The sequence below is a fragment of the Colius striatus genome, chromosome 8, assembly GCF_028858725.1.
Source record: "Colius striatus isolate bColStr4 chromosome 8, bColStr4.1.hap1, whole genome shotgun sequence".
NCBI classification, from domain to species: domain Eukaryota; kingdom Metazoa; phylum Chordata; class Aves; order Coliiformes; family Coliidae; genus Colius; species Colius striatus.
In genome coordinates, this window is record NC_084766.1 from 32,158,138 (window position 1) to 32,302,316 (window position 144,179).

A 144,179-nucleotide genomic window follows, 5' to 3' on the forward strand; every position below is an offset into this window, starting at 1 on the left:
GTGGAATGAGGCTCCATTTCCTTGCTGTTAAAAAAATCCTGCTGTTCTGGGGACACTGATTCCCAAAGTCCTAGGTTTTGCTCTGCTGAGACTGCTGGACTTCTGGAAGTTCCTTGACCCACTCTTAGAACAAAAAGCCTATTTCACTGGGATGTGGTGAGGATCTTGTACTTATGTACTTGTGGAGCACATCAATCTGTGAATAATGCTGTTTCATAAGGATTTTGCTTATACTATTAACAACCTGAATCAAGCTATTAATGGTAAATATTTTTTCTGCCACACCCCCCCCCCCAAAACCACACTTTATAAATTAAACCAATTACTTTAATTAACCATCTCTTAACTTGTAAAGTATATGCATGCCCACTGAATGTGAATGATGTGTCTAGATGTTAAAACATGCTTGATTATGACAGAACCTACATTATTCTCCACAGTACATTTGCTATTTGGAGCTGGGATTTTTGGAATACTTGCATGGCACCTTATCTGTGTTACACTCCATTTACGTGGTAAAATGTATTCAGTCCTTAGTTAGTTGCAATTAAGCACTGATGGTATGCAAGATATATAACAATGGTATATAGAAATAAGAATAACAATAAAAGATGCAGCAGCTGGAAGAAACACCAGTTAACTCTTTTCATGTTTGCCGTGGCTATGGCTTCATGTACAAAGTCCATCTATTCAGATTACTCTCATACTGCCTTATGTCTTTGGGTGAAAATCAGTGTAGAACTTTGGACCTGTGCCAAAGTGTTCTGAAATCAGTGAAAATCCTCAGATGATTTAATGGGCTTGGGATCAGAGAACTATGTGCTCCTCAGTTTTTTTTCCTTGTGATACATCTAGTACTGCCAGCATTAGTAAGAACTGGTCTTCTTATAATTTGTTTCTCTCATGTCAGCAAGATCTTATTTAAGGAGTGGGATTAATCCTGAATTCATCCTCTATAGATTTCTCATTGATGTGGTACATCAATACCTTCACAATTGCTCTATAGACACGGTCAAAGAATTTTGTCTGGACTTGCAGTAAGGATTCTGCACCAAATCATTCTAGTTATGGCCAAGGGATGGCAGTAATCAGCTTTCTTTCATATAGAATCCTTCATGTGAGATAAAAATGTATTTTATAGAAGGAGAGAGAACAAATCACATTACCATGACCCTCTATAAAATGACAGCACACCTGCCTCTTGAATACACTGTGTGCTTCTGGTCCTTCACCTCCCAAAGGATATGCAAAATTGGAACAAGTTTATAAGCCAGGGTAAAGGATGAACACAGATAGGGAACAATTTCCATATGAGATATGCAGAGTAGCTCTCTAGTCAGGAAACAGGTGAGAAACTAAGGAAAGATGTCTAACATGAACAGAGCTCAGAGAAGAGAAATAGGAAATGAAGGAATTATTGTTACATGCCCTTCATTATGAAAGCTGGGGCTGCCAAAGGAAACTTGCATGTGGCAGGTAGAGGAAGAGAAACAAAAAGAAGATGGTACTTCACACAATATATAATTAAGCTGTAGATACTCTTGGTGTGGCAAGATGTGGTGACTGAAAGTTCAAGTTAGAGCAATGGGAGTTGGGGCAAAATCATGAAAGACAAACTTGTAAAACAATTGAATACAAAGATAACACTTCTAGCTCAATAATCACTGAGTCCCAAACTGGCAGAGGAGGAAGAAGAATCTCTACAGATTGTTGCATAGCTAACAAAATATTCAGTAAATCTGATTTCTGAAGAGATGAATAGTTTTACATTGGCATCCAAGATGGATAAACCAGCACACTGATTCTGCAATACATATCACCAAAAAAAGAGTGATTTGGGCAACAGAACACAATCAACCTGCAGCAAATGTAACACAGTCACTTGGGTTGTGAACCTAGAGGGTGGAGGGCTGGGCATGTACCCAAATGTCAGTGATAAAAAGGTACTCATGTCTTCTGCTCAGGTGCACTGAATCGTTGATCTCACATAAACAGGAATATCTGTCCCTATTTTTCTTATTGTCCAAGCTGGAAGACAATTTCCCAGGTGATGAGAGCACATGGCAGCCTTGTGCTGACAGTGGTAGCAGTGGTTTGGTCTGTAAGCAGGAGCTGAACTGCAGCTCAGTAAACACAGCAACAGAGTTAATGAAAACTAAACAAAGTAGTGAGTAGTGGCTCATTTAGTGAGCTTCTGGCATAAATATTTATGAGTTGACTGCTCTTATCATTGTCTAAAGCTGAGAAGCATTCACAGCCTTTGCCCTCAAAAGTTACTTGACAAAATTGACATGGAAACCACCTTTGTTTGCATCAAAACAGTACAAAATACAGCTTTGTCATCATTTTTACCATTGCAGGCTGCATGGAACAGTGGATTAGCCATGAAGGGCTCCACTGAAAGATGTGGCTGATGGGGAAAGAGTTGCTTGATGTGTAACCCACAAAGGATATGAGTTATTACAGACCCAGCTGGAGAGCTTCACAGATCAAATGCACGTGGTGCTAAAGGATGATGGATCAATCACTCCTGATTGGGCCAAGATGGCAGCTGTCACGAGCACTTAAGAGCAGAGAGGAGGGTATTCCAGGTGTGGGAGTTAAGGAGAGGAGGAACAAGTAGAAGGGTTGGAAAATAATCTTTGGGCAGGAGGGTTAAAGGGAGATTGTGACAGCAATGGCAGAGGAAGAAGCTGCTTTCTGTATAGACACAAATGTGGTGAAGAGATGCTTGAGAGACTGAAAATATATTGAAAGCTGGTGCTTCTATTCTCAGGAAGATTTGTGCAGCCAGTCCCTGCTCAAAGAACCTTTCTTAGCTCAACAGGCATGGTTTTTGGGCTCCAGTGCAGCTCTCACCACAGAGAGGACAGAAGAGTCTGTGCAAGAAAGGCTGGTGAGTTTAAACAATGGCAGAAAGAAGATACAGGGACTGGGCTGAAAAGACATTGATGAAACCATCAGAAATATTCCTCTCACTCTCTGCTTTGTCATTTGAAGAATGGCAACCCATTCAGAAGCATCTTGTACATGAGCAATATGTCTGAAGGCTCAGGAAATTCTTAATGGGACGTAGGACTTGTCATCTGCGTGCCAGTAGTTCAGATGTGGTCCAGATTTTTGATGGGCTCAATGTTAATAACATCTGGTAACACTTTGATGGCCTTTACGCTTTTTCAACTCATTCCAGGTGGAGATGCACCCACAACACAAAACCACTCTCCTGGAACAAATGCTAATGGCACGCATGGTGGCAGGCTCAGCAGAGGCAACAGCTGAGGCTCCCTCTGAGAGGAGTCCCCTGCAATCCCCTTTGCTTCCAGGTTCCCAGCATACCTTGTGATCCTCATTTCCAGCCCATAGGGTGCATCAAACATAGCATGTGTGGCTGTTGCATGCAATATGAGTGCTTTGTGAGCCCAGAATGATGGGTCTTAGTGTTTTCCTTGTCTTGCTGTTTCCTTAGTTTTCACAGCTGGAACACTTTTTCTTTTTATGTGTTATTCTTAATTATAATTATCAATAACTTGTTATTAAACGATGATGCAGACGATGAGCATCCTTGAGCTGTGCTCAGCAGTTCTGCCAGGATATATCCTATTCTAAGACCAACTTAAAGTCTTGTTAGGCTACCTTTTCCTTATCTTCTGCATCTCATATATGGTAAAAGAAACATGTCTCAAGCTATCCAGAATGAACAACTGCATTAAACACGAAGCAAGGCAGACCAAGTTGCTTTAATTATCTTTGTTAAAGTATGTAGGCACAGATGCTGACAGAAATACTAGGAATCTGTTCCATCACTCACAGCAAGTAATAGCTGCATGAATACAACAGATCTCATATGAGGCCAGTATTTTTAGGATAGTAGCCTGAGGTCTAAGTACAAACCCTCATGGACAATGAAGTCCATGAATGCATTGCTTGTGCGTGCCAATAGCTGGTTGTCTGCACGTGGTACTCATTAGAGAGTTTTAGGAAATGCTTGGACAAATGTTAGTTGGCTTGTGTGCTTGCATGAGAATCTGAACTTTTTGGGTTTTGGCTTTGAGTTTAAAATTCAGCCTCTCAGTTGATAAAATCTAGTTATTTTGAGGTTAGTTCAAACTTTTGCAAGCTGATGAAGCTCCCAGTGTCTAGGCACAGCCAGAATCCTCCTAACACTGAACCTGTGTGTAAAACCTTGTGTCTGTGCATTTTCAGAATATACCAAAGTCCAGAGGAAATCCAAAGAAATGAGAAAGAAGGGAAAGCAAGAAGAAGGGAGAGTTATCTGACAGTGGAAAATAAATTGCTGTGTTAAGCATCTACTGATGAGAAATCAGGGTAAGGATGTTGCCTAACAACATTGACACATTTACATTATCTGAGTCCACAAAGTCCTGTGTGAACAGGAAAACAGAGAGAAGATAACACAGAATCAGCATGTAAAATTGCCAATGTACTTGATGAGCTGCTGGAAGAGAGTTATTTGATCTGTCATATGATGCAAACTGTCATTGTGCTTTCTGAGCAGTTCCCTGTAGGGGAAAGCCACCCGTTTGCTGTCTATTGTCACAAGTGAAAAAAAGATTTGGGAAGCAGTGACAGAATTGAAGGCTGGGGCTCTAACTGTGGTTATGACACCTTCTACATTTCCTCACTTTACACTTCCCTTTTGACAGGTTCCTGCTAAAGGAGTTGGGAGTTTGGTGTATGTATGAATCCTTCTGCCCATTAGCCTGATAGTTTGCTTGTGTTTAGGCTGTTTTTCTCTCACATAACCATCCAAAGTCTCAGGAGAGCACTGACTGCCTGTATTTCACTGATGCTTAATGGACAGCTTTCCAAACACACTTGCCAGCCAAAAGTACAGGGATGCTCTGCTTCCTGGGGGACAGAACTGGCTGATTCCTGAATGAAAACTTCTGATGATGCTTTGATGAAAGTTTGGAGAAAACAGAAGTTTTGATTATATCATAGCAGCATTTTCATAAAATGCTTTCAAAGCAAATCTGAATTGGTAAGAGGACTTTTGGCTGCATTGCAAAACATTGATAGTCAAAAGAAGGCTCTTGAAAAGGTTTCAATCATTGAACAAGACCTTAAGATGAGCCATTCATGCGAGTAAGAAGGAAAAGACCTGAAAGATAAAGCTGTTAGTGATGCTCTCATGCTGTCACTATCACTCCAGCTTCTCACACAGTCTACAGCTCAGATAATCTTATGTTAAGACAGCCCTGCAGTTACTGGGAAGGGAAAAAACCAAAAGGAGCAAATGAAGGCTCACAAACTTTTCTTGGAATTTAAGAGCAGTACTAAGAAATTTTACTCTACTAAGAAGTTTGATTTACTGTCTGGGCCTGTAAACAAAAACTGTGTGCTTGGACTAGCATTTGACAGCACTTTTTCTCTATTTGCCCTGCAAGGAAAGTTATGCTGCCAAATGGTGTTTACAGCAATTTTCTCTGTCGATGAAACAAATACATGTTGTGCTCAAAGAGATGATGGATTGGCATGTATACATGTTTTTACTTTACAGTAAAACCACTTCTAAATGCTACCTCTAAGAAGCAGAGAGCTGAATTCTGATCTTGAAATGCATGGCAAAGCTCACGGTGCCTTTAGCAAAAGCAGGTTTGGAAACAAGCGCCAAATAGAATGTATTTTGTCATTGATCCCTTTGATCCTGCTTTTAAAAGAGTCATTTCACGCCTAAACTGCCATCTCATGGAAAGGTTTTTTTCTACACACAAACTGGCTGCATTTCTGATGGCTGTTGCTTGTCTTTTCTTTTTCTCATGAAGCATCTGGTTATTTTCCTTTACTGTCATCAGTGACCTTCAATCAGGCCATGATGGCAGACTCTGGAGACAGGGAAAATTCTCAATGAGTTAAACCTGAGTTCATTGACCAAAACAGACAAACTTGAAGATGTCTCTTATACCTACATCAAGCACTCTTGTGATTAGTGATTATTTTTTCTGTGGTCATGTTTTGCCATTTGTTTTGGGCAGAGCTCCTCATCTCAGTTCCTGTCAATGGCCCAGCACACTCTCAGGACCTCAGGCAGAATCTGAGCTGTGTGACCTGCTCCCTGGGACACTGAGGCTCACCCTGTGAAGGGCCAGAGGTTCACTTAGTCCTTGGAGAAACATGGAGATTCTCCCTATTGATTTTGTTTTCCATCAAAAGAGAACAGGGAATCAGAAGCACTGACATTAACAGTGCTATAAACACAGCAACTAGGGAAGTGATTTAATTCAATCTCCAGGCAGTTTAAAAGTAGACTTTAGAGATGATGTTCAAATAAACACTTTGACCAATCCATGAGCTTAACTGAAGTCCAGTGTTTTTAAAGTCAAGTTTGTTTGGTTTGGGTTTTTTCATTTATAAGCTTTTACTGATGGGAACAGGAAACCTTGTTACAGTATTTCTACTGTTTGAAAAGTGTCATAAAAGAATATTGGAGAGTCTCTTCCAGTAAAATTCTCCAGCCTGCTGCTTCAGATAGAAAGACTTGAAGTGGTTGACTTTGGTAAAAGCCTCTTTTGATCTAAAATTCTTACCTGTTCTTTCAGTCTGAATAGCATCACACAGGAGCTCTACAGCCTTTTCAGAGGAGCTCATTTATAAACAAGGAGGCAACAGATTTGGACTGTGATTCAGACTTCAGTTTCAGAGGGAAGTAGCTCTATCAAAGGCAGCAAACTCATTAAATTATAAACCCAGCAAGGGGTAAGGATCAGATCCCTTGAATTCTTTTAATAATTTTAATTGCTGGTGTTTATTATTTTTATGACGACAGTTCCTTGGTGTATCTTAGATAAAGAACTTAAGTAACCATCCTTTAGCTAAGAGTATTTAGCTGCATGCCTGCCTCAGTGTGCATCTCTCTGTAACTAAAGCAGACCTTATCACTTCCTGCCTGTGCTGGCTAAGCAAGAAAGAAAAAAGTCTTTATGGCAAGTGTACAAATATGTGTCACTGGGTGATTGAGCAGATCTGTGAAGCAGCTGCAGTGTATTTCAAAAAGGAAGAAACCTAGTGAAATAAAAGAAGCCTCATGCAACACAATGAAACTTCATAAGGAAAATGTGTGCATTGCCTGGTTGCCCCGTTGCAGCTGTGTCACTTCACCCTACCAGCTGTGACCCAGCTCATGGGCACTTGACCTGACCAAGCAATTAGTCAATGCCTGACCGATGCATTCATTTGGGGTGTTAGCATTTATAAATACCTATTGTGATCTGTGCATAAGCCTCTTGGATGACTCCTCTAACTTTTGGGAAAAGCATCGGTTTTTTCGGTCTCTGGCTGTTAATTTAGCATTCAGCAATGATCTGGAGAGCCCTCGTTCAGGCTACTGGCAGCTGCCTGGGAAGTGAGAAGCTGGAAGAGTGGGATGATCCAACAGAGCACAAATTTGACAAGTACAGAGTGAGTAAAACACTTTTCCCCTCTCCAGAGTGAGAGTTGTCCCAGAGCTTTTAAAACCAAATAGGCTCCTTATTATCTCTTACTTGTATAAGATAAAGAGAAGCCCAAGTGCCAACAGAAAAGCAAAGTAGAGAAGCTGGCCACAGCTCAAGTCTGTCCAGGCCCTGAGGGCATTAACAAGTCATAATGTCCCTGGCCAGCCTCCACCATGCCCAGGACCATCCTAAGGCTGTCACTCCGTGCCCCAGTGATGGCATAAGATGCCAAACTCCAATTCTTCACAGTCTTTCTCTGCCCAATCATGGACCTACTGAGCTGGACTGACTCACAGACTGAAGTTCCAGCCTGGTCTCTTGTGCTTGTGATCTCAACAATTTCTGTATCTGCATATTAGGTATAAGCTCTGCATTCTTGCAGACTTGTGGTCATTGTTTTATTGGAGATGTCTGCTAAATATTTATCAGCACCCTGTCCTCATGGATGCTGGAACTCCTGTCCCCGTTCCACAAACAGGAAACAAAAGAGCGGAGAAGTGAGATGATCTCGCTTAGGGCTTGACTCTAGATGTGTTGAGTGTCCTTGTGGGCTTTTTTATCATGTTGCCCTCCTTCTGACAGGAGGAATCTACATGTGTAAATAATACACAAGTATTTACACAACTTCTGCAGCTGGGGTGTTTGATTACAGGAGGGTGTTCCCTGCCTTTCAGGTGAGTCGCTTCTGTGCTTTGCCCCCACACTCATCTTCATGCATTCCATGGCTCCTTCTGCTTCTGGACACCATTTTTCCCATGGCAATAAAGGCTGAGGCATCATAATTTACTGTTGACTTGTCAAAACACTTTAGCAATCTCAGGTTCATTACTTTTTAAACTGAAGGATTGTTAGCACACGTACAACCTGTTGTCTCTGCCAGGCACAGGGCAATCTTCAGGACAGTCAAAACAAATAGCTTATGGCAACAAGCAAGTGCTGAAATTCCTAGAAAGGCTTTCCAAGTCATGGTGTACTCATGTTCTGATGACACGCAGGCTATCTGAGTGAAGGATATCATTTACAAAGAATTGGGCCCAGGGGGTTTTGCAGGTCGTGTGCTTAGTTTGTCACTCCCTGCTGACTGATGCCTGAGCAGCGATTCACCCCTCCTCACCAACTCACCCCAGTTTCAATATTGGCCATGACATTCTGTGGTATGGAATAGCTCTGTGGCTACCTCAGGTCAGCTGTCCTGGCCATGCTCCCTCCCAGCTTCTTGTGCACCTGCTTACCAGCAGTCTGGGGAACTGGAAAATCCTTAACTTAGCACTATTATCAGCAACAATTAAAACATCAGTGTGGTATCAACATTATTGTCACACCAAACCCAAATCACAGTGCCAGCTACTAGGAAGAAAATTAACTCTACCCCAGCTAAAACCAAGATACTTATAAAATAACTGAAGTAATAAGTATCCTGAGTCCTCATCTAACAACACTGTGCTAGGAACCACTTGTTCTGGCTTCAGTTTCTCTGTTTGTTCTGGACCCAGAGGCCTTTGGTGGAGGCAATCAGCTCAGTAGGGCAGGGAAGCTCTTTGGGGTGCCAGGGACCCTGGCATACTGACAACATGCCCATGTTTACTGGCAGCACTCTCTGCTTCTTTGAAACTCACCCACTTGTGATCATCATCAAGATGCAGATCTCAGCTGCTACATCTGCTCCCTCCCTCAAGTTTTACACTTCTAATTGTCCTGAAGGATATAAATTGTTCCTTATTGGGTGAATCTCTGCTTTATGTATGTACCATACTGTCTTGACAAATGAATCATTTATGTTTGAAGAAGTCCATAGGCATCCATTAAATACACCTTGGAACTTCACAGCCAAGTGCCTCTCTCAATGCTTCCTGGATGCTTTACATCCTTGGACATGATTCAGATGGATCCCCGTGGGGACAGGACAAGGCACTGCTTGCATAGCTCGGGTAAACTCACAAACTCAGGGTGACACTCTTATTTTCTTCAAAGGAAAACCAAAGACCTTAAATGTGACCCTATCCCTGAGTAATGCAGCTCTTGCCATTTTAGTTGTACTGCTGAAGTCCTGGGAGATACCTCAGTGCATTTCAAAGAAAATGCTGTCATTCAAGCCAAAGGAAATACTGACTCAGCAAAGTCTGTGGAGTCAAGGTCTTTAATTAACTTATTATCTGTAATTGTGTGTGCAACACATTCCTGGTGATTCCCAGATGTGTGCACTACCTACAATTGCCTCAGCATCCATTGCAACACTAATATGAAACATCATCCACAGGAAAAAAAACAAGCAACAATAATACCTCTATATTTCAGAAAGAATATAGAAATAATGCTCTATATCTCATATTTCTAAATGTCTCTCAGAGCTAAGCAGGTATAATTATTTTATGAAGGGGGTGAGGAGGGATGTGGAAGGATGAAGAGGCATGCCCGAGGTTGCCCAGTGGCAGGGCTGCAGTAAGATGCCAGCTCTGGGCTGCCAGTCCTTGACCAGAGATTCTTATTCATATGACATTTATGTTTAAGTCCTGCTTAGTGCTGGATTCAGGGACTCTTGGTTAATATTTCTGCTTCCTACACTGGGCAAGGTTGGAGGAAAGAAAGGAAGGGAATGAGAGGTCATCTCTCGTTGGGTCAATTTAAGAGTAATCTGGAAACACAAAGGATGCTGTGAATTAGGCCGCTGTCCTGAGACAGGGACACTGTTCCAAGCCTTCATTCTTTTCTTCAAAAGGGAGGAAACAAGCCCACTCCCACCAGAATCTGGGTGCCACAGAGCCATTCATCGTGAACAGAGCAGCTTTGCTCCAGTGCAGGCAGCTTGCTCTCTGCCTTACCTTGTCTGGGTAACAGGTATGAATCCAAGGGAGAGTGAGAGGAGAAATAGGGCAGAATCATCCACATTAAAGTTTCCTCTTACACTTTGGGTCAGAAACCAACTTGTTTCCTGCTGCTGAAGACTGATTGTAATAATATGGCTTTGGTTATCTGCATCTCTCAGGGTCTGTGTGCCTATCAAATCCACATCTTTGCTGCTTCTCTTTGGTAGCAAGGAGTGAAGCCAGCCCCAACATCAGTAAATGCCAAACTTTTCATACTGTGACAACACCTTTGGGGTGGACAAATGCCTCAGATTTGTGCTACACACATTTATGTAGTGTTAACAAGGCAAGATGTGCTGACATGAGGTAGAACAGATCAGTGTTAAGTTCCCAGCACGACAGCAGACTTTGGAGGAGCAAAGCTGGGAATTTCTCAGACACCTTGAGGAGTCCATGGGAAAGATCTTAGCCATCCAGAATATCTGTCCTAATGGTCAGCTTTTCAGACAACAGGTAAGGGTTCAACATCAAAGGCATGCATAGGGCGCTTCTTGCTACCATACAAAAACTCATAGGGCAGAGTCCAAACTGCATCAGTGGTGTTGTTGGTGCAAGGACTCACTGAATATTGCTGTATTGTTATGCTTTGCCACATACCTCTGCCAGGCCATACATAGATACAGGTGGACATTTAGACCTCAGCCTATGAAGCTTGCAAAAGTAAAAGTGAAAGGCTCAGAGATATTCTGATTTGGATTCTGTTTTTCACTGTTATTATTGCCACTGAAAAACAGTAGAAATGTATTTAGGGAAAATGATCTTTAAACTTTCTCCCTAGAAATGTGCCTTTCCACTGTCTGTAGCATTCCTCACAGCTCTACTCCTCTCTGGAGGAAAGGAAAGCTGGTCTCAAACGACTGCAAAACAAAGGATGTGGGGTAACAATTATATTCTGACCTCTACAATCTCAGTCCTTGGCAGAGAGGCTGGACTGATGTCTTTTCTTGGTGTTATTGTGGAAGAATATTGCTTTCAGTTTCTTCCTTATGGATTCTGCTTTTTGTGCTTTTAATAGTGGTAATATGAAATAAAAATTGGGAGGGAAAAAAATCTATTAACGATTTAAAACCAATTCTCACTATATCAGCATAGAAAAGTTGGCTTTTGTATTTCCTATGTTCACTTAGAGTGACCTGCAATTGCAAATGCCTTGTCTCTATTGTTATTATTCGGGGTTATCAGTCGATTGGGGCTGAGAACAGATAATCCCTTCAGCTTTGTTACCTGAAGCCACTAGATGGTGACACTAGCCCTGGTTCCTTCAGGAGCCGCCCAGCAGAGCAGCCCAGGGCCTGCAAGGAAAGGGCTCTGCTCCATCCTGCCTTCCAGCTCACACCGACAGCCTCTGGACACTGTCCATCTGCTTGGGCATCCAGAGAAGGACTTGTTGAGCATTTCATGCAACGTTATGAGCAAGGTTCTTCACATAGGTATAGTGGCATTTGTAAGTTGGAGACTTTAGAAAGAGTAGCAGATGAATAAAGGTTGGAAAGGAAGGAACAGCAAAACACTTAAAACTTTACATTAAAAAGCTCATCTGTTATTAAAGGAATATCACAGAGATCATTTAGTGTGTTGCCCTACATTTACCTACATAGAGTAGAGATTTTAGGATGCTTCTCCATCAATCCTTATTTTAACCTTTCTCCAGGATGAAAATACCCAGGATGTACAGAAACACCTCAGAGTTCTTAACTGTAGTAAATGAATGCATAAATTGAGGCACAGAAATCTTAAAGTGATACAGAAGCTCAGGGCCAGTGCCAGAAACTGGGCTGCTGCTGACTCTGCACTGGTGCTATTGTGTCCATCATCCCCTTAATTCCTCTTCTACTCCTTAGAAGGCAAAAAAATGAATTTCCCCCAGAGGAAGTAACAAGTGAGCATTCGTCAGCCAGACTCACCCAAACCTACATGGGAGGCAGCCAAGGAAAACTGAGGTCTTTGCAACCCTTGTTCGTGTATGAGGAAGGCCAGGAGGGGTATGGCGACTGCCCATGGAGCTGTGTGTGTCAGGGAGAGACACTGGCTGGTGGAAGGAAAATATGATACAGAACTGAGCACTTTCTGCTCATTTTTTTGTCACTTTGGCTGAATGACCTAAAGCAAATTACAACCTTCCTTGGCTTCATTTGCCCTCTTCCATTGAAGTGTGAATAATGCCTCTGAGGACTGTGGCAAGCTAATATGCTGTTTATTCAGCATAGGATAAGAGATTTAATTAATACCAGAGGAGGGCCTAGATTCTAGTTCTCAGCATTGATCTCTACAGGCTTCTCTAACGTTAGAAAATGAACATACAAATCATCTCAGACAGAAAGACCTACTTTGAACTTTTCCTGTCTTCAAGTGCCAAAAAAAATCACTGGACAGAAAAAAAAAGGTTACCAGGAAGGCAAAACAAACCCATGACACTAAAACTAAAAGCATGGTTAGAATAAACCCTTACCATGGAATAATATTGACTGCAGGGTGTGTTGGGAGGGAGAGGAGCTCTTGGAAGGCATGTCACCAAGTGTACCCCACTTAAAGCTGGTGGTGGAAGATGGGAAATCACTTCAGGAGCTCAGTGGAAAGATGTTTGTTGCCATTTCAGGGTTCAAGACAGAGCAAGAAGAAGATAACCATCCTTTGGTACTTGTATTTCCTTGGAAAATGTCTTCCTTAAAATGAAGAGGCTGCAGGAGCTCACCTTTTCTGCTTCTTGGAAATAGTTGTGGGAAAAGCATAATGTGAGGTGAGTAGGAATATGGTTCCTTCAGGAGTCTTTTTTGAACCAGGAGTGTACTTGGAAGTGAATCTTTTGGCTTGCTCTCACTCACTACACTTGTATTTGCACCTAAAAAAGCACATGGATTCCTGGGAAACTGCAGAGTGCTCACCAGGCCAAGCACTTCCATTGCTGATGGCTAGTGAGTTGAGAAGAGCAAACCAGACCTAATTGAAAGAAAACCCCCTGAAACACAAACAATGTGGACAGGAGTCCCCACTGCCAGCTGTGCCTCACTGGAGACCTGCTCCTCCCATGCTGCTTTACTTACTAAGGTAGATATGTAGTCATTGATGCTGAAATCCTGTTGGAGGCAAGGTCTAGGAAACTATCCTGTGAAGGTGACTACAAATACTCATCCTACCTAAATGGAGTGACTGGAGATAGATGTAGGCATGCAGTCTGAGTTGTGTTAGAGCAAGGAAAAAGGCAGAGAGAGGAAGCCCAAACTTCTTCATTCTTAATGGATGAAACCTCACGAGACATTTCTGTGAGCACATTCTAGCAACCAGCTCCACTAAGACCGTGATTTGCTGTTGTAAAGTGGTCAGCATTGATACCATGGCACTAAAGGTCTTACTCTTCCCTCCCTTTCCCTTCCATCCATGGCCGTTTGAGCACATCCATCCACAACACTTCCCCACACCACTTGCTGTGACTCTTCTGTTTGTGTGGCCGAGGTAGGAGCCAGATTAGGGAACAGATCCAGGTGAATGACATCCCAAATGCACAGGTTTTCTTTTCAGGTGGATCAGTTCCCTCATTCACTTCACACCATGCCCACAAAACCAGCTGGGGGAAAGATGTTCTCACAATGGCCCCTTGAGCTGGTATCAGCACTGAGCACTCCTAAATGGCACCTAGCAGCCTGGGAATGAAACCTCTGTCTCCACTCAGATTTCACCCTGCAGTAACATCCCTGACATAGCCCCCTCAGTGCATACAATGCCTTTTTTCTGCTTTGGAGTCTTTGTGGGAAGCCTTCAAACACCGTTTTTGCTTTACAGATTATCTCTGAAGCAAACTCCTCCATTTCCATCTCACTGTGAGCAATGATTTTCCTATTCTGCAGCTGGTCAATATTTGAATTGGCAAGAAGTTGGGTGTTTCAAAGGACAGGTAATCTTTTGTTTGTTCTCTTCCAACCTTGCTCATTCTCAGCCCAGACTTCTGCTTAAATGTCGCCACTTTCTCTCATTATTACTATTTTTAGTGGAATTTAAGTTGCAATGGTAGAGGCCACGGGGCCTGAATCATTCCAGCTTATAGTCTTGGTAGCATGGTTGATTATAACTGTATGAGGCAGATCTGATGTAAATACACAAAATGTCAGCTCCTGCACTGCAGCCCCATCCCAGAATAACACTGACCTTACCACCCCCTTAAATGTTGCTCTGGCCCCTGAACTTTCCCTGCCCTGGAAAGCAGGAGGAAATATAATGCACATGGAAATACAGTGGCTGCCAGAAATGGCAAAAGACACATTTTGGATGACTCTGTTGAAATTGGGAAGGAAAAGGAGATGTTAACCGGGGATGACGTGCTCCCATGTCATTCCCAGGCCATGGAGTACAGCTTGTGGCCTTGGGGTACCGTTCTGTGAGGAGGGGGAAAATGGGCACAGCTCCCTGCTGATGGCCTCATGCTGCCTCTTTCTCCTTCCCTGCAGCCTGACAGAGCTCCTCGCTTGCAGGGGTTTCTCTGTGTTTGTTTTTGAAGGCAGGGGAGGGAAAGACAGGGCAGGTGCTGAGCGTGCAGAGCAAACACAGTGGCCACCGTGCCCTCCCCCTGCGCCCATCCTCCCTGCCTGCCTTCTCCTCTCTCCCCTTGCCTCCCCTCGAGCAAATCTCACATCGATTCAGACAGAAAGCCAGGCAGAAATTAACGTGGCTTAGAGCAGCCTGAACTTGTATCCACAAATGAAGGGCCACATCTACATCTGAAGGCCTCGGAGAGAGAGAGTGACAGAGAGCAAGCGCTGTGCCCATCAGGCTGCTCTGCAGACACAGACCTGCACAGAAGGGTGAAAACTGACTCAAATTCACCTCCCCAACACAGATTTATCACTCTGGGTTTTGTCAAGATTCTCATTTTGGTTTATGCAAGCCCTGTCTCTGGCTGTGTGACTTGGAGTTGCAACAAGCCAGATTTTCCCAGGCGGTGGTTATTGTCAGATAAGAGGAAACAGAAGTGCAGGTGATACACAGAGGGAGATGGCAGCTGTATGTGTAGAGAAAAGAAATCCAAATATTAGTTTTGCTAGCTGCTCAAGAAGTGTTGCTTCTTGTATTTAAAAGAAATGACTGGAAATCACTAACAGAATGGTCGCTATACCAAATTATTTTGGTGAGTGTTGATTAATATTTGTCAAGTAATTAGTCTTGGACAAACATTTGTTCCCTAAAGGTACCATTTGAACACCTATCATCAAAGCATTGTGCCTTGAATGGTGTCATATATCCATGCACAATTCTTGGCAAGGCTTGTGTGATCCAGTAAGGAAACATTTAACATTTGAAGGATGACTTTGTTTCTGTTTATTGAGCTCCTCGACACACTTCAGATCCACTTCTCTTTATGGTTTTTCAAGTTCTGTACATAGAACTGACAAATAGGAACAGAAACATAATCTGGAATGAAATGGGACTGAATCACATAGACAAGAGTTGCTAATATTATCAGCCATTTACATTGAATGGCTTGTTGTCTTGTAAACAAATTCATTACAATATCTGATAAATACCCAAAAGGTGTGCTTTGCTTATGCAATATCCAGAAGCAGGAGAAGTCCCAGCTACAGAATATTGCTTCTGCTTGTGAAAAAAGTGTTAAACACAGCACTGCTAAGTGATTAATAGAAGTGCTGTTTGGGCTTAGGTAGTCAGGTTCAGTCTTCAATGGAATAAACTGCTCAGCTCAGTGCTGCCTAATAGAGCGATGCTACTAGCAGCAATGATAAGTCCCTATGGATGAATTAGTATCTGCATGGAGGTAGCTTGTAGTCCCAGTCCAGGACTAGAAGCCCTTTATGCTGTGCACTGCATAACTAAATACCATGTAATACCTGCACCAAGGAAGATATAATCTACATCAAACAGAAGAGAGAGAGAGAGAGCTGCATTAAGGAGCATAACAGGAAAAAAAGGCATCATCTAACAATCAGACAGGCAGCAATTTCTATATACAAGGTGTCTGAGACTTTTCTAGGCTGAAGGAGGACAACACTGTTTCTTTAATTCTTCTCTGAAGGATGCTCTTGGCATCAAGAACATCAGGAGAGAAAGCACAAGGTATTTTTTTCAAAGCATAACAAAGTCTGAGCATCAGCAGCCAAGTGGAAGCATCCTGGTAGCACAGAAGTGCCCGAGGGCACACCTTCAGCCAGGCTCTGTGTTTCTTTGTAGCAGCATGGTTTACTTTGGTACTCACAGACACAGCCAGCCACAGCACTTTCTAGCAGGTGCAGTAAATGCAATTAGTTGCTATGGATATTGATCCTGCCTTCAGAGTCTAACTTTGAAGTTGCTTTGGGTTATCTGAAAAAACAAAGATGCAGCGTGATGCTTTGCCTTAACTGTAATTGCAAATCATTTCTTTTATCCTTGCTTTTTTTCCCCTTTATTGTTTTGCTTCCTCTCTTTTATTTCTTCTCGTGAAGAGAGAGTCTATGCAAATACTGGAATTTGAAAACACAGGTGATGGAGGCAGTCTATTGAAAGCTCCTTTCATGTAGATGCAGGCTCTAGCAGAGCTGAATTAGAGGTCATTTTTGGCAAAAAGCAGAAGGAGTACCTGATTATTTTTGTCAAAGAGAAAGCATATGGAAGAAGAACATAGGTGAAATTAGAGAGAGGTTTAAGGTACATTTAGATTAGAGTGAGATGGGGAACAGTCCAGAAATCATATGATGTCCATCTTATAACAAAAACAAGGGCTATTCATACATACCCAGAACTCCTGAAGTTTACAGGGGCTTGATTCTCAGATGCTTCACTTGGGTCTCTTCTCTCATGGGATCTGCTACAATATACTTACATGGCAATCTAAGAAGTCACAGAAATAAAGTTTTTAGAATATGTGTTTACTTGTCAGGCTAATGGAAAAGATGCAGTGCTCCAAGAGATCATTTTGCATCTGAAACCTGCATTGAGCTGCCAGGTCTGAATTTGAATGACTGCACTTCAAACAAAATATTATTTCAGATATATAGCCAGAGGACAGTATGTTGTTTAATATTTAGCACAAGGTACAGCAGAAGGATGTGAGGCTTCTTGCAGCTACAAACAGGGAAGGAAATTCCAGTGCTTATCCTGGGCCTGAGCTATGGTCCTCTAGAAAAGGAGGAAAGCTTCTTCAGAAATGGTGCTACTTTAGCTTTCATCTGCTGTAATTCAGTAGCAGACAATCAGTTGTGTCCAGTAGATAGAAAAATGGAGAGGAGAATTTTAGAGATACAAACAAAGATGTGAGCAAATTGTAAGGTTCATTTTAAAAACCAGTCTTTAATTTTGGACATTTATCAGTTACAGATACATAGTGTTGAACAGCTATATGCTGTTAATATTTTGGTGCTTCATCTTTTGTATCAGAAGCTTTTTTTTATGGTGACTGTTCACAATGTACTATTTCAAGCATCCTTCATTTCTCAAAAAAGGACTTTTTTTTAATGAGACTACCAGGAAAAGCTATTGGGAAACACATCATTACACAGAAGCCAATTAGCACCTTCATCAGTTCTTCAGCTTCTTTACTGTAGGCAATCTAGACAGTTAATTATGATTATAATTACAGTTAGAGATACAATTTACAGCTTTCAGTGGATATACCTAACCTGAATTTCTCATGAAAAAGGCACAGAAAGAGAAGGAAAAATGAATGAAGATATATACTCCTGTGAAAATCCAGAACCTCTTCCCCCCACATCAGAGACTTCAATAATGAACTAGACCAGGCTTGCAGAGAAGATACTCGTCTTTAGTACAAAGTGTGCTGCTCTGTCCACTTCCACTTAAATCCAGAGCATGCCCTCAAAATGCATAAAATGGGATTTAGGCTTTAAATCTGTATAGAATTCTCATGTGAAGCACCTAGTACTTGGATTTCATCCCACTAACTCTAGCCATTTCTGAACATGCAAAGCCTGCTTGCTTTCTGTAACAATTTCCTTTGATAAAACCCAAACAAATGTAGCCTGTAAACTTGCAAGTTACCATCCACAAAGCTATTCTTGTCAATAACTTCAGAGATATGATGGGACTCCCTGGAAGGTAAAAAAAATCAAACAAGTGTGTGCAAATATTCCCTCCAGTAGAGCCATTAAAGCTCAGTAAAGGACCTGAAAGTTGAAGGGAAAAGGTTATGAAAACAGCTCTCCTTTAATTTAACCAAATGAAGCAAACAAAGCTTTGGAAAATGAAAATGAGGCAATCAGATAATGAATAACTCTAAAGGCTCATTAGAACTTCGATGTGCTCCGCTCCAATATAATTATGCTTAATATGATTTCATCAAATGTCGCTGAAGAGCTGGAAACTCATAATGATGAAACACTTCTCGTTCCTTCTGCCCTTCAGTGGGAAGGTCTCATCAGGCTTTATAAATATTGACAATGACTGACTCTTCCTGCAGGGAAAACCTGGTGACTGGAAAATGGGGAAGCTAAATCTAATACACAGCCCAGCCGGCGTCACACACCACTGAGAGCTGCTGCTGCCTGGGTCTTGCTCCAGCATCCTCCTGTCAGCCATAGATGGTTTGCAGGTTTAACTGCTGTATCTGGTACATGGGTTCCTGGAGCAGCAGGGGGACAGGGATGCTGTCCCATGTCTCTTGTAATGTGCTGCTGGCAGGCACTTCTGCAGGTGGGACTTCTGATGATGCACAGAGGTAAGAAGGTATGTCATATCCACTCATGTAACTAAATGCACATTTTATATACCAGGATGCTAAACATTTGCCAGATCTGAAGATCTAACTGTGGAACTTCCCTAAAACATTGAAACTTTCCAGTGGTTAACTAACTTGCATTGGATCAAAACTTAGATTGTGGTGAGCTGCTGTGGAAAGCAGGGTAATTTGTGACCATGGAAGAGCTGGCTCCAAGTATTTCATATGGGATTTGCTTTGTTCACACAAAAATCCTGAAGGAGAATTTATGTTAAACTATGTATAACCATATACATATAAACCACTATATAAAGTTTTATATAGGTTATATAAAGTTATATAAAGGTAGGATTGTATGACAAAAGAGAGATTCCATGTCACAGAATCCTGATTGTAAACAACTTCTCAGAAAGGTTGAAGTGCTATGTAGTAGAAGTTTAATATCCCCGATGTCATGCACAGAAGAATCTCTTCACTCACTTTGTAGAAACACTCTCCTACTCACAGGCTCAGCCCTGGATAAAGATGGATATAATGCAGCATTCAGCAATCACATCTTTCCATTTCATGGGTTCTGTGGACTTATCCATCATGTTGCATTCTGTTGTACTAAAGACAAAATATCTTGGGCTGCCAAGCTAAGCCTTTCTAAGGCTTTCAGGTAAAGCCCTGGGCTCCTGTGAATTTTTACATTCATGGTTTCTCAGTTCAAGCAAGTGCATGTTTTGAACTTTGCAGAAGCTTTGTTATTTATGGTTAACTTTTCAGCATGAAAGGTTTGAATCCCTCCCCTTCCTCACTCTATGAAGAAGCTTATTATCTCTCACTGGCTCCCAGTGATTGAGTGAAGCCTCACCTGAGAGATGCTGCAACTCCCTTCTTCATGTTCAACTCTTTTCCCACCTCCATTAAAGCTGATTGCATTTTGCTTGTGGATACCACCTTCTTCACACCTACATACCCCCCTTTCCTACATGCCAGACATAACTAGTCAAGATTTCTTGCCATTATACCTGTTAATTGCTGGTTTGTGAACTGTCTGACACCATGCTGACTTCACTCCTCTCTTACATTAGTATCAATATTTGACTACAATGGCAAAAAGAAAGGTATATAGGAAAGTACAAGTGTAAGAAAGCATTTTATTGAACTGGAAGATCCATGGAAATCCTCTTGCCCAGGTACCACTGAGAGCTCATCTTAGGAGTTCTGTGGCACTGAGGAGCTGTCACTGACAGAAGATCTGACACCTTGGGAAAGATTTGGTCATTAAAAGAGGAATCTCACATGAAAATGTGCAGCAAGCTTGCCAATGCCAAAAACTTTCTTCACTGCTTGGAGCTTTCTGGCTCATATTTGCTTCCTCTTTTATTGAATGTATTTAACATCACTTTTGCTTAGTCAGAATCAGAGTTCATTAGTACTTTTGCTCTTGGTGTCCTCGTGAAGAATATCAATAAAGACATCAGGGAAAGCTTGGTCAAATATGCTGCAACATAAATGTGCAGTTGCAATGCATATACTGTGATGTTCCACATCTCTTTGTTAAGTAGAGTTGAAGCCAAAACTGCAGAGCACACACTTTATAGATATAATGTACCTTAGATATAATGTACCTTCACATATATGTATGTATGTTTATATATAGATGTGACATCACATGTCCATGCTCATGGATCCCTGCATGTACTATGCAAAATGAACTATCACATTAGGACTGCTCAAGCTTTAAAAAAGCTCACAACACTGATAGAAAATAGGAAGTAGCACAGACAGCTTCTGACATAAAATGGTAACCTTTGCTTTTTCTTTATGTCAGCACAGGCCAGACATCATGTGTACAGGCAAACCCTGCTATAGCTGATTGGAAATATAGCTGTTAGCAGCATCAATGTATTGCCTTTTTCTCTTTTATTTTTGGTTCTATAAGATAAAATAAGCAGTGAAGCAAGTATGAAATCAGTGATGGGAACTGATCAGGAAAGAATCACTTGTGCAGCGTTTTGGTGGTCATTAGTCTGTCAGAGCACAGTGCACAGTCTAAGTTTGCCAGCGATGGTTCTCATAGAGCATGAAGCTAATTAGCCCCTCTGAAATTCCTGCTTGGTTCCCTGTGGATTGTTTTTCTGAAAAAAACCCCTCAGAAAGTCAATATAAATATTCCTATTAATGCTTTACATCTCCAGTTCACTGTTTTTCAGTGTCACAGCCTTGAAGATGATTCATGGCTCGTTACACTTGTAAATGCATACACTACTCTGAGCTTTACTATTGCTGCAAATAATAAGGGAAAAAAAAATGAAGGGTTTGTCCTGCTTTGTTTTTCTCTTGCTGAAGTTAGTGCTGAAGAAAAGAAAATGTGTAAGAGCCCCAGCATTTGCACCTTCAAGACCAGGCTGTAAGCACTACCAAGCATATGGACACCAGCAATGAAAACAGTGGATCTTCAAGAAAATCAACAGCTCCACTCACAAAAGAGCTAATGGTTATACACCAGAGTCCTATTTTCTGCCATGTCCTTCACTTATTGCTTCTTCCTTCCACCTGCTCACGTCCTACCCTGCCCTCCTTGCAATCTCTGTTGTGTCCTTCTGCTGCCTTTCTGAGAACAGCCATAATGAAGATCCTCTCTGCCAAATATGCTGTCTCAGGATCAAGTCTTATACTCATGTTAGAAACTCCAACTCTCACAATGGTTTTTGTTTCAGCAGCCTGACAGCATGGTTTGACTTTGGCTGAGTACCACCAAGCAGCTGCAAAACATTGCAGGCTGTGAAATCTGTGTTGTTCCCTCTGTTAGTGGTAGGGATCTGTTAGAGCAGAGCTCCCTTCCAAATGTGTAAACCATGCTCCCCAGGAATACTCTAGCTCTAACTGCTCTAACCAGCCACTGTTGGATTATTTCTAGGCATTAAAAAGGTTTTCTTCAAACAAACACATTTAGGATTTTCTAATAGCAATTTAAACCTAATCTGAGAACGTCTGGAAGTGGAAAATGACTTCTACATGCTGAGGGTAGTGTTCCATTACCAGTAATTTATTGTCTTTAAGAGCATCACTGGAACATTTATTGACACAACAAAACACAGACATTTCTGGTTTGTTGTAAAATCTCATTGCACTCAGCCATTTGTGACTAAGCACAGCAGTGCCATTTATATTCCCAGGCAGGGCTTCCTATTTTTCCAAGTGTGTTTAGGCTCATATGAAGGCTGTAAAATCCAAGGGACAAAAAAGAGAAAATCTCCTATTGAAAACAAAAACAAAACAAAAAAAAAAAGCCACAAGCACTCTAGAGGGAAGACAAGCAAATTAGATGTTTTAAAAGGGATTTGGCTGAAGAAATTTATTACAGCATTTGCAGTAGTGTCTGCAGGTATCTCTGACAGATCTGATGAAGCAAAGGATTTCAGTCATTCTAGATCATAACTCATGTTTCTCTGTGTTATAATTCAGAGAGCTCATGTAAGACAGAAACTTTGTGTTTATTTTCTTAAATCTAAAAGAGATATTCCAGAGAAATACAATTTCTAATAAAATGTGACACAAAAGAGCACTGTCTAGAGAGCACTTAAAAACCCCCTCAAACTTAAATACTTATTGCTAGCCTGTCCTGCAAAGTCATATCATGAATTCAGGGATTATACATGTGAGTAACTGTTAGGGCTGGCAAAGTATTAGAGCAGAAATCTTGACTTTCATCCATCAGCAATGGGTGAGGGAATAAGCCCATGGATATTTTTAAGCTGCTTTAGATGCTCTACAACCGCACAATTTTTGTTCCAGGTGTTTAAGGACATCCCAAAGGAGTCACACATGTAGCTGAGAGGCAGAGCTCATGCATCACACATTTCACTGCTATCTTACAGCAATATTCGTCAAACTCTGAACCTAACTTTGCAAGAATTCAGAGCTGTCCAATGTCATCTTTTAACCTTCAGGTATTTCAGAGACAGTTATATAGATCTATTTCTTAGTAACCTTGACCAATCTATCCTTCCACCTGATCTCTATCACCTCTCAAATGAGAAACCCATTGGCTTCACAGGTTTGTCTGGGAGAGCCACATTGCTCCTGCTTGTAGAATTGCACCTCCATTGCTTTTTCTCCCCCTGATGTTCATTAGAAACCTTTCTTTGTGTTTGTGGCTAGATAGTTTTAAACAAGAGAAAGCAAGCTGGTTCTTTGATTACATCCTTCATGGAAGACTTTCAAACATCACTTTAGTGTATTAACTAAAAGGGCTGTGTGAGGCTATTGGAGATTAGGTAAAGCCCATCATGCACATTATACTGAGGCAGTGAGTGGTTATGTGGTGGTTTTGTCCAAGGTCACATGAGTTAGTGTAGAGAGAAGAGGGCAGTCCAGACTGCAGCAAGGATAGCTGCCCTCTGGAAGCTCCCATCACCTTTCCCTGAGCTCTCGGGGAGCACAGAAGAGAAAGAGATAGGTGGCACAAACCTCTCCTGCCATTGGGCCACCGAAAAGCTTTTCATCTCCTGTCTAACCTAATATCTTTGTTCCTGTGTTATGGTGGTTTGTTTTCTCTCAAGCTCTGAACGTTTCTTTGTGCTCTTGTCCTGTAATTATTTCATTAGGACCCATAAGGCTGTTGCATCATCACAGCACATTCAGCCCAGGTGCTGCTAACATTACAATCTGAGGGAAGCAATGGCAGTATTGAGCAGCCTGCAGGTCACCTGCTCTGTGGGGCTGGCTTGGCTTTCATACTGAATTTTACACGGTTTAATCCAGGAAAATATATTTTGATGTAGGTCTGGCAGACAATTCAAGGATTTTAGAGGGGACTCACTTTCCATGATGGATGGGATTTGCTCTTAAATGTTAATGAAGCAGGACAACTTTTTGGAGCCACTTATACTAATGATTGTGTGTTTGGGGGATTCTGCTATCATATCATAATTCTTAAATATGACAAATAAAACCTTGTTTTCTTTTATTGACACTCAACTCTGCCTTTAGAGAGAGAAAGTTAAACCTTGATCTCACTTTTTCACACAAGCCAAAGCCAAAAATATGTTAAAGAAAAAAAGGAATGACTCCAAGGACTGTCCCAGGCATCCCAGCACTTGGTCTGGCAGCCTTTATGTGGCTGCTGTGCTTTTGTGATGTGGTGTGCCCACAACACTCACCTACCACATGGGAACTGGAGGCCCCTTTACAACAATGCATGGACATGGCTGAGCCTGAAACAGCTCATCTTGGTCCCACTGGAGGATTTCACAGTGAACAGTCTGTCAGGGAAAAAGCACACATGAAAATTCCAGATAGGAGAACTCCAAAACATACCTGGCCAAGAGTTTTACTAAGCCAGGACCTCTGATATAGCTTTCAGGGTCTTACAGCATGCTGTGTTTTATCATGACAACCTAGCAACCAATCTGAAACACAACCAAGAGGTAGAAGTGCTTCTTCATGTTTTATCTATTTTTTTTCTCTTTGTTTGCATATCTTCTTTGTGATAAATGAAGGGTTACAGATCTATGGGAGGTATGGAGCTATCTCTTTGCTCCTGGCAGTTTCAAAGGTACACAGAAAGAGAAGAGCTTGCACTTGGACATCTGCTATTTCCTGCTATTAGAGGCAAACATTTCACATAACCCCTTTCACTGACTCTTTGAGTTATGTCCTGAACATATAGAGATACCTGGGTTGAGTTCAAGCAGCATACTCCCTACAACTGTTTCAAGACCCAGCAAAAGTACTTCCCTGCCCAGCAGATCTGCTTTAAACGTTCCCACCTCTGCAGTTCCACTTTGTGAACCTTTTTGGCTCTGTTCCTGTAGCTGTCTGTGAGGATTTCCTTCCTTTCTTCTACCAGCACCACAGCTAATAGTGAATGCATGTCATACTTCAAACTTGCCTTATCTCACTTTTAGGGTCTCATTTGCACAGGAGATTCCTGCATTCATGCTCTCAGTCTTGGCCAGCTCTGCAAAACTAGCTGGTGCAAATGCAGGCAGTTTGTTCTATGCAAACAGAAGGAAGAGCTTTGAATCCACTTTCTGATGTAGACTTATGTTGTGACAAAGGGCTTATGGTGTGTGTGAAAGCTGCCTAATCTTTTAAGCAGTTGACAAATGTTAAAGGTGAACAACTGCTTAAACCAAATCGACCACAAAGCTTCCTGTACACTCTTGAGATACTTCACAGGCTGATGCCTGAGCTAAAAAAGCAGGCAGGTATTTGTCTCTGAAGCCCAGTCACTGAAGGAAAAGCTATTTGCTTCCTTTCCTCACAACCTGCTTACACTCTGGTTTGCCTCCAGACTTTCCAGGGTGTGTGGCTTGTGCACTGTTGTTTTGCTGAGTGATGCATGGTGGCATCTTACACACACACACACACATGTAAGCAGGCACACACACACAACTCTTTAAGTGCATATGTCTGTGTGTGTGTGAATCCAAACACATTCTCACTCTCATTACTAATCATGTTTCTTAATATATGGAATTCACAGCTTGTGCCTGGAGGGGACTGTGTTTTCTTGGAAAGCCACCTAAAAAGGCACCAGTGTCAAGTGACACATAAGTGGTCAATAGAAACACAATTTACATGCAATGACTGAATTCCTCTAAGCTCCAGGGACAGGAAAGATTTTTTTTTGTCAGATGCCTTTTAGTTTCAGACAGATTTCTAAAGAAAATAATTGGGTTTGTAAAACTGAGGCCAGCATGTCTTCTCATTGATCATGGAGTTAACAGTGGGTTGCCTTCAGGGTTTATTCACTGCAAACAGAATATCAGCTTGGAAAGAACAGATAAAACAAGGTGTTATTTAGCCTAGTTACTTTTCAGCTTTTAATGTGCTTGGCAGATATTCTTTTCTTGTCAGATTTTCTTTTCTTGTCAGAGCAATGAAATGAGTCAGAACTAGACCTCACCATTACTTAGCTGTGGTCCTTAATACCAGAATGGTTAGGCAAAGCCTGACCCAGAAAACACTTAAAATAGCTTCTCTGGCCATCTTGGAGTGTGATGGCTCTCCTGACACATCCTGAGGACAGACACATTAAATGCTCAGCATCACACTACTCTTGCTAGTGTTTGCTCTCAGGAAGAAGTACAAAAAGCCAGCAGAGAAATGATGTTCTGGGGTGTGGGACCAAAGGGGACTCCCCTTCCCTCTTCTTGTGTCACACTCAGGCAATAGTAATATAGCACTGGAAGACAGAAGAAATTGGGGCTGGTGTTGATATCTGACCCCTCCTTCATCAGTTTTGTGTTTCTTTAGGTTAACTTTTCAAGCAAGTCTAGCAGATGACAATACACATCTGAGGCATACCAGGAGATCATTGCCCTGAGCAATATGAGTAGCATTTCTTCTGCCATCACTTTATCTACTGTACCCATATATAGCTAAATATTTCCCCATTTATAGCTAAATACTGTTTTCATGCTATAAAATGATAGTTTAAGTATTACAGGCTGTGCTTTCTCTAGGGGTTTAGATAGAAAGCAAATAAGCAGTGATTCTCTGCTCAACCAACAGAACAGTCAAATGGGTTTTTTTCTAATGAGAATAGTAAAATAGTTTCAAAAGGGAATTTTAGAGGAGGCATGCTGTGCTGTAGAATAAAGTTCCCTACTTCTGAAACACACTGAAAATGTCAAACCCATAGAAACTCTTTACACTAGTTTCCCAACCATATATATCAGCTGTGGAGTTTGGGTTTCTTCAGTGTGGATGGTATGGAGAAAACCTGAAGGGACTGCACCTCAGCCTGCTGCTGCTACTTTGGGCCAAAACTATCTGTGAAGAGTATTTTAGAATAAGTGTCCTAACTTAAAACACTTTACTTTTAAACAGGTAACTTATATAGTGCATAAAGACAGCCTATGCAGTTGTGTATTGTGGTCCAGGTTTTTTTCCATTACACATCTCCTGACGTCTATCACTTCCTATAAGCATCACAACAAAGCATCACCTATTTGTCATCTCTTCTTCTACTCCTCTTCCACTACAGCCTTCCTCCATCTCTAAAAAGATGTCTGTACCTCTTGACAGAGTTTCTTAGTGCATGGGGAAATGGCTGCCCTGTGTTCCTACATTAAAATTAACACTGTTGTTTCTGTGCAAAGGGGAGCAACTGATGTTTTACTTCTTTTTAGCAGAGACATATAAGCTGTGTAGTATGTCCTCTTCTCCCACACCCTCTTTGGCCACTCTGAACCTTTCTGGCTTTAAAGATGAACCACTCATAATCTCAGACCTGGTTATCACACACACAGTTATTCATCTAAATAAATTTTAGCATGATAAATTAACTGATGTGACACTCTTAAAAGCAAAACTTCTGGGTTTTTTCCCTTACTCCTCTGAACATTACAAGGCACAGTGAGCAACCATATGTATTAAATACACATTCACACATACACTTACTAGATGGCAGAAGATTAAAATACAGTGAATATTGTCAACATCTGGAGAAGAGGAGATGTATTATTCAGTGGAACTAACTACCACACTGTCTTACTACAGAGTAATTAGTAGCATGACTGTTGGGCATAAAGGAAAAAAAAATGTCTTGAAAGAGCTACAAAGGCTGAAAAAGCTGACTAAGTATATTTCTTGTTATTAGTAAAGCATAAGCTGACAGATATGTCTCCCAACTTAAATGGTAAGAATTATTTATAGCAGGAATTTTCCCCAATAGCAATAATTGGAAATGATTAATTCATCCAGAAAACCAAAATAATTATGAATTATAGCAAAAGAAACTCCAAGGGCTAAAAAGAAATCAAAATCTTTACAAGGGACAGTTTTAAAAGGGATTACTTTTCCCACAGAAGCCATCAGAGTGGCACATTTCTCAAGCAGGACAGTAAGAATCAGAAAGAAGTATTTTTTTCCAAGTGTCAGCATTTCAGGAACCTGCAGGCAAACCAGGAAAATGGCATTTCTCCCTAGTGCTTGTAACAGCATTGTGCCACTTCCCCTAACACTGTCCAGGAGACATCTTGCCACAGAGGAATCTTCAGGTGAGGTCAAAATTTTGACTGCTAATGAGTGCTGTTCTCTAACCCAGTTCCCAGCCTGGTGATCATTTGCAGTATCATTGCCTGTGTGTTTACTGGCTATTTTGTCTGCACAGCTCGCCTGGCTATGCAGGCTCCATGGCATTGCAGGGATGATTCAGGAGAGTCCACCATACAGTATGCCAAAAACTGAGAGAGAGACCACATTAAAACAATTCTGGTTTTCTTCATCTACTTTTTGATGCTTTGTGCCTTTAAGCCTATGCTCTGAAGGTTTAGGGGTGTTTCACTCAGAGGGGAGTATTTACAAGTCCACAAAATGTTGATTCTTAAAGAAATGTCTACTTTTGGAGCTCCCATTCTTATTAAAATTAATAAAATGATAAAGGTATTAAATCTGGGTACAGGATAGTTAAAGCAAAAGAAAGACACTTAAAAGAAATGGAGCTGAGCAGCATTTTTCAAAGCATGAAATTTGGTCTGTTGAAAGCTCATGGAAAAAAATCACTTGTCTTTTCATCCCCTCTTCTTGACCAATCTTAATTAACAATTATAGAACAGCAAAAAGTCCAAAGGGAAAACCAAATCACCAACAGCTTCCCCAAAGTCATTGTCGATTTGGCTGTGGTCCTATTCCTTTCCAGCTTGTTCTTCAGTAGACATGAAGATCACTGAATAAAGATAAATACTAGTGAAGGAATCATTATTTGCCTCAATACAGTTTACACTCACAGAGCAGCAAAAGCTTCCTAGATGTAGCCACAACTTCATAGAGACTAGATTAGTAAAGCAATAGTATCTGTGTACAAAAGGCATCTTTATGTGCAAATGAAGGTATTCAGATGCTCTCCGTGCTTATCCATTCTCATAGCTTAGGCATGACTTTGCATGCATGTTTTAGCATTATGTATCAAACCATCAGCTGGCTGAAGGGAACAGAAACTGGCACAGTAGAGGAGTGTCTTTTGTTACTCCTGAAACAAAGTGTTTAGAGGGTGCAATGACCGGTGCCACAGCAGCACCACTCTGGAAACCTCCGTTAATAACAAAATCACATCTCTTTGAAAATGAGCACCATGAAACTGGCCAACAAAGGCAACAGGGCACTTAGCTAAGGAAATCAACGATTTGCATAGTTGATGATGTCATCAGCTTCACTCTGAGGTTTGGTTCTGGGATTATTAAACTCTTAATGACTCCCTTCACCTTCAGGAGGCTTTACCAAAAGTGAAGCTCAGTGAAGCAGCTCACAAAGCTCGGTGTTGGGTGGCTAAAGGAAGATAGTACAATGTAACATGAAAGACTGTATCTAAAAATAATGCAAATCTTTGTTAAAACGTGGGGTTTGATCAGCTCAAAGCACTTCATCTCTATTCTCACGTCAGTTGAGAAGAAATTCTTAATGATGCTGCCCAGGTGCCACAGGCTGGGTACCACACTTGGAATTGCGCAGAGCAGACAAAAAACCCCAAGCGATTTAATTGCCCAATGGCGCAAATTCCTGATTTTAGGGGAAAAAAAATCAGTCCCTGGTACTATTCCGCTTCGACTCGCGTGTTTAAGCCTATGAGCAGCGACTTTCCCCACTCCCCCGCCTCTCTGCTCCGGCACATCTCAGCGGACACACGGAGAGGTTGTGGCGTGGCCGGGGCCGGAGGTAACGCTGCTCGTCCCGCAGAGAAGGGGAGAGAGGGGAAGGGAAGGGAGTTCCCCCACCACCCCCCGCGTCGGTTCCCAGCTGGGGAAGCAGCGGTACCGCCTCCTCCTCTTTTTCCCCTCCTCCTCCTCCCGCTCCGGCCGGCGGGCAGCGTGCGGGGAGCGGCGCCGGGCGCGGGTGCGGAGGGGCGGGGAGCGGGGAGGTGGCCGCGGGAGCCCCCGCCGAGCCCCGGGACGGCCCGGCCTCCATCGCCTTGTCCCGCTGGCCACTAATGGCCTTTGTCTCTCTGCAGGCAGAGCCGGCGGCGAGGGGCCGGCGAGCATGGCTTGGGGCGAGCTCAGCCTCCTCCGCTGGCTGCGGGAGAGTCGGCAGTCGCGGAAACTTATCCTCCTCATCGTCTTCATCGCCCTGCTGCTGGACAACATGCTGCTCACCGTAGTCGGTAGGTAGGATGGGGTTTGGATTGTGGACATGGGGTTTTTTTTTCCTCCCCTCTCGAGAATTAATCTCCCCTGACAGATGTACTCCACTCATGCATGATTAATGCTCTCAAACCAAACATTTGCAAGCACTGGTTGTGATGGGTTTTGAAACGGGGATGATATTCCAGGTGTTGCAAACAGCCTGCAACGCACATCAAAGGCTCGATGTGTTTCTGTGTTAATTGCAGCGTAAGGAATGGTAATATAAAGGTCTTCACAATTCTTTCCTTCTACTAAATGCCACTAATACTTCACAGGAGGGCAGATAACAGTATTTTTAGCTCATCATTTTTTTTCTCCTGTGGTCATGCAACTGAAACAACAGGCTAGATAACATTGGAGATGCCTGTTTCCTTGAGATAGTTCCCCTTTCCCCACGTTGGTCTTAAAATGATAGCTTTCTTATGAACCTATCTAACTGGCTTCTAAAAAAGCACTTCTGTGTGTTGTCTTAGTAAAATTATCCAAATCTTGATCAAAGTTGAAGATGCACCATTTACTGGCCTCATGGCACAGTGTCAAGATTAAGGAATCTACTAAAATGAACATTTTTCACTGGTAGTTTTAGAAGTCCCCATTTAAAGAAAAGGGTTGAGAGAACCTACAGGTTCATGGGTGCACTCACACACGCACACAGATGCAAACACACCTCTCAGAAGTGAATGGGGCTGTGCAGAACCACCAGCTCTGTGCTGCAGTGTCTGCTTCTCAATCAGACTCCTGAATTTCTTGGGGGACTTCAGCTTAAAAGCTGATAGCATGATATAGACCTTTAATTACTTCTTCAGTAACATGTATGCTAGAAGCCCTAGAAATTAGTAGAGTCTGTAGACTTAATGAGAGAGAAGAGGTGAAAGACAAGGAGGGATGATTCTGTCACTAATGCTAAACTGAGTGAACCTGACATTGTCTTTACAACTTCTGAAAAGCCAGTTTCTGAGATACATGTTAATGAATTAAATTGCATCTCAAATCCAAAACCATGTAAAGAAGGTCCCTTCTGGAGGTTCTTTTCAATGGAAATATTTAAAGAAACAATGAGAACACAGCAGTTCTGATTACTTAACAAGGAAGCATTATGTGGGTTTTTCATTCTTATGGCTGTTCTTTGTCAATATTTTTGTGTTAGAAATGTGTTTTATTGCATATTTTGTGTTCTGGTTTAATAATAGTTTCAATGCTTCTCTCATCCTCCATGTTTTCATGATCAAATAAATGCATTTGTGCAGTTGTGCAGCAAAGAGACTCTTCAGCTGTTGGTTCTGATACGTATCTTTCACTTTCTGAATGATGTCTGTATGGAAAGTCTTATATTTATAACAACTGGTAAATAATAAAGACTAATGTAAAAGAACTTTATGTTTTAAACTGCACTTCTGAGTTATGGATGTGCTTTTTCCCATGTGCAAACTTCTATTTCAGTTCTGTGTTTCCACCATTCAAAAATCCTTCCTTGCTCTGTAGAAAAGCCCCCTGTATTTCCTAATCAATGGCAAAGCAAACAAGAAAATCTGGTGATTCTGTTTACAAATGACCTGATAGTAAGATGCCAATATATTCTATTTGTTTTTCCAGTGCCAATAATTCCCAGTTACCTTTACAGCATCAAACATGAGAAAAATGCTACAGAAAGCCAGACTACTAAGCCTAACATAGTGTCAGCAACGATGGACAATTTCCAGAGCATCTTCTCCTACTATGACAACTCAACAATGGTTACTGGAAACGAATCTGATAAGACAGGACCCAGAGAGTTGCATCATACTCAGACAGAACAAATGATAGTAAATGTGACTCCCACCCCATCTGACTGCCCTAAGGAAGATAAGGACCTGCTGAATGAAAATGTTCAAGTTGGTCTCTTGTTTGCTTCAAAAGCAACAGTGCAACTAATCACTAACCCCTTCATAGGGCCGCTGACAAACAGGTATGTCATTTCTGCTGCATTGCTCACTGAGCATTTTATACTGGTGTTTTAGTCTGGACTGATGTTTCAAACAAAGTATTTTTAATGCTCTTGTGGCTCTGGCTTACCGACCTTACCGACCTGGAGGAATATTTTAGTGAAATGCAATTAGTAAATACCTTCTTCCTCTCCAAAATGAATAGGTAAGCTGCACGTGAGCCATCTGGTACATTCAGTATCCTACACTTTTCCTCCAGCTCCTGAGACCTCAGGTCTTTATACAAACCTTTGCTGAAATGGTGTTGAAAACTTGTGTTGAAAGTTATATGGGGCTGAAACACACTATTACAGAGCACTGTGAACTGCTGACATACCTGTTCCACCTACATTAGGCAGATGTCATACTGAACCTGTAGGCAGGGTTCATTATCCATATTGATATCAATATCATTCTGGTGTGATTTAGCATTCAGTGATTTGGAGTTGTCTGAGGTAAGGATGGGTGGGAAATTTGTGTGGACTTCAGTGAAAAATGAACAAGTGTCAAACCATGCTGATACCATGGGCATTGCTGAGTTCAGTGGATCACAGGTGTCCATCAGTACATGATCTAGCCCAGCCTTCAAACTGTTGTGTCTAAATTCTTGCATATATCTGATGTCTTGAATGAAATATGTTTAAATAGTGCTTTATTAAAAACCTGTTTGAGCTAGGATCAAGGTTATAGGTACTGATATCCATGGCTTGCAAACTCTTCCCCTCCAAATTCTAGCACTACTTAGGTTTACATAGAGATGAAAAGGTATTTATTACATCATTTAATTTTGAATGTCCATAGTTAATTTGATTTTGTCATTAGCATTTGGTGTAACACTTCCCCACAGAAGCAGCTGCAGTCCTCCTAGACAGAATATGAGATCAATCTGTGCAGGAAATCAACTCCAAAATCTATTTAGTCAGGTCACTAATTTTCACATTTCTAGAAGAGTTTTTCCTCCCTCCAGCTGAGGGATAAGCAGTGGTTTGTCTCACTGTGTTAGGCATTCAAAACCTATGTTCTGTCTATGACACTGATCTGAACACAAAAGCATCAAATGAGATGACAGCTGCATTTCTCTCTCATTTCACCTTATCTCCTGCACCCACACAGATATAAGAATGCCATTGAAAAATTACTCTTCTGCAAGTTGAGGATGAAATCAAATCTTTGTTGCCTGGATTTCTTGTATTGTTTGGTGAGGATACAAAAGCTCACACACAGGCAAAGTAACACAATGTCAAATAATATCTTCATGGTAGTTCTTTAGGTGTTCTAGACTTTCCTAAATGACTGCAGTTACAAGGGGCAGGTTTGCAAGCTCAGATGCACAAATGTGAGAGTTAAAGTCAAGAGGCACATCATCCCAGTGTCCTGTGTGGCAAAGTCTTTGCTCATACAGCAGAAATCGATGCCTTAGTGGCAAAGTGGCCCTAAATTAGATTTAAAGATTACTAGTTTTCTTTCATATATTGTATCTTGGTGCCTATATCAGCCTTTGCTGAGAAATGTTTAGTGACAAATGTCAGTTAACACATTTATCAATGAACTGTAGAAGTCACTGGCAAAAAAAAATCCCAAGCCTTAACTTGACATTTTCCAATAGTGATATCTATGATCAGTTAAAAAGCAGTGTGAAAAATGAGATTATTATAAATGACACATAAAGTATCTGGGTTATCATGAGAAAGACTCTTCCTTACCACTGATAAGCCCTTTAGTGATAATTGTTGCTGCTGTCATTACTTTTGCAAAATTTCAGCAAAATATCACAGCTTAAGGAGAATTGGCCACTCAGTTCAAGATTAGTGTGCACAGAATGCTTACAAGACAGATTTCACAGAATCTCAAGGGCTGGAATGGACCTCAAAAGATCATCCAGTCCAACCCCTCTGCCAGAGCAGGACCTCCTAGAGTAGGTCACACAGGAACTCATCCAGGTGGGTTTGGAATGTCTCTAGGGAAGGAGACTCCACAGCCCATCTGGGCAGCTCCAGTGCTCCCTCACCTGAACAGGGAAGAATGTTTTCCTTATGTTTCTTTGGAACTTCTTGTGTTCCAATTGTACCCATTGCCCCTTGTCCTGTCATTGGACATCACTGAGAACGGCCTGGCTCCATCCTCCTCACACCCATCCTATACATGTTTGTAACATTAATGAGATCAGATGCCCAGTAAGTTTCATCTTCAAATAGGCAGCACATCATGTTCATGGTTTTGTTTTGCAATCAAATGTAGTTGTTCAAGAGTGGGTTAGATTGTTGAGTATGGAGTTACTGGCACTCATCAGGCACTGGCTTTGAGTGCTTGAGTTTGTACAGGATACAACAGGTTTGATTCACAAGAACCTCTGTCAATAACTACTTTATTGTAGGTTTTCTGGAAGTTTTGTAGGTCATTTTCCCCCCTTTTCTGTAACTACCCAAGGTTCAAAAAAGGTTTTATTCAAGAAGTAAGTTCTACTAAAAGATATTTCTTATTTAAAGCCCAGCTCTTGCCATGGAGTACCAGACAAAAACCACACCTGGCTTAGTGAACTGCTTTGTTATGCATGAAACAACACAAATTACTCTTGGTCTAACAAAGTCTCAGCCCAGGAAACACCAAGTGATGGCTTTGCCATAGGGTGTCAACAGCACACTTCCCATCATGGCACTGCTTCAGGGCAGAGCTGGGGACATTTTGTGGCTCAGATACACGTGATGTTTTTCCTTGTAATGAAATTGGTAATATACTATACAAATAGCACAGCACTTGAGACAGGGCACTTTGCAGGGAGGATGCAATGGCAAGGGAGATTGAGGGCTCTGCCTAATCTTTTCCAGTGAAGAGGGTGGGCAAAAGGCTGCTGTGCCCTCTAGAACTCCATTATTCTAGCCCAGCTCTCTGAGTGTGGCTGTGATCCCAGCTGGGTTGGCCCCACAATCCACAAGAGCAATAAATATCTCTCCTGCCACATCTCTCTCTCCCATTATTTATCAGTCTGAAAACATACATAGTTTTAACCTTTTGCTTATTCAAATTGGGCTCAAAAGTCATTTAAAAATGAGCAGATATTTTCATTGTCATTTGTACACCAGCCTGACCACAGCTTTGAACCCCTTTGCATGAGAGAGTGTGGCTTAGGACCATGATATATTCATGACTGATATATGTGCCAAGAATGAGGCAGATAAATAGGTTTGTAATGACTTAGATATAGTTTAGTTCCTGTGTAAGCTTTCCTTTCAGGTTGAGGTAGGGATTGAAATGATCAGCTCTGCATGGACCATACTCCCTGTCCCTGCTGATCCTGCAACTTCTTTCTTGCCTTCATACACATTCAGTGGTTCATTGACACAAAACCTCAAGGAAAATATCCTTCTTGCCATATGTCTCCCCCAGCCTTCACTGCCAGGGAAGAAGACAGCTGGACTGCCAACCAGGACAGACTTAAGGGGTGCTTGCAGTGGTGTAGCTGTATGACAAGGTTGAAATCTGGATTTGCAGCACTGTAATGGATGGGTAATTAGGCTCTAATCATCCACAGCTGCTAACCTGGTCAGTGTAACCTTTATTTTGCTGCTGCACAGGACCCATCACTTATTGTAGAGTAACCTCGTTAATGGGCATAAACCACTTCCAAACAGTCCTGCAATCTGGGACTAACATGGGACTGAAACACAATAATTGAGGCATTCTCCAGCAGTGGCAGCCTTTCCTCTCCATCCTTCAACTAATGACTCTGCCTTTTTCAGAGGTCAGAAATACTTGTAGGAAGCACTTTTAGCTGCAGGTAGCCTTCATGCAACACGCTGGACTCAGCTTCAGATCCTCTTGAAGGGTTTTGAAAAGAGTGCCCAAGAAAATTACGTGCTTGAGTGTGGTAACAAGAAAAAAAAGAAGAGAGAAGACAGGCTGTAATATTCTTTTGTGATTCTGCATGTATGCAGAGGAACAGAATGTAGAGAGACCTGTGATGGAGCATGCCATGTCATGGCTGAGAAGTAGAAACTTCATATTCACAGGTTTCACATGGGAAGGACATGAATGGCTTGGGACCAAGGGCCAGAATCACTGAATAGTTGTCTGTTACAGGTAGTGCCTCTCCTTTTGGTGATTAGTTATGTTATACAGTGTAATTTTTCAGCAAAATCTCCCAGTCTGTGCTCTCTAGTGTCTGTTGGACACATCAGGGAATGCAGCTGCAGATGAGACATTTGAGGTAGCACAACTGCCAGCTTAGGGCTGCTATTTCAGGAGAAGGCAGGGTTTACTAAGATTACCCAGGAAAGGACAATGTGCATATCTAACTATGTGTCAGCTGGCTGTGGGGAAGACTGTCCCCTGAGCAAGAGCAACCATGACTTAGGGACACAGTTTAGTGGTAGGCTTTGCAGTGTTAGGTTAGTGGCTGTGCTTGATGATCTTAAAGGCTGTTTCCAACCAAAATGATTCCGTGATTTTATGATTCCAGAGGGTCAGCAGTCTCATGCAGGGGCAGAATTGTGCAGCTCCAAGTTGTGGGTGAAGCTCCAGGCTATAGTATTTAGCTTTTCATAGGATTATAAGGACTTGTTTAATTCAGCACAAACCATTTCCTGTGCTGACCTGCATCCCTTTGCATCATCTTGTGTGATGGGTCACTGGCAATGCAGACTTTGGCTGAAATGGCTGGCTGTGCTCACATAGAGTTGAATTCTGAAATGATTCATTTCTTTGTGGAGGAAAAGCTACTTGTTAGACCTCAGTATGTGTGATAAAGCATCATGGTCTGCCGAGTAGCCAGTGTAGGACTGAGCTCTGCTCCAGTTCTTCCCTCACCAGCCTCTGCTATGTATTGCTACACATTGCCATGACCCTGTTTGAAAGGAAGAATCATATCTGTGACTACAAAATTAAGAGTGATGCATGTGCAGTATTTCACTGAGCATTAAGAGTGACTTCTGCTTGTTTTCTTTCCAACCACCAGAAACTTTCTGAGAGTAGGGAGCCTACTGGAAGAACTGAAATCTGCTTTAGCTTGATAGAGTATCATTTAGAACCAGTACAGCAGCCTTTCTCTTCGTGTCTTAGAGTTTATGGAAGATCTCACAGCTCATGTCTCTGATCTAGTGATGGAAATGTGAATGTGGGAGACATTTTGGACAGCTTTGTCTTCATGCAAATCACTGAATTTGAATTCAATGTACTTGTAGTAGAAGTAAATTGCTTTCTCATGGCTCCTGTGCCATGAGAACTGCTGGATTTCTGTACTGAAATCAGACTTCTTCCCAGTGTCCACCCTAGATAGCTCTGGGGTGGCCTTGACAGACACAACTTATGCCCTGGAAGAAGGCATAAGAGCATTCAACTTCTGCTTTCATACCACAGAGAAAGATGATATCTCTCAGCACCAGCAGCAGCCATACTGCAGGGTTTGGGAGTTATTAACCTGTACTTCTATCAGTGCTTCCTTTAATTGAAAAATTCCAAATCAAAGCAATTATGGTTGAGCTCTCTGTGGCCTGTTCTACCTGAGCTCACTGGGAGGTGCTCACCAGCTCTGAGGCAGGCAAGAAGTTGGTAACAGGTGATTTTTTATTTCCTCATGTACCTAGAAACATCTGCAGAGTAGCATCCCCTCATACAATACCTACTATACACTCAGCAAGACAAGAGGCAGGCTTGGAAAAATCATCCACTTAAAATAAAGCAGTTAAAAAAGCCCCGTAGAGTTATTTTCTTACAGGCCAGACATCAAAATGCAGAGAGATTATAAGGCCACAAAGACTGAGGTAGTGTCAGGGATTTAACTTGCTTTGGAGACACCAGTCCAGTACCCACAATCACTACAGGAGGAACTTGTCTCTGCTGGATATTGGTAACAGCCACTTACAAATTTCAGCTAGAAGAATCTGTGCATTAAGTTTTTGTTGTATTTTAATGTCGTGATGATATTGTTCTTGAGGCAAAATTGAGGCATAATTGTTCTTCATTAGAGATCTCTGTGGTGTGATCTCTAGAGGTTCCTTCCAACCCCCACCATTCTATGATTCTGTGTAGAAATGCGTGTGCTAGTTTCACAAAGCTCAAACAAACGTTACAATGAGACATATAATGAACATCAAGCTCTGCACTGCAGAGGGTTTGCCATTATCCAAGGTCCTTAACTGACTAAAAATGATGTTAACAAAAAACCCAAAGCCCAGAGCAATTATTTTATGTCACGACTGCTGTTGCTAAGAATGAAAAGGGCCATTAGAGATTCTTCTATTATTTGATTGACCTACTTCAGCCAATACTGCCAATAGAAATGCCCAATACTGTCAAATCATTGGAAGCTAAAGTCAATCAGTATTCCTTTGAACAGCATCATCCATTCTTGCAGATGTCTTTGGAAATACACTTGAGATGCACAATCCTACTACAAAAAAAAGCAGCTCTGAATAAAGTGTGCTGAATAGGATTTACAGGCTGTCTTCAGAGCTACCTGGGTAGTGGGTTTCATTCTAGGGTAGGTTTTTAATGGTGGGAAAAACAGTATATTGTGGATGTTTTGTTGAAATTCCAGTTTTAGATATTAAAAAATGTATTTACTGTCCAGATAGAAAATGATTTCTGGAAGCTTGAAAATGATTTCTGGAAGCTTGAAAATGCTTCTGGCAACCAGGCATTTTCACAGGCTCTTTAGACTCCTAATGAAGAAGCAGGCTGATGAAGAAAGCTTTGATCAGCTCCATTTTTACTTCTAAACTCATGTAAAGAAAAAAATATCTTATTCTCAGGTTCTTTGGGACTCTTCCAGTGCTCCTGGCTGAGGCAGAACTCCAACTAAGCTGCTGACAATTGTTTCAAGTAAAAAAGCCATTGGCTTGACTGTATCTTGTTATAGTCATTGTGTCATGAGAATGGAAACAGATGAGCATTGAAACAGTACTGGAATATTTAGAAGTTCAGCATGCTCAGACAAATCTTCCTTTCTCATGTCTTGGGCAACCCCATGGAGGCCCAGAGGGACTTTATTGGGAACAATCATGGTGGAACGAGAACAAGGCGATCAGATTCTGAGAGAAGGATTTCTTCCAGGGATTTCAGATACAAAATCTGTTGTGCCAGATGAAAAGGCATTTGTAACTTGGACAAATTCGATCATGTATTCCACAAAAAATAGTTCAAAGCCCACCATGGAACTACAAGTTGGATTTTTGTGGTGTTGTGTAAGTCTAACTTAAAATGTCAGTGAGACAACCCCAGAAATGTGAATGTTCATTTTGTTTTCCAGAATAGGCTACCAGATTCCACTGTTTGCTGGCTTCTGCATCATGTTTGTGTCAACAATCAGTAAGTGTTCACATCTTACTTGGTCTGGCCCTAATGCAACTGGGAATTCTTCTTGTAGATGTTGAGGGACTGATTTCCAAGGCGAATTTAAGGGTGGCTGCTCCTCCCTTACATCCATGTAGATGATGCACATCTATGAGGATGGTGGTGGTGACGAGATTTGACAAGTATGCTCTTATGAATGTGGTCTAAAGGATTCACAACCTTCCATCCCACCTCAGCTGACCTCTTCCTTAGCTGAACCTTTCTTTCGTGTTCTTGTGACCTGACAGTTTAAAACTGATAGCCATGAGAGGGCTGTTTTGCAAGGACCTTAACAACCAGCTATCATAGGGGCTTATCAGAAAGATTGTGAGGCTGCAGTGGCTCACGAGTAGAGTATGAGTCAACAGTATGATAGGTGTTGTTTAAACATTGCTGTGGGATGTGCAAACAGGAGCAGAGCCTGCAAGTCAGCAGAGATCGTTTGTCTGCTCTAAATGACACTGATAAGGCCTCAGCTGGTGCTTTATGTTCAGTTTTGGCATGGCACTTAAGTAGTGGCCCAGATGGAAAGAGCACAGGGGAGAACATCAAGCATCATCAGAAGCCTGTGAAGGATGATGAAAGACCCAGGTTTGCTTCAGAAGGCAGATGTATCAGAGGCTATGACAAAAAGGAAAAGAACAAACAGTTTTCCATGTCTACTGTACATAAGAGGAGGGATAATGAGCTTAAAACTGCATGAAATAAAATTTAGGTGAAGTATTAGGAATATATTTCTGACAGCAAGTGGACTGTCCCAAAAAGCAGGGTGGAGCATGGGGTAAAACCTGCTGGGGAGAGATCGAAAGGCACCTCCTCCTCAGGTGCAGTTTCTCTGGTGCTGTGCTGTTGGGAGGATCAGGAGCTTGCCACAGCCCTTGAATGGGTGCAGCTGGCTTCTCTGCACCTTCAGCCAGCTGCATGGCACAGCATCCACTGCAGAGCTGGCAACACCCATGTGAAACCCCTCACCACCCATTTCCTTATTTGAGGAACCATAGGTGCATGCATGCTAAATCCTGCCTTGCCTGAATGCCTGGAGCTTCAGGCTGGGCTGCATTAAGTGGAGCACTGACAGGAGGCAAGGCTGGAAAGAAAGGTCTTATTACTCCTTCTGTGTGTAGCTGAATCAGAGCAGGATGTAATCAAATCCCAAGTAATTAGTTAAAAGTGCTGGTGCGCTTGCCTCCTGTTTTCCCAGGAGGCTTAAACACCTGAGAGCAATTCAACACTGCCACATCTAAATGCAATAAGAGAAAATAATGCAGTTAGCATTGAAAGTGGCACAAGTGACTGTAAACACTTGACTGCATTTCAGGAAGTTTTTGTGATAGTTTAAAGAAATCTAACTTTTTAACCTAGTTAGGGTTAATCCAATTTGAAAAATGTACCTCTTTTTCTTTCCTGTAGTGTTTGCCTTCTCTGGAAGCTACACGTTACTGTTTATTGCCAGGTCTCTTCAAGGAGTGGGTTCCTCTTGTTCTTCAGTGGCAGGTAAGAGAAGAGATGACAGAATGAAATGCAGAGCATCCATTCTGTCATTTTCTAACATTCTCTGAGTTGTATTTTGTCTGCACATTCAATAATTAATACCAAAATATTCAATTAAGTCAATTCCATGGGGATTTTTTCGTGTCCCTTTTATATGAGGTAGCTCAAAATCAGATGTCTTTTCAGACATCCTTGGTATTTGGGCTGCAGTAAGGCAGAGCAAAATGAACTGCACTCTCCCTGGGATTTCTGCATGTGCATCTTCAACACTTCCATTTTAAAGGTCATCAGGAACTTATGTTGGTGCTTATTATAGTAGGGACAGCGGCTCTGCCTGTTACTGAAATTTATGTTATAAAATGTTCTCAAGGACTTACTATACTGTTTGCCAGTCTGGATAAGATTTCCAATACAAGGTTAGAAGTTTGACATGAGTAGGTGAAACACAATATGGATTTTCAGCCCAAGCTCAGACTGAGACTGGAGAAAAGGTGATTCATTAGTGTTAGAACATCTCACAACCTTTCCTTTGAAAAAATTCCCATGCAGGAATATAAATTTAGCTCACAGGATGAAGAGAGTTTTAAGTCAATAATGTGTCTTTTGGCCTCCTCAGGAAATTTTGCCTTTCCAAGTTGGGCTGATCTGTCAGCAGGGTTCACATACATTCCATAGATACTTTAAAAGAATTTGGCAGCTGGATTCCTCCCAGGTTCTTTTTGCCAGGGCTTTTGCTCCAGCTGGGCAGCACTGCTTGGGGCAGCTGGGGAGACTGAATGCCCCAGACCGAGCGTTCCAACTTGGAGCTAGAAGCACCTTAAGCTTCAGATGGGTTTGAAGCTGAGCAACAAGCACTGTGTAGGGAGAAAGATTTAAGCCTGAATGAGTAGTGGGAAGAGTGGGGATGTAGCTAAGGGAGCAGGCAGGGACTGGAATGAGAAGACCAATGGGAAAGGCAAAGACAAGCAAGAGAGGTAGAGACAAGAAAACCCCTCTTTTCTCCTTGTACCAGTTAAGGTTGCAAGTTTTGCTTTCCAAAGGGAAGACGTGCCAGAATCAAAGTTATCATTCAGCTTCAGCTCAGTCCCTGTGCAAGTGTGTACCTTGAGATATGGCTTTTGGGTGAATACATGACTTTTTCTTTCCACAGACAGCCTATAAAATAGAGCAGGAAAGGCCAAGAGATCGTCTAGTCTGCTCCCTTCCTGAAGGCAGAATCAGCTTTGTGCCTGTCATTCCTCATGCATACTTGACAAACATGTTCTCAGAAGCCTCCAGAAATGCCCTCAGCATCTAGCTTTGTGCTTAAGTACTTTTATAGTCAGGAAGTCTTTTGTGATGTCTCATCTCTCCTTACTGTCATGTAAACCCACTTCTGCCTCCTGTGCTTGAGAAAACTTGAAGAGCAGCTTTATTCTTTATCTTTATGCCTCTTTTTTTAAAAATGGCAAGATTATTACCACATCTCACACCATTTTTCTCCTCTCTGGTTTTAAATTGAGAGTCCTGCAGTTGTCATTCACAGATATGTTTTCCCAGCCATTTCTCACCTTCGTTGCCCTTCTCTGGCTATCCCCAGTCACCCCCACCTTTCCTCCTGTGCTGCACCAGCACCAGACCCAGCACTCAGAAGAAGCTTTGCCTCCTCACAACAGCAATGAGAATCCCTTCACATATCTCAGAGGCAAAGGCAGTTTTCTGTACTATTGCTGCCAATCAGTCATTTACTCACCCCTGCAATCTGATCGTTCCTACCGTGGTGTAAAACTTTGTGTTATTCTCTTTATACTGCCTTCTATTTTGTTCCAGACTTATTTATTTGAACCTTACAAATGCACTCTGAATTCTGATATGGTCCTTTAACTTGCTCTTGAGCTGTTCATGCAAAGCATCTGATGTCATCCACAAGTTTCTAAGCATGTCCATCCCCACAGGCCCTCTGCTCTTGTGCTACACCTGATGGATGGTATTCACTTAATGGTCAATCATGGAATATTTTGCTTTCATTTTTCTGGCTCACTGCATAGTTGTGGACACTGATGATGGAGTCCTACTTAAACCTTGATTTGACAACAGAATTCTTGGTTTCTGTGAGGACTTTCCTGTGCCATTGACACCTACAGTGTCTGAATGCTTCATAGAAAACGCAAGTAAATTAGGCTTCATGTTTCCTTTGGTGAAATGAAGGCTCATGATCAAATGCAGAAGTGAGGTGTGTCAAGATAAAGCTCAAAAGAATCCTTTCATTTTGGATGCTGAACTTCAGCAATCAGCTTAGCATAATACCTCATGCCCAGAGCACAGCTAGCACTGGCCACAGTGACAGCCGGGAGTCCTCCCCAGACCTTTGTGTCAACTGCCCTGGTTATAAATAAGAGGTAGTGAATACTTATCAAAAGCTTTGTTTCACCTACTTCAAAAGCATCATCTAAAAGCTCAGTGAAAAAGACAGGGACAAAGTAGCTATCAAATGTGAGCATGTTAAGTCACCTGTATAATACTGTACAATAGAAAATGGTCTTGGAGACCATTTACATTTGCCAAACCTCCTTTTTGCTTCAAAGTGAATCCCACGTGGAAGAGAGATTCTCTATGTAAGCACAAATATATATATATCTACATACCTGCTGTCATGCCTGTATAATGTTTAGTAAGACTGGCTGAACACTGGCTCTAAACTGCCTGATTTTGTGTGGTGCTTTTGAAAATGTGCTTATTTTTTTCTTTTAGGGATGGGTATGCTTGCCAGTGTCTATACAGATGATGAAGAGAGAGGCAACGCCATGGGAATTGCACTAGGAGGCCTTGCCATGGGAGTATTAGGTCAGTGAGATGGAAGCTCTGCCCACATCTCTCAACCTGCCCAAAGCATGTACTTGTGATCTAGGAAAGCAGCAGAAGCCTCTTTGTTGAGTATAACATTGGTTTTTCCCACAGCAGCACATATACATTTCATTTATCATTACATTTATTTCAGGCAATAATCACTGATATGATTGGGATTTGTTTTCATGGAGACTAAAGAACATGTTTATCACCATGATCAATGAGCTTTGTGTTTCTGTATGGGGGAAGGGGGTTAAATGGAGGGTTTTGGTTCCTGAGTGCCAAGAGCAGGATGCTCAAATGCTTGCAGGGGATGTTTATTCAGAGATGTGGCTTCACAGCCGTGCCCTTTTTTTTCTCCCTGGCAGTGGGCCCACCTTTTGGGAGTGTGATGTATGAGTTTGTGGGGAAGAGTTCTCCTTTCCTGGTGCTGGCAGCACTAGCTCTGTTGGATGGAGGTCAGTAAATAAGAAGAGTCAATATCACCAAGTAGCACATCCCTTATCACCACCATCTAACCCCCTTCTTGAACCGATGTTACAGTGTGGATTTCTTTTCACAGCTGTTCAGTTATTTGTTCTGCAGCCATCCAGAGCACAAGCAGAAGTAAGTATTACACTTATTAAACACTCTAGGCAATGGATGGTACTTGGCCTTTCCTAATCCCAGGCTTTTGTTTCCTAGAGTCAGAAGGGGACACCGTTACTGACACTTCTGAAGGACCCATATATCATTATTGCAGCAGGTACCAGATCCTTTTTGTTTTCCCTTTAATCCAACTGTTGGTGTTATATCTCAGGCTGAGCTGGTTTAACAATACTGTCGCTTGCTGGTTTCATTTACATAAAGTTCAATGAACCAGCTGGTAATACAGGATGAATATACCAGTAGAAAGTTTGAAATGTAGGTGTTTTTGCAGCTGAAAGGATGCTCATGACTTGAGATTGTGTGCTAAGGCATTGAGATGTGGCCATGAAACCTTCTATGAGGCAAGTGAGTAGGGTCAAGGCTTTTGGAGGCGTGGATTGCCAGCACATCACAGGCAGGTGTGAGGGAGTAACACCCATCTTTGTTTCTGTTTGAAGAGGGAGTGAGTTTGGTCACAAGAGCATGGATTTTACCTGGGAAAAGCTCTGGGCTGAATGGTGAATGGGGTTTGGTGTTACATCTGTCATTTGTCTAATGAGTCTTTCTGTCTCAAGGGAAGTTTGCCTTCTTGCATTGTTTGGTTGTATGTTTGCAATTAAGCCTGCCCCTTCTTAATATCCATAACAGAGGTGAAAAGAGATCCTAATTTTTACAGTTTCATTCCTTAATCCTAACCTGCTTGTCTGAGAAAGCAGTGCTTCCAGGCATTTTATGGATTTGCTGTTTCTTGGTGACTTTAAGGAATGACCATTAGCCTCACTCTCTGACTAGATCCTTGGTCAAGCTGTAACTCAAGTTACACAAACACTTTTGCTTGAGAAATTCTTGGAGCACTAAACTTTCACAGAAGTATTGATGGGAAAAGAGTAGGCAAGACAGTAGTTGTCATAAGAGATCAGACCTATCATTCATCTAATTCAGTACCTTTTCTCTTACAGTGCATAAAGCAGGTGCTGCAAAGTCAGGTCCATCTATCATATAAAGTAGATTTCTGGAGAGCAATGCAATTCCTGCCAAGGTCTAGTCTGTGATAGAACTGGGTTTAAACCACAAAATATGACCTGGGGATTGATTTCAAGAAGTATTTTGCCTGAAAACGATAGCTGCTTATGCCAAACTAGTCTTTGCCAAGGAAGAGGAAAAGGTTGTAAAGATCACGGATTCCACTATCTTGATCATGTCCAATGTCTGCTGGGAGCAGGGATGGACGTTCTTCCCATCTTCTAACATATTTGCATGGCATCCAGTTTCTGTGGCATTCAATTTGTGCAGCTATTCTCTTCTGTACAGCTGTTTCAGCTGTTGTTTCAGGACTCTGTAAAGCAGGTACAGCACCCAGGGACTGCCTTTCAGGACAGAGACTGCCCAGAGCTTTGATGGTGTGGAGGATGTTGATGTTCTCTAATCTCTTCTCCCCGTGCTTTATTTCCCTTGCAGACCAAATCTGTGGTCTTTTTCAGAGCTGACAGCCAAATACCAATTAGAAATTCAGACTTTTTTTATGGCCTACCCAGGGCACATCAGTCCAAATGCAGATTTCTTGATGCACCAGGAACACTCTTTAACTGTTAATTGCTTCAACTGGGAAGTTGTTGCTTCTTACAGTGAAAAGGTTTGAATGTTTCATTTGCTTTCAGTTACTCCAAAAGAAGATTGGTATTTTCCTTGCTCTGCTTTCTACAATGGGAACTTCTGTGTCTTATACTAGCAGGGAAAGGTGGGCAAGCAGTTGGTTGGGATGGCAGAGCTGGCTCCATGCTCAAACACCCTGAGGCAATCAGTGGAGGCATCCTGCTGCATTTCTCCATATCCAAGCCAGGACAGTGTCTTCTGCTTCACAAGGATGTTGTGAACATAGATGTTCAACCCTTTGCTGTGTATGATGGTCAGATACAACGATTAGAGAGGAGAAGGATAACAGTATAGTTAGGTTTGCACTGCTCAGGGAGATTAGAGGTTTTGAATAGCTTTTAAGGCAGTTAACTACCTCATTAACAAAATGTCTGCATCTTTAGTGGGCTGACTTGTTAACCACAAGTAAAATCCAGGGACATTTTAGGCGTGCTGCACACGGCACAGCAGTTTAAGTAGCTTTTTGCACTCTGGATTTAGGTACACTAATTTCATGGTATAAACTCCAATTCCATCTCCTGAGCGTGAGTCACTTGAGTCATAATTGTTTGTATTCTCAAAGTACAAGCACTTTCTGACCAATTTGGTTTATCTCTAGCACAATATGACTCTTTAATACAAAGTGTCTTGCACTCAAGCATGGAGTTCCAATCTCCTTCCTGAAAGCAAAGCTTTTTACCTTGATAAACACATACTGCCTGTGAGTTAATAGCATTGACTGTCACGACAGGAGGCCAGTGCTCTCATTCACTCCCTGTATATCACAGTCCTTACAGCCAGTCCTGCTGCCTGCTCACCTTCAGTGCCAGCAATAGCTTTTTCTGTGGCCACTCCTGAGTCATGGTGGGGAAGTCACAAAGATGTGGGTGTCAGAGGAATGGGACCGCATGATATGGCAAACTCACATGAAAACCTTGGCAGGAGAAGGGAGTCAGAGTCTGTATTTACTCACATTCCCCATGTGGCTTGTGTCAGAGGTGATGCTTCAGAGTCAGTGACATCAGTACTCGCTGACCCAGGCAAAAAGGATGTTACTGATGTTTTTTGGCACTGGTGGTAGGAGCACAGTGAATGAAGTCCGTGGCATTCTCACTGACAGGGATTAAAGAAACTTCAGGTGCTACCAAGTGACAAAATTGCACTGACAGACAAGGTGGTTTAAATGATGAGATTTAAAACCCAGAGTTGAGACAGATGTCATCCTGAGCATGTGGGTTCCTGAGAACCCACTTGCAACATCTTTTCACTGGGTACCTGCTTCTTCACAGCAAACTAGCAGGTTCACAACCCAATTGCCAAATCTGTGGCATTCTGCCAAAAGCCAACTGGGTTTGCAGCTACAGAGGTGAGATCCAGATGGAAGGCTTGGAATTTCACACCTCCTAGGCAATGCAGGATATTTAATTTAAAGACAAAACAGTGTAGGATTTGTGCCTTTGAGATATGGCACTCTGAAGAGGGGTGCAAGACACACCAAAAAGATATTTTCTCTTCTGTTGGGGAAGCTTTGCTAAGGCACTACAGTCTTTATTGGACTTGAGTTTGTAGAGTAGCAGCTCAAGCTCTCACTTTTCTTTTGGGGCATGTCATCAAGACCTGAAGTACCTTTGTAATCACGTACCTGACTGCTTTGCTAAGCTTTGGTGGTGCTTCCTGACCTAATGAGAAAGAGATGCCACACACACGTTCATGCATGCTTGTTTCTCATTTCTCTGTGGAGTTCAAGAGTGGAATAAGATCTTTTCTGTTTAAACCATCTCTGTTAGAATGGCCCTGCACTTTGTGTGGCCTGGAATGCTTTTCCAGCATCAAGGAAGCCTCTCAAGTGCAGCAAATTTTGGCTTAGGACAGCCTCAAGGTTTTTAATGCAGACTCCTTACAGACTCTATGCTAGTGGGAGCTTGCAGCAGAGTGGAAAGGTTAGTTTTAGCTCTAACCTTTCATCTGTGGGCTAAAGCAGTGCTGAACTGTTGCTCCTTGCCCTGGAAGGGAGTGAGCCAGCTAGCCTGGAAGTTCATTTTAGGAATTGTGGATACACAGTCTAATATACTGTGACAGGTTTGAGCAAAGAATGACATCAGTGCTCATTTTGTTTTCAACTGGATGATGAGGAACTTGTTCCAGGAGAAATATTTCTCTGACCTAGCACAAATTAAATCTGAAAGAAAAGTAAAACTGTGATGGTAGAGTCTAGAATATTTTCTTAGTTTCCTAAATTTCAGAGATAATAGATACTGGGAAGAAAAGTGGGAACACAAGTTTGAGGTTGTCACTCCTAGTGACTTCCAAACTCCCTCGAAAGGCATTTTGCAAGGGATGAGCAGAGAGAATGTGTCCCATTGCCCTGCATTAGACTTTGACTGCTTCATGTTTTTTGTCAAGAAGTGGGAAAGGATCTCAAATCCAAAGAAATTCAATGGAGTTTAGTAATCCCTGTACTAGAGCTGAAGTGCACATCTGAGGATAGACAAAGTTGACACAAACCCACTGGAGTCTGGATCTGTGGGTGGTGGCATAGGGCAAAGCTGAGCTGGAGGGCAAGACTGAATCAGCACTTCCACTGCTTGTTATCCTTTGTGTCTGAGTGACCAAAGGTCCAGAAATTCAAAGGAAGCATTTGAAATTCATAGCACCAGGCAAGCTCAGCCAGAGCCACGCTTTGCTGCATGGCCTTAGTGGCTGCTAGCTATAGCATCTCTACACAGAGTTCCCTTTTGTAGAGGACAGACATCTCCTGGGTTGTCTCATGGTATTTTTAGGATTGAGACCCTCACCATCTCACTGTAGTCACTCTCAGATGGCCGAGGCGTAGGGTCAGAGCCTGTGCCTCTTACACAACAAGGCTCCATTTTTGCCTCAAGAGACTAGATAAAGACCAAAAGACTGTATAATCATGCTAATCAATTTGTACAACAGTCAGACCTCATGAACTTTCCAAATGTCATCAAGCTCACTGCAGACTTTCACGTTATGAAAACAGCTTAACCTTTATTGTAGAATTTCTAGGAGAATGGAAATGCAGAGAAAGTTAGTCTTCAGTGATTTTACATTCTGTTCTGTTTCATATTAAGCAACACTTGATGCAGGACAAATAGCACTGTAAAAATGCAATGTTTTTTTGTAAAAAGCATCTATTGGTGTGGCTCTTTGTTCACTTTTCTTTCTCCTCCATTTTCTTTAAGGATCAATCTGCTTTGCAAACATGGCAATTGCTATGCTTGAACCAGCACTACCCATCTGGATGATGGAGACCATGTGTTCCAAAAAGTGGCAACTTGGTAAAGTACAGTATATTATTTTGTCTAATGATTGTCTCATTTCTGGTCCTGTTCATGATGGTCTCCTTACATGTTTCAGGATAGGCTTTCTTTTTGGACTGTCTTTCAATTGTCAGTGTTATACCTGCACAACTGCAAACATCAGCTTGAAAGGAAAATAGGCAGTGTATTGATGCTGTTTTAATAGAGGCTGCAATAAGAGGCAATGCTCACCTTGCAAGGAGAAATAGATACAGGCAGCCTCAGCCCTGGGCTTGTCCTGGTTCCTCTGGCAGCAAGTGCAGGGAAAAAATATTCCACTGGGGTTTTTCTCAGTGGGATCCATCCTCAGTTCCTAGTTTGTATTGCCAGCAGCAGGCAACCACAGAAATCTGCAGCAGGGGCACTATGTTTGGTGCAGAGTATGCTCATGCCAACACATGCTCTTTCCGAGGCTGCTCCAGATAATGTCTGGAAGAAGGATGGACTTTACTTAAAGTGTGGCCACCAAGGGCATGAGGAGCCCTTGCCCTTGGATTTGGTAGATTTGACACCCTTTCAGTGGTTACTTAGTCATCTCATTCAACAGATTGCAAAGGGAGAGCCCCAACTTATAACCTGTAACAGGGACACGGGCTTGGGAAACCAGTGTCTACAGGCAAGCTTGAGAATTTGTCCCATCTATCAAGTTAGACTAGAGAGTAAAGTTGGGGTAGTTACTTTTGAGTTGAACAGGAGGACAAAGTCTGGGTTTTTTTCTAACTGACAGGACAAGGTATAATGGGCACAAACTGGAACATAAGAAGTTCCACTGGAACATGAGAAGAAACTTTGCTGTGAGGGTGAGGCACAGGCTGCCCAGAGAATCTGTAGAGCCTTCTTCTCTGGAGGTTTCCAAATGGGCCTGGATGCTTTCCTGTATGATCTGATGGAGGTGAACCTGCTTTAGCAGGAGATTGGGCTGAATGATCTCTAGAGGTCCCTCCCAATCCCTGCCCTTCTGGGATTCTGTGGACTGCCAGTGAGCATCAAACTGTGTGAGAGAGGTCAGTGTGAATAGTCTTGAGCGAGGGATGCCTGCCTCTGTGTGCCACAGCACATTGTGCTGATCCTCCCTATCCATCTGCCTGCTCTTTGCCATTTTAACAGGCTGTAGGAAAGAGTTATGGTTACAAACACAACATATATCTATTTGATAAAGTTAATGAAGTGTCCTGTGCTGTGGCATTTCAGGGGGGTATTTTTTTAACGTCAATACATGGTGTTTGAAAGAAAAATCCTTTTGATGCTGGTTTAATGTCATTTTCATAACTGATATCCCTGCTGTATGTTAATGTGGGTGTCCCTACACCATATAGAGAGTACAAACCTTGGTTTTGATTAATGTAGCTCAGATCTAGGGTGGCCATAGGCAGCAGTCCTTAATGTGCTGCTAAGCTGCTGAACACAGTGGTGACTGCTACCCTGTAACACAGCAAAATCCACACACAAACTTGCATGGTTCAAACTTCACCAAGCAAAAGAAAGGTCGATTATTTACCTCCTTCACATTACTGTTTCATATTGCTGGTGCAATGGAAATGAGATTTACAAACCTTTTAGTTGAACAGAGGTTCCTAGAAGGAAAATACCCATTTAAAATTCAGACTAATTTTGCCCCTTAATGACTTAAGTAATTGATCCCATTACACTTTGTCTGATCTGACAGCATTAATTAAAGTTTTTAAGCCTCTTAAATTATATCTTGAACCACAGGGTTTTAAGCAAATGGTTATCTAACCCAATTTGGACATCCAGCTGTTTGAAGCACGATCTGAAGAAGGTAGAAAACCCTCATCACTTGATCAATTAACCTCACTATGCATAAAGCTTATTTAGAAAATGACAGCTCTGCTTCAGTATCCCACCACTTACACACCAACCTGCAAGTCTTACTAAACAAGCCCCTGCAGGATAGTTCTCTTACCATTGTCAAGCTCTGCTCTCTGTGACCATTTGGTATAAAAAGACAGCTCCAAGCAGGACAGAAGTCGCTGTGGTTACACAGGTGAAAGTGTTTCTCTGCAGCATGGCCATTGTAACCCACATGGATTTTAATCACAGGATATTGCTGTGCTAAAAATCACTCCTCTTTTTTTTTTTTTTATTATTCTTCTGAGTATCAGAAAGATATGAAGATGGATAGGCAGGAAATGAGAAAATGTGTGTTGCCTTGGTGAAAGATGAGCAGCATATACACTTCAAGGTGACGGTTTGCTTGCGTACCGTAATGTCAAGGCTGCTTTCTAAATCTGAACTCCCTGATTTAACAGTGGCTGAGTGGAAGGCTTGTCATGGCATGTGCTAGTATGTCAGACTTCTCCCCAGTTTTGTCAGGTTTATTTTCATTAAGAAGATGCAAAATTTACCAGGAAGAACAGAAAAATAGCATGTCTTATTTCTCCCAAGACACCTGAACTGTTCAATGCTGTTGCACAAGGATGCAGCATTAAGCACAGCTGCCCCACTCCTCTGCCTCTCAGATATTTCTCCTACACTCTCTTCTCCTCAAGAGTAGCCTCTGCCCTCACACTGGTGCTCTCCAGGCAGCCAAGGCAATGGCACACCATGGTCTCTGGTAGTATTTCTTCCTTTGATGTGTCTCCTCGGGCTGGGTCCTACCTTGTGACTTCCGTACAGGGAGAAGATGAATCCTCCAGTACAGGCTCTAATTGGCTTTTAAACCAGAGATATTTCTAGCCACCATGCAGCCAGCATCTACTCCAGCAACAGCCACTGCTGTGGAAACATCAGACTATAAAAAAATTGCTGGTCCAAACAGTATGTCTTTGTGAGTGGATGTGGGGAAAATGGGAGGGTCCAGATACCTTCTAGATACCTTCCCAGCTAGAGACAGAGGGAATTTAGTTAGGTATCCTCATCTGTAAGTCCTTATAGGTAATAAGTTTTTAAAATTTAAACCAATAACAGGTTATTTTTTTTAACAGTCAATATGTTTCTAGTCAATTTAATAGCACGATTTTAAAGTTTCCTCACCTTTACTTTACCTTACTTGGCTTTGGCTGCTGTTGACCAAGGACCACGACCTCAACACGATGCCTCCCGGCATTCCCAGGCTTTGGAGAGAGTCTGTGACTTGCAAAGCCACTGCAGCAGTCCTGCTGTCCCCTCCTCCAGGGAGGGATTAGCTCCCCCCTTGACCATCCTGGGCCTGCTGCATGTGTTGAGCATATGCTCCATAAGCCATGCAGCCGCAAAAGAGTTGCTTCCCTTGACCTATCCCAAAGCTTGCTGTAGTTAGATGCAAACTTTTTGCTCTTTGTTGTTCCTTCCCCTCTCCCATACCAGTCCTTGTAGCTGATGCTGAAAAGCTCTTTTCAAAGGCATCACATCTCTCCCACACTTCATAGATGATGCCCTTAGATTGCATGAGAAGGCTGCAACAAACCGGATATTTGATTTCTTTGGGGGGAGGGAATTATGCACAAAGAATCTATTAGATGTGTTCAAATCAAAACTGCACTGTCTGGAATTTATTAGTTCCTTCTAACACTTCACCAAAATCTTTGCTGATAAGACATCTCATTTGTATTTTTCAGGAGTTGCTTTTCTTCCAGCCAGTATCTCTTATCTCATTGGGACTAATCTTTTTGGGATACTTGCCCACAAAATGGGAAGGTATGCTTCATTTAAAAATACTAATAATGTTCCAGTCTGCTCATGTAGCATTGCCAGTGTTTGCCAGCACAGTTTATTGATGATGGTGAACATTAAAGTTTGTTCTAGAGTCGCTTTTTGGAACACGTTGTTACTTTGGTTGTGTAACTTGGCCTTGCAGAGGGGACTTTGAAACGTTCGAGATCAGCTCCACCCTCTCAGTATCCCCATCTCTGAGTGATGTTTCTTCTTTGCTAGGTGGCTTTGTGCTTTACTCGGGATGTTGATCGTGGGAATAAGTATTTTATGCGTAAGTAGAAGATCATGGGATTTCCAAACCATCTGAATGTTTGTGTGTTCATCTTCACATCAACTGGGCAATCTTGCCCCCTGAGATTTTGCTGCAGTTTCTGCTTTACAATACTGTATTAAACAATGTGGAGTTAATAGGTTCCAGATTGGAGTTTTGAGTGCTTTCAAAATTCAGTGTTTCAATAATTTTGACAGAAGACTGGCTCTGAAAAGAGGAAAACAATCCTTTTTTCCCCCCTTTGAGCTGTCACTCAGCAGCTTATTATTGCTCCTAATAGTAAACGTGTCAGTGGTTTAGTGGCACAGTTGTCTGAAACAGTAGCCCAGAACAAGGACCAGACTCTTAACTTGCACAGCTGTACCAGGCATGCCATAACTACTGTGAGAATGCATCTTGGAAAGAGAAAAGTAACTTCCATTAGCATGTCAGTGTAACTTATTTAACTGCTTGAAATTTCCTTTATAGGTACCATTCGCTAAAAACATTTATGGCCTCATAGCACCAAATTTTGGAGTTGGATTTGCCATTGGTAAGATAAATTAACAGTGATTTCTTACAGTCTGCTGGTTATGTAAATATGATTTTAAATGAAGTTACATGGAAAATTAGTCTTGGTGCTGTTCTGATCTGACAGTAGTGAAGCCTGAGCTGTGGCCCAAATCAGTTGGTAAAGAGAACTAAGGCTTAGGCAGTTTGAACCAGGCTGCTGTTAAAGACAAGCTGGATTCTGAAGTCTGTCCAGAATTGCTCCATCGACCTAAACAGCTCATTCAAACTGGCCATGAATTTGTGCCTTGTTTTCAGAAATAAAGCCAAGCACCATCCAGGAGCCATAGTCTTTCCTGTTGTGGGCAAAAAAAAGAAATGGCCATTTTTTTCACATTAAAAAACCCCAACACCAGTCTTAATAATTATTTGCCCATCAAATAATAGGAATTCCAAAGCCCACGTGCATGTATTCTTCAGGTACTATGTGTGACCTTTGCTTGTGCTGGACCACACAGCCCCAGGCTAGAGTGGGTGCCAGGGCTTGGTTTTCAGCATGTGGCTGGTCAGCAAATGCTCTGGGGCATCTTCATGCACGAGGGATGTGTGGTTAGGAAAGAAGTTACAGGCACAACTACATATCCCCAGTATCCCAGTAGTTTTGGCAGCTGTCCTGTGCAACTGAAGTGTGGCTCAGATGTCATGTTAAAATCACTGTCATAGTTTTCATTGACTGGAAGCTAATGCAGCCTTTGCATCCTGTTTTAGCATATAGTTGGCCAAGATTTTAACAGGAAAAAAACCCCAACCAAAGTACTGTATTATCCTGAGCTGTGTTTCCCTCCATCTCTCCCAGGAATGGTGGACTCCTCCATGATGCCAATTATGGGCTACCTCGTAGATCTGCGTCATGTGTCTGTCTACGGCAGCGTGTACGCAATAGCTGATGTTGCCTTTTGCATGGGCTTTGCCATAGGTAAGTCCAGCCTTTTCCTGCCTATAATGAACAGTTAAGAGAATAGGCCACGATGCCAGGTGTGAATCCCAGTGGCATCCACAGGCTTTATGAGCAGAGGGATCTTATATTCTACAAGAAATGGAAGCAGAGGGAATTGTGTTCAGCATCTGTTCCCCTCCTCTGCGGTGATACTGTGCTCAACTTTGCTAGCTATAAGAGGCTTGAAGCTGTCAGGCACTGAGCACAAATAAGATATCCCCAGGAAAGGGGCCTGAGACCCTTCAGAACTAACACTACAGCTGTGGTCCTGATACTTCCCTCCACAGACTAACTCCCCACTGAGCCCCTGCCTCCTTGAGTGCATGACTGAGATGCCCCTAGGAGCATCTCTAATTTCTTCAATGAATGGGGAGTATGGAGCCAGGGAAGGTTTATGTTATAATTACAAACATGTCTTTCCATTCCTCAAATCAATTTGCAAAGCAGGAGTTTTGGATATAAAATTACCTTTGTTTAAAGTGACTGCTGCAAACTTTGCATCCGAGTGATTTTTCAGAGAAGGGGTTTATTTACACCAGGTCCGTCTGCCGGTGGGGCCATCGCAAAGGCCATTGGGTTTCCGTGGCTCATGACCATTATTGGGATTGTGGATATCCTCTTTGCTCCCTTGTGCTTCTTCCTTCGAAGTCCACCTGCCAAAGAGGAGAAAATGGTAAGTGTAACGTGGTTGTGTGGTTTTTGTTTTCCAGTGAAACAAATGGTAACTTATTTCTGCATCTTTACCTTTGATTTCTCCAAAATGGGACCAGCACAGTTCATTTCTCCCTCAAGCATCATCTTTGGAACGACCTCTCCCTGTTTTTTATGTCTAAGATGTGTAAAGAAAAGCTTTTTCTTAGTTACACATAACTAAAGTCAAGATTGACTTGAGCCCAAACTGTAGTAGCTGGTTGTTTATTCAGGTGAAAGTGTCATTTTGCATAACCATGGTCTCACTGCAGCAGCACATCTCTGCAAGGTCAGGACAGAACCTGCTCCATGTGCTGCTCACGCTTTGTATGTGCATGAGCAGAACAGGTGGTAGAGAAGTGAATCTTGCTGAAACAGTGGCGTATGTGAGGCCAGAGACCTTTCATTTTGCACATATTTGGACTGCAGAATGCCAGAGATTCCAGTTAATCCCTTGTCATGACCTTTGCAGGCTGCAGAGATTTCTGTTATTCTTTGGTTACACTGCCTAAGACCAAGGAACAGAAAGACAGAAAAAACAGAAGCTGCTGTTGTTTGCCAGAGTTATGAAGTTTATCATGTGTGTGCCTGGGCACTGTCAGGGTTTCACTTGTAACATGGTAATCACTGGAGGGACAGGATCTCTCCCCATGGCTTAGGCACCTCCCAGTATCTGCCCCCCAACAGACCTTTAATGCAAAGCATCTCCTGTTCCCACAGGGGCTTGTGGCAGTGAACTTCTGTGCCATTTCTTTTGGGTTTCAAAGGAGTGAGGAGAGCCCCTACTTTGTGTGCTTTGTGTAACTCATTAGAAACTAGATTGATGATTAGAATCAGTTTGGTTGGAAAAGACCTTCAAGTTCATGAAGTCTAACTTCACACTGCCAAACCCACCACTAACCCATGTCCCCCAGCTCCACAGCTGTGCACTATCTCCAGGGATGGGGACTCTTCCACCCCCCTGGGCAGCCTGGGACAGGAGCTAAAAATCCCCACAAGGAAAAAGTTCTTCCTAATGTCCAACATAAACCTCCTCTGGTGCAACTTGAGGCCATTTACTCTTGTCTTATCACTTGCTATTTGGGGAAATGGATCAACCCCCACCTCATTCCAACCTCCTGACAGGTAGTTGCAGAGAGTGCTCATGTCTCTCCTCAGCCTCCTCTTCTCCAGGCTGAACACCCCCAGGTCCCTCAGCCATTCCCCATCAGACTGTGCTCCAGACCCTTTCCCAGCCCGTCTCTGGACACATTGATCACATTCAATGTGAAATATGCTACACAACTGCTCTAAGTTCAGATATTGGATTGTACTAGGTAAAATTCACCCCGAAGAATATTGTAGCTGGAATACATAATACTTGTGCTGGAATACTGGTTCAAGTAAGGTAACAGAAATTTGCTAGTAATGTCTTTGGGGTCAAGATCCCACCTCACACAGCCCTATGGACTTGATTGATACACACTGAAAGCAGCCTGGGTTCTACTTTCAGGGAGGAGAGGTGAATCCCTGCATGGTGGATACAGTCAGATGACTATGTGGGAGTCTAGGCCCCAGATCTCAGCTGGATGCTAAGCAGAAATGCTAATACTCACCTTTTGTTTTCTTTTAGGCAATACTCATGGATCACAACTGTCCTGTGAAAACAAAAATGTATACTCAGAACAACATCCAATCCTACCCCATAGGTGATGAAGAAGAATATGAAAGTGATGAATAACATGAAAAGCCATATCACATGTTTTGGTGTACAAAATGCAGTCTTTCCTGTGAAACATCTCATCCAAAAATAGGTTTTAGTTGTCTTGTACATTTAATAGTGAAATGGTCAGAAAAACACCAAAGGTATATTGTTCCTCACCCATGGTTATAAAGCAGACTGCTAACTGCCTTATAAGGGGGGAAAAGCTTTTCTAGAGGATTTGTATAGTGGTAATCTTTATTTTGTGTATTTAATTTTATTGGATATTATACTATTTTTTATTAAATGTGCAGTATAAATCTGTATAAACATGTGAATTTTAACCTTGTTTTTAAAGTCAACTCACTGACATAGGAGTTTTCATATTTGGAGCCAAGAGCCTTGGGTCTTATCTAATTGGAAGGAGAAAAAAACCAAAAAGCAAAGCTCCAAGAAAACCTATCCCATTTGCATCTTTTAAAATCATACCCTGGTCAGTACCTTGAGAGGAGCTGAAGGCTGGAATTCAGAGTGTGGATGTCACTGTCACTTTCTTTTATCATCCTTAGGTTATATATTAGTAAAATTTAAGACAGTGCTTCTTTGCCAATTAAGAAAAAAAAGAGTTATCCCTGAACCACTCATGGTTTGTTGGAGGAAACAGTATTTTAAACAGATTAGTGTACTGCTGTTAGCCAGTACTATTATTGAAGTGTTAGTTAGTTAACCAGTTGTGCAATATGAACCCCAAAACACACACCGCCAAACAAAGAAGTTATGAACGTGCCCTGTTCCTCTCTCAAAGGAAACATAAGAACAGCATAAAGATACTTATAGTATTTCTATCTTTTCAATCTTTTAACACTTTTCAACTTTGTTTTAGATGCATATTAAGTAGCTGGTTAAAAGCTGCAGTATCACAGCTATTTAGTCTTAGTATGTACTGAAAGTAAGCTGAGGAGCAGTTCAGACAAACACCTCTTTTACATGCAGCTGCATACACAGCTAGAAATTTAACATATATTTATTTTTAAAAAAGGAGTTAAAATATCAACGTTGTTTAAAATACAAGAAACAAAGAGACCTGATTGTTGCCAGTGTCTCTTCATGTTTGGGGACACAGCCTAATAGAGGTGAAGCACTGTATAAGGTAGTACCTACCTGCACTGAGAAAAACCAGGCTTTGAAAGCAAGCATTTTGAAACAATCCCCATGTCCTTATCACCCGTGGTGTATCTTTTCATTTGTAAAATTAAAATCTTTATGTGCCTTCTTTCATGTAATTGCAGATGCTTTATGTACTACAGCATAGATACTATGTTTACATATAGTTTTGTAAAGCATATATACTATGGTCAGAAAATATGAGAGATATAGTGGATCAGACTTCACCTATTGCTTTGTCAATGATTATGCATCAAAATAAAGTTATCTGAAAGAAATCTATCATCTATTGTAATAAAGTAAAAAGACTTAAAAAAAGACAGTCTCCCTCATGATTTGTCTTGTGCATTGTGTTTTGCTGTCTAGTGCAGGGGGAAGAGACCAACAAATATTGTGGGTCATGGGAAAGCACTCCTCATTTCTAATCCCTTTGTAACTCAGAACAAACATAAACACACATAACTTGTGTATAACCAGGGCAGCTTCCACAATCAGTCCATCACATGGCTGCTGACCTGACATTTAACTTTGTGGAAATGGATAAGGCCAAAAATTTGCAGTAGCAGGGACACCCCTGTATGTCCTTTAAATAGAGGTGAGGATTCTGAGAAAACATCACAGGAGACTTAAATGGTGTGAAAGACCAAGTAACATGGCCTATGGTTGACTTAAAAAAATCCACTTACAGATAAACAGTGTTGAAAAAATTCACTTACAGATATGCAGTGGTGTATTTTCAGTTTCATTCTTTTGAATATATAACAGGTGGAAATTCTTCCTTCAAACCTGAGAGGTGTTTGAGACAGACATTAATAGAGTATAAACCAAGAGTGTGACGTATCTTGAGTTCTTCTCTGCCACTGGAAAAGCAACAATTGTGCAGATCAATGATTATCTATATGAGGTCCAGACTTCAATGTTGTAGATTATGTGCATACTTGAACCTCTGCCCCAGGAGAAGTTATTTTACTTAGCTTCACTGAACCCCTTTGGTCAACATCACGTTGTTAATCCACAATGAGCATGTTAATCCATGTTAGAATTCTGAACTATCTCATATGACATGTTCATTTACATGTAGAATGTATCTATACATAAGTATCCATACAAGTAGAAAAGTAGTGCAAACATAGCAACTTGTATCTATTTTTAAAGAAAAGAGTACTTACTTCATGTCTTGGGTTTGTACTTCTGAGCACATAAAAATAAAAGAGTTCATGTTAATCTGCAATAAAAATAAGAAAGCCCAAGGACAGATTAATTGGTCACATTTCTCTCCTGCATATAGAGACAGGTTTCTACTGTGACCTCAGGGACTAGCACCTTAGTAGACCCACAAAGCTCAGCCTGGCTCTTGAATCTAGAAAAAGACAGAACTAAAGAGTCACAGACACACACACATTTGGGCTCTCTACACCATCTTTCCCCCCTCAAACATAGATATTTAGTTGTTGGAGGAATAAGTAATCACTCATTTTGCTGATGGCCAGGAAGTAACTTCAGTCACAGAAAATACACAAAAACACCCCTGTTCTGTCCTGCAATAGTTTGGGGTCTTTCATATTTTGTATATTTTGATCTGTGTCAACCTAAGTGTGATAAAGTCACTTCATTCGCTTCCCTTACCTTCAATCTCTGCCGTGACTGCGAACTTCCACACGTTTTATTTCAAACGTGAGCGAAAAAATACCAAGGACAGAGAATTACAAGAAAAAACTGACTAGATAAAAATAAGCTAATAACAAGCAAGTATTTATTATCCATTAACATTTTCTGAGGGACAGGGCAAGTCAGAAGAATTCTTCTTGGGCGATATTTTCCCCTCACCTAACTCTGGTGGTAATCACTGTCACCAATACTGCCATTCAATTACTATTTGTGCAGTGCCTGGAGGCCTGAAAAACAAATCCCACAAACATCCTTAGTATTTTAAAAGATTTTCTAGCCACACAAATAATCCACTGGAATCAGCACTTTGAAAGAAATCAATGTCTGCTATTACACTGTGTAGAATAAAAAGAAATACATATGCAAATAGAAACAGTGCAACAAAGGTCAATTAATCCAGCAATGATGTAAAAGTGTGGTATTCTCCCAAAGAGCTTTCCTTTAAGTTGTGGCTTTAGATGAGAAACTATTGCAACACAAATGCTTAAAAAGAAATATTAACACAATGCAAGGAAGTTGATAATTTAGCAAAACTATTTTATTAAAGCTTATTCTCATGATAAAATAATAGCCAACAAAATCATATTAGGCAGATCTTCTGCAAATGTGTGTAGCTGCCACCTATTCAGATATCAAGTCAAGATATTCTTGTTTTCTGTGGTATTCTTTATTTTCAGCTATGTACAGTCAAGCACGAAGCAAGGATTACATCAGGAATGTAGTTTCCCCTCAAGATTCCCCATTTATCGTCATTAATGCCAGACAGGAATTTACGTTTTCCTTCTTATCACTAAAATACAACTACTTTGCCCTTTTCCCATTTGGCATATTGAAAAATATTGCACTACATTTAATTTCTCTCTTACAATCATCATAAGCAATACTATACGAGGAAAACGATATCCAGCTCTTCTTACCCCCCTGTGTTACCAAGTCAATTTAAAACCACAAGTGTGGATCTGAAATCAGTATTTGCATTGTTTTCACAGCTCCTTCATGTGTACCAGGGTTTCAATGAAGTACTTGGATACATTTGAAAAGCTCTATAGCAGTCGATAAGAGCAAAACCCTGATGGAGATTGAAGGCAGATCACCACCAATGGGAAGCCACTGAGAAAAAGGAGTGGGGAAGTCTCAATACGGGTCTCAAGCAAGTATAGGTTAAATAACTTTTAGTCAATAAGGGAAGCTGATTTTGTGCGATTATTTGCTGAAGCTTCATTTCAGAAATGTGTCACATGCCTGTTTTAGCATGGATAGTGTTTTCCATACATCATCTAAATATGCATCAACTGCCCAGAACTCACAAAAAAAGTGCAAGTAGTTGCATGAGTGTTAAGTAACCGTTTTGTTTACAAGTATGTTTTTCTGTCTGTGAAAACCATCGCTTCTTAATTTTGCCCATCTCAAAATAAACTGAGAAGCAAATTTAAGAGGTACATTACAGACTGCCTGAAAATTTAAATGAAAATTTAAATGTTACCATCTTAGATTCAACTCCCTTTCCACAAGGGTATTTTTTTTCCCTACTACCAGTGACACCGATACCAGTACCTAACAGTACCTAAAATAAAGATGACATTTCATACGGCATTTCTATACAGAGAAGATGAAACAAAGACACGTTAACAGGAAATAAGAACAATGGCCTCAGCCAGGTGATGCTAAGATCCACAGTGTACACATAGCACAAGACCAGATAGTTCTGTTCAAAAGCTGCTGGCTGAAAATCTCTCTCATCTCTACTTGACTCACTTATTTTGACTCAAATAAAACATGTTATATACACTATAGGACAGTTTTCTGACAAAGGTGATCCTCCTGCTCAGACTGTCTCCGAGAAGCTGAGTGCAACTTAGCACTGCATGGGACATTTTTAGCTGTTTTGTAAAGCATTTTATACCTCAAGCTTTCTGAAATGATAAAGTCTGCAGTGGAATTTCGATTTTTAAATTGCTTAGATTATCATTACATGCTTTTCCATAGAATGCAATGAAATCGCCAACTCTTGTGAAGAATAATATCCTTTATCAGGCTATCAGGTAACACAACAACACTTAAACACAGGATTTTGTTCTGGAAGGCAAGCAGCTGCTTTTGTCAAAAATATTCCCAATTCAATTATGATTAGATATTGGTATGTACTTTGATATCTAGCATTATTCAATCAGGAGATAACAGTCCAAATTTCTTAGGAGGATTTTTTTTTTAGCTTAGCATTACTATATTCCATGTGAACTATGAAGGAAAAAAATCATGTACGTAACAAACCCACGGAAAAGAAACGATATGCAAAGTTAACTTAGTAAATACTCATCACAGACAAAATGTGAGACCTTTTGTTTGCTTTCATGCTATGTTTGGCAAAAAATACACAACTACCTAAAAGATGTACAATAACAGTGATGAACATTTTAAAGCCTGGTCCCTCCAGTGACATCTGTGTCAGTCCTCAGCTTAGGCATGCAATAAGCTTATAACTTTTTCATCGTACAATGGAAATGAAACATGTTGAAAATCCTGCCTGTTTCCTGTTGAAAACACCAGCTCAAAAAAAAAGGGGGGGTGGGAGAGGGAGGGGGTAAGAAATACATTAAGGACACCACACACATTAATGTGAAATGGTAAAGTTACATAATTAGAAAAAATAAAAATAAGTTATTAAAAAATAAATTTCCAATATAAACCCCAAAATGTAGTTTTAACCAGCCACTTGAACAAAATGATGCTGCCATAGCTGGAGAAGAGCCATTATTATACTCTTACACAGGCAAATAACTGTGGAGAAGCAGGACATGTACATTATACCAGTGTTTTAATATCATTTGCGTGTCTTTGTAATTAAGTGCAAAGTATTCTTTTAGTCCTTTCCCTCAACTAAGTATGTAAATATCAGTCTACTGATTGAGGTGGATCAACTGGGTCTTCTGATATGACGTTGAATGTCGGAGCCTCCATCAGACTGACATCTTCATTATCCATTTCTTCTGCTAGATTGGGTTCCTCCAAATCTTTAGTCACTTTTTTAGACTGTCGCTCTAATGACATGTTCTCCAAAGACTCTATATCCTCAATGCCTGCTCTGTAGTGGATCATCAGCAGCGTAAGGGCCTGCAGTCTTTCACCTGACTTTGCCAGTGCAGCAGAAATCAAGGCTTTTTTCCTTGCATCTGTTGTCTCTTTTTCTTCTTTGACAAGTGAATTATTGTTTTCCAGCTCTTGGTCTATCTCATTCTGCAGCTTATCCAACATAAACTCTAATTTCTGAAAACGCTCCTCGGTGGGTAAACTTCTGTAGAGATCGCGTCCAATTTCTTTGACGGCAATGAAGACGCTGTCGTCCAGACCCCCCTCCTTTCGGACCAACTTTATCCCAGTACCTGCGGCACGCTTGGAAGGGCTGCTCGGCCCACTGATTTCAGTATCGCTGCTTTCATTATCAGAAGTGTTTGGCGTGTGCTTTGGCGAAGGTTCTACCACCTCTGTTCCTTGCTCAGAAAGGCGGGCTTTGGGGACTTGCCGAAGGTTTAACAAACGGGTGCTTGTGTTGATGATATGTCTGGTCAAACCAGTCGTTCTGTTCATGGATTTAGATTCTGAGTCAACGCGAGAGGACGCAGCTTGGGGAGCTTCCTGTCCTTCCGCTCTGCAACCTCCCACAGTTCGATCAAGGCGCTTTTCAGCTCCTACACAAAAGGGTGTCTCGGTTAGACACTTTTCTTGACATTTTTTATGGCAAACATAAGCACAGAGCATGCACTGTGAAGCTGCTTTAGTCCATACTTTCTTTTTGCAGTAATCACACCAAGTTGGATTCTGAAACTGAGTATCTTGAAAGTTATGCTTGTTCTCCGTAAGAACAACTTGTCCCAAGTAAGGATCCTCTTTCTGAAGCGCACGAGTTTCTTCTTCCAAGTGACATTCCCGTTCTTTCTCCAGGAGAAAGTTTGACTCATCTATTTCACCTTCTTTTAAATATTTGAAGTGTAAAGTTACATCACCATAACAAAATTTCTCATTGAATCCCTTGTGGGTCGTCAAATTCCGCAATGCTGTTCTAGTGACTGCTGCTTTAGGTGTAGGAGCATCCAGCTTAAATGTTCTAATATATTCCATTGAGGATGTAGCTATACAATCTAAAGCAATTTCTTCAAGTTTTATGCTTGCATATCCTAAGCAGATAAAACCACCTGCTTTGAAAGGGTCTCTGCACCACAGTGCAACATTAAGGTACTTATGGTATCCTTCTACTTCAAATAGACAGGAGGATGTCCTCGTCCTTGGCCATCGGCCTTGTCGGGTCTTGTAAGGAATTTCTGGTGATTCCCACGTTTGATGATCGTCTCCACCATCTTTGGAACTACGAGAATTTTCTGAAGATCCATCTTTTGATGTCTCTTGTTTTGGTGCTGTTACTACTTTTGGTATCGTTGGGTCTTCTATTTGATCATTATTCTTTACTACCTTCTCTGTACATTTGTCTCCATTATTTGCTGGAGGAGGTGGCCTCTCTGGCTTTTCAGATACACCTCCAGGTTCCAACAGATTCTGAGCTTCACTAGTAGGTAAAATAAGTTTACTTTGTGGCCTAGGTGGCACAGGAGGCTTAGTACCAGATCCTTGTGATTGTTTACCTGATTGCTGTGATGCATCTGAGCCCTCAGTAGTTTTGGATGTTGTCACTTTAGCTCCATCTTTTTGTTGTTGCGTTTTAGATGTGGTCTGATAACTTCCTAAATGTAATTTTCGATTCAGAATTGGAGATATAGTTCCAAGTGGTTTAGCAGCAAGTATTACCACTGAACGTTTGGGACTCGGAGTTGTTGGCAGATCTTCTTTTTGGTCAGGTGATTCACAAGCTAAGTCCTCGAATTCTGAATCAAAATCTCTGTTATCGACATCAGCTGATAAACTAGCTTGGTCATCTTCTGGCTGTGTCAAGAAAGCAGCGTCTTCCAATTGTCCAAATCCATCCTGCAGTGCTGAGCCATGCTGATTATACCCAACGGGCCTTTCATAGAAGACTAAAACTCTGTCCCCAGCCTGTCTAATAAGCTTCAACACTTGGACGGTTGATGTGATTTTAACACCTGTTAAAGAGAGACAAAAATTGTTATCATAATTAAAATGTAACAATTTAAATGGCAAAAAATAGTCAACAAACGTTTAGGTCTTTAATAGTGATAATGATACTGTTGCTCACTAACAGAGGAACTCAATTACGACAGAAGAGCTTAATTGAACTGTTAACAGATGGATCCTTTCCATTTTATTCATACAACCGTATCACTTCAGGAGCTGGGAAAGATACTAATGTAATTACTCCAGTTTGCTCTTGCAGACCTATGATACAGAATGTTATGGTTTTCTTTGTAAACTAAGCATATTTTTTATATCCTCACTGGAAGAAATTAAGTAGAAAAGCTCACAGCATCACTATTAGAGCAGTGAAAATATATTTACATTCAAATGTTTATTCAACTTTTGGCTTTTATCTAGCAAAAAGTAAAGAAATATGTAAGAAAACAAACCAAGATAATGATAACCTTAAGTGACCATAAACGCAGAAATGTTAGTTTTTATTATGAGGGTCAGGCATAACTGTAGTTGTTGAGAAAGGCAGTCTAGTTGAATTGTGTGCAGACATGTCCTCCTAGTTTGCAAGACGACACACTTTGAAAGCTGATATATTACTCACTGCCAATTGCTAGAAGTCTGTCTCCCCTCTGTAGATCAGCTGCTGCAGCAGGTGAGTTTGGAGTCACAGTTTCAATGACAACATGCCCTGCATCTTCTTCTTTGGACTGCACAAGGCGGAGTGTGAGCCCAACACTTTGCAGATTCCCTTTCACTAGTTCAGCCTAGAGAAAAAGAAGTTAAGAACATAAGTCAGTTGATTGCAAGGATCCATGGTTACTAAAGACTGTTTGAACAGTTATACAACAACTGGCATTATTTTTAAAATTACATTAGGACATCCATTGACCTCATTAAGCAGAAAATCACAAAATAAATTAGCTGTCTGCCAATCCAGCTTCTACCTTTGGAGAAAGGTGGAATCAAATGTTACTAGTTCTGAAAAGTCAAATATGCCACCACTGGAGAACAGTCCAAGAATTGCTAGCAATATATACATAAATACTGTATGTGTGTACACATCTATTCAGTAGTCTGTATACAATTAGTAACAGTACTGAACTAATCTATGCAAATTACAAATCTGCAGGAAAGGCAACACATGGGTCATCTTCACAAAAAAAACCCCATCCTGACAAAGCCACCACATCATCTCATCATTCATTTTATAGGGAAGTTTTATTAAAAGGAGCACTGTACCATCAATCTAACTATCACTTTGAATATCCCACATTTGTGTTACAAAACCTGTTACTACGAGTAGCTCTTCAGTAGTCTGTGCAAAAATGTCTTTGGAGCGAGAAAACTAATACATATTTACACAATGCTAAAGCATATTTAGAACAAATTTAAATTTAAAATAGCCCAAGAAGCTTCTTCAAAGACCCATAACCCTTCCCTCATATTTATCTTGCAAGATAAAGACATGAAAACATTTAACTCAATAATATCCTATATCTTATTCTTAAAAAGACCAAGGTGCAATCTCTGTAGTAAGAGTTTCATCCCACCTTCATGCAGATTACTTATAATTTGGAAATTCCTATTGAAGAATACATCTAGGTAGTGGGCAATTGTTATACATACCTTAGTGTCTGAGATCTTTGGCAACTTTTTTCTTAATTAAGACTGTCTTTAATGAATTTTAAAGTTTACTTTTTTTCCCCCCTTCTGGACTGTTTTACACAACCGGCTACTATCCCTCCACTGATGTGTATTCTGTCTGTTTGAAAGAAGAACTCGTAGTCTATGTTTTAGCTCCAAGGACAGAGATTTAATTTGTTTCTTTGATTCCCAAGAACAGAGAGACAGACATTGTTTGTAGAAAACCTCCATAGGAAATTTTCTATTTGGTTTCAATTTACTGAGTTTAGGTAGACAGACTTCTCCATCCTTCTGCATTTACTTTGTTGCTGTTCAATTGTCAATGTTTGCACTGTCTGGAGTTGATCCTCCCCTTTTGAGGATGTGTTCGTTTGCTTAGTTTTGTACAATGGCTTTCCACAGATGAAGTGGATTACTTAACTTCAGTACATGACTCTCTCCTTGCCTCTCTCCTGCACAGCTTTCACTCCTCTCTTATAATCTTAATAGCACCACACCTTGTTTTTTTGTTAATTGTCCTTCAGTTCTGCATAGAAATAAAAGTGCTACAGCAGTTTAAGAAAAGCATTGACTTTGAAGACACAGACTTGCATTAAGTTGAAGCTTTGGGACTAATTTTCTGCATTTTCCACAGTCACTTAAAGATAATATTTTCTCTCAAATTTCTTTAATGTCTATTGTGACTACTTAGTAATGTATGAAAGAATAAAAAGACCAAATATAAGCTCAATTGCAGTTCCAAGAATTGAGATTCTCCTATAATTCAAACAAGTAAAGGCTTGCCTGTGGCAGGGTTTTGGTTTGCTTTTTTTTAAGTTGGCAATTCACAAACGTTACATGTGCTGTGTGGAAACAACACGAACAATTACTATAATTTCAAACAGCACCAGATGAATACTTTAACTGTCAAAATGACAAATGACATGAATTTGTTCTGGCAGTATACAAACCTTCATGATCAGAAAGTAAGCTGGCACTCAAGGATCGCTGATAAACATGAATATTATAGAGGACTGAAAGGAAACTATAACCATTTTTCACCCTCACTTTTGTTAGCCCACTGAAGTATAAAGCTCTTTAAAGAATTTCAGGAAAGAAACTCATGCTTAAACAGAATGGTGGAGGATGATTTTCCTTTTAATGCTAAGTTATTCTGGCCATTTAATTACAAACCTTTAGGGATGCATCTATTGTGATGATGCACAGCTGCTTCTGAAATCTAGCATTAATTCTGGATCTTTACACTCAAAACCAGAGTACATTATTAAGACAAGATGTTTTAAAGTCCTGCCTTGTCCAAGATGGCCAGCCTGCTAGTTTTACATCACTGCAGAAGAAGCATTGCTGTGTTTATTTGCAATCCATCTAATTTGTGCAATCTGTCTTTGAGCAGTTCAGGAAAACATCCAAGTACCGGAGGAAGCTGACCAGTGTAACACTTCTACAGGGGTTACTACCTGTGAATCTACTTTCTCTTACAGATTTTCTCATCCATTCAAAAAAATGGCACAAAGAAGTGGTAAGATTTCTGCAGACTCATTCTTCAGAAAGCGACAAACCCTATTTGAAAGAGAAGGTCAGTTGGAAAACAAGAGCTGGTACTGCAACACCTAGCATTTTGAAGAATGGCAGCAATGACCTCTAACCACTGTTATTACTTGCAATCATGGCAAACTGTGATAAGCAGATATGGGGAAAGAGCACAATTAGACAGTAAAAGATGTTGCTGAAAGCTTTCTTACAGAGTTTGTCAGTACAGACCCTCATCCTCTTCAGCTTCATTTGAGTCCAAGGACTTCTTTGAGCAGATCTCAATAGTGAACGACTTAACAGTGAAAATATTCTCTACTGCAAAATCTCTGAGGTGACTCCCAGCATTTCATCTTTCCCTCCTTCCCCAGGAGACCACATAAAAGAAATGAGAAAGAGCTGGGACCAAAGCCACTTAGGTCTCTGAACATTTGGCTCCCATGCAAGGACACTGACTGCAGACTACAAGGCGTATGACTCACTGATGGCAAGGAGACTTCCAACAGCCTCGCTGTATCTGACAGAAAGCTGTTCTTGGAAGGAGAGAGCCTTTGAACATGAAGCAAAGTTCATCTCATCCTTTTATTAACTTTGGCACAGTCACAAGCTTTCTCATGAAGTAAACGTGTTCAATTGATCAATCCAAACCAGATGAATAGTTTCCTTGATTCTTCCCTCTGGCAACTCCATGTTTCACCAAGCAATACAGCAATATCTCAGGCTAGCTGCAGTGCAGGTAAATATTGTTGCAAGCTCTCAAACACCCCTTACTCAACAAGTACACTCAAACCCAAGCACCTTCATACACCCAGCACAACTACCTTTATGTCTTTCTGCCTCTCTCTCAAATTCAAACTTGTAATAAATGTGAAGAGCCAAAAGATCCACTGGAACACGAAACATCAGAAGGACAAAAATCAGCTAAATAACACAGAGATTTGAAAAAAAATTGCTGATAATGAAAAGATATTTGTTAAATAAGCTGGCTGCAAGGAAGAAAAAAATAACAGCTGTGCTTAGGAGAAAGGAAAATTTTAACCAGCTAGCTATGTCATTTTAAAGTAATTTGACCTAATTAATAACTGTTTTACTGCAAATCTTAGTAGTTACTTAGATAAGGAGTAATATAAAGCAGATACTACTTGTTTGGCAGTGACAAGCATACCTTCAGATAAGTTCTATGGAAAGAACTTAGAAAATGTACCTTTTTTTAAAAGAAGTTAGCAAGCCCTGGAATATTTATGAAATTCCTGTTGAGATTAAGATGCAACAGAACAGGAATGACTATCTTGGGGGAAAAATGAGACAAAGATTTAATTTCCTTGGTGTTTTATTATCCAAGAACAAAAAGGAAACAAGAAGAGGATACAAAATGTCTATTCACTTCAAAAATTAATAAAGCATTTTGATGTGGGGCTGTGAACGCCTGACTTTCACAGGAAAAAGTCTATAAGCATTGATTTCACAGTATAGGCTTTAGTTCATTTATATGCATCAGTGTATGAGCCACTGCAGAGCGTAATCCCACCATTACATTTGAGTTCAAATTGAAAGCATGCTCTGGAAATACAATGCAGCAGAAAACTGTGTCTCATAGCCTTTCCCTACTTCAGCCTTGTTGTTCTCCAAGCCTGGCAGATGCTGGATGTCAGTGAAAATCAATTTTTCCTGCTTTTAACATACTGATGCTGAACTCCACAGCTACACAACGATCATTCAGAAGTTTATAGCTTTCTAATACCATTTAAATGGCCAAATATTTACATGAGTGTCAATACAGAATGCAGCTTTCACCTTCAAGTGCTTCATTATCAGTCTGAAAAAATTTGCAAATGAGAAGGGATGATAAGCAAACACCTCTCTTATAGAACACAGACAAATGTGATGCCATCTCACCTACCATGTGCTTCCAAATCTGAACTTATGATATCAGGTTATTTTTGAGTGCAGAGGTAAGAATGTTGTTAGTCATACTTCAGTCTTGTAATTACAACGTAATCTAACATTAGATAAAGCACTTCCATTCAGAATTTCTAAGACATAATAAATGATGTCCATGAGTAGATAAGGAGATAACAATAATCTAGAAAAGTATGTATGACCACCTCTTACTACTAGTGTAACATCACTCAGCTAAACTTTAAAAGTTATTAGATAGACACAGAAATAGGCACAAAATTAAGCTACAGATTAATTAGAGGATAAGATTTTTGCTTTCAATACAAATCACTTTTTTCAGGAACCAAAAAGGAAATTGTTTTTCTGAAAGCCTAATTATACTCTGTAACTAAGATTCCATATTTGTTTAACTATTATTTAACTAAGCATTAACATAATAAAGCTTTACTGGAATTTAGCAAGCATGTCACTCTTTGGACTATGTATGTAACATGCTGTGTGTATCACAAACTGACAGTACGCCAGTACTGCGCTGTCGATAAAAACCCGACAGTGACTACTGCAGTGGATCTGGGGTATTCTTCCAAGGTATAGTCTAATGTTTTGGGGAAAAAGGAAGAGATAATGTCTACGAACATGACTGTAAAGTATTACATTCTCCCAGACAATCCTGCATAATGAGAGGAAAGGAAGGAATATTTCATGTCAAAAACCCTTAAACATTAAAGTAGAAAACTGGGAAACAGTTACTTCTATTCTGAAGACTTAGATATTCATATTATTAAAATAAAGGGTTTTGGCACATATCTTTAAAATATGGACTTTATTGCTTTTCTCAACCCTATTACTCAAAGCAGTCATTATGTATGACCCACAGAGTGAAGTGATTGCTGCATTATTTATAGGGGCTAGAGGAGACAGGAAAACAGGTATCGCCACTCTCACGACACACTCCTTAGGAACACTAGACTCAAAGGAAAAAAGGGTGTTTTTTTTAATGTTCTGAGAGCATTTCCATCTGTGCATTCTTTATTCTAAAAATCCCATGTCTACTAGGAAACACATTTAAAAACTTAGAAATCAATTAACTAATTTGTGGATTCGGTTTTTTAAAATCATTCATTAGATATGTTCCCTAAGATTGCTTTAATAAAAATCTTTCTTGTTTCCACAATTCAAGCTAAATCTTAAAATCTAGAGCTATTACTGTTCCAAAATGTGCACCAAGACTTCTACAACGATTAACCTACTCTTTCTTGCTATGTGATGTTTCCTCCATACCAAAGAAGTGTATACTTTTAATTTCATACTTGCTTGAAAACTTTCATGTGTTTTTCTCCCATTCACAGGTTTACATCAATTCAGTTAATTTCAAACAAATTAATTGTTTTGTGTTTCCCCCACTCCAATTGCTGTTATTATCTTGCCAAAACACACTAGACCACTATGCTGAATGCATGTGTATTTGTTCTAGATATGAGGGGGTGGGTTAGAGGGGGTGTTGTTTTGTGAGGGGTTTTTCAAAATGATTTATAAACATATTTAAACATTTAAAAATACATGAACAAAGTTTCCAACAAACAATTAAAGGGAAAATATCTGCTGCTTATTAAAAAACCCCAGCAATCTTGAAGATCTAAAATATTGTTCTTGCACAATTCATTTTACAGTACACAACTGAGTAGCTGCCAAAAAGATGTTCTTCTCTCCAGTTTGCTTGGAAGGAGAGACTTGATAAAACCATTACAAACTTGATGTGCAAAACCTAACTAACTGTGGAAAAGCAAATAATGAATGAATGAGCTTTTCACCATAAGCAGCCAGGATCAAGACAAAGTAAAACTTCATGTCAGACAAGACTGAGTTACAGTGAATATAGAAATAGAAACTTTTAAATGTATCAGAAATCCATCTCCACGGAGATATTATTTAGATGTAAAACCACTTTTTTTTTAATCCACCCTATGGATTTATTTTGATAGTTAAACTCTTGCCTCTACCCAATGTTTACTGTAGTGTTTACCCTCAGTTTCTGGACCAGGCTGATCCTTCAAATTTTAGACAATTTAATTTTTTTTAATGACTTGCTTTTTGCTTTACTTGGTGTTCTGTTTTCCTCTACCCATGACTCTAGAGAAGTTTTCCTGTACTCATGTAGCTGTCCTAAGCAGCAGTTCACTTGCCTAATCCATAATCCACTAAAAAAGTCAACCTTTTATGTTCATCATCAAAAAACTCTGAACAGTGCATTCTCTCTTGAAAATGGTCTTCATTAGAAAGACAAAAGAATTAGCAAACACTCAAAACCACCTTGAGAATGAATATTCAAACAATTTTCCTAGTACAAATACTTGCACTATCAGAAAATATGTTCTTCAGCTTGTTTAGTTTTATTCAATATTGTCAGTTTTGCAGTTACTGCATTTATATATATGCAGTATCAGCTGCAAATGCTTACAGCTTGGAGTTTACATAAACAACTGACACACCAATCACTAACTGGTAAATATGGTATCAATGTCACCACTGATCATTCCTACCATACACAGCTTTATAAGACTGCTTACACCTTTGTGCCTTTCTGTGTCACTGAATGGACAGTAGAATCATTAGTTTGTGGATTCACGTTTCCTTGAAAGGAACTTTATAAAGTGATCCACATCTAATGCAATGGATTGACTCAACCACCATCACAAGTATCTCCAAGTTTAGTGTGACTGAAACAGGCTTCAAGGGAAACTTTGACAGCTGCTTAAAGTAGAGGAATCAAACTCTACTTTTTGAAACGTTTGTGTAAGTTAAAATGCTAGAAAATAGAGTGTTCAGAGAGAACCTAAGAAATAAACACTGGACTCCTCACAGCGCTGGACATTTAAAGACCTTTTTTAAAGTCATGAAAAACTCAGTTCCAGGAGATTTGTTTTAAAAAAATCCCTGTGGTTAATGTTCTCCCACTCAGATGATGCACAAGACCTACAACACCATTTTCCCAGCTCTTCTCACCATCACTAAGAGCAATAAAAGCCAAAACCAACTAATGATAAATATACAAATGAAACACCTTTGCCTTCAAAAGACTTGTTTAGATTTACTGGCATCTGGAAATGGCCAGCAAGTAATCAGTTCTTAGGCCCTCCTGGGACTAAACCAGAAATGCACGCATTGACTTTAAATCTCTTACTCTGTATTCCTATGTCAAAGTTGATAGCACAAGATGAATTAGCCCTTTCTGAGTTTTATGCTGAGACAGTACTAAATCTTAGTACAGATGAGAACAGGTATATTTGTATTACTGTGCTGTACCACAGTATGGACTTACCTTCACAGTTGCTTTGAGAGCATCTAAGATTTTCACTATTCTCCACTGTCTTTAATCTCTTTTTGCCTATCTCAAATGTCTTTAAGCATAATGAATTTTCTCCAAGCTATACTGGAAGCGGTTTTAAGGCTCTGAATTTCCAGTTAATGGGTATGTCACATTTCAGCCACCTCAATTCATAAAATAAAGAAGTAATTAAAAAAAAAAGTGTGGAATACATCTTCTATTTAAGTAACCAAATAGTATCATTAATGAAAGAGTCTGTACAAATGTGTCAGAGAGAAATCAGGCAGCAGACCCACTATCTCAGCTTTCTTAGTGAGCTCCAGAATAGCCACCAGCTTTGCTTTTTTGTGGAATATTAGGAAAAGCAGATTTTTAATGACAATAGTACACTGAAAAAAAATGGAAGGGGGATGTTAGACCTTTTGCTATTAATTTCTCCAGCTATGTGAACTGTGGTGTGTGCATGGAGAGACACAACTATCTCAGGTGGAAGTAGCAGTTTTCATGCTTGAGGGTTTTTTTTTTCTTTTAGGAAGAAACATATTTATGGATAAATGTCTTGAAACTCTTTTTACTAGTCATCTTACACAGAGAGTAAATGGGCCTCGTTATTTTCTGTTCCACATGACACCCTATAAAACTGCCAAAATACAAGCTACAAAATATGATGGCAATTAAGTTACATATTGTGAACTAAGTTGCATATTGGACAGAGATCATATTTAAAGTAATTATTCATTAAGGCCACAATACTGCAAATGTTACACACATGTCCAACTTCGCCATCACATGCTACTTGTCTGAAATCAATGGGACAATTCATGGTAGTAAAGTTGAACATCTGCATATCTGCCTGATGAACACTAAAAACATTTGGCATCAGTAAAATCCAGAACAGGCCTGTTACTGAACAAAGTAAGGAGCTACATCTTATTCTCCTCAGTACCTCTGACACATTGCAAGTACACTGACTTACCTTCCAATTGTACAGTCAAACAGGTTATGTGACAGGCAAAAAGTAAACTGTTCAGCAATTACCATGAACTGCTGAGACATTCTTCCTAAAGAGCAATTACAGGAATTGAATGGAGGAGTTGAAGACAAACAAGGCAGGAGAAAACCTGCATTTAACTAAAGTGTCAGAAGCAGCTAAAATGCAGACTTTCAGTTTTAGGTGGAGCTCTTTGAAGAGCAATTTAATACAAACACCAATGTAGGAGCTATTTAAGTGCTCTTACTCACTGATATCCTTTTAGTCTTTATTAAACCCAACTGTGATGACTTCCTTTGGCCCTGAAAAAATGGAAGAGATTGATTTTTTTTTCCAATCTCATATCATCACTCATGTCTTTGACAGAAAAAAAAGGCTTCTTCCAATATTGCTTAAGCATGACTCAGTCCTCATAGAAATATTTCATAAACAACTCAGGTAGTCTAATAGCAAATACTGAAATAAGGTTACTGAAACTGCATATCAAAAAGAATAGAGAAAGTTCATTAATAATACTATGTGTGTCACTAAACCAATAAAAAGTTTACCTAGTTAATGGTCTTCTTTGTGTAAATTTGTCATGAATCACTAAAGATAAAAGGAGATTAATGAGAATATAAGAGTTTATGCACTGTGACTACGTGCACACAAGAGAGAGATCAACCCAAGCTTTTGTTCACCTCAGGTGGAAGCAAAAAAACCCCTCAATCAGTCCAAACACCCATTCAAGTGCATACATTAAAAGCAAACCCTTCAAATCAGCTACTAATTACTTATATTTATCTTGGAAGTACCTAATTAGAAGTGATCAAAACAGTTACCCTTAATCTTCATGTAACAAAAATGCTAGAGTATCAGGTAAAAGTTTTTTATAATGGAAATCATATTCATAATGAAGAGCTTTCTTCTCTACACAGAGAAACTGCTTGTCATGTTTGACTATCACACCCAGCAGCATCAACTGCCTGTTTACTCATATAGATACTGCCATCAAAACTGGAAATCTGAAAAGTGATTATGCACTGTACTTCAGAGTAACATGCATCACAGATAAAATAAAATACACAATACTACTTTCTAATGTGTATAAATCATAACTCTTAGATCTTATTAATGGGCTTAAATGGGCACACATTAAAGTGCTTAAAAGTTACATATCTGATGGAAAAATATTAATGGAAATAAGTTCATTATTTATAGGTTGATTTTAATCTGGAGCAGAAGTGCTTTCTTTAGAGCAACAGTAATTTTAACTGCAGGGTTACATCTGGAGTACAGTGCATCTTCTGCAGCATGTTTCATATGAGGATGGGCTGAGGGATCTGGCGCTGTTTAGCCTGGAGAAAAGAAGGCTCAGGAAAGACCTTCTCAGTCTCTACCACCACCTGAAAGGAAGTTGTAGCAAGGTGGGTGTGGGTCTGTTCTCCCTAGTAACGAGACACAGAACTAGAGGAAAAGGCCTCGAGCTGCACCAGGAGAGGTTCAGGCTGGATATGACGAGGAATTTCTTTCCTGCAAGGGTTGTCAGGCATTGGAATGGGATGCCCAGGGAGGTGCTGGAGTCACCGTAATTGGAGGTGTTTCAGAGACGGGTGGATGCTGCACTTAGGGAAATGGTTTAGGGGCTGATAGGGCTAGGGCAAAGGCTGAACTCCATGAGCTTAAAGGTCTCGTCCAGTTGAAACAATGCTTTGATCCTATTATTCTGAAATGAGCAGCAGCTTCATAAATACTCCTTGCTTGGGAATCTACAGCAAAACCCCTGGATTCAAGATGGAAGCAGAATCCTGCTGCAGCTCAGCTCTGATGAAGAGCTGTCACTTGGCTTACTAAAGATGTGACATTTTCAAAGAGTTACTTACACAAGTATGTGCAAAAAATATCAAAAAACTATATTCTTACAGAGACACCATTCCAGGTTTGGATATCACAAATTCCACTGATCATTAATGGAGTTAAAGCAACAGAGACCTCACGTGGACCTAGAACCAACGGAATGATAACATTGGATATTTCATAGGATTTCAGTAAACAGTTTGTTATTTCTGCACTGTATAAACATACTGTCTTCTTGACAACTGTTACATTTCTCATCAATATTAATAAACAGAATGCTATTAAAGAAGAGCACAAGCTTGAATAATATCCTGTGTGCCTCAATCAGTTTTCAGACTCCTGTATTTCCACAGAACTAACTAAACCCAAAGGAACTAAAGCAAAGGTAGTAAAATTATTCATTAACATAACAGCTCTTGAGAGGTTAAATAGAAGATCTGTCTGTATCAAAATGAAGTTCCAGTTGCATACAATCCCCAACCCCACCCTTTGACTGGTAAAACCTGAACATCATTTTTCATCTGTAATTCTACATTACCAAGGTCAGAAGAGAGAAGGATTTGTATCTAGCTTATTCTGAATAATTGCTGTAAGAAGGCCAAGGTTTTGTATATAATAATGTTTCTCTACATAGAAAGGCTGCCAAACCACGCTGAGTTGTTTTCAATTAAGTTCTGGACCAAACACTGCAGTATACACACAACTATATAACCAGTAAAGATTTCCATGATCATACATTTATTTCTGGTTATTTTGTTGAACACATCACATCAAATCAATTTGTTTATGGTTATAGGGCACAAGTCGCTGCCAGGCAGTGAAACAGCAGCTCAATGTCACATCTAATTAGTAGCACCAAGACAACAGCACACCTAGAAGCCAGATTTTCATACTGTTCCCATTCATCGCTTATAAAAATTGCCACAATTATTAAACTGAAAAAGATCTTCATACCAACAAAGTCAAATACTGGCAATCCACTCTGCAAAAGAAATCAATACCTAGCTACATTTGCTTTGCACTTGAAAAGTACTTTTTCCTAACACACAGAAAGATCCCTTCCCAATATATTGAAAGGATGATTTAGAAACTGAACGTTTGCTGTACATCGGAATCAAAATGCTCTCCAACTTTGCAACAAACGTTCTAGAAATGTTTCAAAGGCCTGAATTTCTCATAGAATGGTCTGCTTGGAAAGCACCTTCGTGTTGCAATTTTCTCTATGTAATCAATGGGATCATATAATTGGCTAACAAAAGGAGTAGAATATTTCTTCCCCCTACAGTTAAGGTATTTCAGTGACAAGAAAACAGAATTGGTATAGTTATTTAGAGACAAAAAGCTGAACAGCCTGCATTTCTAGGCTACAAAGAAGCTTTATTAAATGAAATATCCAAAATATACCAAACAAAACTCACTTACCTACACCCCAAAGATTTCTGTTAAACATTTGAGACTGTGCATTACCACGAGGCTTAGTCACAATTCTGGCAGAAATCTCCCTCATAATTTTCCTCTCCCCATTATTTCTGGAGGTAGCAGGACATAAGAATTCTCCAGAAACCAATTCTAAACCTCAAATCACTAATACTAAAGCATGCAAGGTGCTAAAAGAAAAATACCCTTCCACAAACAGCTTACTAGGAGGCAAAACCAGAAGATTAACAAGACGAGAATGACACTACCCATTAATGGATACGTTCTCTGGCTCAGGGAAGTAACATATATATTTATATATTATGGCCTAGTGTATATATATTCTCTAATATGCACATATAATACAGTATAGATATGTATTTGATATCTAATACAAGTATAAATACATACTTATGTATTTAGCAATACACGTTTGAAGCTTACCTAGTAATTTATTTACCTACTATTTACCTAGTAAATAGTAGGACAGCTCGACACCAACCAGCAAGAAGCACATGGCAAGAAAACCTAGCTTGAAGAAGTCCTTTTCAGAAGTTGGTAAAGTTATTCTCCAATAAAACTTTAAAACTAATAAAAAGTGCCAAGTTTCAAAATCAGAAAGTAAATCTCTCATGTTATGTAGATGGAAGAGGATTTAGCTTGCACCTCTTCTGTTCTACAACTGTATTGCAGAAAAGGAGGCAAATCACTCAAGATCTAAACAGCATCTTTTCTCTACACTTCCTGCAGCCACAGCAAGATTCCTTGTTTCTTTTCTACTGTTGTTTAAAAATCTTTATTTCAGCCTTTGGAGAGTTGTGCAGTGAGTTGAGGGGGATCAAATCATCTCTCTTACTCCAATAAATTATATTTTGAACATGCAAAAGAATGTATTCTGCCCAGGACACATTTTAATGCCTTTATAGGTTTCTACTTGCAGCAGTCAAAACAAATCCAGAAATGAAAATAACCTCTCTGCATTTTGTGATCTTAGCTAGAATTGTATTCTTTACTTTTTATTTGCTTTCATTCAAGTTAGCCACTTCTTAGTTATCTCAATCAAATGCAATCAAGACTGTGGTTCCTAACACACTTCTGTACATCAGTTGGCAAGAACCTGAATGCTTTTGCTCTCAACAGCAGCCAAAAGTTTGTTCCTTGTTATTACAAACATATTTTTAGATTATATGTTATTTCAGATTCTCTTCCAATAGCTAAGGCTTCAAGAAGTGTAGTGGAAATAGAAACATTTATCAAATGTAGCAAAAAATATTGTGATTAAAAAACTCATTCTTTGCTCAAATATTGTTTGAAAGGAATAAAAATCTGTCACAGGTGTTCCCATGGTGTAGCTAAATGCTCACTGCAGCCAGGCTGCCCAAGTTTTTAAAATGAAAGAAAAATATTACATATTTTTTATTTTCTCTCTCCAGCAGGTCTGTAAGCTCATAGATAGCCTTCATGTAATATCATTATAGAGGTTTTTAGGCTGAAACTGCCTCCTGCCTGGCCTGCATGCAACACAAAGAAATTTTACTCCATTCTAGACTACCCTTGAGACTAAATCACTCTTTTCATAAATTACTTTTATTTAACTCATCAAAATGAGTTCAGATAGCTCTGCTGCCTTCCCTCCCTGTGTAACAGTACTGTCTGTCATGTACTACTTAGGGAGAAAAAAACCCTCCAAAATAACCAAAAGCCTTTTTTTAACCACTAGCACTGCCCAGCTCCCAGGGCCCCTCTGAACAGAGTCCTGAGCAATCCAAGCCATCTTAGCCCTGTGAGATCCCTTCCATTCTAAATTGCTGAGTCTAGCCTGATAATCAGATACCTTAGTCCAGGCATCATTTACATCTTGTTTGGAATTATAGATATATCACAAAATGCTTGGAAACAACCCAGTTTTTCTGCTGAAGCTATCTGTTTCTGATAGAAACTCCCAGGAAACTTGGAGTTGTACTATAACATACAGATAACACATTAATCAGCTATTTAAAATATTCTACACTAGCCAAATATTTACAACTACTCTACTCCCATGACCTTACTACTCCTATGACTTTGTTGGTAATATTATTCTTCAGACATCCTCTGCTTTCTGTTTATGCAGCTGAATTGATGTAGTTTTTCATCACCTGGTCTCCTGCACCAAGCTAATAGTCACTATTTGCTCTCCTTTACAACTGTGCCTGCTTTCACCTTTAATAAGTAACAGATATCACATCTTTAAGTGCTGCTCAGAGAACTGGTTTGGTTAAATAATACAATCCCTAGCACCGAGGGCATTTTCCTTACTGGAAGCTTTTAAAGAAATTCCAGCTAACTGAACTAATTTTCCCAGATTCCTTGTTTTTCCTTCTTCTGACGACTACTTAACTAACACAGTTCTCACCATGGCCTTCCTAAGCTCTCATGCTGAACATCCCATCATGTCACTCTCAACACATTTTGCCCCAGCTAAGCGGAAAGCCTTCTTCAGGTCAAAACTGTGTGCCTGCAATTCAGACACATTCATATCAGCCTTGAAACAACAAAAACAACCCTACAAAGGGTTTAATTATAAACAGCAGTTTATCATTTAGACAAGTTACTTGTTACACACTTAACTAGTTCAATAAAAGCACACACTGTATTTTTGCTTCTACTTATCACAACTGTGCATCTGATTTGAGACCAGTGGAAATCACTAGTTTGAAAGGGGGAGAGATTACAGTGGAGATGGACCACATGTTTGTTTGCATTTTAAACTTATGAACACTGTAATCCCACGCTCATTTCACATGCAGTTCACATTGTTATGTAAAGTGACTGTATTTTTAGTTTACAAGCTGCTGTACAGTCTATTCTTAATATATTCCCACAGATGTGTGACTTAACTACCAAGGAATTCAGAAACAGATTTCTGCAGCTGCTCTCATAAACGTCATCTTTGTGGTTTTTGACTCCTGTGTATTGTCAGAGCCGTAAGCACTGATGAACTTCAGATATGCCCAGCCCAAAATCTCTGGGGTTATTTATTGTATTTACAAATATTTTTATTTTTAAATGTATGGTTGACTTGTTACCCATGAGACTTCCATTTCAATTTACCTGAAGAACATCCCCCAATGTTTTTCATTATATATATATACACTCATATAAATCTAGAGATATTAAGTACATATTTCTCTATATATGCATAACTTATACAAATATATAAAAACTGTGATATATATTTGTATTTTTGTTTAAATGTTAAAAACTTTCTAGTGTTTTTTTTTAATAAATAAAACCTTCCAACTTTCTGCATATCCAGCCTCAGATTTCTAAGGGGGTTTTTGGGAGTTCATTTTCTTCCTTCAGCTAAGGAAAATTCATAACTTCAATTAATATCACATCCATCTGAGGGTGCACAGATGTGATACTTGTTGCAAAACTAAGCACCTAAAAATGGAAACAGATGATGTAAGTACAGATCTGGAGATACTGACTTTTGGTTAAAATATATGTAAAGATATTTATAGTTCCAAGATTCTATTTATCTTACCAAAACATTAAGAGGCTGCCTCCATTAACAGACTGCATTAAAGGAAATGCTCCATTTTCTAATGATAATTCACTATCCATTACTTCTGATATGTAGGTGTCCTTTGCAGAGCATCACTCTGCTATATCTAACCTTAATACACTGGAATGACCTTTTAGTCATTTCATCTGGATGACGGGAACTGGCAATTCCATTTTTTGATCCTCAAGGCTTTTCCAGGACAATTGCTACACTGCCCACTCATATTACTTTCCAATTTCTGTCTGCCATCATTACAGAGCATTTGGAAATCATGCACCACACTTTCCTTACAAAATGCTTGCTTATGCATTGTGTTTAATTACAGAAAGTATTTTTTAAAATGGCTGGTCCTCTTTAGGATCCCTAAAGACTTGCAGAGAAACTGGATACCATGGCCTAATGTCCTACAGTGTGCATTTTGAATTGGGAAAAAGATGGGAGCACTAATGCCACCAGCTGCCATTAGCTCTTAGTGTGTCCCTTACCTAAAAGTATGCTGTTGTTTTGGATACTCTGATGAGTCTATGGGCATTAAAAGTGAGCAACAACAACAGCCAAACGAATTTCTGCTACAGAAATGGCAGAAAATGACATTTTGTGGACTAGCCACAAAAGTATATTTTCAGTTAAACAGCAGCCTGTAATAACCAAACCTGTTTGGGACTCTTTCCTTTCATATGTACCTTTAAGGCCTATTCCTAGCACTGAAGAACTTGCTCACCCAGTGATAAGCACCAGCTAGTAAGTACCAATCCATCCATCTCTCTGTTGTCTCCACCTGCTCCTTGTATCAGTTTGTGTCATCTCTGATTCAGATGGCACAGTTCAGCAGACAAACATACGCCCTGATGTTTTGTTCTGGCTCTTTCCTTCTGCTAAAGCGAGTTGCTAAAGAGTTGGTATTATTCCTAGTCTAGTTATGCCTTTTTCAGACTATCAAATGAAAAGCAGAGACTTTCCAGGAGGTAAATCTGCAAAAGGTTGACTTTGCTTCAAGAAATGGTCTGCCACAGTTATCCATAACTTTTTAGTCATTTAGCAGAAGCTAAACATTCTGTCAAGTTTCCAAACAATCTGCCAACTGGAGTTAAAAATGTGAACAAAACAAAAACCATACACAAAAAATTCACACCACAAAGCAACAAATCAAAAACATAACCAATTTAAGCAAAATCCTCCTAAAAATAAGTTAACTCCTCCTGAAACAAACTCTGAACAAAGCAACTAAATAAAATGCTGTTCAGGAGAGAAATCTTCCTAGTAGTTTTTACAGTACTTCAAAGTCTAACAACAGTAAAATTGTTAATACTTGGAACCATGGGTGATACCAGATTACTAAGGCATTAATGGGCCAGAAATTAAATATCACTTGTTCTGCAATAACTCCATGCACTTGCCTATCCCTTGATATTCTGCAGTAACCAAAATGTAATTTTCTTGGCCTTAATTGCAAGATGAACTTCTAGATCATGAACTGCTTGTGGGAGTAACTCATAGACAAGTTACCACTAAATAACTTGGAGTTAGAAACAAACGTCCCTAGAACTTTGTCAAACCCAGACACATCTCACTTTTAGAAGTTAACTGGTTTTAGGAGAGCATTTGAGCACCAAGTGCCAGTACCTCAGGATTTCTTAACAAGTATTTTTACTCACAGCCACAGGCTCCTTTTCCCAGACTTCCTACCCACTCTCAGGCTTTCTCTTTGTGTTGTTACAGCCTGGAAAATACAAGGTGGTTGTGGATATCCAGCCAGGTGCAGCAGTCTCCAACCTGAGCTACTGACTCATCTGACCACACAATTTTGGAGTAGGATGGAACAAAATAGTTCAGAAAGTCATTCCAGAAATATATTGAATTACCCAGAAACCACTTTGTTTACTCTGGTCAATAAAACACTGTTATCTCTCTTACAATAGGCCATACTGTTTATACAAACAAAGTTAGCTTTCATGCATCAACCGTCTATTTATTTAGCAAGATCAGCTATAACTGTAAATCAATTTCTTTGCAAATGAGAAACACAGCTGCTGTAAAACCTACTTAAACCTCTTTCCTGCATCTAATATTTGAACATGCAGCAGAACAGCTGACAAGAATACAAACCAAAAGTCATCACCACGTCTAGTGGCACACTAAAACCATGTGCCCATCTTGGCTTTTACAAGCATTTTTAAGGAAAAGATATGATTTAGTGTTTAAATAGTTTTTTTTTAACTTAAGTACAAAGATGTAAGTTTAAAAGTATGACAAGAAAAGCTTGGAATTGCTCTTCAAACTAGGTACTGTCAGGAAGACATGGAAGATAGGTAACTAAAATGTAATTGAAGATTCTAGCTACAGCTTGGTTATTACATGAGTAACCTTAAAGGAAAAGAAAAACCACACAAAGGATGTTGTTTATCAGCTCTGTAGAAAGCATTTAAAAACCTGGAATTAATCCCTGATCAGGCCTGAAGCTTTATATCATTTTTGTCCTATAACAGTCACACAGAGAGGTCCTGAAAAGGTCAACTCATTCACCACAGCCATCTAAACGGTTTGGCCCTCTTTCATGACTCTTGATGAATCAGGAGGAGGTCACTACCATGCTTTCAGAGGGTATAGCACCCTGCAAAATATCAACTTGGAGTACCATAATTGAACAGACAGCATTGCCCAAGGCACCTACAACTCGGTTACAAAATCTAATGGAGATAAGGCCGGAATTAAGTGGCTTCAAAACAGACTTATTTCACTATACGAGACAAACATCTGGTTGCAGAAGACCTCTCTTCCTAAGTCAGACTACCATAGATGAGTTCTGCTAGCAGCTTTTGATATAAGAGTTGGTGATGGGGAAGCTCAGAGCATTAAGCCCTGCTCATTACAGATTCTTCTCACTCAAGTTATTTTACCTATTAATCTTTTCATTCAACACTTTAATTTGGAAACTCATCAAGTCACATTAATTGCAAGCAATCTCTGCAGCACTCCAGGGGAGGCTGGGAAGGACCACAGCTTCAAGCTCAGACCATCAGAAGAAACAAGGTGTATTCAAGGGAAGCTACAAAATTGGCTGCACACATTTAGTACCGTCTGCTGCCAAATGCAAGTGTAGCTTCTCCCTGTCCCAGGACAGGGTATACATGCCCAAGGGTGCAGTAAGGACTTCGTAATGATTCAGAAGCAAGCAAGAAGTGTCAGGTTAGGGCTGTGACTAGAGCAATACCATCTGGTTCTAATAACTATGTGAGGATACATGCACTAACGAAGTAACAAATACAAAAAAACTGTAAATGGGTTTTTCGGAGAGGGGTTAACATTTGTATTCAATAGTCTGAGCAGTACAGAACTACAGTGCATTTTAACTAGAGTACAGAAAAGCTTTCTGAAGCCTCAAGTTAAAAAGCTTAAATCTTTTTCCATGAGACTGAAAAAATCCTGATGGCCTTCAAGTTTATTTGAAAGACGGATTACAGAATATTATGTAAGGCCCAAATCTCAGAACTATTCCCCATTGTATTTACAAATATTATCAAATTTTACAAGATCATGAATTTTCATAAAAAGTGACATTTCCAAAAAGCTTCTCTTGCTTTAATCCTCTCCTCCTTTCTTTTGACAGGATTAAATGCTGAAATGGCAGACTGTTGAATAAGCACAGTGAAATGCCAACTGTGAGGCGTTTAACTCCATGTGTTTACAAATTAACGTTTCACAGTTGCTTTACATTTTGACATTATAGTTTAGTATCTTCAGGCAAAGCATTTCAGAAGGTGCTAGATTTGATTTACATTATATCTCATTTTACATTTATATATTAGAGTACTGGAATACATTTAGGTTTCCTTTAATCCCAATAGAGGAGATTTAGTTTTATGAAAGGCAAAGAAATACTGCTTTGTTTTTATAAACAGGTACCAACCAGGCTCCCTGCAGCAATTTCAAAGTTACCATTAAATTTACCTATAAGAGGAAATATCCATTAACATAACCTCACCAAAAGAAATAGAAATTGCAGCCTATATATGTGTACACATACACATGCACAAATTCAGAGTGCAATATTGAAAGACTGTGTCATTGGTCCTCCCCTTCAGTTATTCAGTGCCTACCACCGAGTGAACTGGAGAAAATGACAAGAAGAATTCCTAAAAATGTGGGATGCTTATCTTAATCCTTTAATTCTTTCTATTATTGGGTTACTTCAAAGGATATTTGTGTGCTCCTAAGACAATTACCTCAAATGTAAATCCTATGGGCTACTAGACATGGCATTTTAGATGGAAATTTATACTTTATAGAAACTGCATTTCATATTCTGCATTGTTAAAATTATTATTTACAGAAGAGATTTCCAAAAAGATAAAATTAAAAAACCACCACCAATAAAAAAGCCCCAACACTTACTACCTTTAGGAATACAAAAAACTGTGGCCATTCCTTCAGTACTACCTCAGACAATGTATTAGTTGAAACCAGAATTTAAAGGTGTTCCTTCCTATTTTTCTTATTATTTCAAGATCAGTAGTGATCCTCTTGGGCTCCTGAATTTCTATTAAAAAGAAAGACTTAAGAGAAGTTGGGGAGTTGGACTAGATGACCTTTAGAGGTCTATTCCAACCCTTACTATTCTTTGATATGCATATGTGTGTGTGTAAGTGTGTGTGTATATATATATATATATATATATATATATACACACACACACGTATAAACTGGAACTTTGTTTTGCAGTTGAGCACATCTCACTCATTACATTCATATAACACAAACCATTTAGAGTTCATACATGCTTCCCAGGTATGAGAGTATCAGAAGATACCAATCTATTTGCAATAATTGCTACAGAAAACATAATTTATCTGTTAGAAAAATCAGTAGCCAAAGAAAGTCAACATGACTACCAAGATTTGCAGAGCAATTCAGAAGAAACCAGATTCTCATTTCAATAGAGCTATAATCTCGATTCATTCTTCTCTACAGTGCTGGAAGCAGGGGGAAGCATTACTGCTTGCCAAGCATTCATAGAGCAGTCAAGGCATTGCAAAAGCAACGTAGAAGGTACTTAAAGATGCAAAGCTACCTCAGGTCTCTGTTACTAACACTTCAATGTCCTTTCTATGTCTTTTCTTCTGCCTCTTTTAAAGAAGGGAGATCACATTTTCCTTTTCTTCATAGGGCAACTTCAACTTCTCCTGAAAAGTCTCATCATTCTCTTACAGTGCTATAATTGAAGTGCTGCCACAGGTAAAATCAGCAGCAAGATTCTCACCAAGTGTAACAAGGCTGGAGTACACTCTCAGCAGATGTTTTCCAAGGGAAAACAGAACAATACTTTTTGGTTGCAGAACTCAATCTGGTGCTGCTAACTGCTATCAGTGGACACAACCACTTACACTTATGACATAGTCTCCATATAGCTAATTATTTGGACACATCTAATTATTTAGCTATGGAATACATGTCTAGCAATTCAATGCTGCTAATGCCATTACTACATCCAACCTATACAAATTTTTTGACATAGTAATGCAATGATTAATATTAACTCCAACAGTACATACTGCTGATTAATATAGTTAAGAATATATATTTCTAATATGAGAATGTGACAAATCACCTTTCTGAAGCCTTATTTGTGTTTCAGATTAGTTTGAGAAACAGAAGCAAGACCTCTGTATTAAAACAGACACTTCAATAATGTTCTAGATATGTTCAATAACAGTGAGTCTTCTTTCAAAACCAATTTTGACACCTACTAATATTCCATAAATAATGAGATCAGATTAAAGTCTCACCAAAATTCATTATGAAGTATTAAACCTGTCTTTCATCGCCACTAACATAATAACAAGAACGAAAATGCCAGGAAGTATAGAAAGTTTGGAGAATTTTCTTTAGAAGCACTGTAGAACAGTCTGAATCACAGGATGTATTGTCATGCCTATGTGAGATTTATAAATTAAATGCTTTTAGAGGAGAAGATATCTTTCTACTTTTCACTTTAACTGAAGTCTCTCATTTCTCCTTTGTAGTTTATGAAGTTGTTATTCATTCTAATGACTTAATCTCAAGTAATTATTGTACATGTGAGCACTAAAAGACTTAATATTAGAATGATATTTAGTATCATGGTCAGCTGTCTTGTGGTTAACATTGCCTTACAGCTAAAAATCATAATTAAAGCTAGAAGTGAAGCTTGGAAAAAATATCACAATGTTTTTTCTTTATAACTTCTTATCTCGTTATGAACACAGTTACAATCCCTGAAAAAATAAGCAAATTCTAGTATTGAGAGTGTAAGCAATACTTCATATCTTGTTGAGGATCTTTGGCAATACTCTTGCCACCTAGCGAGATGTCCTAACATTTTAGAACTTGTATGTTTAACTGATTTCCTAAAGAAAACACTTCCATGATTTCATTGCATCTATTGAATAGAAGTTGAGAAGCAAAAAGTAGCTCTGCAAGTTGTTATTGCTCAGTTTCAATATTCTACCACATCAAGATCTTCAAAAGCAGGATCTTAAGATCAGGCTGTCCATCTAGTGGCTGAGCACAGTGGATTCTTCGTACTGACAGCGGAGCTAGAGATGCAGCAACTCAGATCAAGGAGTGTCTGCTCTGTGGCAGGAAGCATCTGAACGATGCTTAGTGAAGGACTGCAACACAGATGCATAAAAAACACCCTTCTGTACATCACAGGCTGGACTTCCAAAAGCTTAAGAAATTTGTAAAACCTGCCATTTCGTTTTAGATGCTGATACAGAAACTGGGTTCTTGAGAGTCTCACCCCGAGTACTTTTTAAAAGGAATGATTCCACTCCCAACCGTTTAGCCCTGCTGCCACCTGCTGTCACAAACACACTGGTGCCATGCTGTCTGCAGACTTTTTCCCTCTTCTGCTGTTAAGAGTGTAAAAGAATATATTCCAATATCATTACTCAAAATTACCTAAAATTAAGCCCAAATTCACACTGACATCTTCATTGCTAGAGCAGACACCCTGCAGGGGTGAGAATGGTTTCATACACAGCTTATCCCAACAAAAGGGTCTTCACATGAGTAAGGACGAGTAGGATCGGGCCCAGATCCAGAAACTGAGTTTTTTATTTGGGTTGTTTGTTTGTTTAGGTTTTGGGTTGTCCTTTTTTTGGGGGGGGGGAGGAGGCGGGGGAGGCATTTGAATATTGGTAATATTGTTTGTTCCTTGCAAATTTTGAAATATTATTAGGAACAGGTTAAGACTGTGACTGTCCAGACTACTAAACCTGAATTGCTCCTATCTTACCATTGCAATAGTTAATAATAGATGAACTTATCAATACTACTACTTTTCTATATTTGCAGACACTTGTAAAAGAATTTTTCTTTCACAGACAGGTTCATATGATCTAAACCAGTTGGAGATTTATAGTAATTGCCTACATTTTCACCAAATAGAGGGGATAAAGAGGAAGTCAGTCACAGGAGTCACCCTCTGACCCTGTGTGTCTGCGACACACACACCAGAATACTGGCTAGTGAAACATAGGTGAACCTTACTCACCGTTTTCTAAGCTTTGCCCCACTCAAATATAACAGGGCAATAAAAATGGATATTTTACATTAATTGTTTTAATGCAGATGGACAGCTGATAATCTATTTACAAACCAGGTATATTTTCATGCATAGCTGTGATAACTGTACGTGATGTTATCCATACATGTCAATTTAACAGTGAAATACTTGTAGTTCAAAAGTAAATAGACGGTCTGTTACGCTTTGTTTTTCCCCTGCTTTATCACCTATTTGATTGTCCAAGGATATACTCTTAATACATTACCTAGAAAGAGTGTAAGACATACTGCAATATGCAAAGATTATACCCTTTTTTACCGTTTTAATAGAACTTCTTGATTTCTCTTCCCAAACATTGCTGCTCAGCTCCATTGTGCAATGAACGTTTGTTTCTCTTTCATAGGATCCAAATATAAGTAACCTGGAACAGAAAAGCCTACAGTAAGAATTATAATACTATTACATATGTCCCAGATCCCATATTAAACTCTCCAGTTTTCATTTTTACACACTATTATTATTGTCAATGTGTATACAGAGAGAAGTGCACAAGGAAGATTCCACAGGCAAAGGAAAGGCACTGCCACCCTCTAGTGGAAGAACCCGATAAATATCAAACAGAACTTAAAATTTTTAGCTGGGAGTTTTTTAGGTTTGTTTTTTGTCTGGTTGGTTGGTGGTTGTTTATTTTTTTCTATGGTGTTTACCTTTTTCTTTTCTTTTTTTTAAAAATAAGTGGTCAATTGACAGACTAGTATTTTTCCATAAAATAATCATCTTTTCTGTTTTGCTTTAAAAAAGGAACAATGTAGCTCTTTATGGTTCAACAGAGTGCTACAGCAGATTAAAGTCACAGTTTACTACTGCTTATGTTTCCATTTCACTAAATATTGTGTGTTACACAACTCTTCAGATGATAGAGACAAAAGCTGTCAGAAGAACACATCAGTTTTCTTGGTTTGCCTTTATGTTGTTAAATATTCTAGGTTAAATATTTCTGTTCAAAAAGCATCCAGCCTTCCAGGTGTGGAGATGTGTAGCAAATATACTTTGAACACTAGGAAAGCTATTGAAAACAACCTCTACCAACAATTACAATTGTTAAAATTAAGCCAATCCCAAGGTGAAATACCTCTGTGGCTATGACACCTCTCTAGCTTGCATCTCAGCAAAGAGACATAAAGGAATATTTCTTTCCTATGCCTCTCTATGAAGAATCTGTTTAAATGGTTTTTTAGCTAAGTACGTGAATGCATGGGGGAAATGACATGGGAAGATCGCATTTGGGTTGGAACCTAGCACACTTGCTTTACAAATGTCAATAGTTTTTGGTTCAGAGTCCGTGGCTGTAACCTGTAACCCCACCTTGGGATGGAAAGTTTGCACACGCCAGTGAAACATCACAAACAGCAGCTGTCAAGCTCATTTCCAGCTTGACCTTCAGTACTCATTTGTCTAGATAATATTGATTTGATTACTGTAAGCAGAAATCCAGCCTCAGAACCAACTGATTAGGTACCCTGCCTGGACAAAACTAAATTTGTAGAAAGTAAATTTGTAGAATTGACCAACTTGTGCCTTCTTCATTTATCCTTAAGCCATTCCCATCAACCCTCTGGGGCTTTTTTGTTCTGCATATAGTAGTTGCTGTTGAGTAACACTGGTTTTCCTCAGTGTCTCACTGGTATCAGTTCATTCAAGTCTTTCCACAGCTAATCATTGGTTTTGTATGTTGCATTTTCTGGTCACCTAGACACAACCTCAGGGAATTTTCCAGAGATTCAGATTGCCACTCTAAAACTTCAGCACAGTAGGTATTTAGCTGATTTGTACTGGTGGCAACTAAGACAGAGGAAGAAGGACAAGAGGCAGCGGGAAGTGGCTCAAAACAGGAATAAACTGTAGTTCTCAGCCAGAATTGTAACATACAAGTCACAAAGAAATCAATAAGCTATAACAAGGTTTCACCTTGTATTAGGTTACCAACACCTGTCTTGAAGAAATATTACCACAAGACAGCAAAACTACACTTTAAACTTTAAAGAGTTCTTCATGCTGGAGTTTGGAATTCACTTTCCAATTTCAGAATGACAAAGCGTAACTTTTACCTACTAATACAGTAAGGAAATTCTTGTTTAAATAATACCTCCATTAGCATGCAAACAGAGGTACTGTATTCTGTAACACTGCTAAAGATTGACATTATGACTGTATCACAACACAGTCAAATCAACTGGATACTAAGGAGATATATATACTATAGATTAAAAGTTTGTAAATCAGTATGAAAGGGTATGAAAGGCATCCTGAAACAAAGTTTAGAACACCAATTAAATCAATAAAGAAATGTGATTAAATTGCCACCTGAGTAATTAAACTATGCATACAGAAAGCAAATTTCTATTCGTTTCCCATCAGTAAATTCAATGGCTCCCTGCAGCAAGCAGACAGGAGGTAGAAGACAATGATTCAACAGAGTAGCTATGGATATGAAAACAGTAGCTTGTAGTTGTCCTGGTTTCCAGTCTGGGAGCTAGGAGGACTCCAAGACATGAAGTGTTTGTTATCTGATACAAAAAAACATTAGCACATGGAGGCCATGTTCACCTCAACTTGTGAGCCAAGTCAAGCTCAGAACTTCAGTAAATCTTTATAGTCTTTTAGAAAGGAAAATGAATAATAAGAGTATCAAATTTTCTGCTTTTTGTAGGATGATGCTAAAGTACTGACTGGCAAATCTAACAACAGTCTGTTATAGGCAGGCAAAGTACACACCAAACTTTAGTAAGTAACGTGATAGTTACCACCAAGTACATAAAAGCAAGATGAATTTATTTCCTTTACCATTCTTTCCATATTTTTTCCATTTCAACTTTGTCTTCCTGTATACAAGTACTTTGGCAGTTGAAGAGGCAGAATATTTCTCAAATTTTAAGAATGTCAAAAGCAAATCCAATATTCACACATTTAAAGGAAGCAACTGTTGTACACTGAAGTCTACTTGAAGATAAAAGGGAAAACTCCAAATAAAACTCCAAATTTAACATGTCACTCTCAGGTACACTCTGTGGTATTTTACTAAATAACTATCTTAGGAAAACTTCCTGGTTTTTGTTATCTATTGAAACAAATGTTAATTTAGAAAGGTCACCTTATGTCACAGTTTTGGAAGAGTTCTCACCTCATATAATGAGAGTTTATAGGCTTTGAGATTTTCTTCATGGTGCATCTTTTCTAAAAAAAACCGAAAACCACAGAAATTCAAGTGGTCTTTCCTTTCTGGAACAAGAATGATCATCAAGACAAATTTTCAGGTCCCTATAGGAGACATGAGTGAAAAATTGCTGTATTTGAGCATGCAGTGCTGCACTGCAAAAGAACCATTGAGAATGGTCTCAGGCAACCTCCACACCACCTGACCTACAGTGGTGATGAAAAAGAGACTTTGTCATTGTTACTTTTGTATATACTCTATATTTCTTCTATCAAAATCCTTCATGTGTCTTTCAACTTCTACATCCATCCGTATCTTCAGGTGCAAAGTATGCAAGAATATTTACTCATAGGGAGACTCCATGGACAGTTGTAGTTGTTTAGTTCAGAAATGTATGGGAGTCCTGGAAGATCTGAGGAATTACTATTAGACCAAGAGTCAGACATCTGGATTGAGAAGTGTCTGTTGAGACATAATTTTCAAGTGTGTAGCAAGAAATTCCAAGCTGCATAAAACAGTTGGATTAAGTCAGACCTGAAGCTTAAAAGACCTGACAAGCCAGTAACTGCTTGATCCTCTCCCAGACATCTGATAAGCATCTGTGACAGCTGAAAATACTGAGAGGTCAGATGACGATGTCAAACTGAGCAATCTGGCTTCTAAATGTAATGGAAAGAAACACAATACCACTGATACGTTGGTGATGTTACACAGTGTTTCAGATTCAGGAAAGACTTAGTATTTAAAAAGATTACTTTCCAAACCAAGAACAAGTGCACACAACTTAAGGTAGTTATTTTGGACCCTCTTATAAAAAAAAATGAATGCACTGATATTGAAGACTGTCTATAAAGGGAGATCAGGAGTTCTTTACTCAGTACGGGTGAAGGAAGAAATGCTCTTAGCAGCCAAGGAGTGTACAAAGTCATTTAGTATTCTTGGATCATTCACAGAAAACATATCACAAAGCTGAGAAGAGAGGTAAGCTGCTATTTAATTACAAAAAAATAATCACTGCCACAGCCTACATAATCCTTAAAAGCAGAATAGTATCTTCTGGAAATCCATGGCCCTGATAAGCCACATTAGTACAGCAAATAACAGTTCAAATAGTTCTTCAAGTCTATAGGAAAAAAGAGCAAAGAGCAACTCGTATGGTAACACAAGCAATGAAAATAACAGGTTAAAAAAATAGTCTTGCTGCAAACCAGAGTTTAGTTCATAAAGAGAGCCAAACAGCACATGACTAGATCAAAGCCTAAGCATTACAAGGATAACATCTAACAAAAATCAAGAGCTAAGAGGTCTGACAAAAAAAAAACCCAACAAACCAAAAGTATGTACACCTTTTCTGCAGATTTAAAGTGAGCAATTTTCTCTTCAATGAATGAAGTAGATTTTGTCTCCATTATTTTGTTCACGAGAGACAATAAATAATGTCTTATAAAAGTTATAGGATTAATCTAAATAAGACTGAGTGAAATAATCATTTCCCTTTGTCTACAACATAATAGAATATTTATACTGTCCTGGAAAGAGATTCATAATTCAGTGTGCCAAACAAACAAAAAAAACAACCTAAACACCACAATCAATTAACAGGAGGCACAGATTAGCCTGTAACCAAACAACATCCAGAAGAAAAGCAAATGCATGTGCCCACACAATACACAGAAGTGCCTCAGAAACTTACAGCAACTTCCATTTGTTCATTTTAACCTAAACACATTTCTTGACTGGAGTGCAATCACAACACCAAAGCTGCTGCTTTGTGATTCACAACAGGCCTACAGCTATAATTGCTACAAGCTCCAGAAACACAGGTACTTGCTTAGTCAAGAAAGAGCAGGAGACCACAAAACATACCTTGTACATTCAATTAACGTGACTTTTAGTCGACCTTCTGTCAACAGAAAATCCTGTATACAGAGGTCTCGATCTTCATATTCATCAAGTGGCAATACTTGAAATGGAAAAAATGGCTTGAACCTGAAAAATATAGAAGAGCCTTAATCCAAATGACATAAATAACACTAACATGGAAAGAAAAAAAAGTTAACGGGATTACAGTGAATCTTTAATGCTTACAAAAAGAAATAATACCATTCCTACATATTTGTTCTTCAAAAGAAACAAAGATACTAAAGCTTTTTGAATGCAGATGAGAGACTATATTAATAAAGAGTGCTTTGCAGAAATAGATTTATATTTACCAGTGCAGATAATTTTGCCAAAGTGGGAAACTGATCAAATCATAGAATATGCTTATGATTGCAAACACAACTGAAGTAAACATCCTAGCAAGTCTAAGTTTTAAGATCATCAGCATAAAACATTACAGCACTGAGAGTTGAAAATGTACTATAACCCTAGAAGCATAAATTTTATGACACTGCTGTACTTAGAGGATCAGTGCATCCTAATAAACAGGACACCTCAGTTAAACAGATTGATACTTCTCTCATTTTGTGAAAAACATTCAGTTACTCTTTTCAGTCAGTCTTCTTGAATTAAAATAAAGACACAAGTATTCTAAATATTTGCCCTTGAACTTCATTTCCCCCACCACAGCATGTGATTCAAAGGAAAAGCAGTTCATGTTCAAGATACTAGAGTGTTTTAGACATGTTATCTCACCACACAATTCTCTCTCTTTTTAGAATATGCCAAGTTATAAATATCAATTTTTAAGTGATAGTGCTTCAGTGTTGGACACAGTCATGATCTGAGGGAAGGAAGGAAGGAAGGAGAGAGGCTGCACTGGAGCAGTCCCATCACACAGCAGATGCACACACACAGAGAATCCTAACAGCAAGGACCACAACCCTGCATTTATATTATTTGAAAAAGTACTTGCAGAGTATTCCCTTCTTTCTGTTTTTATTGTTTTGCTCTCATTTCCTAGCACTGCCCCGTGCCTTGGTTCCTATTCTCTGTCACTGACAGTGATTATTTCTGTTGGGAAGACTTAGAAATAGCAGGACATGAACAAGCATTGCCTGCAGGATATATCTGCTTTTTCATGAGAAAGAAGTCTTTCATAAGTACTGTTTGCTCAACCAGCAGAGGCATCTGCTTGTCACATTCGGAGATCACAGTATGTTCAGGAAACAGTCACATGGATCTGAAAGTGTCTCAGGAACTCAAATAAATAATTAAGCGCCCTTTAACTCTTGGCACACTCTTCGGGAGGGAGCCCGACACTGATTCAAGATAACTCACACAGAAACTAAGTATCAGCCTTATAAAGAGAGTCATGAGAAAGTTTTCTTTTGTTCTCCTTTTGAATAAATACATCTCAACACTCCAGCTATTTTCCTGAAATCCAATTCAACTTCTAACTTTAATTTGGTTCCAAGTTTCTCCCTCATTAACTCCTTCTGGAAGAAAACCATTTTGAAATGAGTCAAGTAAAAATAATTAAAAAAAAAATCAATTTAAACTACTTTATTCCTTTTCTTTGTTAAAGTCTGTGTACAAAAAATATGAAAGCTATTAAATCCCACTGGCCATGGTTTAGGCTTATAAGTATACCTTAAACAACCAACTCAAAATATGCCTTGTGCATGTACCATCTGGCCTGATATTTTACTCATAGTCTTTCTTTATCATTCTTCAATTATTAAAGAAATAGTAAGCATCACAAGGGAAGGGAAAATACCACCAAGATAAAAAACACCACCCACTAGTTTCATTTTGCAAGAATTACTGCCATTTCAGGGCCTGACAACCTCCCTGCTCAGAGTCATTCTGAGCAGTCGTAGCACATCACACCCCATATATTTCTCACTGTAAGCATAAGCAAGGGTACCTTGTTTCTCTTAAAAACAACTTTTACCCTCCCCCCCCCAATACATGTGTAGCTGAGATTTTGTTGGGGAAAAAAAAGGAAGAGTCAGCAAGCACAGTGGGAAATAATGCAAAGTTTTGAGGAGATAAATAGCTGTAGGTTTGGGTTTTGGTTTTTTTTCAGCATAAAAACTTTTCAATTATGGGCAACTGTCCTTATACCTTCTCAATTAAAATAAAAGCTAGTTTTCCATGGCAACCTCAAAATAACAACCACCATCAGAAGCCTCAGTGAGCTACTGAAACAAGATTTCTGGGAAGGAATAATAGATAGAAAGGAACCGACAGGTTACCATGACCTCCCTGAATTTTTGCAAGTGCCAGCTTAAAAGTGTTGGTATTGATACTTTCCCTTATATAGGAACCATAAACCAGCCTACAGGCTATTGAACAAGAACACAAGCCTGGATAGATCTATTTTTCAATACTAAAAATAAGAACAAAAGCAGAAAGCAAAATAACCTATTAAAATATTCCAGTGAGGATACAGGCATATTTACCCATATATTCAAAGCACAAATGGCATCTCTCAATTAACTTCAGTACAGCACACACTGCAATATTTTGCTGCAGCATGGAAGGATGAAATAATCCTCTCAACAAGCTTTTTGTTTTGGTAGATTAAGGCATAATGTTTACTATCATTTTGATTTCTATTTTTAAAATAAGACTTCTTTTAAAATTAATACAATAATAAGTAAAAATTGTGAAATACCAAATGCACTTACATCCAATGATATCCAAAACACTCTGTTGGACTCTGTGCAGCACTAGTTAAATTTTCTGTAAATATGGGAATAAAAAGCAGTCTCAACTTTTCTAATCTACAACAAGCAGTTCTGTTCACATTCTTACCACTGAAACTAATTTGCAAAATCCTTATCAAAACACCCCAACACGTTACCTACTGCCATTGACATTAGCAACATACCAACAGCTAAATATCCCCCATTAAATGCATTTTTAATGTTTAAGTGCAGCTCTGAAGTCTTCCAATTTTATAACACAGCACTCATCTATTTAATTTACTGAGAGTTTGTACATTTCCAAAATTAAACATCGGACAAATCACTATTTCAAGTAGATTTCAATTATATATTAGTTAAGTCAAGACTATTTAAGTACAAGATAACCCAAATTTCTGTTGAAAAAAATTCCTATTGGGAACTGGTGAACAAATACAGATGCAAACAGTGACAGATGGTAAGACAGTCAGACTCTGTGTTCACTTGTACTGTAAAACCACAGATGCAACCTGCAATGCACACGTGTAATCAAATCAGGCATCATGGGTTCTCTAACCTTTTTCCCTGTGGTAGTGAAAGCCTGTGAGCTACTCTACCTTTTAAAAACACAGTCACTAGTAACAAAGGGCAGTCTAATGAGTGCCATCACTGCTGCTGCTCTGTTCTGTCTAGCAGGAGTGCAGAAAAATGGCAATGGGTGTTCTCCCTCTGCAAGAGAAGTCAGATTCGCCATGTCTGTACCATCTCTCCAACATTCCTACTTGGGAACAGTCATAGCATAACAAAATTAATTGTAAAGTTTGTTTCTTACAATATTTACACTTGGGACAGTAAATAACACTTTTAATATGAAAGTAAAGCTTTATTTCATCACATTAAAATACCAACAGTAGGCTTTCAGCTAACAGTATCAACAGCACAATTTAGTGAACAAGACAAGATGTGAATTCTATTCACAAGCCCTGCAGACTACAGTACCTTGGCATCACAGTATCTTCCCATTCCAAGCCCTCCTATGTAACAGAGAGATAAGTTTCCTATCATCCTGGGTTTGTCCTTATAATATAGATCTTATTTTATTAAATACCTTGTAAATAAAGCTGTTACAGAAATTACATCAAGGTTGTCTTTTGCTACACTCCAACATTTAGTCCATCTTTAAGAGCAAAAGTCCACCAATAAACACCTTAGAGAAATCCATCATATGGACTAGAAAGAAAAAAAGATTGCATAGCCTACCACTAAGCCTCTGTTCAAAAAGTCTATAAAGAATCCTTGATAGCAAACTAAACACCTCAGTTAATCTCAGATAGTTTCTGCCCTCATCACAGCAGCCATCCCAGGACCTGGTCAGTTCTGGTAGGTTGGCTCTTACGAATTTGAGGCTCTCACTTTGCAAACTCAGAACAAGGAAAACAAATAAAGTAGTTTCTATTCATATAATATTCTCAGTTCCCTTTCTTAACTTTAACCAGTAACCAAATAAGTCAGTGAACAGAGAACAAGCCATCGGTCCATTCACTGCGGTAGCCCAGGAAAAAGGTTTTAAGCCACAACAACGGTGTGGGGAAAGACAGGAGTTGCTCTTGTTGAGAAAATGTTACCAAAAGAAACACATAACCTTTCTAAATAGTACTAAGCTGTTACCGGGGTGTTCAAGGCAGATTTACATTGCATCTATGTTAGACACCTTTAAAGTGAGTTCTAATGCTGCCATCTCCTTATTCAGCAAGGTCAAAAGGAAAAATTCATGTCACAAATCCTTGACCTATAAAGCAGGATTACACCAACTCAATCCACGTATTTAAAGTCCTCCTTTTCAATTCCAAACCTGTGAAATGATACTAAAAAAATATCAAAAGTAAGGTAGAGAGAATGGTATGGAAGAGAGATTTTATTGTCTTACAACTGTATTTTTTAAGCCGTTAAAAACTTTTCCAGAAGAACAAAATAAGCACATCATAGCTATAAAAGAAATCAGACACCTTAAACCTCTGTCCCAAAACCTGGCTTGGATATGACATGCTATTAAACAAAAGGTCTTTCCAAGTGCCTTATTTAGATGTTCACAGGGTGTTTTCAAAATGTTTTTAAATCTCCCTCCACAAATGTGTCATCTATTTGTCCAGAAGACTGAAATTCAAATAGCACGCTATTAAGAAAATGTTAGTTATACCCAAGCATTTTTACTTAATAATATAAATATGGAAAGGAATATCCATCAAACTTCATGTGAAGTTTTAGCAAGTGAAAAAAAAAAACCTATGAAAATAATATTTAAAAGAAGTTGTCCAGTAGCAAGTGTTTCTCAACCAACACCGCGAGCACAAACAGCAAAAAAAAAAAAGTCATTTCACTAATGGAATTAGGCCAGATAATTATACTGACAGGTTATTAAATTAATTAATATACAGGACTAAAGTTACACTATAAAAGAACATAATACTGAGTACTTCCTCCACATAAAGCACGGCAAAAACATTTCGAGACACTACATGCAGTCAGTACGTCTCTTTCACATGAAAGACTTCCACCCCCTGTTAATGCCGTATGACACTGAGTCACTTTAGGGGCTTATTTGCTCTTATCATCACCTAACTCACAGTCTAGATCAAAATCATATTAGAAAAAAACCACAAAAACACAAAGCCAAACAAGTCAAATACGTTCCTTTCATTTTTAGTGTTTTCAGCCCCTGAATAATGCTATTCTTCTTTCTGGTTGCCAGTTCCATGGGGGAGAAAAATCACCTACTTGGAACAAGACTGTAATTCAGTGGTTTAGATTTAGAAATATCTGACCTATATTCCAATTAATTTGTATTCACTATTCTGCAATAACTGTTTTGTGGTCCTTTAGCAAACTTGTATAAGAAAAGAGTACAGAAGTCTTTTAGGTTAATTAACCTATTATCTAAATTAACTGTTCCCACCAGCACCCACTTAAATACAGTATTTTAGTTACTTGCATGAGGAAATCTACTGAGAGTTGGGGGAAAAAAAGCCATCAGTCTATGTAGGTAAAGATAACAGACATGATTATGTATTTCTGTTCAGTGCATCTGGTAAGAATATCCAGAATCACAGTAAAGAAAATAATTGTTAAGAGCTAAACAGACAGGAAAAGAAAAAACTTCAAAAGTTCTCAGTACTCCATTTCCTACTTGAAGAAGAAAGACTTCCAGCTTCATTTGTAAAGGCAGGAGGAGGCTATGATTTTGTACAGCTTTTGCTAAGAAATGACAACACTTTTCTAGAATAAGTTCTGTCAAAAAAAGGTTTTTAATTATTCTCTGGTGATATCTAAAATAGTGATCTAAACATCATTGGATATCTGTTTAAGACCACATTAATCACATTAATTCTATGAATTCCAGGACTCCTCTACTTCCATAAAGATTAAATACCATCAGGTTTACGAATATTGTGTTATGACAAATGAACATAATTTCTAAATAAACAGGACAAAACCAGACCTTAAATCTAAGAGCTCATTAGTTCAAAGAGCACAAATATTTTTACCATAAGGCTATTTTGCACATAGTGAGCAAAAATTCTAAGGCTTCAAGAGCGGTAAACAAAATTAACTCAAAATGTTAAGTCATCAATTTACTTCTGGAAATGCTACTGTATTTGAAGAATAAAGTGCTTAAGATATTTTTTAAAGAATAACTGCTAAATTTATTTTCCATTTTGTGAGTACTCAGAAGGTTTGACTAACTACAGAACAGAGCTCAGTCATTTTCAGACGGCCTTATTTTATCCGATTCACAGAACTACAAATCATGCCCTTGCAAAGTGTGTAAATTTCAAAAACAACATTTAACTCCACGTATTTAAAGTAATTTAAAAGTCTTCTATTCTTATATTGTGTGTAACTTAAGATCAAGTTTATTTTTACAAAAATTCTAATGTATTACAATCCACTCCAAAAAAGGGATAATCACATTAATAAGACTTTAAACGTACCTATCAGCTAACATTTAAGATTGTTAGGGTTAGGAACTATAATTCTTTATATTGGAGCTATAAAAACAGAACTCATCCTTATTTTGAAAAGAACAACCAGTAGTACTTTTTTCCATTAATAAAGGGTTTGGTTTTTTTTAAAGTCACCACCACTGTAGATTTTGCAAAAGCAATTCCCCAGCTTCCACTGATTTCCAAAGGAACAAAGCTGCAGGACTCCTGAGTATTCATATTCAGTGGGTGCTAATAATTCAAGCTATACTCTTCTTCAGTATACAAATCTACTTATTTCAGCTTTACTCACAGCCATGAAAATTTGCCTTACAAACAACCTGAAGAACACAGCACCAAGAGAGTAGGTTTGTTTTCTAGGAAATTTTATAGAAAACTGCAAGTCGGTTCTAGCACTCCACCCACTGTGTTATCCACAGGATATTCTGCCACAGGCATGTGGGAGGCTCATACACGTAAGTTCTCAACATATGAACAGTCACTTTTTAAATTAAGACCTCAAAAAACCCCCAAAAACCAAGGATTTTATCCTTCAGCTTTTCACATAAAAAAAAAGTTTCAAACATTTCCAGATTCTTAAGGTACAGTCTTCCTTCTTATCAGTTGATATCAGTACCTCTGAGGTGTATCTAGAATCACACATTCAAGACAAGCACTTTTGAAACTAAGCTCCATCCTACAAGAACAAATAAAAGAACAAATGTAAATAGTCTAGTAGCTCCTTACAAAAAGATAGTTGGGGTTTTTATTTCTCCAGCTTAGTTAACTCAATGCAGTCATTGCCTGTTTGATCTCTCAGTTTTCATCTGTTGGATTTTTTTAAACTTGTATGTAATCTAGCTGAAGCCAACTGTTGGTTCAAATTAAGACAAAGAGATCAAAATCCTGCTATATTTTCATCTCAGACAGGATGAAGACAATTTCCCTAACTAGAAAGCCTGTAGCTCTGCTTCAAAAGGGACAGAAGATACAGAATATGTTCCTGTTCATGTAGAGCTGGAGAAGGATCAGGCACGGTTCAACAACCACCTTTTAGGCATTCAAGAAGAACAGCAGGAGGGAAAAAAGAACAACACACCAAAAATCAAAGAAATAAACACAAACTTCCCCAGAAGTCCATGTTTAGCCAGCTGCATTAGAGACTGATTCCAGTAATTGATGCTAGCAGAATGCTAGTTTATCCTCTCATAAGGAAGTCTAAAGTCTCTCCACAAAACGTCACCTCTGTGCAATCCTGGTCAGAGGAAAACAATGAGTCATTCATTGAGCTCAAGAGTTTTAGTTGTCTGTTCTAAACACTAGCCTATGTCCATATGAAAACTAATGACATCCTCTTAGATCACTTTGAAAATGTCTCACTGTTGTTTTCAGCAGTCTCTGACAGCTGTAAACCAAAAGGGAAAAAAATATTTGTTATCTGTCCTGGATTCTAGACATGATAGCATTCCATGGTTTAACCTCACTCGCCCAGTTAGTTTTAGAAATGCTTGAAGTATCCATAGTCAATTCTGACAAGACAGAAGATGGTCCCATTCACATTCTTAAAGTCTTCCAAAGGGGTGAAGATAGTCTGCCTGAGGATTATTAGCACCATTTTCAAAGATGAGGTGACTGACAGTTCACTTTAAAATTGTAAACAGCAGTAATTAAGGATGTATTTTACAGACAACTCAGCTACTCAGACTGCAGTGGTAGGGAGGGCACTGATGGGGACCAGGGGACACATCATGGCACATACTTGACAAATGTCCCCCAAGCAAAGGTGTCACCATTTATGAATCACAACATTTTACTAATGGGCCTGTACTGTAAACAAAGAGGATCAAATAATACAAAACCTCAGCTGGACATAACCTGTGGCACCACTGTTGACAATCAAATACAAGAGAAGCTTGCAAGATTCATTAACAGGAAGGATTCCTGCACTTTGCAAATCCTGCATCACAGGATGGCAAGTTACAGTTGGGACTTACAATTACATGTGAAGGAAGCAGATGCTTCTCTCCCACCATCCCCTTAATGAATTTGGGTATTTTATTTAATTTTCCCTTCTTTCAGAGGAACAGGAAAAAGAAAAAAATCATTTTTGTAGCATTGTTTTAAAACAATACCACTGGCTAACATTACTGTTCCCACCCCACCTCCCCTTGTAATCCACTGTGCACTCTGCTTGGCAATTCGTTTTGCTTATTTCACCATTACATTTTGTTAGCAAGTATGTAGAGTTACTCTTAAAAAACTGTTGATGTTTTCAGAGTTACACTGCATCATTTCCACTCTTTGATTACTTAGGAATTAGTCACCAAGCCATTCACAGCGGTGATTGAAACACCACCACGATGCCTTTTGCCATGTCACTGTAAGACTGTGATCTTCAGTTTCTGCTCTTCCTATTTTCACTCAGGCAAACAGGAATAATGGTTCAAGTCATTTACTACACAAGTGACATTAATGTAAAAGTCCATTTTTGTTCTTATTACACAATGGCTCATATTTAAAATACATTTGAAAATAAGTGTGTGTGGATATTTTTCCAATCTTTTAATGCAAGTTAAAGCACTTTACCTATATGGTTTAGTTACTGTAAGTATTAGTATCTTCAGTGACACTAGCAAACACAACAATCCTGTACTTAATGCCACTACAAAAGCAGCTGGTAATATTTGTACACATTTCCTCTTGAATGGGCATTTTTGTAACTATGTTGCCATCAAAAGAGATACAGGAAAATACACTGAAGATTAGCATTAAGACAAAGTTAAGAAAGTCAGGAATAAAGAGTGTGTTACAATTTCTATTAGTTATCCACAGATAATTTTAAAATATTGGCCAGAAATTAACAGATAAACTTGAAAATTTATATCTCAAAATGTCCCTGTAAATTTTAGAGTTAAAAAAGACAAAATTTCTAAAAAAAAATATCTTCCCAAGTGATTATCCTAATTTCATTTCATGCTAGTCATATCTGGCAATTTATTACTGTCTTTGAGTATGTGTAACAGTCTGATTAACACTATCATCAGCTGATCTCTGTAATACACTTTTTACTGCAGACAGACTTTTATGACATCTGGTAAGACATCAAAAATGTGAAAACTCTATTTCTGTAGTAGAATCTCTGTATCTTCCATCACATGAAACAGCTTTACCAAAGGGGGGTTGGTTGCACTGCTCCTCACAGACCATTCCGCTGGAGGCTGAATAGGAGAACTAAGAAACTGTAAAGTTAAGCTGTTCCCATGTAGTTTTAAGGCTACAATGAATCACTACAGTTAGTGTGGGGGAAAACAACAAAACAACAGAGCTCTCCAGAGCCCAACCCAGAGCTGAAATGAATTTCTGTCTTTCTCTCATCTCACAAAAAAAAAAAGAGATTATCCTCTCTTTCTTTTCTTCTCTGCTACAACTAGCAGCTCCTTGGTGGTTTTCATAGCTAGAAATGGCCAGAGACAGGTCTAAAATGCTGCCAGGCTCCAGACAGGTCCTGCAGTAAACAGATGCACTCCTGGGTCCTGAGAGGGCTTATTAACACAGGCAGAGCTTCCAAGAGTAAGAGTCCTTCCAGAGGGAAGAATGCCTAGGGAAGCAGATGCACTCAAATGACAGGTATGATGCAGAAGTCTGAGCTACCAAACACAACACGGTTATACACTCATCTGTCTAGGTAGCGTAATTTAGGAACCCACATCCACGACACTGCATACACCACCATTTCACTGTTGGTCAGGCACTTCAACTGTACTGTAGAAACTTTCTTTGCAATACAAAGGTATCTGCTAACTGAAGCCTTCGCTGCAGATTTTTTCACTAATTTTGCTAAATATGCTGGGATCATTAAATACCTTCAAGGTCTGAATTCTAGCCCAGATTAGAGTGTTGTGTGAAACAACTGCAGTTTGTTAAACAGTGAAAATAAATAACAGGAAAAGCTTCCAAAACATGTCTGGATCTTACACACATCTGTCATCCAAAATAACATCCTTCCAGCAGTAAATTTTTTAGTTCAATCAGAAACTCAGTGACTGCAGCAAAAACTACTCAAATAAATTATTTCTAAATTCTGTGTTCAGCTTAGTATGTCATAATCAACCTGATAAATGTTTATAAAATAATGACTCCCAAATCCCTTTCAAATGAACTGGCATCCATAGTCATTTCCAAAATAAGAATTTATCCAGTGTTATTAACAAGCCCTCTTCAACCCTCAAACATCAAAAGAAACACTTTCAGTAGAGCATTTTTTTCTTAATTATATAAAATACCAATACTCATGTAATCAGATAAAATGTAATCTGCTCAAGGAGCTAATTGTTCCCAGCTAACACCTTGGATCATTTCCTTGTTCTGGACAGAAGCACAGTTTGAGATCACCATGCAAATTCCACAATTAATGGATTTTAGCAAAATGGGGTGGCATAAATTATCCATTAAATTAACAAATCACACAGGTATGTAACATTCTTGCCATACTCATTTGAGACAATAAAGCTTATTAATCTAATAAGTTTTAAATGTAAAGTCTTTTTCTATTCTCTGAAGAACAATAATATCAACAACACCAAATACTGAAACAGTTTTAAATCAAACAAGTGTGAACATGAGCTGTAAACACAGCACCATATCTGATGACTTCAGGCAATCTCTGCAGGAATGTAGAATAAGCAGTTTCCCATGGATACCCAGTAACATAAAGGGACCAGCTCCAATACTGAAATTGGCAGCCTGAGACTAAGCTTCATGTTGCTGGAGCACCACACTGTTCTACCACACTGATTACTAAACCAATGTCCGTACACAAACTGCTTATTTAAGAGCTTTCTGATGAAACATCTTTGATAATAAGTGTTTCACATGCTTAACATATATCAAATTGGTTCCACAAGAGACTTGTACACCTTGACTACTGAGAGCTGTATGAGCTCCCCATTTTTACAGGAGAATTCTGTGGCTCTGTTCAGTGAGGTAGAGAACATCAGTCATCTATCCACAGAAACTAAAAATCACAATACAGCCTGTAGAAGGTTATTTAGAATAGCCCAACTCTAGTGCCTGAACACAACTACCTGCTCCCACAGACAGGTTCAGCGCTGAACTCAGACTTTTGTTAAGATGCTCAGTTTGGTATTATGGCTCTGAGATAAGTTACCTTTCAAAAAATTAAAAGTGCTACTGCTTATTTCCATTTTTATTTAAAATAATTGAAAGGGTACAAATTACAACAACTGAATAAAAGTATTTGTTCCCATTGAGCAGCAAGATCAGATTAAGTATTCAAGATGAGAGTTCAGATGAACAGAAATGGGAAGTCTCAATGCTAAAACATTCAAAATGGCGTGAAGTACCAAATAAATCTTAGCAGATTTTTCAGAATCTTCACTTACTACCCACATGAAAGAAGTCTACTGCACGACTAAGACCAAGTCATTTGAAATACAAACCAGCAAAGGTGTCAATGATGTCATTTTCATTATTACTGCACAAAGAATCTTTTATATACTGTTTCAAGTAAAAAAGTTGAACAAGGTTTTATCTTCCCATTAGACCAATTAACCTCAATGTTTATTGGTTTGCTATCTGCAGCAAACACAAACAGTCATCACCAAAACTTATTCTTTTATGTTTTCATCTATCTCTCTCTCTCTCTCTCCAACTGGGATTTTTCCGTTTTTATGTGCCCAACTATAACTCTAGTCTCCCAGTTTCTTCACTAATCCATCTCAAGTAGCTCACCTTTGCAGGTAAGAAAAGAAGATGTACATTTGTGGACTAGTCACAAAGGCTCGCTCTTAACCTGAAAAGAATGCCGCCTGTATTCAGAGAAATGGATGATATATAGCAGGTCATTCATTACACCTGACTTTATCACAAACTGGTTTCAAACTGGCATTCTTTCAGAACTTGATCTTTAGAGCGTGAAAGCCCATGAAGTGCTGGAGCTGAGGAAGACTCAAAGGCTTCAAAAAACCCTAAAATCAATAGGTTTTGAACTTGATCTCTAAGTAAGGAGTTTTACATACATACTTTGTACCTTTATTTAATACTTTTCATTTAATCTGAAGTGATATGTACTTAGTGACCCTGATGACACAATGTATGTCTGAGAGAAACCACTACCAAACTAGAGACAGGAAAAATCTCTGCCTGCAAAAAGCTTCCTTCTACATATGTAGCATCCCTGAAGAAATTAAAAAATGTACTGCCCTGGGGTTTGGTTTTGTTTACTCTGTATCAAGTTGCCTACATATCCAGTTATCTAATTTGTCCACACACTACAAAGATACTTTTCCAAATATGAAACTACTGTCTACAGATATATCTGCTGAGTTTAATTATCGCCTCTTCGCTATTAGCTGAACAAGTCTTTGTGCTGTCATCATTCAGAACATTACCTCTCTGGAAGAGCATGAAAACCCAAAAGTGTCATAGTGCTGCTTTACCATCAACTTCTGCAGAACACAAAAAGACTCATATCCTGTGGAGTTTTTTTAATGCTTCTATGTACTGGATTTTTGCACCTATGGCATTAGAAACTAAAAAAGCCTCCTCTTTCCTTTCAGCAGTAACAGGAATGAGAATTTCAAACAGGAGTGTCTTACAAATTTAACTAGTAAGAGAGATTCATATCACAACTATGCTAGAAATCCACTCAGGAAAAGAATATTCATATCCTCTCCCTTTGCAAAATCTGTAGAGAAAGTAGGTATCTCTACTGGCTGCTGATTCCTGAAGTTAAGACACACTCACAATGCCAATCTCTATGATTATTTCTGGTATAACCTCATCACATTAATAATATATACTTTTAAAAATCTTATACTTTCCCAATACCTCTATTACCATATTATGAAGTCATTTCTATTATAAAACACACTTCAAATCAATAGCTACTTACATTTCTTAGCTTAAGTTTTGCCAAGAAATAAGAAACTGCAGTGTAACTCTCAAATTGCATTCTATAATGGTAAATTAAAATAGGCTCATCTAATGGTTCTTCCCAGTGAAATTCAACAGTTTCCAAATAAAGGATCAAACTAACATGACTAACTATATTGCAAAAGATCACTTCCAAGGACACTTCCTGTTGGAAGGGATCTCAGGAGGTCATCTAAATACCTGATACAGAAATGCTAGAAGTAATCCTTTGTAACACTACTTCTAAAATCCTCTGTGAGACTACTTTTAAAGAAAATAAAGTTATAATGTAGCATGCATTAAAATAAAGCCAAGTACAGTTTCTCTAACAGGCTAGTATCAATAAAAGAATATTAGCTTTCTTTAATTTAACAAATTGAGACATCAAGTGTTCTTAAAATACACAAAACTGACTCACTGCTTAGGTAATACCTAGTCTGCTTAGAATCTAAATGGATCAACTTGCAAGATCTTAAATTTATTTTTAAAAAAAGCATCTGTCCTTTTTTAACATCAATTAAGAAATATGGGAAATTAAATTCTAGAGGGAGAATAGATTGCAAGTACTTCCTTCTCACCCTTCACAGACACACAAAGGGTTTTGCATCTTCGTTACAGTAAAGTGCATTTTTATTGTCTGGAAAGAGCTCAAAACTCAGAACTCTCCAAAACCCACTAAAAGTGAGATCAGAGTCTGTTCAAAACAGTAAAACGACAGCTGACAGTTAAGAACAGAGTAGACAACATGGCATAATTAGTGTACCTATATACCTCATATGACTAGGGGGGAATATGAAGGTTGCCACCAATAAGCAGCTTAGTAAAAGGTTAATGAGTAAGGTACAGCTCATTAGAGAGCTAACAGAGATGAACCCGTGACCGCTGCAAGTGCACAAGCAGGGAGATAAGGCACCTGAAATAGTCCTTATTGCGTGTGTCTCAATAAGAAACACACTATGGTAACGCTAGTAACAACAGCTTAGTGTTAACCACTTTATTCTGCTATTAAAAGGACATGGTATAGAAAGTTGAAACCAACATGGACAACATCTATAGTACTACTCAAAGAACAGTTTGAGTAGATACAATAGAAAATTAAAGGTTGGACACAGGCAACTAGATAAACCCCACTTTGTGCTGATCATTGGGATCTGCCATCCTGCTCTAGTAAAAGAAACATACATGAAAAATAAAGAGTAAAGTCAAGTGATGCTTACTGGTAAGACTGATAGCACGTCGTTCCCGAGACTGACAGCATTAGATCTGGGGACAGCAAGACACAGCTGGTGAATCAGTGGCCACCCTGCAGAATCCTAAGAGTTGACTTTGTGAGCAACCACGGGGAAGTCAAAGCTTTCCATATTCATTCCCAAGCTCCATCCACTGGCCAATATAAATGGTTGACTGCAGTCAAAATAGACTTACAGAGTATGTAAAGCCAAATAAAGGATACTTTAATCTTCATCTGAGGCTAAGGCTGCTTATTAAAAACCAAAACCACAACGATCTTCTCTAGCTTCTCAAAGGTGCACCAAAATTCATGTATAGTGCAGAAGGGGGAAAAAAAAGTTGTCATCTTAGATCTTCCCCACATCTAAACAAAAAACTTCTAACAGACCACAATGTTTTCAGAAAAGCTGTTTGCATTTCTGTTACAAAGCAACAACAAATACTTTAAGATTAAAGTTCACTATAAAACAGTAGTAACTCTTGCTACTATCAACTGAATTGCACACATCCTTCATCAATGATGACACCCAGAAAAGCATCATTGAACTTTACCAGCAGCCTTACTTCCAGAGATTTAACCAAATTCTAATACACTAGATAGCAATTAACATTCAGTGGCACAGCAGCTTCAAAACAGGGTGTTTTGCCAGACCAGAGTCAAAGAAGAGTGATTAAACATTATTAGAATAAAACACAAATTACTGCTTATTTGTTTAGACAAAGTGCCTCCCTTCTTTTACAATTAGTAGACAATTGCTTTTATGGAGAAAATGGTACTCAAAATGCCAGGCAAACTAAAATGCACTTACTAGTCTACATCATGTCCTTTCATAGACACTTCAAAAGCGCACCAGGAAAGCAAGATGCCTTCTTCCACTTTCAAGCTACAGTTATGCACATCACAGTCACTCTGAGCAATGGATAGTACAAAAGATGATCTTACTGATCAATGCTTTGCTGTTGCCTAACACAAAAGACAAAGAATATTGCATATTTTAATGTTTAATGCTACTTTGCATCTTGAAACAAGAAAATACTCCTTTGTCAGCTTCAATCTGGAAGCTAGCAGGGTACCAGTGCCCCTTTTAACCAGCTGAAAACATAACTTCTCACACTGCAAGTGCTTTTGTTTACAAGGATGTAATTACTGTTATTCAAAGATTTATTTACAAAGTTACTTAAGCCAGAGTAGGGAGACATCAAAAAGATTTTGGGCTAAAGATGGAAACAAATACTATGTACTTAAACAAAAGGCATATAGGTTGTAAGAAAAAAATGGGGAGAGGATAAGCACATTCCCTGGAGATGAGAAACTCTTAAAGTAACAGGTTATTAAGCAGTTGTGACACTATCCTGACTTCTTTCTATACACTCTTTGCTAAGGAATGTATAGTCACATATCATAACCCCAAGCCAACATATTCACACAAATTCTATTCAAATATCAAGTTTTGCATCTTATCAGCAGGAAGCTTGATTTTCCAAGTTCTCCATACCATCTAAACCACAGCATCTCAATTCTCAGCTATGCCACTAGATAAGAGTGTATTGCTACTGCTCAGCTATCACCAAATTTTGCAGGTTCTACCTACATAAACTCATCTGAAACTTGCTGGTGGAGTATACGTGTTCCACAAAACCTCGGGCAACTGTGGACAAGCTGAAGGTTCTCAGGCAGGGGTCTGTTTCCACTTGAAGCTTTAAAGGCAAAGTTCTAGACAGTTAGGATACCAATGACTCCATTTTCCTTAGGACAATTTCATTAATGTGCATTAAGCTTAGCAGCCTGACTGCCCCTTCAAAATACAGTGGGTCAGAATGAAATGTTCAGAACACGGCAAATGTATAGGTCAAAAAGCACCACATATTGGGTTGTGCTACCAGTACAACTATCCAGTGTTAAAAACAGCTATACTACTGTATTTTCATGTCAAGCATTCACAAATTCCCAACTCTTTACAACCTAAAGAGAACATTTTAAAATAGCAGTTCACTCAGTTCTATAATAATCTATGTTTCCTAAATTGTTCTCAGTGTCTCACATTTCTACTAATTTCTGTCCTTAACACTGCACTCAACTCCTGTTCTTATTTTCCCCTCTAATCCCTTTAATGTGTCAGTGGCTCACATGTGTCTCATCCATTCTTTCTGGTGCAGAAAGTTTGAGAAATACATGGAAAATCCATTACCTCTAACTAAATGATGAAAGCACCCCACTGTCTAGATGCATCTCCCAGAGGAAAAACAAAGATGCCTCTGTTGAAAGGGAAGAGCACATCACCATTATGTCGACAAGCACCCTACAAACTTGCCTAGAGAGTGGAAAGACCGTTTGCTCTACTTGTGCTTTCCAGGTATGCTGGGAATCTTCATTCTGCACCACGACTACACAATCCCAGCCACTCCTTCGGGCTCTTCTCCACAGTTAAGAGCTTCAGCCTCTTTTAAACTCAGTAAAAGAATGGAAACAAACTTGCTTGTGGCAGCTTCCTGCCTGCCCAGAGATGGCTCTCTTCTGGAGAGAATTCACTACCTCAACATTTGAAAGGAACATAGTATTACTCAAAGAAACTACATAGTGCCTTGCCATGGCTTTCCAAATCTTGGATGTTTTTACACACACAGCTTCCTGAGAATTCTTAGGAATTTGATTGCAGAAGAATTGTCAGAAAGGCTTTAAAAATTACATCACTGCAAAGCTAATTACACTTCAAAATTCAAATAGGTATTTCCAGTTACTCATCTCTAATGAATTTCAGAGAAAAGGCTTATTGCAGAAGAATGTGGTAAACAACACAAAAATCCTTATTTTACACATAATACAAGCTACAGAGGAAAAACAAATCAAAACAGAAGGGAAACATGGCATCCTGAGTGGTAGGATATATGACAGAAAGGGAATATGGTACTTAAACAGCAATAAGACATTCAGTGTCTTTTAATCAGAAATGAGGGTGAAATCAAGTCAGGTTACAGGCCACTTCTACCATGGAAATATCATTCAACATGTCATTATAGCTACTATATGATGCAGTCTGTGCTGTAGTGTGTACATTTCTGAAAGAAAACATACTATCTTACACAAAAAAAGACAAACAGCACCAAGAGGTCCCCCAAAGTTTTGCTTACCACAAAAGTGACACTACTTATGATCTTTTAGATTTCCCCAGTTATTGAAGAAATACAGCAAATTGGAAAGGAAGAGGACACCACCTATCATGGGATCTCAAAAACAGTCCCTAGAGAATTAATTTTATCCTTTCTTACATTAAGTAACAGCCACCTTGCCTCTCCAAGTAAGCAAAAGCCACAGGTCTTGCTCAGGTGGTTCACCAGTGGCAGAAGCTTGGGAGGATACCTCAGACGCACACACTGTCCACAGAGCAGTCCTTCTACCTCTTGGAAAGGGGGATATCATGGTCTTAACATCAGACAACTGACAGGATCACAACATTTCTGATACCTACAGATTCTGACATTTAGCTACATGTAATTCATGGCATGTCACCATGCAATGGCTTTTTCACCTATTACAAACAGAAAACAATGCATACCTTCATGGAAAGAAAGCTTTTGGTAGCAGAAAAGCAATGTACAAGCATCCCTGTTGTAGAAAGGCCAAAATAAATCTTTTTTTACCTATTAAGAGCAACCCTGAACCAAAAGTAATACCGAGGACACCAGATATCTTACCTGATTTTATAATTAGGTAAGGTGTGCTTGCGCTTTATAACTTTCTTGAACTGGTTCACAATGATGGAAGTGAGCTGAGGCATGGGCCTCCCTTCAAACTGGGACTTCACTTCAAAGAGTATCACGGGGTCATCCATGAAAGAGAAGGACCAGTGCGTGAAGGGCAGGCGTGTGAAGACCAACTTCAGTTTCCCTGCCACCCGGGAGATCTTGACAAAGAGGTAGGCCGACTTGCCAAAGACCAGATCAGCATCGATGGCCAAGTAGAAGCCACCATTGTACTCCAGGTCCACCTCAAAGCCCAGCTCCTCAGGGCAGCCCTCTTCGTTGCAGACCACCGGCCGAATGAGCCTGACAGCTTTGAAGACAGGCAGAACGTTGCCGAGAGAGACATCCCTGAGGCTGAGCCCCTCTAGCACCTTCCCGGTCATCTTGGCTTGAAGTAGCTCCTCAAACTCCACCTTGATCTTCTTGGTGACCCAGTTCCTAACCAAGGCCGTGTCCCTAAGCTCCCTGAAGAGGAAAAGGAAGATCGCATTGAGGAAATGGCACGTCTCCTCGCGGGAGGAGGGGGCTGGAGGGGGCTCCGGCTGCTGCTGCGGCTGCTTGGCGCTGGGCTCCGGGCCCGGGGCGGTGGCGGTAGCCGCGGCGGTGGCCGGTGCAGAGGCCGGGGCCGGGCCGGTGACTGGCTCCGGAGACGCCTGGCTGCCGGCCGGCTCCGAGCCTTGGAGGTAGTCTCTGAGGGTCTGGTCGGCAGCGACGCGGGCGTAGACGAGGCCGTCGGAGGCTCCGTCCGCCCCGGGAGGCTCCGGCTTCTTCCTGTAGAGCAGCAGGAGCTGGAGCAGGAGCGTGAGGAAGCAACCGGCCAGCGCCGAGAGCAGGATCACATAAACCAGCAGCATCCTCGCCGGTCCCCACGCCGCGCCCCGAGCGCGCTGCCCTCACCGCGCCGCCGCCACGGCGGGGGCCGCGCCCGCAGGCCGCCGCTTAACGGCCGCGGCCGCCCGAGGCCGCCTCATCCGGGTCCCCCCGCCGCCCTCTCCGCCGCGGCCGGCCGGGGGCGGGGCGAAGGGCGGGGCAGCCAATGGGGCGGGGCGGCCTTCCCGTCCGAGCGGCCTCATTGGCGGAGCTGCGGAGGCTTTTGCCGGGTACGTCAGGGCGCCGCTCCCTGTGGTGTCGAAGCGCGGCGGGCGCATGCGCGCTGGGTGTGGCCGCGGGCGGGATGGCGGAGCGCGGGGATGAGACCGGCCCGTTGGGACACCCGGCGCTGTCCTCGGCAGCCCACAGGCTCAGGCACAAAGCGGGCGAGCCTCCGGACTGCCCTCAGAAACCCGTCCCCAGGAAGGGAGGTGACTGCGGCGGCCGCCCGTGCCCCGCTGCCCGCGAACGAGAGGGCTGTGCTCCGTGCGTGTCGGCGCTTCCCCCGGGAGAAGGTCGGGGTGGGAGGTTACCTGAGGGCCTGTAAGCGCTGGGCGGGCGGCTGGCTTTAGGACGCCGTTGGTGGTTAAGGCATCACAACGAAGCGGGGGGAAAGAAAGAGAAAGTATCCCACCTGTGGGAAAGTGCCTGGTTTGGTTGAGCGTTTCGTTACCCAGGGAACATACGGGGAGCGATGAAGGAGAAAGGGTGTTTCATCTCCTTCAGAAAATAGGCAAGTGGGTGATGATTATGTGAGTAAAGTTGCTCAAGAGAGGGGCGAAGAGACAAAATCTGTTTTCATGGGAGTTTTGTGACCTCTGAGGACCTCCTCTCAGTGTCCTTATGATGAGAGATGCTTTTAGCACATTGTGAAAATACCACATGGGTGACATTTCACTAAACTCAATAATTACTGGTGATAAAAGATGCCTATGCTCTTCAACTGTTACTAATGTTTAAAAACTGACATTGAATAAGTGAAGTTAAACAAAAAGCAAGCAAATGTATGGAGGAAAAGAATATGAAGAAAAGAGGGATGAGAACTTTGCACAACGTCGTATTTCTGTGACATACGAGAGATTGCTGTTGTCCCATGTGTAGGGCTGAGGTACTGCGACAGTCAAGGTCAGTGGTATCTTTGTAGGACAGATCTTGGCTTTGTTGAAGTCTGAGAGGCAGGAAAGGAGAGCATCTCATCTCCCAGAGTGCATATAACCCTTTCAGGGAAGGCAACGGATGTAATCCATGCAGGAGATGAGGCGAGTGGCAGCTGATCAAACTGAGGACTGGGAAGGATGGACATGTGTAGAGAAACTGCTTTAAAAGCAATGAACACTAACCCAAAAGACCTATTATAATCAAATTTGGTTTACGGAAGCATGATGTGAAGTAACTGTATTTTTACTGGAAAACGTAAACACACTTCAAAAAAACCCCTGTTATTCTAATCCACCAAATGCATTTAAAGGCCCCATCAAAGCTGTACGTACGGCTGGAGAATGTACTCTGACATCTGGACATTGTTTTTCCAGGTGCTTCTCAGTGTCTGGGAAAGAGAAAGCAAGTATGGAAAAGGAAGTTTTATAATTTCTGAAAGACAGCCACAATTAAGACCAAATTGAGTTAAATGATAAGGCTTGTTTTTTACACCTCTTCTCATTTTTAGTTAAACATCCAGCTGAAAGATTCTTAGATAATGTAATATCTTAATAAAATGAAGGAAAACACAGTCTCACATTGTTGGTTGTTTCTCTTTTTTTTGCACCAACCTCCACAACTAGTTAAAAATGCAAACAAGAGGGGGAAAAAATGTGAGATTTAAATGCCAGGAAGTTAAAAGCCCTCTTCACCCTCCCCCTCCATAAAGCATGTGGGGTGGGAGGATTGAAAAGCTCTTAATGATGCAGCGCTGTGGTTTGAAACTTGAGATTCAGAGTATGAATTTTTTATAGGTCTTGTGACTGGAAGTTGAAATGCCTGGGTGTTTAACAGAGAGCATCTCTATAGAAATACCAGAGAGGTCATTAGCCCAGTGAACTGCTCTCTTATGGGCCTTTACCACGGCTAATACAGGCATATGCAGGAAGAATGGAAAGGTTTTGGATTTGCAACTAAATGGCTTTTCAAATAGGGAGTAATATATTCAGAAAGGCTTGGTTTTGGGTCAGGAGGAACAGCAGGAGGAAAAAAAAAAGCCCTGTTGCAGATGTCTCAATGGAGTATTTTCTTCTGTTAAACAAGCAGAATAGGAAATTTGGCACATTTTATGCACCTGATGGCAGCTTAATAGCCTCTGAAGTGTTCAGCTCAGTAATCGCTCTTCTCCTCTCCCAGGAACATTTTCAACAGGAGCTGTGTTATCTTAAAGACACATTATGAAGCCAGAATCAGGCGTGTTTTAGCATTTTCAAATGAGAATGAAAGAGTAAAGGGAGATAGCAGCAGACAGGTTAACATGAATACAAAAAGGATGTGCAAAAATGTTACATAACCTAAAATAGGATTGAAATAACAGAGAAAGGGAAATGATTTAAATGTGTCAGGTAGAGGAGAAAAAAACATTCATCTTAATACCATCTAAAAAGGGCCTTTAAGAACATATTTAACTTGGGCTTCAATTGGAAGTTGCTATTTGCATTTTCTGGGAGTTTGTATAAGTAAAAAGGTGTGTGCAACCTCACCAATTTCCACCCTGCTTACACAGAGCTTTGTAAAACTGTGTAGAATACACTCATTATTTGCACTTTGAACTGCTAGAAATTATTAAATAGGATGCAAACCTGCAAAATAAAATACTCTCTATGTGTATTCTAATTTGTAAGTACTAGTGAGGAGTGAATTAAAAGGGATCTTTCACTTATGGTTAAACAAGGAAAATACTCTTGCAAGTCAATTCAGGTTGTGATGGCAACAAACCTGTAAGAGTAGAGCTCCAAACCCAATTTTTCAACGTTTTGTAGGAGATTGCAAGAGATTGCAAAATATGTAGAGCCCAGTCATTTAATAGAGAACAAGTAGCGTAAAGCCACAGAAAGGATGTGTCTTTGAGGCAATTCTCTAAGCAAAGAGTAATATTCTGGGAATATTTCACAGAATCCCACAGTGGTGGGGGTTGGAAGGGACCTCTAGAGATCATCCAGCCCAAACCCCAGCTAAAGCAAGTTCTCCTTGGTCAGGGAGCACAGGAATGTGTCCAGGTGGGTTTGGAAACCTCCAGAGAAGGAACCTCCACACCCTCCCTGGGCAGCCTGTGCCAGGGCTCCCTCACCCTCACAGCAGAGTTTTTCCTCATGTTCCAGTGGAACTTCCAGTGTTCCAGCTTGTACCCATTACCCCTCAAAAAAGACTGCCCCCAACACCTGCCCTTTAGGTGTTTCAAGCATTAATAAGAACCTCCCTCAGTCTTCTCCAGGCTATTTGTCTTGATTGATCTCAGGATTGACTCCAAGGGTCTTTGGGTTTAAAAGCATTTTTAGCTAGCCCCACACAGCAGGACCAGTCAAAGAAGCACACTCTGAAGTTCATATCTTGGCACTGAGGAAAGAAACATCTACATCAGAAGCTCAGAAAAGAGATTACAGGTGTGGTTTGGTCAGGGGGATTTGTTAAAATGTAGTTTGCAGAAGTTTTTTGTCAAGTAGTCTAAATAGATTATTTTTCAGAGCAGGAAGTTCTGAGTTGTTTTGTAATGAGTGGTTTTGGTAATTTTCTTCTTCACTGGACTGCAGTTGTTGCCTGCTTTTGTAATTTCCTGGAAAAAAACCCTATGCAGCAGCCAGGCCTGCTTCCAGTTCTAGTTCTGAACCCTGCCAAACACAAGGCCATCTTATTGTCAGGTGAGTCTACGTTTTACTGGAGTGAACCTCTTTAAAACACTGAGGCTTTAGATCATGTGAGATTTAATCTTGTTTTTTTGAGGGGGCAGAAGGGGCTCAGCCCACCACCAGCTACTCCCTGGCAAAACCCCTGTGCAACTCACCTGGAGGATCTCATCCATTTTGACCCCTCTGAGCCCATTCCTCACACAGAGGAAGGTCCATCTCTTGTGGATCAATATTCATTTCAGTGTTACACATTTCAATTCTCTGAGAACTGAAGGGAAAAACCCCACAATTTGAGTGACTAAGTCATATTTAGATTGTATTCATGCTGTAGAGAACCACCAGTGGATTATCAGGTGGAATAAGTTGTTGAATCCATACATTTGTTTATCCTACTGAAAAATCTGCCCCCCCAACTTCAAGTTATTTTTAAGGATAGTGACTGAGAGTTTTAAGAGCTTTTGTTCCTATCCTAGAAGTGACTTACTGTGTAGATTCAGAGAAGGAAGCTAGACCCATGTTTTCAAGGTTGGAATGAATATTAAATGCTGCTTTGTTGTTGGATCTTACCTGAGATGTCTAAACCTCAATTTTCAGAGGTAATGAGGAACTCCAGAGTTTACTTTGGAACTGTGAAAACTATGTGCAGCAGGAGACAAAAAAACCCTCCCTTGACTGTCCAAAGATGCGGATGCCCCAAAATGATGTTCACCTGTGAATAAAAAGAGGTTTTTAACTCTGTGCCTGAATTTACCAGTCTAATACGATCTGTCTCATAACGGGGATGCTCTTGTTGTTTACAAACAGCTTTGCAGTCTTACATGCAGCAAGTAAAGGAATTGGCTTGGTTGGTAATAGTGGCTTAGAGCCCAAACTGTTTGGATCAAAACATGTTAAAACAAAGAGAGTGACGGTTTGCATCCAAGGTTGAGTTTGGCCCAAATACAAATACAGTATTTTGACTGATGCTCAACTTTAATTATCATCATTTTAAGTAGGTTCTGCTTGTTTAATCAAGAGCTTAACATTTTGGATGTCGAGGTGCTTTGGATACTTACTTCAAGAGGCTCATGTTCAAGCATAAAGTATCCTGCTTCTTAATTAGATATTCTGTTACTATCTTGTCCAGACCCTGGCTTTTATTATATCATGAAACAAAATCCTCCACTGAGGAACTGTAGCTCTCAGATAGCTTTTCCAAGATTTAGAAAAATAAATAAATAAACTGTAAATAGAAGAAATTCAGGCTTTTTATATCACAGTCATCCAAAGCAAACTGAAGATTTCCTTTATTCCCTGTCTGCTGTTATATCTTAAGTCCAGTAACTCTTCTTAATTCACAGATCCAAGTGAAGCTTGTCACACGTATTTTGCTTCTTCCTTCTGGTGTTCATGTAAATGCTAGCTTTCTTAAGCTCTAGAAAGTGATATGTTTGGGATATTATTATCCCATTTGTCATTTAGTGTACACTCAAGTACCTTCTCTTTACATTCTCTGAAACAGATTCACCATCCCTCATCGGAATTGCAGGCAGCCTCCTCGGGGCCCCCTTACACACTCCCAAATCATCTTCTTCAGAGTGGAGATTGTTTTAGCTACTTTCCCCTAATACTTTTAAAGTATAATTACATCATGATCAATATGTTTTAGATGTTCCACACCTTCACATTATTTCTTCTAATATTTGGCTTACTTCCTGGATTAGTCCAAAGCAGCCTCTGGCTGATGAGAGGCTTCCAGAAACTGCATTAAAAAGCAATTTTGAGTTTGTATAAGGATTCAATGGCTAAAGAATTAATACACACTTCAGGGATGAACGTCATTTTGGAGATGAGGGTCCCTGTGAGGCTTTGTGCCTCACTTACCCTTCATTAAAAGTGTAATTCCCTGCATCGGTCTGCAGGTAGTTGGTTAGTGGGCTGGAGCTTCTGCCTCCGGTCCTGGCAGCAGCCTGTCGCTGAGCTCTGTCTGCTCTGTCTCGTTAGCCTCCAGATAAGCTCAGCCAAAGCAGGCCACAGCCACAAACTTCCTTTCTTCTGCTGGAGGTTACCACCCCTGCAGTAAGGTCAGAGCTGAACACGTGTCTGTGCTGCAGCCATTTCATCGCAGAGCTGAGACTCTTTTATTAGCATTTATGGCTGTGAAGGGGGGGCAAAGGGCTGTACAGGGGATGGAGAGTGGGAAAGAGATGCCTGGAACTTCAACAATCTGAGCCCAAGGTCTGTGTCCTGGTCTCAGAGGAGTGCTTACTTGTGCAAATACTCAGTAATCCAATTCCACCAGCTACAGTCTGGGGATCAGTGACGTGCTGTGGCAGGTCTTGCGTTTCTGTAGCTGCTCGCAGCTCCTGCAGATCCTGACACTGCATTTAAGGGAATCTGCCCCAATTTTCCAAACCAGAGGCAATATCTCAGACATTTTAGCCCAGATCCGTGAGGTTTCTTGGAAAAGGAAGATTATGAGTTTTCTCTGTTATTCACCTTTACCTCTGTGATTGCCTCTGAATTTCATAGGTGGTATCGAGCCACTAAAAAGGAAAAAAAAGGCTTTCCTGGTCAGTTCATGTACTTACTTTCTGGAGATCTGTGTAAGTGTGGCAGGCAAGCATGTCTGTGTACTGCTACTCTGGGGCTCCTGGAGCTTCTCAGTGCTTATAGGCATTCACACAGGGCTGTACATCAAAGCTGTCCAGCTAAGCATCCATAAACATGTTTGCAGAGCTGAACCTTTCACAGCTGCCTGAAGAGATGTCTCCTTTTCCCTCCTGTTTGGTCAGCCCTCCCTCCTCTCAACCTAACAGTTTAAACTGAGATGAAAATACCTTGTTCCAGGCAGTGGAAGCTAGACCTGGCATTTGATGTAAACAAATCTGAGGGGGAAAAAAACCCAAACCACCTTTTTTAGAGATGACTCTGACAAGCACTAAGTAAAGAAACAGTTTCCTCAGTTCCCACTGCAAAGCTGGAAGATGGCCATTCCACCTCCATTCCTGGTATGCACTGAAGGCCATTTGAGCATGGAAAAGTAGGCTGGCTTTTCATTGCATCACCTTTGTATTAGCAGGAAGCTTGGGAATGATAAATGGAAACACTTAGTTACATATTCTCATTTTTGTACTTTCCTACTAATAGGTTTTTCTGGTTTTTTTCCTACTATCAGTCTTCCCATTCCTGTGTTGATGCTTCTGTATCAGAGAGCAAAAAGCTGCCCGTGGGCTCCCATGGCTAATCTTTACATAGGTAGACTTATTCCCTTCACAACATGTTTATGTACAAACTCAAGTAGCTTTTCTTCAGGACATGGCCTGAAAATGATGTTTAGTGACAAATAAGAATCACTGCACAAATATCTGGGCTACATATTGTAATATGTACATATACATACCATTCTGGGCTACATGTTTATAACAACGTAAGTGACTCTGTTCTACTATGTAAGACAAATAGCTATATTACTGAAATCTCTGTAAATACCATTAGTAACACGTTTCAGCTGAGAAAGCATAATGTTACAATTCCTGTCTTTCTCCTGTTAGAGTTTATTTAATAGTCTGGTTTCATACTACGCTGTCTGCACTGCTTCTGTTCAGAGTCCGTTCAGAGCAAGGCAAACATCAGCCAAAATTAAATTCACCCAGAAACACAACCTCATGTTTCACACTCAAAAAGTGACATTTGAAAGGACAGAAGCAACTTGTAGTTTCACAGACATTTGGCAAGCTGGAAAACTCAATTGTAGTGACAGAGAAATCTGGCTTTATCCTTTATCACTGAGTCTGAGACACAACTTTCTCATACCTTCTACCTTGTCTGTGTGTAAGACACTGCAGGGAAATGCACTAAGTGAGCTTCCTACACAAGGAAAGTATCACAAAGAATTAAGAAAAAATAAATAGGAAAAATAGTAGGAATGGGAGGTTGTTCAAATGTTTGAATTATCAGTAAATATAGATAAAAACCTCTGGCAGAAATGTGATTTAAATCAGTGTTCTTCACACTCACTTCTAAACTACTGTCAGGGAAAAATAATCCAAATTCCTCTTAACTGAAGAATAATTTCCCTATTTTTGGACAAAATGTACTTTTGTAGCTTTTTTGGGTGGGTTTTTTTGAGTTTTTGACAGAAGACAAATCTCACAGATATTTGTCAGTTTTGGTTCTGTTCAATTTCCATCATTTTTTTTTCCCAGGCACTCAGTGATGCCGAGGATACTGGATTGATGAGAAGGTGAATATCTAGTCTGCAGGCTAAAAGAAGTGATGAACTTGTCTGTTGTCCTCAGTATTGCAGCCAATTAGGAATTCCTCCCACTACCAGCCTACAGCTTTTCAGTTACTCCAATGATTTTAGAAGTGTGTTTCTAAAGCCACAGCTGCCTGAAGTGCAGCCTATACGCTTCTATTTGAATTTACTTTTGGAGCTCTCCATCTGACAAATGGAAAAACTGAAGTAAATATTTTCAATATGAATTTTAAAACTTCTTTGAAATAAGCCCTAAAGAAGCTTGGCTCCCTGAATAATTTCTGCTGAACTTTTTCATCCGTATAAAGTTATTTAATCCGAGTCAATATTGAAGAAAAAATAAAGCCAGGAAGATGAAAACTGTCATATAAAAAGCGAAACTGAAGTTCTGTGAGGGCTGCATTTCCAAATACTGTTATTTTTATTGGAAGGAGTATGCTTAGAATATGATAATGAAAGCTTTGAGGGTTTTTTTGCCAAAAGTTTGGCTTAAACACTTTTGATCAGCAATGTTTTTTCAAAAGCATTTCAAGAAGCAGCCCATGTAAGTACACAAGCACCAGCAATACTTTTTCTGCCTTCAGTACTGTGACCTAATCAACTAGACTTAAAGACAAATAAAATATTTAAAGCAATCAGTACAGTTTTTGTTTGAATGTCACGTGTTGAAACTTCTCAGGTTTAACTGGGGGAGCTCCAGATGCACCATAAGAATGACAGCCCTTCTTTTCATAATAGGATTGCTGCATTTATCACCTCAGTTACAAGGACCCTGAGCACTTGGCTTTAGAAAAAGCAGAATGTATTAAACAAGGGATATCTGCAAGGGCAAAAAAAACTGTTAATGGAGTACTAAAACTGCACATCTACAAAATTTTAAGACATGGAAAACTGAGTAAACCTCCTTTCAAGTGTTGTTTAATTCCACAACCTGTATGCTCCCACATACCATCTTGTATAAGTGGGAGTATTGTCAGCTTCTTCTAGTCTGAGAGATAAATGTTACCTATGTGGAATATAATCAATGCACATCACATACAATAGCTGTAATAAAGGTCTCCGTAGCAACATTCAGAACAGATATTTTTAAATGTTCTCCCTTAGTCTCATGTTTTTAAATGCAACTGTTAACTGTTTCCACTGCAGATGCTGCTGTGAGCTAGTCACCCGACAAAACTCCTTTGTCAAGGCTTGAAAAGATGATCTCTGATTTGTTTTTCCAGAGATCACTGCAGGCTTGCTTTCCTTTGCAGGCAGTAAATATCCACTAAATATTGCATAATTATTTATCAACGTGCAGCTGGTCTGGAAAATGAACCTGTAAGAGCTCCCTCTCCTCGCTGGAGGAGGAGGAAGGGATATGGGAGTAGAAAGGATCTAACGACAGAAACCTGAGCAGGTTTTAGCCAAAGGTCTCCCAAACTGATAGCATACAAGCAATGGAAAAAGGGTAACAAACTAGAGGCTAGGGAAGCACAGTATGCTCGGGAGAAGGGTTGGGAGAGGCAGGGTTAGCAGGAAAGGGGACAAGGAGGAGAAGGAAAAGGAAGCTGGAAGGCACCTCCCTGAACCCCTGTGAATGCTGCTGCCAGCACAGAGGCAGAGGAGCTGCTCTGGGACCAGTGCCTGGTTAAGAGAGGAGAAAAACAGAAAGCAATTGGGTTCTGTCTCAGGGGTCTTGAATGACTGATTAGAATCAGAAGGATGACAATATTTTTCTGAGAAATGAAGCAGAATGTGGGGTTTTTTTGCATACCTCTCCTTCAGACCTGTTTTCCCAGAGCTTCATCCCCTGCTGATTCCAGCATAAAGACCAAGTTAAGACTGACATGGGTTCCCAGACCTCCTCATACCCAGCATTTTTTCTTTGTTATCTCAGGATAATCCTATTGCCTTTACTGATTCCTCACCCCTACAGAAGGCAAAGCAGTTTGCAGGCAGATGAAACAGTTAGAAAGCAGGCTAAGCTCAGCCCTGGGCTTAGCAAGGTAGTGGCATTTTCTTTCTGGAAGGAACAGAAAGGTCTTCCTTTTCACTGTTAACTTCTTAAGAGACAACAGCAAGGGCCAATAATAGGAATGATTTATACACTGCTGTACACAGGAGTGGTATAGGAGGAATACAGACACATACTGCAAGCTTTGGATTTCATTAATAATATATAAATATGCTTACTGGATAAAAACCCAACCCTCCTAAGTTTGTTAATAGGCTTCTGAGATGCTAATCTTTGTTTCATTAGCTTAAATGCTTAAAACACAGTCTGACAGTGCTGCTTGTACCATGCAGAAATTGTCTACTTTGGAGGGACCAAGAGCCTGGGAGCATGAGAGTGTATTCATCTGTTATCTGCTCTATTAATATACACACACACCTCTGCTCAATCTCTGGAGCAGAGTAGGCACGAAGAGTGTCACAGGCAGGGGAAGAGAATCACATGTAAACATGGATAAATTACATAGTAAGAAGGATGACAGGAAAAAAATGAGTGGGATTTTGACAATGAGCCCGGTCAAAAACAACAGGGTGTCCAGGGGTAGATGAAAGGAGTGAGCTCTGTCCCATGTTAAATCTCTTCAAGGGAGGCCTGAGGTCTTTAAAAGAGATACATGAAGAGATATCTTTGTGCAACAGTATTGCCTGGATAAGGGGTAGCTCGTATATTTGGGAGTTCCTCTTTTCCCCTTCTGTTAGGAAGGCAGCACAGATTTCTTTGGCTGATGACAGCTCTGTTATGGATGATGATTGTCTAGGATGTTCTTCTTCAAGACTATATCCCCCTTTCACTTAGACTCTCCACTATTTGACTGGGAAAGGCTAGGAGAGAGCCTGTCAATTGCAATTTGGCCAAGCAGCTCATATCTCTAGGAAAAGGGCAGCCATCAGCAGCTATGTGGATGCTTAATGTAATCGTTAGAGCTACTAGCCAAGGGGGGGGGGTGGGGGTGGGGAGGAGGAAAGTATGTGAAGATTTAGGACCAACTGCAAGGTCTGTTCAGGATCTGTGCCAAAGACCTGCTGGACAGGCTGCTAGCTGAAGCCTGTTACACCACAGTGGTTCATAACCAAGGTAATTGTCTGTGTTTGATTTTACACAGGAGATTTGTGGGCATTAATACTTCCTCCACATCAGTTGCTCAGTGTATCTGATGCTGTAACATGAGCTCGCCTGCTTTCTCAGTGGTTGAAAGGGCACCATCAAGGACATTTTCAATGTATATGGCAAGTTATTTGTGAAACTCTCTCAGGACAGTGAAAATATTGCTTTTCCACAAGGCTAAGTTTTCCTTTGCTTCCTACAGTTACTTTCATCAGCGTGACTCTTCCCACAGTAACTTTCTTTTTAGCATCTTTTCTTGGAAAGATGCATTTGCCAGGAGAGACTGTTCACTTGACACAAGAGAGGTGCCATTAAGAGCAAGCACAGGTTCCAATTTAGGTGAAGGAGGAGGTCACAGAAGCAATGACAATTGAAAAACAAGTTATTGCTGCTCTATCGTACATCGTTGACTTTTTCCTTCTACTTCCCCCACATTTAAGTTAGCAGTAATGTCCCAGTCTGTGGCTGGTTTGCATTGTGTGGTTCTTTTTGTGGTTGTTTTGTGTTTTTTAACACAAGTGTTGTCTACAGAATTAGGGTCTGGTCAGAATTCAGCAGCACAGTCCTATCGTCACCCCCTACTCATTATTCAGGCTTAATATTTTGCTGCTCTATGTTTGGGCTCAACTTTACCAGCTTCCAGGGTGGTTTTACTTTGAGTCTGCCCCATCTCAGTGTTCAAGGAGGATATTGTAACAATTTGGATATCAGACATGGAGAGGAGGACAGCCCTATTGGACTGGATTCCTACCTCAGCCAAGTTGCTTCACATGTCCAGAAGGTATGTTGTCACCTCAGTCCTGTGAGGAGATGGGACTTAGCTCTTTAACCTTAAATTCACACCTGTAAAGGTACAGTTTTGATTGGTATAAACATGTGCACTAAAATTACGAGGTGTCTAGATAACCTGGTCATGCAGGCACATGTAGGGCACTTGGAATAAATATCCTTAGGCTTTGTCCACACTGGTGAGCTGAACATAGCTCTTGTTGGAGGCCACAGCTGCAGGAAACTACATTATGCTCTATCAAAGGGTCACAGGGCCAAGCGAGAGTGATGTGGTTGCTCACACTACATTTTCTTTCCCTGTGGCTTGGTGACTCATCTTTCATACTTCCTTATTATCCCATTTACCAACAGTGCAAAGTACACTTTCCTAATAGAGAAACATTTAGAAGCTCTGGATTTTTTGGTAAACAGCATAAAAATGATTCTTGGTAGTCATTAAAGGTTTGGATTCACAGCTTTTCTGATTATCTTCATGCTGAATGAAGATAATGCATTTCTTCATTCATGATGAATTCTTATCTTGATGCAAACCCTTCTCCATTGCACAGGCCACTGCTTACACATGGGACCCAACTGTTAGTAGTTTCAGAAATACCACTGATGTGCTTAGTGCACAGAATTTGTGATGAATGGTGAGAATTTTCCATAGCTGATCATTAGCATCTGCAGATTTCATGCTCAATCTCCTGTATTGCTTTTTGCTCATTTTTGTATGAAAACAAATCTTCCAGTGACTTCTGCCATTGCCTTGATTCAATCTGCTTTAGCTGGACACTGTTTGCTGATTAGCTCAGCTAAGGAAATTAAGTCCTGCATTGGTCTGGCAGACAGTGTGTATGTTCTTGTGCACTATGACAAAGTAGCAGGTTGAGAGCCTGAAAAACATAGTCTGTTATTTGTAAATGCAATCAAGAAGACAAGGAGTAACTTGCAAGATTTTGCTGGACGTGTAGATCCAAACAGGCTAATGCTAAACAGGTATTGTCGTCTACCACAGCTGAATGGATAAAAAAGCACATGAAAGATGGTCATAATCAAAGAAAACACACTTTGATGTAGGTAAGAAAGGAGGGAACCCTCTGTCTTCTCATATTACAAATACTGGGGTTTGTGGTTTTCTTTTTTAAGAGATTTTTATTTGATTGTTATTTTTAAACTAAGTTTAGAATATATTTTTGCAGGACATTACCTAAGTGCTTCAGGAGTTAACAACATAGACACTCTTAGCTGCATCCCTTAGGTTTCCCATGGCATTTAAAACCTTACTGGCTAACCAGCAAAAGAAAAATACATTATCTGTCATACAGCTGCTTCTGGAGACAGTCTTGATTTGAAGAGACAGAATACAGTCTAAACGTTCATCCTCAGAGGTCTTCTGAGACATGGGGCTTCAAAACTTAGTTCTTTTTGAATGGCAAAAGTTACAAAGTCAGCCCATACTTTCTCCAAAACAGATCAGCATCTGCACATCAGCATGTAAAACAGAACAGCAAAGATGAGACCATTGCCAAGGTTTGTCCAGTCAGGCTTCCTGTAATTTGATACTAAATCTAGTAACAGAGAAGTACTGGAAAACATAAGTGCAATTCCTTCACAGGCAATAATATGCCATTATATCTTGTCTAAATTATTGGTTTCAGTACTACTTATTGACATTAACGGGAAAGCTTTGTAGTTGTGTAGACAAACTCAAGCAATCATTACAGTGGAGAAGTCTTTCAGCTTCTTCCATTCCCCCCCCCCACCCCCAGTTTGAGCCCCTGTTGAGCTAGAATCAGCACAAGGAGATTTTTTTTCTCAGATGTTATCCTGACATCTTCTAGTGGTAACCTGTTCACTCTCTCCTGGCTCATAGGATGCTTCACATCCCATGACAGCAGAGTACCCAGGTAGTAGCTCACATGTAGCTCCTAGCTAGGAAGACAGATGCCACTTACTTTCTTCTTCTGTGTCCTCAGATTTCTAGACAGTGATGAACTTCTTGGTTGGTTTGGCACGTTAGGAGAGAGATGGTGATTTTACTACTGCCATGGTAGTGCCTTGGATATCCTTTGGGAAGTCACCCCAAAATTTTCTGAAAGAGAAGAATACAGATATTCTGAAGATGTCCATCTCTGTTAGAAATTAATATGAAAGATCTACCATACGATTGTAAGTACTAGGTGGGTATAAATAGTTGTGTATTTGGTGCTTTACCGTTAAACAACAGGAGCTTGCTGCCATCTGTGTCCTATTTGTATCTTTAGCATCTTTTTATCTCAGAAGAAGGCTAAGCATTACTCAGTCAACAAATGAGCATTACAGGAAATGGAGGAAGGAGAGAAACGACAGCCATCCTGACAACCACAAACCAAAAAGTGACACACCAGAAGTGTCAGTCACCATCATGTCCTTAAGCAACCACCCCAAACAGACAAGTAGGATGTTTTATCAGGCTGCTATCTCAGATAAAGCATCAACAGGATCTGAAAGGCTGGTTTTTGTGCCTATGCTTTATAGTTTCCATACATAGTTTTTTGTAGTCTGCAGATTTGTCATTCCTTCAGGCATCCATATTCTAAATGTAAACAATGAGTAACGAGCAGGAGCTTTACTCCAATGCTTCCCATAGCTGTGAATTAAAGCTTTGGATCTCTGTGTAAAATGTGTTGCTCAAGTGCCTAAATATAATACCCTGGCTCAAGCACAAATCAAGTACACCAGTGCCATAAACCAGGCAAGAGAATTGCCAAAGCCCAGGGCTCAAAAATGAGTGAGCTCCTGCAGTGTAATGAGTTACTTACTGAGCATCAGTGGAGCCAGATGCTCTCAGCCTGTCATAGATTTGAGGAAAAATATGTTCATTTAAATGTCAGGGGAAAAAAAGGAGAGAGATTTAAGATAATGCATTTTTGCTGTGCATTTCTGAAAGTCTAGAAGTATGCCTGTGGTTGAACCCCCAGCCTCCATGAACACACAGTAACTCTCCGACCGACAGTAACTTGATTATCTCTCCCAACTCTGAGCTGAACCGCAGCAGTCGCTTCAGATTAGAACTGAGCGAGAGGCACGAGGCTGTCAGAGAGGGTGTAAATTTAACTTCTTACATCGCCAAGTGAGATCAAGTGAGAAACAGCATTTTACTGAGGATTTACTTTACGGAGTCACAGTGTCAGCACTTTGCTGAAGAAAAGCCTATTGTCTCTGAGGGAGAGCTGAGGATTTCCTGGTGCACATTTAGTCAGTAAAGAGCATTCTGTGCCTGGCTCACACTGGGCTGTTCTGCCCACACACTGGACTTGTTGGTATTTTCCTAACACACTGAAAAAGAGAAGGAAGATCTTCTTCAAGTTCCTTGAATCGTACAAACCAGCTGATTCGCTCATCAGTGGTCTGGTGCATATTCCCCATCAGGAGCTAAGTCACTCTGCAATCCTAGGTCAGCAAGAAGCAGAGCGGGATGGCTGCAATCCAAGACGGTGCTCCTGTGTCTGCTTGCTCAAGGTCAGGGAGCTGTTTGGATGCTTGAAGTATGTGCTTTGCTGCATTTAGCACATTGTGGGTTGAAACACTGTGATAACATGATAAGGAGAGAAAAAAAATCATGATGTAGAGTCATGATGTAAGATTGCCCCGTTGGACTACCTAGATCTAGTGCACATTCCTAAATCTCTGAGAATGATGCTAGGAAACTGTAGTTCATACACATTTCCCTTAAAAGAGCATTGTTAGCAGTTTTTGCACCCATCATACAGAAACCAGAGCATCTGTGTGACTGGGAGGTGCAGATAGCCCCTTTGTTTAGGCAGCATTGTCACAAGACCTAGCAGATAACTAGAAACAGTCTGAGAGTCACAAAACCCTTGGGAAAAAGTGGTAAAACAGCCTACCAACCTGCACAGACTACTCAAGTACATCCATAGGACCTTTTCCTTTATCTCACTTCAAAATACCTTCTTGAGAGAATTAAGCTTCTTCCAAAGAAGCCCCAATGGGAGGGAACGTACTTCATCGTGTGGGTGAGAGCAGAGCAATAGCTCCAAGGACAAGAAGCTGTTGCATTAGCCTTCCAGAAAGCAGTCTCAGTGGATATGGGTTTTTTCTTCACTCCCCGGGCAGTAGTACTTGTAAGACCTATAAGCGTTTTGTTGGGGATTTTTTTTTCCCACTTTTAGGATACATGTGAAAAACTGGTAAATCCAGCCCACACTGTTAAAAGCCAGAACTCCTGCAGCTGGCTCAGTGTGCGGCCACTGGATGGCACTACTGATCCATTCCAGAGGACCAGCACATTTTTATGAGATCAAAACAAAACTCCCTCCTGATTCAGAGAAAACGAAATATTATTTTACTTACTGTTATTGTTTATGAGAACTTGTGAGCTCGTTTTCCCAGGTCAGCATAGCACGCCTGTCACCTTGTCTGGAACTGCGGAGGAGCACAGATTGTTCTCTTGCATTGCTCGAGAACTTCTCATCAGGGAAGAGACCTCTGGATCCAGGGGAAGAAACTGCAGCTTTCAGAGTGATGACACCATGTCAAGGCCACTGTGGAGCAGCAGCACCTCTGAGCAGCCTGGCCTGAGGAGCTGGGGTCTCCAGGAGCCAGGCAAATACAGGTGGCAGTTGATCACCACCCTCTTTCCCTGACTGTTCTATGGAATCAGTGCAAATCTGCATGTTTTCTTGGTAACAAAAGACTGATCCCATGTGTTACAAGTTTAAATAGGCAGTGGAGACAAAGCACCTGTCAGGTCACTAAAGATGAGATCTATCCCACTGTGTTGGACACTTGCATAGACATCCAGTGAGAGGTGGATCTGCTTCTGAAGCCTTGCATCCAAGAGATGAGCAGAGATGAGAGGACAAAAAGATGCTTTTCTGTACTGTTTTTGCTCTGCTCTGCTGGCATCCTAACAGACAAGAGGGGAGGCAATGTGATAGGAGAAGATGAAATGAGGCAGTGGGGAAGGAAGAGAGAAGGTGTCATCAAGATTTGGATAGATTGAGGGGTTATGGCAAGGATTCTGGAACAATCATGTAGAAAACATCATGAAACCAGGAATCAGCCTTTCTTCTCTGAGACCTCAGGACAAATCATATACATTTACATTCTCAGTGCACTGCCTTGAAGGGTCTAACACCACTGCCCAACTAATAGAGTGTTCTGCTGAACATTCTGCCAGTCCACTCTGCCCTGTCTGACTCCCACCTCATGTCAAGGTTGCTCAAGTACTTGCCAGGAGAAGGTCCTATTTCCCATTCTGTATATATATATAAACTTTATGTATATTTATATAGACTTTCATCATTCAAGCTGAAAATTTCTGTTAGATTTTTTGCCTCAAGCTGAAAAACAAGGGAATAAAACTATTAATCTCTTTTTAAGAAAGAAAATTGAAAGAGAAATCATATATACTCAGTAGAGACTTCTACAGATTAATAATTGGACTTGTTCAATATTTATCCCCTTTAGGCAGCTGAAGGTCCCCATGCCATTTAAAGACTGGCTAACAGCCTAGGAGGAGAAAGGAGAACAGGACCAGACAGCCAGAAGGCTGAAGAGTTGATTTTATGCACAAGGTGGAATTAAGTTGTTACAGGCAACCCAAAATTGCTATCTTTGAGCTCCTCCTTGTCACCTCGAAGTGTTTGGAATGTACTTTTTGGAGTGGGTATCTTCCCCTTGGGAACCATTTGTGGTGGGGTGCTTTTCAGGGTGCTTTATGTGTTTTCCAAAGCAGATCCCTATTGAGATCTGGGGTTCTCGAGCTCCATTACAGGCTCTCAAGGAGCAGAGCATGGTCTTAGAGCCTCCTCACCCAACCCAGGATCTTGGTCCAGTGTTGATTACATCAGCTTGATGAATTCCTTGCAGTGACATAGCCAGATAAAGATAGTAGTGACTAACACTGGGTTATCTAAGTGAGCTGTGGAGCTGGGGACTGAGCTGGGGCTCTCCCCATCACCAAGCCCTGCAGCAGCCTACCAGCCCACTGAGCTCATCAGAAACCTGAGAAACTTGTCTAATTTCTGCTGGGAGGTTCATTTTGATTTAATCAGTCTGGCATTTTGCCAGCACAAAGATTTCCTCTCTGAAATTCCCAGCTCATTTCAGTGAGAGCTAAAGGATAACCCAAGGACCTGCACGGCTTCTCTTTGCCTCCTGTTTCCTTACATGCAGAGCTGTATTAATGCCGTGGGGAAATGACATTGCATGCAGAGCTGTATTAATGTCATGTGAAATGAAAGAAGCACTTGCATCTAACAGCTGAGAGAGTACACAGAGCAAGTGCTTCACTTACTCAGCTGACTTTGCTCAGATAAAGAAGCAGCAAGATCGTGCACATGGGATCCAGCTTCTTCATCTGCTACTTTCTTTTTTAAGACAGGGTATCCAGTGAAGTACAGCTCACTTTGCCAGTGTGACTGGGAGTTTGGCTGGAGGGAGGAAGAAAAGCACAAAAATATCAACCAAAAAGCCCAGCCAAAAGAAACAAAATGCCATTTTGGCCAAAATTGCTCCATCCTTCCAGACCTTGGACATCCTTATATACCCTGGGAGAGATGAGCAGGCAGCAAAGATCAGCTGTTGCACTTCAGTCCCAATGCATTGCAATGCCTTTTGGGTTAAAAGCTTTTAAACACAGAAATAAACAAAGTGGATGGAAATTTGGAACCAAAGCCATCGACCTTTCCACCATGCCAGTACATCTTTCAACTCCAGGAGTAGTCCCATTGGTTTCAGTAGGATTACTCGCAGAGTAAGAATCCGCTCAGCCTGAGGGAGGGAACCTGATCCCCTGTTTTCAGCTGAAGATGTAAACTCTGGGGCAAGGATCATTTCGATTTTGCAGAGGCTCAGTTTGGCTCTTGCTCAGGCCAGGGGAGAAGGTGAGTATTCTATAAAGCAGCATATTGCAGGAAAGCTGTTTATCAGTCCAAAACAGGAGATGGAATATCACATTTTAATCATCTTTTCATCAGTTTCGCTTCACAGTCATGCTATATATTAGGCTAATAAAGCTGATTTTTCCTAACAAGAAACCAAAGAGGGAAGAAGCTGGCCAGAGCTTTCTGAGGCATGTTGGCAGGATCCTTCCCTCCCCACTCCATTGCCTGACAGATGACTCCTCCAACGCCTTAGCACCAACTGTGTGCTTTCTCCCTCCTTTCCTGGAAGTGTTGCTTTGTCCTGTGGAAACTCAAATGTGTCTAATAATATGTAAGGAGTCCTCATCAGCTCTTTTTGTGAGCATTATGAAAGATGTCAGATGATTATCTGAGGCCTTTCCACGAAACCCACAGCTTCAGGAGGATGCATGGAGGCTGGCAAGATGAGGGATATACTGTGGCCAAAAGCTTTTAGACAGAGCAGTTTCTCCTCCTACTTGCAGATACCACACTTAAATATTTGTGTTATCATAAATAAGCTCTTTAGTGTGTTCACTAAGAAGTCTCTGGAACACCTCTGGGTTTTGTGGCTCTGGACTCTCAGGCTTGGCCAAGGCAAGGTAAGAAGCATCCAGCGTGTGTGTGTGTGCTGGGGGTGTTGGGTGGGTGTCCACCAAACCCAATGCTGTCGTCTTCTCCTCCATCAACCTGCCAACCTACCACCTCTACAGCTGTGGGAGCTTGAAAGTAACAGTTTCCTATCACTAAACTGGATGACCATAACTTAAATATTACATTTAAGGAGGAAAAGTTACTACCTTAGAGAGAAAGCTTAGCAAAACAGACTTGTAGTGCCTTATAGGTTATGTAGCCACTTATACAGGCATGAAATGCTTATAAGATAACCTCACATTTGATTACATGAACACAGCTGGTTATGCTCTACTTTCCCTTAATACAGTGGTTTTATGCTAAAGGGTGTCACATAACATGGTGCTAAAGCCTCAATCTGAAGCCTTAATTCCCTTCTTCAGGCATATTAAAACTCTTCCTTGGGGAGTAGAACTTCTCTTTTCCCCATGCTCTTGCTCTCCCATGCTGTTTAAGACTTCAGAGAAGTCTCTTCAGTCTCAAAAGCCAAGGTCCTGCCTAAGAAAAGCAAAGTTAAAGATGTGCTATAGGCTTTACTTGCAGAAGTTCAGTGTAACAAGACAGCAGTCCCTCAGGGGGAGAGGATTTGAGGTTGATTTTAATGATTTCCTTCATGTCAAAAGGAAAGTTTAAATAGATTTCCGAGCCCTGAATGTGAGAGCAGAAGAAGTGATTTCTGTTTAAGTAGGTGTTAGGAGGTAGGAAAGAGCCTTGTAATAACAACCTGTCTCATAAGCCAAGGAAGTGAGGTGTTGAGTCTGTACCCAAACAAAGAGCAAACCTGAGTCACAAGAACACTTTGTATTTATAGGGCAGCTTTCATCGGAGAGTTTCATAGTGTTTTACCAACTCAGAGAGCCAGGGGTAAACACACAAACTCACACTGAGTCCAGCTTTCCTCAGTGGTGTCTTGGAGCCAAACAGTTAAGGAGTACAGAGCCAGGGGCTGTTTCAGTATGAGTAAGAGGATAGAATTTGGCCCCACATGCCTGACTTTCACATCTCTTTTCCCTCATAAAGTAAGTTTTCGTTACACTTTATAGATGGGTAACTGATTCACAGAGATCCCAGGGAGTTTGCCCAAAGTCACAAATTGAGGATGTTAATGAAAAAGGACCCGAGAGTTTTGACACTGTGCTCTAACCCCAAGGAAAACTTAATTTGGCACTAGCAGCTGCTTGATCTTTAGGGCTTCTGCATGAACAGGGAGTAGTTTGCTTAATGAAATAATATCCCAGGCACATATGAAGAGCAATTACTTGCTCTCTTATAAGCTCTCATGTATTCATCTAGGAAAAATGTTCATGACTCAGTCATCTGGGATGGTTCAAGCTACTCACCCTCCAGCATGAGGCGTAGGCATTACAGTGGTGGAGTTAAAAAGGAAGACACATGACCTCAATTACTCACAAGGAGTCAAATTATGATCTCAGATACAGTGGTATAAATCCAGAGTCTTTCCCCCCTGAAGTAATTGGCATCATACTGTGTTTCTTTAACACGAGGGAAATCTGAATGCAGTCTGTAATCTCTGTGTATCTGTAGAGCTTTATTCAGAGGGAGGCTGTGCTCTCCAGCAATGGATATTAGTGATGAGGGAAAAATAAGGTTGGAAAACATACAAGGTAGAGAAATGTGCCAACTTCCCTGTAGCAAGAGCAACAAATTATTACCTGGTTTTAACGGTGTACTTGGTAACGATTTCACTTCTTTAACAGTTTTTCTCAGGTAATATAAAGACCTCATGAGGGCCTGTCCAGTTGAACTCTATCATTAATTCCTTATTTTTGCTCTGGCTGTCATAAATGATGAGGAAGGAAGGGTTTGACTTAAGAGAGGTGAAGAAAATAATGAACTTACAAATTTACAGATGGAGGGTGACTACAAACACAAATCTAGAATTGGAGACCTTGCAAGTTCAGAGTAAAGAATGATCAATGTAACAACTGCAATGAAACGTCCCGGTGGGACACTGCAATTGTATGAAACTGTTTCCATCAGTGTGAAACAAAGGACCTGTGGCTTAAAGAGCAGGGACACTGGGTTCAGCTCAGCAGGAGACCACATAGCTCAATATTATAAATAGACCCTCCATTTATAGTTTCTGAGCTTTTGATAACTGTGATGTTCTCAACCTTACAGTTCTAGTAATTTGGAATTGATAGATGAGGACTTTGCCCCTTTGGGACTAGGGAAAAACAGGCAGAAATGAGCAGGGAAAGGATTCCATTTGACAGAGGCACCTAACAAAGTTTCCAGCACGGCAGGCAACCCAGAGTTCTTACAAATATGTATGAGTTTAACATTTTCTAAGCCTACAGAAGCAATCCAAAGAGATGTTAAATTGTATTATAGGCAAATTGTACCAGCAGCAAACAGAGGGACACCCATCAGACCCTCCTTAAAACTCAGGGTGTACAGGAGTGACGGGGTACCATCACAAATCATTCTGCCTGCTCCCACCAACCAGCAATGGGAGGGACACAATATATGGGTCCAGTGCCTGCAGCACTACTTTATGGGCATATATCATGATTTCTGGCTTGTCTTCCAGCTGTTACTCAACTCAGATTCCTTCCTGGATAACCTTGGCACATACACCGAAGTACATCTTCTGCTCTAAGTATGCAGAAGACAGGCACGTGCACCAGTAAAGCTACAGATCTCATAGACTTAGGAAAATGATACCTGGATTACATGCATGAATGCAAAGTAAGTATATTTACACATGCATAACATATGGATGTTTGTGAAATACCTGACAGCATATGTGTGTTGGAGTGCAATGCAGGGTCCAGGGGTATCATTAGGAGACATTTGAGGGAAGGTAGTGAGGAAACTGCAGTGGCACTGCTGCAATATTGGAGCCTTCTGCCTCTTTGCAGAGAGAGGCATTGCAACAACTTGAAGTGTTTTTTGTGATAGAGCCAAGAATAGTAAGCCATTCCCAGCACCAAGTACAGGTGAAATGGCAGTTGTAGTCACTTGCTGTGTGTAATTAATGATATCTGTGTCAGTCAAGACTTCTGCTGTGGAACTTCCACGTATCTGGAAACCTTAACAGAGTAGGAGAATGGGTGAAGTGGCAACCAAATAGCACCCAGCCCAGTGTAGCTGAGTGTGGCCAACTGATCCATGACGTTTCAGCATCAAAGCTGAGGCCTGGTCTGGATTGGGCACTGCCTATATATAATAATATAGTACCAAGTACTATAAATAACAAATAGCAAGTACCAAGCAACCTGTGTTACTAAGGTAATGAGCCTTTTCAAAGCCTAGTGTACATGCAGTTTTACACAATTTCAGTTCAGGGGTGTTATTTTAATGAAATAGTACACCAGACCCCTCCTAAACATCTGCAGTGTGTGCAATGTTATCAGCAGAGGTGCTGTAAACCAGAACAGAGTGCACTAACCTCTCATCTTCCCTCTGGAGTGGCAGTTCTGCTTTTCTGGTGGAGAGATGGTTAAAATAGCATGACTTAGTCATGTAAATGAATCAATAATCATGAAGTCTCATGGGGAATTTTCCTTAAGCTTGGACACTTTGCAACTAACTTGTCAGAACGCTGATTGTCCAGCTGAGAGAGCTGAGAGCAGCATACAGCATGTGGATGGTTGTGTTAATGTTGCTGTGAAACTTCCGTGGGCTTCTCAGAGAAGCTTCAGATAGAAGGGAAACTGCCATCCAGATGATTACCTTCATCTGGGTCTTCTTTGAATAAGATGGGAAAGAACTGAAAGATCACATGAAGTATTTCTACTTTAAAATTCCTGGGTGTGAATGTATAAGCTGGTTAAGATGCAGGTTGTGACTGCTGATCTCTGATCCTGTTAATGAGAAACTGTCTCGTGAGTCTCACATGTCACAGCCCTTGGTGGCCAGGGCTGTCTCTGAAGGGGCACGTGGGGTGATCACAGTGTAAACATGGTTCTGAGCATGTGGGATAAGGCAGGAAGAGCAGGTGCATGTTGATAACCTACTGCTTGGTTAGGTAAACACCTGCAGGCACAGCCTCTTGGCTGCCTCTCCAAGTGCTGTCCTTCTGCTGGCCTAGGACCCCGATGGGAAGAGATCCCTGGTCCTTGGGCTGGCCAGCAGCATCCAAGTCTCTGAGCCAGGGAGAGGCAGGAGGATGGGTGGCACATTCATGAGATGCAGGTAACTGTGAGGTGGGAACAAGTGACAGCACCCTGATAAATTAAAACATATCCTGTGAACACCAGGGGCTTGCTGAGGGTTGCGGCATTGCAGCGAGGAGAAAGCCAAGCCATCAGACAGTCTTCACAAACAGGGCAGGTTCTGGTCTTTGAGAACCTTTAAGGAATTGAGTTCTGTCTAGTTTCTGCAAGAAAAGGCAGTTTCAGCTCTGAATGACATACCTCCTTACTTTTGCTCAGGGAGCTTTAGTCTCATCACAGACACCATCCCTTATAGACTCTGATGGGAGCACAGAGCTGCTTTCCAGCAGCACTATCCCAAGCCCTAGTCAGGAGTGCGTGTATTCTGGGAAAGTCAAAGCCCTAAAATTCCATAAAGATCACTCTGCAGCCCTATTTTCAAAAGCCTGATCTTCCTCTTCTCCCTCTGAAAGCTGTCTAGAACACTTTGGTGAGAGCTCTAGGGCTGTGACACAGCACTTTGAACCACGGGTGAATAGAGAAATGTTTAATTGGGTATTTATTTAATGTGCCAGAGCCAACAGGTGCAGGTAATTTGGAATTGCAGAGGACAAATCACCATGTGTAATGTTAAGACAGTTACTCCAGGGAGGAGAGAGGGAGGGAGAAAATGCCATATTATTAACATAACTGTCTCCCCACACATCCTCTCCCGTCTTTACATAATATCCCAGTCCCGTGGGCCCCTGCCAGCAAAATAAAACAATGATCCTAGTCCTGTGGGCCTGTTATTATTGATTTCTAAAATACTCACAGCTAGTTGTGTTAAATGTGCCTCTCCATTGGAGGAAGAATTACTGGGAAGAATTACAGTGGTGTAAGACTGCAATGTCATTATTATGCTATATGAGTTACACATAAAGGCATCTTCAAAATGTCTTTTTTTAGTCATTCCAACCGCTTTATGGAAACCCATCTGGAAATAAATGTAGCTGGCCTAATGTATGTAATGAATTTAATGTGCTGTTCTTCCACATTAAGGAAAAAATCTAATAGGATGATTGAGTGGGGCCAAACTTCTCCAGGAAATTCCTTTATAATACATGATTGAATTATTGTTTTTCTATTAGGGCAGCCAAAACATTCAGTGTCCTCGACAATACAGGATGTGTGCCGTAACTTTTTTTGCCACTAAGCTAGGCATACTGTATCTGGACATGTGCCCAGCTATTTGAGTATTTCCATTTGAATGATTTATTTATTTTCCAAAGAAAGACTACATGAGTTATACAGAACTCGGCAAATTTCTCTCGGATCAGAAGACAGAACTAGGTGCCTGGCTGCCAAATGAATGAAATCTAAGGAATCCAGAGGCATTTACAGCAAAGCTGAGGTTTTCCTAATGGATACCTAAAAGTTATGCTCCTGAAACTCCTAAACCTTTTCTCAACAGAAATGAGGCACCTAACTCACTTTGCAAATCCTTGTCCTAAGTCTGCTTCAAGCCCTTAAAGATACTAGCTTTTAAACTCATTGGCCTTCCAGCTGCAACCACGTAAGCTAGGAGAAGCTGCTGAATGTAGAACATATGCAAACTGGATTATTTGTTTATGAGACTAAATGTGATCCTAGCAGCCTAACTTTAAATGCCTTTTAAAACCTAGGACCGGATTCGATAGCCTTAAGTGTCTTTTCCAACCTAAATAATTCTATGACTGTAGAATTGGAATGTTTGGTTGTGTTTTTTTTCTGGGAAAGCACTGTGTGTTTAAGGTGCCTGCCTGCACTCCCAGGGGTTAGAGCTATAAAATAGATATCATTATTACTACACATTATGAGAATATGCTAGTGACTGAGATTTCGTGGAAACCCATCCAAAAGTAAGTACATGGCTATAGACAAGAGGAGGCAGGGAGGAGAGCTCTAGAGTTTTCAAACTGTAGCTTGGGAAAAGGTGACATACATTTAGTGTAGTCTCCTAACCTTGTCTACAAGATCTCATGGCTCATTTCCTGTGGCAGCAGAGCCTCTTCCCTTCTGCCTTCTTAATATGAGAAGGCAATTATTTTTCTTCTGGGAAGTAAGTATTTGCCCCCCAAAAGTAGTCCCAGGTCAAGTGCATCATATAGTTGCAGCTGGAAACTATTTTTGTCCTTCTTTTACAACACTGCAGAGGATATCAAGATACTTTAGCAAATATTTAAGGTACTGAGCCAGGGTGTGGGAGATGCAGGTTCAGATCTCTCTGGGGAAGTGGATTTGAATCCACCCCCTGGGAGGTAACTATCATCATCATCTTGCTGTACAGGGAATAATGGGGTGAGAGAGACTGATTCGAGTAACCCGAGGCTGGACCTGCTACTTGTCTCACTTGAGCTGCATATCCTTCCACAACTCCTGAGCTGCCAGGGAGCTGAGACAGGGTACTGAATCAGGCAGGAGGCTCAGTTTGACCTCACAAGCTAAACCAGACCACTTTTACATTCAACTGTCATTCGTTTCAGCCGTGCAGAGGTGAGGTTGGGCTCACCTTCCTCCTGTCCATCTCCCACAGAAAGCAGCATTTGATTTCTGTGTTTGATTCCCTATTAATCCTCCTTAAACTGAAACTGGGAGGTTGTCTGCCACTGAGCCAGGATCCTTACTCATCCTGGCAGAGATCAGGTTTTGACCGCTGAGACATCAAATAAAAGCAAAGAGCGGGGTAATATTTACTGGTTTTATAAGCAACACAAAGTGAAAGACACCCAAAGTGGTTAAAACTGGAGTGATTCAGAACCTGCTTTGTGCACAAAAAAGTCTTGACCTCTCCTTGTGATAACATTTCATTACATGTGCCCAGCAGCTTTGCCCTTCAAGCTTATCTTGAGTTTAACAGCTCTCCAGGTTAACCTATACTTTCTGTGCAGGATTCTGAAGCCAGGCAAGTGTTTATCATCCTTGAGGAATCTAGCCTGTAGAGGTTTGATTAATTTTTTTCATACACACATAAACAGATTCAAGATGTTCTTATTCAACCAGAGGATAAAGGTTTCTCCTGATATCTCAGTTCTCTATCAGAAAAAAGGTCAGTCCCAACGTGCCAAGATTGTCCCGAAGGCAAAACTGCCGTCATCTGTGTTTACTAACGTAGGCTTATAGGCATCCTGAGAAACAAGGACAATGTCCTTTCTCAGTATGAACTCAAAAATCAGGATAGTCCCAGGCTTGAATTGCTTCTTAAGCCTATCTACAGCCTCTCCTCTAAGATCAGAAGATCCCATTCACGTGGCAGAAGGAATGCTGGTCAGCTTCAATTAGTGGCCCAACCTCTCAAGAGCAGAAGTGTTCAACCCCTGATTCCAGTTTGGACAAGTACAGAGTTTGACCTAAACCTCCTTGGTTCACTCAGAGTCTTCCCTTTCCCTCCTAAGTTGCCAAATCATGTTGTCAGACACTGCATAATTGCTGATGTGTTTTTGCACTGTCAGTGCCACATGTGGGTGGATGCTAAAAGGAGTCATTATCATTAGTGAGTCCTCATTTGCTGTAAAAAAATCACTACACCATCACTGAAACCTCATGAGAGGACTGAGTCATACACATCCACAGAGAGATCCCTGGGTCACCCTGGACTTGCTTCTTCCCTCTGAGGCAGAAGCTGTTTGCCCAGCACAAATCCAACCAAACTAACTGTCTCTAAGTGATTTCACTGATCTTAAATGAAGTTTATTGGGTCTAGGATTCAAAGTGAAAAATTTCCACCCTTCCGCCCTTCCCTGCCAAACCCCAAGTATTTAAATTGAATGCAACTGCAATTGGACAAAAAAAAACCCCAACAAGACCTGAATATTTTTATTATCTGGAATCTCAACCTTGTTACTGAGAAATTAGGTTACAGAAGGTGGGAAAGAAAATACATCTTATAAAATCCTTGATCCCAATGCTACAGCCTTGCTCTTATGTCAGTGTCCTAATAGGACATCTGGGGATGAAGGGCTTTTCTACACAATTCTTTTCTAATTGTTTGTGGGAGAAGGAGGTGCCTGTCTATACAGTCTGATGTGGTCTACCTATACAGTCTGATATAGCCCACCTATACAGTCTGATATAGCCCGCCTATACAGTCTGATGTAGCCCGCCTATACAGTCTGATATAGCCCACCTATACAGTCTGATGTAGCCCGCCTATACTAACTTATTTGTGGTCTAAGCATCAGCACAGCTGTATTTCAAGCTGACAGCATATGCATCCAGATTTAAGATCTCTGCTCTTTTGTTTTCTTCTCATGTGCATGCATACACATCCATGCTTCAGTTCAGTTACATCAGGTTTTGAACTTTCTCCATCCTGTGCTGTACAGAGCACTGTGCAGTCTAGAACTCTCCACTTCTGAGAGCCCGAAGCTTGTCAAAGCACATCTCTATCCAGCTTTCTACTGTCATGTCTTAGTGTCAACAAAATAAAATGCCAGAATTTGGGATCCTCTGTAGGATGTGAAGGGCTTTACAGAACAGTCTAGAGAAGGAGCCTGTTCACCAGTTGCTGCAGCTATACGGTGTTAATAAATGTCATTGTTAATGTGTTTGCTTTGTTAAGCAAAATAATATGAATTCTTTCCTCTTTTTTTTTTTGCAGTGACTCCTCCTTGCACAGTGCTCTAGCTGATGAGGATTGTAGGTCTAATTATTGGAACATGTGCTTTAATGTGTTTTAATGTCATATTTTCCTTTAATTGTATTATATCGTAAGCCTGCTCTAGAAATAACACTATTAAAGTTTCCTTTCAAAACAAAGATCAATCAAAGAGACAAGCAATTATTTCATTATCCTTAAGAAGCTCATAACATAATGAAAGGAATGTTAAAAATAAACTAAATGGGTGTACTTGATTGAAAGAACAGATCAATCCTAGTGACTTCTCTCAGAGAGCAAAAAATTATCCAGGATTAAGTTTTCACAGCTTTGAGTATATTATGGATTCTCTGTTTCTAATAATTAAATAGGGAAGCCTGTCTCAAATAATAAATGAAGAATTAAATTAGCAACAGTTGTATCTGAATAGAAGCAAATGCTCAGGATTAAAAGTCAAAACTACAGCTCTGCAGAGAAGGCAGGGTTAGACGACTGGGTTGACCAAGTCCTCTCCAGCCTGGCTTGGAGGATACTCCATGTGTGAGATCTTGGCTGGCTGTACTGGGGATGCTATTGCTGCCATCAGGCCCTGGGCAGCCACAGCTCAACACAATGTGGCCTGAGGCTGTGCTCAGCTCCTATCAGCAGCTCTCTGTGCTTTGGACACCTCCAGCTTGGCTTGGGAGGGAGTTTGAGGTGCAACCTGCAGGACACATCTGCTTCTGTTGAAGAGGGAATGAGTGAGGTTCCCTTCCCAAGGAACCTCTTTGAAGAGAATTTTGCAGAGCTTGGTGTACAAGCATTACTTTGGGCTGGTTTGTTTTTTGTGTTTTCTTTCAATTTAATGTAATGTTGGAGCCTTTCAGAGGTTCTGCTACTGAGAGGAAGAGAAATGTGTAAGGACATCAGAGAAGACCTTTTGTGAGAGAAAGAGAAACGTGGATGGACATCTGAGAAGATCCTTTGCAACAGAAAAGCTCTCCCAAGAAACTTTAAAACAAAAAAATCTAGGCAAGTAGGAAAGAGGAGCTTGTCTCTCCTCTCAGTCCTGTATACCAAACTTCTCTGGCCAATAATCTAAATCTGATAGCATCTGGTAACCATGAGGTAGTCGGGTTGCAGAAGGTGAAGATAGCTTTGCCAAGCTCTTAAGGAATACATCATATGTAGCAGTGGTGCCAGACAGAACATGCAGCACAGAAGCCAAAGGTCAAGAGAGACAGAAAGGGCAAACTTGTCTCTTCATGGGCAGAACAAAATGGCTAAAGTGGAGACCTGCCTCACCTCCAGTCTGTCTGGAGTAAAACAAGATGAGTAAAGAGGAATCTGAACTCATCCCTGCTCCATCGAGCAGACCAAGTGAGCTTTGTTGCTACCGCTGTCCTCTCCACCCAGAAGCCATCCAGGACCAGGGGTCACTGAACAAGCGATGCTGGGTGTTTGGACATCACCTCTTCCAGCATAACTCTCCCAAACAGATGAGATGTTTTAAATCCTCATAGCAGAACTGGGCTAGCAGTGCCTTCCTGCATTGGCGGGAGTTGGGCTTGGAGTGAACTATCTCATTCAGCCAGTACCGTTTGTGTTGAAGAAAATGAAACAAATTCCAAGATCTCTGGGGATATTTCTTTTTATAGAGCAAAATATGCCAGATATTGAGATAAATGGAAGAAGAGATGACTGTTATGTATATTTGAATGTCTCTTCTAAGCTGCCCAGATTTTTTTAGCTCCAGTTGGTCCCATTTCCCTGTGGGAGGTGAGGAGTGGGATCAGCTACCCATGGCCATGACACCAGGTGTGGGAGCAGACAAGGACTGGGTGTAAGGGCTTCACTCTGCCCTCTGACTGCAGTGACATGGGTTTCAACAGGATTAAACTGGGTCCTGACTTCCAGAAACAAAATCCCACTTGGCATCACTGCATCCCAGCACGGCACCATTGTTGGTTTAAACCAGTTTCTCAATCTTTGTAACTAGTTCATCCTGCTTGAGGTGTATGTGTTAGTACTAATTAAAGTAGGCTCTCTAGAGTCTTGTGTTTGCTGAAGCAAGCTTTCTGCCTGACCCTTTGCATCCTGGTTTTGCTATTTCTTTCTTCTGGGGAGGCTTTGCTGTGGCAATCTCACTCACATATTGAAACTGTCGTTTTTCTAACACAAAATACTATATGTTTTCAAAAGCTTAGTATGGAAGATATATTTCTAAGTTGGATTTCTTGCCAGAGGAGTAGTGAACGCTAAATGTTGGCTGTAGACAGTGGTAGACTCGGGATTTGGTAGTTAACCAGTAAAAATATTAAAACAGGCAAATTCTGTCATCACATAAGAGACAGCTTTCAACTTTACTAAATGTCTTTCTACTTACAAAGTTAATGGAAACCAGTCCCAATGATAAAATCTGTGACTGTCTTAAATAGAAAGAATTCATGGTTCCTTGTGGGAGAAAAAGATTGGAATTGAAATTTTTGGGCTTTCCCTCCTCATTTTTAATTCCTTTCATTTGATTAAAAGAAAGTTTTAAAAATGAACAGTCCAATGTAGGAAGAAAAGAGAAACATACTTCTTGGTAAGATAAAAAACCAACCCTTAGAAAAATAAATACCCAAACCTTGCAATTATGAGAAATCCAAGAGCCGCAAAACATGCAGACCCAGAGCAGATAGAGAAGGTAAACAAACACTTGGGCAAAAAAGGGCAAAT

General features: G+C 40.2%; 2 protein-coding genes across 3 annotated transcripts; one reads left to right on the plus strand and one right to left on the minus strand.

The window, feature by feature from the left end:
* The first annotated feature begins 29,586 nt into the window (after nt 1–29,586).
* SLC18A2 (solute carrier family 18 member A2) lies at nt 29,587–58,521 on the plus strand. Of its 2 annotated transcripts, none has more exons than XM_062001656.1 (16): nt 29,587–29,630; nt 29,923–30,072; nt 31,688–32,039; nt 39,299–39,357; nt 40,792–40,875; nt 43,603–43,695; nt 44,067–44,156; nt 44,261–44,304; nt 44,383–44,443; nt 49,161–49,256; nt 52,835–52,913; nt 53,151–53,202; nt 53,671–53,734; nt 54,548–54,667; nt 55,228–55,361; nt 56,991–58,521. In XM_062001656.1, exons 2-16 carry the CDS (start codon nt 29,952–29,954, stop codon nt 57,096–57,098), a joined length of 1,557 nt encoding a protein of 518 aa, XP_061857640.1. In that variant the 5' UTR covers nt 29,587–29,630; nt 29,923–29,951; the 3' UTR covers nt 57,099–58,521. The 2 variants fall into 2 exon arrangements, with proteins under 2 accessions (XP_061857640.1, XP_061857639.1); XM_062001655.1 differs by lacking the exon at nt 29,587–29,630 and adding an exon at nt 29,779–29,807.
* A 1,890-nt stretch (nt 58,522–60,411) lies between these two features.
* On the minus strand, nt 60,412–113,361 carry PDZD8 (PDZ domain containing 8). Its single transcript, XM_062001619.1, has 5 exons — nt 112,350–113,361; nt 93,806–93,928; nt 89,044–89,146; nt 65,590–65,752; nt 60,412–64,981 (listed from the first exon to the last, which is right to left on the minus strand). Exons 1-5 carry the CDS (start codon nt 113,249–113,251, stop codon nt 62,784–62,786), a joined length of 3,489 nt encoding a protein of 1,162 aa, XP_061857603.1. The 5' UTR covers nt 113,252–113,361; the 3' UTR covers nt 60,412–62,783.
* Nucleotides 113,362–144,179: the final 30,818 nt, after the last annotated feature.

Excerpts from the sequence above, each read along its gene's own strand:
- SLC18A2 (XM_062001656.1), top strand. The coding sequence starts at position 29,952 with ATGGCTTGGGGCGAGCTCAGCCTCCTCCGCTGGCTGCGGGAGAGTCGG. Across the intron at positions 44,444-49,160 it reads ATATATCATTATTGCAGCAG|GATCAATCTGCTTTGCAAAC; the intron begins GTACCAGATCCT and ends ATTTTCTTTAAG. Across the intron at positions 55,362-56,990 it reads CTGCCAAAGAGGAGAAAATG|GCAATACTCATGGATCACAA; the intron begins GTAAGTGTAACG and ends GTTTTCTTTTAG.
- PDZD8 (XM_062001619.1), bottom strand. The coding sequence starts at position 113,251 with ATGCTGCTGGTTTATGTGATCCTGCTCTCGGCGCTGGCCGGTTGCTTC. Across the intron at positions 65,753-89,043 it reads CAAGAAGTTCTATTAAAACG|GCTGAACTAGTGAAAGGGAA; the intron begins GTAAAAAAGGGT and ends CTTTTTCTCTAG. Across the intron at positions 64,982-65,589 it reads CAGACTTCTAGCAATTGGCA|GTGTTAAAATCACATCAACC; the intron begins GTGAGTAATATA and ends TCTCTTTAACAG.